We start from the raw sequence: 139,327 nt of genomic DNA on the forward strand, positions 1-139,327 counted from the left end.
AACCAATTTTATGATGCTTAAGATAATTATAAAAGTGATAATCTATGCTTTTTGCTCCCACTGCAATCTAAATGTGATAATCTATGCTCCTTACTCCTAATGAAACTAAATATAAAAATGTTATGGTATTTGCAAATTCAACCGCAAAAATCCAGTATTTTTCTCCTCAAATTCAACCCCAAAACTTATCGTTCTAACATTTCTAACCTACAACTGTAGTTCGAAGCACAATCCTATCTAAATACCATTCACCAAACTTACCCAACAACAATACAATTTCTCAAGTATTCAAATGCTAAAGAGTCATATGACACTAAGTTGCAAATGCAAGCGAAAGAGGAAACAGAAAGAGATGAGAAATTAAGCTTGAATAGGCTTATGGGACTAAAACAAATGCATGATAGCCATACAAGATGTTGGCAAACAACCAGTAAGGTACTTCTTAGTCTCCTCAATCAACAGGCTAATGAAAGCACATGAACACTGTTGAGTGAAATAGGAGAAATATAGAACAAAAGAAAGTACCTTTTATTCTTAAGTTATACATACATCACCAGTAATACAACTCCAATGCACTAAGATGGAACATTGCTCAGGCGCAGAAGTTTTCATTTATAACAAAGTAAGAATAATTGAATATCACGAAAACAAGAAGAATTGAATATCACAAAAAATTAGTTTTCGCTCATATAAAAATGCTAATAGCAATTTTGATCCAAGAACAGCTTAAAACTCACCTTAGTAGTCGTACGTAGATCTGATGAGCATTAGTTGTTGGCCTTTGTGGCGGCAACGATACGGTATCAAATAATGAGAGGTGATCTTTGTAATAAGATGTTTAATTTCTTTAAAATATGCTATGGGTGTTGCAGTAGAAGCAAATGGTGAAGAATAGAAAATGCAAATACAGCAAGAAGAATAGAGGGAAAGTGAAAACAAAAAGAAGAGGGAAAGTCAAATAACTATAACATCTGGCAAAATTCGTATTCAAATTTCAAGAAGAATTAGTTTCACATTATTTGCTGTCAAAAAGAGTTACTTATTTGAATTTGAAAAAAAATAGCTAAATATCTGTATTTTATTTTTGTTTATCTTTATAATTTAGATAAATATCTTCTCATTGACTAATTCGGATTTCTTGATAACTTATTAATCATTGATTTTAGGCCTCGTTTGGTTTAGATATATATTCCTTTGTGCACATCTCATCATATTATTCCCTTGTGCACATCTCACATTTTATGCTTGGGGTGATAAATATGAAAGAAAAAAAAAGTTGAATTGTAGGATTCAAATAGAACTGAAGTTTTTGTACCCCAGCTTGTTGAAAATGCGATCAATGTGTTAGTATGTATTTCAAGCGATTTAGTAGACTTGCATCACCGTAAGATGAACAATCGCCGAACGACTTACATCGGCAGGCGTGGTTGCCATTGCTATTGTATCAACCGGGAAAGAGAGTTGGGTAAGAGGTAGCGTGTTGTGTAAGAAACTTTGTGGTATTTGTGAGTTTGGCATTTGCATCGCCGGTTGATTCAGATCTAGAGTCAAAACGTTCACTTTGGGGTACCCATGTAAACTGTACATGGGAATAAACAATGAGTTACTCCATGTTGCTCGAGAATTCCCGACTTGGGTATTCGCCGGTGGAGTTAATCCAATCACTCTTGGCAACCCTGTGTCCACTACCTCATCTTAATGGTCACCCCAATTCCATCTGTTACAACCCTTATAACATCTCCTACAGTGGAAACCGACAGGTTCACGCCGTCAACCACTCGATCATCACCTTCCATACCCACAAGGGAAACCAGAAAACAGAACTCCACAAAATTTGAAAATAAGTTTCTCATAGACGACGCCAAGTGATAGATCATCAACGGGCGTCGAGCTCTGGGGTACTTGAACACCATGAAACAAAGGTTAGATGAACACCAATGGGGGTTCACCGGATGTCCGCTCCGATGGTCTAATCGTATTCAGTAGGGAAAGAAGAAGTGAGAATTGAGTGAAAAGGAATAAACACCTTAGGTTTGCACATAAGGTGGCTTTTATAGCATCACCCGCGCAAACCTTGTGTGATGTCCTTATTTCTTCTTCTTTTAGTCTCCACTCTTCATGTTGAGGTGGCCAGTTCTAATATGTCTAGAGCGGTCTGTTAGGTGCGCATTGCGATGGGGACATTCTTTTTGTGTTGTCAGGGAATCTCCTGTGGCCCCTAAAAATTTGTTAGGTTCACGTGATGTCCGGGCAATGCCTCTTCATCCCTCCATAAAGTCGGGCTAAATATCTTAGTTGGTCTGGTTCCCCTACTCGAGCTATTCTTTATATCTCGGTACTATAGTGTTTGTTTAAGACGACTTTCAACCATATCCGGGATAACACTGACCGGAATACCTGTTTTCCCTCTGATATCTAGGCCATAGGGCGCTCGTTCGCTTGACTTAGCGATAGTCTTTTCTAGTGAGGTTGCTTCACACATAAGAGACGTTATCACTACGTTACCATTCAATTTTTAAATTAACTGTAAACTATTTATTTTTATTATGGAGTTAAAAAATTAATTAAAATATACTTTATTAATCAATTTTTTATTTTTATAATTTAGGTATAGCTAGAAGTATAAATCATAAATACACAATTCTATTAATATAATTTTTATTAAGATATTTTTGTTAATCTTATCAAAATTTTAGATATTTTAATTTATTTTGTATTTTCTAACCGGATTTTAAAAAAATAAATTGTTTGAAAAAAAAGGAAAAAAATTCCGCCTTCGACGTTTCATAAAACGTCGTAGCATGTCATTCGAAGTACAGTCTTAAACCCTAATAATGGACAGGCACATTAAAATGGCCTCCGCTACCGTCTCTCCAAATCACTACTGCAAAGAGATTTATAATTCAACTTAAGCTCAGCAATATCCCTCTTTGCATTACATTCTTCGATTCAAAATCGGTAGTATTCTTTTTCTCACTGATTGAATCTGTTCAGTTATTTTATTGCGTAAATATAAGAATGGAAATGATGTAATTACAGTAAAAGGTTTGAGCAGGAAGATTAATGGCGGTTTAGCTATAGATGTAGCCGGAACTAAAAGGAGAGGGCCCCTTGTCTTTGTCTGAGTAATTGCAATTTGACTATCGCAACCTCTCCGATAACAAATTAAAAAGTTGTATTTTTTCTTTAGGGTTGAACTTAAAAGGCGTGGGCTTCATTCTATTATTGAATGTTATGTCTAGAATTCGCCCTATATTAAGTCATCGATTGCTTGCCGCCTTTTTTTCGTCCTGCCTTGATCAAAATCTTCATTGCTGATCCATTCTTATTTACATTTTAGTTACCTGTTAAATGTTTATTTTATATGTCATAAAATGTGAGTTAGTTATTTGCATTGTTTCTTTTATCTGTTTTTGACCTGTAAAATTCATGTATTGAGACTGTTTTTCGACTTTAAAGTGAGTTCAATAGGGTATAGTTTATATTTGAGTGATTGTCATATAACAATGGATAATGTGTAATCACTCTATTTCAGTGGCTAAAGTTGCTGAAATTATCACAGTTTTGTGACATTGATATCATAATGGGCCTAGAACCCTTTAGGGTTGCGAGCTAAGAGATTGGAACGGCTAATGGCTTATTGGACCCTTCTTTACTATTGATGTTATGCGATCTTCCATGGGTTTTGTTGTTGGACAGATATTAATTTTGGGATGCTGGTAGTATTTGATTCTTGAAAACTATGATGTGAAAACTAAGTAATTTAGTTGCTGAAATGATCACTAGTTTGTGATCTCGATATCACAATGGGTCTAGAACCCTTAAGGGATTCAAGGTAAGCAATTGGAATGGCTAATGGCTTATTTGCTTGTACATTCATTTTGTTTTCTTCCCGAGCACTAATAGGACTCTGTATTCAGAATTTGACTAAGCCAGATTGTCATAATTATCAAACGAGAAATGTGATAATAATTGATCTTTCATCTCCATTAGGAAATTTGATTGGCCGCTGTTTTACAGAGTGACTAGAGAATGAACATCATTGTTTTATAGAGTGACCAGAGAATGGACATCATTATTAATGTTTAGGTGTTGGTCCATTATGCTAAAGGTTTTCTGAGCTGCATTCCTTTTTGGTTTTTTCAGATATTGGTACGAAATGAACACTATTATTCTTGGAGTAATTCCTTTGTTTGTCTCTTCTCCTTTTTTGGTATATCTCATTATTTGTCAACTTCTACAGGGAATGTTCATTGCATTAAGTTGCTATTGGAGACATACACCAACTTTGTGAGTCTGATTATTGACGCTGATCGCTTGTACTCGTGAATACATTTTATCCTAGTGACCAACTTTCATTTCTTGCAGAATTATTTGCTTAGACGGAATTGGAAGAGACATTGTTGGGTTTCTTTTGACTATATGAAATTTAATAGTGCTTATGCAGGCTTGCAGTGATACTTGAAAAAGCTAATGGGCAAATATCGGTGTGGTTGTTCCCTATAACGATCATGTTTTACCAATCTAATTATTGTAGCATTCTAATTTCTGGTTGGTTTAACGTTTGGAACTCTTGGATGGGGCTTGCCATAATAGGTAAAGTGATTTGATTGGCTGTTTCCAAACTTTTGGTATTATTGGGGCCAATATATGGTGAGATTATTGGATAATCTGCACCTGGAATACACTGCTAGAGTGGCTTATAATATTTTTGAATAGATGGGTTGACATTTGCTTGAAAAGAACTCATACTTTAGTCTAAAAGTTGTGTCCTTTTTCCAACTTATTATGCACAATTGCTTAACTTAGTATACTGCCGCCCCACATCATAAGTTTGTATTGCATCCATATGATTCAGATGGTCTAGCAATTCATAGATTACTTTTTTTTTGAAAATAACAATTCATAGATTACTTCGTGGCCCATTTTTTGCCTTGCAATTATTCTAACCATAATCTATAGGATGTCTGCATAATTTTCTCCTTAACGCAGAAAAATCTCGCTTTTAGAGATGCGAGATTTTATCATGATCGTTTGTTGTCTATTGATAATAGCAGATCCGTATGCCTCATTCCATGGAGTTTTGATTTCGTTTGGTTCAATAAATATCGACGGAAACGATTATGATTTTCAACATTTATCTTTACTTAGAATTAATTACATGAAAATAATAGTGGAATTTTCCATAATTGGAAATCACCCATTTTCATTGTTCCCATGAAAGTCAACTTAATCTTTTTCTTCATTCCTACTTCCTACTCAACCATATTACATGTAAAATCAGTCATTTTTGTTGTGATTACTTCCTATTTTTATTTCGATTTTCATTTTTATTCCCGACATTGATCGACCCTTAATCTCAGGGGCATTGAAATGTATAAAGTTTTAAAAAGAGGTTAGTGGATTCTTATCTACTTATATTCATAGGTCTAGAAGTATTGTGATTGAGTTGAGAAAAGTTGGAGCTGCACAAGAGGACGTAACCGAAAGGCTCATTGTTTATAATATGAGGTCTAGTGATTCAAAAAATAGGCTGTCATGCAATGCAACTGTTAATAAGTTTCTCCACTTTGTAAATCTTTTACCTGCAAAAATTAATAATTGGCTGACCTATGTGCATGCGTCTGGTTCCAATTAATTTTTGAAGCACTTCTTGTTAGTACTAATATTATCTAATCAGAATTATAAACAATTTTTTGATCACAGACAGCAATTTTTACCATGCTCATACAATTTCTTTGGCTAATGAGCAAGGCTTGATTTATCATTGTTTTTAATAAAATTATATTGAAGATGTTAGCCCTGAAATAGTCTTTCATGTTTTAGTTTTTATTTTTCTGTTATTTCATTGTTTTAATTATATTAGAAATTAACTTTATTCGAGTCATCAAGTAAAATATTATGTATTTAAGATACTATCTTCTATAAGTGAGTGGCAAAAAAAAAACTAAAATATTATGCATCTGGTCTATTTATTATTAAAAAAACTAATTTGTGCTCTGTTTCTGTTTTTCCTTTATGAATATAAAAGGGGATAGATTGGATAAATTTCTGATTATGAAGTTTCCATGTCTATTAATCCTGGTACAAGAGCGCTTCATGAACAATATCACTAAATTAATTTTGATTTATCGACCAAATTAATTATCATACTTTTCAGCTAAGTATCAATACTTAATAGTCGATACTACTAAGTAAACCAGTATGCTTCTCATTCAATCCTCAAAATTATTGACAAAGTAATTGATGAAAGGGTTAACTTGATCCTCAAACTTGTGTCTTGGGGTGAAATAAAGTGTTTTAAACTTTTTTTAGTCGATTTGATCTCATTTATGTTCAGAGGTCAAATAAATTACTTTTAACTTTTAAGTCAATTAGATTTCAAAATTTATGTTTTGAGGTCAATAAATCACGCATTTAAGGTTTACAATCTAGGATTTCTTAATCTAAATTAAGAGACTTTGAGATCTAATTGACTAAAAAAGTTAATAGTGATTTTTTGACTTTGAGATAGAAGTTTTTGGATCGGATTGACTAAAAAAAATTAAAAGTGATTTATTTGATATAGAGATACAAGTTTGAAATCCGGGTTAAACCTTTGCTCAACTTTTTTAAGCATTAACATCTTTTTGGACATTTTTATGAGTTCTAAAATATGCATAATGTTTCCGTTAAAAAAAATATTCATAATGCATGTATCATGGTCAAATCGATCACCGGTTCCAATGACTGTTTCAACATTCTTTTGGTGGAATTTAGTTATAAAAGTAAGATTGCGACTGTTTTCCTTACTCCCCCTTTGTTGAAACATGTTTTATCATCTTACGATTATTTTGAAAATAACACTTAATATCTATGATGTGTTTGATTTAAATAAATTGCATAAAAATTTATACATTCATTTATAAATTAACAGTTGCATTTAATTTATTTTAAATTCATATAATAACTTTATTATTAAATTTTATAGAATCAATCATTGATTATATTTTATATATGATCATTGAAGAGTATGATTGAACTAAATACAAGATTACCGATATCTGGATTAAAATTTATTTTACACTTAACAAACTTAAATATTTCAAATTAGCTTTTCTAGTTCGATTGCATACTTGCATTTTTGTTTATTATGGAATTTCCATAAAATCAATAACGGATATTTTAACCTAGAGTTCCAGATAACCAAATTAGGATCCTCTTAAATTGATTATACCATTCAAAATAAAATGAATGGTACAAATTAAAAAAAAAAAAAATATCAAATTAATATTTTATAATGAATAGTGTACATTAGTTGAACATTACAGACCATGTTCATAATTTGATAGGATTCTGATTCTAAACTTTTTATTCATTTGTTTATTATAGGCATATTTTTCAATTTATGATATTGGACATATTTGAGAGGTTTTTTCCCTATTACAAAAAAGAAAAAGAAAAATATGTGAAATTTAATTTTGAAATACGTTTCTACCGCTAAACTATGGTTACAATAAAACTCAAACCGTCAATTTTTTCCTTCATTTTGAACTATTAAATACAAGGGAAGTTTAGGTATTTATTTCAAAAATAAAAATATTTGCACTTTATACCTCAATACAAAAAAGTTATAAAAAATACCTCATGTTTTTTTTAGATTTATGTTTTTACTTTGGGTATTAAAATATTTATAATTTTACTCCGTTATCATCTAGTTATCATAAGTATTTCTGTAATTTATTTTTTTCATTGGTTATCATACAATTATTATAACCTTATCATATTTCATTATCATCTAGTTATCATACTGCAGTGTTATGATAACAACATGATAATGTAGTGATACTGACATGATAATCAGACACTGTTCTATCATAACATAATCATAGATACTATCATAACATCATCATATAGGTACCATAAATATTATCATCTTGGTATCATATGATAATGTTATGATAATATTATGATAACGATATGATAATCAAACGTTATTTTCTCCACAAAATCATTTTTTTCTTGCAGTATTTATGATAATAACATGATAATATAGTGATACTCATATGATAATCAGACGCTGTCTTTTTAAAAAAATCATTTTTTCTGCAGTATTAGGATAATGTTATGATAATGCAGTGATACTCATATGATAATCAGATGCTGTTTTTAGTGCAGAAAATCGTTTTTTGTGCAGAGAATAGTTTTTTTCAACATAAAATCGTTTTTCATACAGATTTTTAGATTTAAAATTGAAATAATCAAACAATAATTTTTTTAGATATGAAAGTTAACATAAATCGTATTAATCACCACAAATTAAAAAAACTAAAATCAAATATGAAAAGAACGACGGAGCGACGGTTGAATGATGGCGGAGCGACGACAGACCGATGAAGGAACGACGAAAAAGAAGAGAAGAAATAAAGAAGAAAAAAAAAGAAGAAGAAAAATGGCGAAAAAGCCAACAGATAAGAAGAGATAGGAGAGAGAAAAAAGAAAAAAAACTGTTGTCATTAATTGTCACTTGAGAGTAAAAAAACTATGAGTAGAGTAAAATAATAATAAAAATTAGGTATAATTATAATATAAACATGTGTTAGAGTAAAAAAAATAAAAACAATATAGGGTAATATATTTTCTTTATTTTTTTCTTGTTGAGATAGGAAATCAAATTGTTTTTATGTCACGACCCAAAATTATTGAGCCGCAACCGGCGCTAGGGAACGGGAGTGGTAGCTCCGGAACCCGTAGCAAGCCTAAAATCACAGTTTATTTTTCGCAAATATAATATAAACAAATAACAACAAACAACGGAAGCAATTATACATATACATAACATATACCCAAATATATACACTAACTGTTTCAAAACCTCGCGGGCTCTAGTTACCGTACCCTGTACGAACTGGCCTCGCGGTACTATATACATCAGTTAGTGTTTCAAACATCTCATCGGCACCTGGGGCCGTGGATCATATACTAAACACGTAGCCTATCAAAATGCATATAAAACAATAACAGCAGTTAATATATACAATCAAAATGAACTGCTGTCTAGGCTACAATACTATCGACAAAGGACCACTACTGCAGCACTCATAGAAGTCAGAAACTAACATATACAGCTGACTTCTGGACTTCAAAATTGGCCTCTAGCTAAGTCCATAAGCTAAGCACCTGAAAGACATCAAAGGTGAGGGGTCAGTATTTGGGAAAATACTGAGTGAGTTCACAGTTTACTAACGGTATTATTTTAAAAACATAGCATCACATTTCAAATCAATATCAATATAAAAATACATATGAACAAGTACTCGATCCTTTCGAAACTAAAATCCTGAAACATAACGTAACTCACTATTATTCAAATCATACTGATTCCAATAGTCTGGCCCGGGAGCGTTCACGTTCAACCACGTCAGTCAGAACATATCTCTTAATCCCAAAGTGGCACTAGATACGGGGCTCAGGTTACTCTAACCGAGTTCACTCTCGTGGGGCTCAGGTTATTTTAACCGAGTTCACTCTCGTATCAAATTCATATTTTAACTTTCATAATCATATCATCCATGCATATCAGATCGTACCTCATAGTCAGACACGCTAGACTGACACATTACTGGTGATCACACAGCCTATTGACACCCAATAGGTAGCTAGTTTCGTTGGATCGTATACTAGGTTCTCGTACATAAGAATTAATAAAGCATATAACATTTCAATCAATTATATATAATGCGATGCGTGTAAACAGTATATATATCTATACAAAATAACTTTATATGTATAATACACGAAAGTAAAGTGCAACTCACTGTGACCGCAATCCAAGAAATGATATGATCGATCTGATGGTATGCCCTCGCTAGTCCGCTTCTACTGACTCCACTATTCACTGACACGTCTGATAAATATAGATCAAATACACGTTTAATACATAAACGTGAACCTTAAAAACCTAAAACCCTAGGTTATAGATTTAAGTTATCCCCCTTTCGTTTCGTATTCGTTTCTCTTGATTTTGATAACTTCTTAATCGGATTCTTACTTAATCGATGTACTTATCTTGACTATTTATTATGTTAATGTTCATTTATATAATGTTTTATATCTATTTCAAAACATTTCACACTCAAATCAAGCTATCGGAGGTCCTTATTCACTCCCGGAAGTCCCACGGAGATCCGGGTCGAGTTAGGGCACGTCGTGTCACCTTGGCACGTCGTGCCCTTCAATTTTTGTGAAGGGCACGTCGTGCCCTTCATGGTGCACGTCGTGCACCCCCTTGGTGCACGTCGTGCACCCTTGTGGTGCACGTCGTGCGCCTGCACGACGTGCTGAAGTGCAGCACGTCGTGCACCGACGTGTGCAGCGTCTTTTCCGGCGCCTCTGAGCCATTTCCGGGGCTCCAAAACTCCCAAAACTCATACCACTTCATACCCAATTCATTTAAACACTTATCTTATCATTTTACAACTCAAAAACGTCAAAAACAACTCGATTCCTAACCGTACGATTCGAACGAAACTTCCTATACGAAACAGCCCCTATTCTTCGAGTTTAACACCAAATTTCGAGATATTTACCTTAATTTGAAGCTTAGGATTGATAGAGCTTTCAATTCCGAAGAGTTTGCCGCGAAAATCGCTCGAAACGGACGCCGAACGGCGAAACGACGAAGAAGCGAAGTTATCGACCGGAATGAAACGTTAGCTTCTGGATCCTTCTCTGATTCATCTTCTGATTCTAACATATTCATATGTCCTTAATTATATATCACTTGGCTAAAATACCTCTTTGATCCTTGTTCTCTTTAATTAACACAATTCATCCTTTAAACTTTTCTTTTGTACGATTTAGTCCATAGCCAAATCAATTAATACTTTAATCATAACTTATACGTATTATTTATATCCGATAAACAATACGAATCCCAATATTAATATTTTCCCGTCAAAACTTATAAATTTCCATTTTCGACATAAAGTGGCTAAATTACCACTTTGGTCCCTGCACTTTATTTTGGGCTTTTCTTGACATTTTTCCTTTTAATTCCAATTCTAACTTTAGAATTGAAATATAACCTTGATTTCCGCATAACTAATTTTCCAAAACCGATCTACTTGAAACTTATTTACTTTATCTTTTCAGAAATTCTTCTAATATTGCCACTCTGGCGAATCAAAATTGGACACGTGGTCCAATTAGCTAATTAATTATTTTGGGGTATTACATTCTTCCCCCCTTATAAAAATTCGTCCTCGAATTTTCATAGAACTTATTGGGATCTTAAAATCGTCCTTATACTTTCCTTGACGTCCATTACTACGTGTCAGACGTAGTTTCTTCTTTTACTTTAAATCTTAGCTCTCACTTATAGTTATGACTTCGTACTTATTGTTAATCGATTATCTATCTTGTTCATAGTAGCTTCTTGATGTTGCATAGTTGAGAATCTTCTCATTGCTACTTTCGTTTCATTTGTTGTCTTCCCGGAAATAGAATAACCTTGGACGTATCCTTGATGTCGTAGTCCTTGCGTCATTGCTTTCTGATTGTTATTAATCATTGTCTAAGATTTTCTCGTTCCATTATTTCATTCCCAGTAGCCATAGGGTTGCTACTTGTCTTCTTTATACATGAATAGTCACGACGTGTTGACTCCATCTTTAATAACGTACTTACTTTATTCATACTCCTATGAGTATTTTCCTTTCGTAATCACAATCTACGACTTTTAATCTTTACTACATCTAACGATATCATCCTTCTTTCTTACTGATTATCGTCGTTTCTTACTTCTTTCTACCGTTATCTGACTTCTCACTCCTGATTAACTAATCTCTTTCAACTTGTACTCTGTCTAGCACAGTTATTATCTCTTAACATAGCTAAACTTGATACATCCTTCACTATCTTCCATTTCTTATTCTTTCGCTTCTTTAAGCTATCATAAACTTCATGTCGTTCTATTGGTCGTGATCCTTTGTTCTTTATCATTATCTTAGACACGTAATTCACGTTACTTCTGATCGTATGGCTTGTACAGTCTCCCTTGTTCACTAATATTACTCATATTCTTATCCCTTTCACTTTCACCTAATTGTTTCTTTGGAGTTTACCTTAAATCTCTTATTGACTTTTCATTCAATGATGTTCTTCCTTTACGTCACAGTTCCTTATTCAAGATGACCTCATAAGAATCTTACATGCTTCTTTAGCATTTAACTATTTCGAGAACTTTTCTCATTAATCAGCTTTCGCTTAACTTCTTTCTTATCTTTAACCTTTAACTAACTTCATCTTTAACTTTCATCCTCAACGGATTCATTAGATCCTTAATAACTTATTTATTTCTTAATCGTCATTCTTTCTTATTGTATAATCAGCTTTCTTTCTATTTTACACTTCTGCTTCTTACTGTCAATTTTTATTTTCACTTTTTACAATACAATCTTGATACTGATTGTAATCGTTCCTTAACTTATTCTTATTCTATCTCTCGTCTTCTTTTGAAGGGTTTTCTGATTGTTCTTAACATTTATATTGTACTTACTTTGTAATTCCCAAAGTCAGGGAACAATTTCAATTCACTGTCGTCCTATACGCTTTATGCTTCCTTAGCACTTATATCTTGATTCTAATTGTCTTTAAATAACTTGATCTCTTTGTACCAGTATCGACTCTTGTCTTGTCTTTTACTTGTTATATTTGTTACGTCTTTCCTTCGTTTATAGCAGTTCTATTGCTGCTGCTCTATTCTGACAATCCTTATGACGTATTTCTAGAACTTTCACTTCTCTAATCATCTTACTAAATTTTGAGGGTATTTGAATTTTACCCTTACACTTTTCTTCATATCATCCACCATTCTTACATTTACTGATACGTATGTCTATACGTGTACCTTTCTCCTTTCTGTTAACGCAACTTATAATTCTTAGTGCTGATATTAGTAACTTTACTTAATATCAGTCATATAGCATCATTATCTCTTTTAATCTATTCAACTTCGAACCTTCACATCTTACTGGATTATCTTCTTCATCCTTGCGTACTTGTACGTTTCTTTCGCCTAACACAACTCTCTGTCATTTCATCATTCGTTTTATTATAAGGATAAATATCGTATCCTTAAGTATTGCCAGTGCATTGCAGCCTATCTGCATATGCTCTCCGGCGATAAGTCCTTATTCACATTCTTCTTTAGCTCCACTAGCTTCGTTGCAATAAATATTAACATGGCTTTATTCTGTTATTGAAGTTTCTTTTACAATTTTTATTCTTATTTAATAAGAATTTTTTATTCTTCGTCGCAGGGCTTTATATCTGAGTTTACTTACTGAATAAAACGACTTTAAAACTTCTTTTGGCTGCGCAGCTCTTTCTAAACCACTTTTCATAAATCATTTAAAATCGTTAGTACAATTGTTGCTCAGAGTGATGACATCTCTCATCACCAAGGAGTTGCTCAAAATCGCAGTTTCTTTTTCCATCACAAAGATATGATGCATGATCTAAAATTTTGAAAATCATTCTTCTATGCATTTCTATCGTGATTATGCAATGTTATATGCGATATCTGAGCACAACTGTACTTTGAAAATCATAAAAACTTTCAAAATTTTCATAAAATCGTAAGTCTTACTCTAGATGATACGCTCTGCGACTATTAACGGCTTTCTTTATACTTATTGGGTATATTTCAAATTTTTTTTTTATTGCTGTCATTTACAGACTGTTCTTCTGTTACATTCCTTCTCTCTCCATATCCCTGATAACTCAATTAAGTTCAAAATTTTCTATTACTGTAATCACCACATCCACTTCTGCAACACTCTAAACTACGTCATATACAGACGCAGATACCTATATTTCACATCGACTTCCTGTAAGTAATCCATCTCTTTCTTCAATTCAAAAACGTAATATAGGAATTACGTTTGCGATAATTATATGATGTGATGTTTATCATATTATTGTTTCTGTAAGTTATATTTATATATATTTTCTTTCATTAGGCACGTATTTAATAACAGCGCTTCCTATAGGTTCTCACTTTCTGAGGTATTATCCTAAAGGCAAAACCTATTACTGATATTCTACTATGCAATGCAGCAATTATATAAACACAATAATGCAAACACATAAACACAATTACTTAAAGCACGTAAATCACTAATACCTGGAGGTGCCTGATGCGGAACGTTAGGTTCCCTAATAACTATGCCAGTGTGTCGGCCCCTAACTGTTCTACCTGAGTTTCGTCCACCTCTTTGCACAAAATAAGGGTTGGTTGTAGTTCTGGAGGACGTACTGACGTAATCTGGGTGGTACTCACGTCTAAAGTAATAAGGTCGTATCGGATCACCCGACCATTCATGCTCTGTTTCAATCCTACGGGCCATTGTAATAAGCGTGCTGAAATGTTCGTCCACATGCTCATACAGCTCATCAAACTGAGGTCCTAAACCCCTGACATATCTACGATTAATGGTCCTATTGTCTTCGTTCAGATTAGGGACTCCCTCTGCCATCCGCAGAAAATCAGTAGAGTACGCCCCTACAGTCAACATCCCTCTAGAAAAAGATCGCATCTGCCTTCTAACTTGATTTAAAGCTATTTGCGCCTGACCGTTAGCTATGTCCGCATCTTCCCTCAAATTGCGGTATCTCCGCACACTTGACCAAAAATAGTCACCTCTGTATTCCTCGACATCTAATTCATCTAACTCTTCTTCTTCTTCAAACTCTTCTTCCTGAGGATTTTCCTCTTCTGCTTCTTCTTCTAATTCTTCTTCTGGATCCTCCTCAGGATCCTCCTCAGGGTCTTCCTCAGGATCTTCTTCAAGATCCTCTTCCGGATCTTCCTCCGGTTCCTCTTCCTCTTCATCGCTGTATTCAATCTCCGGCGAATGTTCTCTAACTCTGTTTCTGGAAGAACTACCTATCTCCGACACAGACATAAAACCATTTTGATATATTTCTGGTGATGTTCCATTATCTGCGTGGAATCCATTCTGATGGACCCCAGATGGTTCGCCTACTTCATTATGAAACCCGTTTTGAAATATAGGAGGCGCTTCCTCCCGTTCTTCCTCAGCATGCGACTGAGCTCCGTTTTGCCCAGACATGCTGAAAAGAAACAATTTCAAACATAAGCGACCATCTGAGTTCCTTTCCACACGCAATTCCAGTATCAACTTATACAATACTGTAAATATTTTAGCATTTAATCCAACTGCATGTGATTCGCAAGCAAATAATCACTTAAAAATCTCAGCGCGAGTAGCAAATACTTAACCCTCTCAATCGTTCATAATTTGCAACCACATAACCACTTTCTATTTCCTAGTATAAGCAATAAATACTTAGTTGTGTTCGTCATCCGTATAAATAGATACTATTCACTTACTAACTTAATAGTCCTGGTTCGCGCGTGTAATGCCACGTACTACTAATGCACACATAATACAATTACAGACAACCAAGGTCTGACTCTTGCTGCAGTAGTTCCTAGGTATACTTACTGACAAATACTCCCAGTCAAATAAGCAATCATACAATTCTAGCAGTGGTAACTGGACCAAACTGCTCCCAAACAAGCATTGAAACAACCTTGCAGTGGTAACTGGACCAAACTGCTCTGATACCAACATTGTCACGACCCAAAATTATTGAGCCGCAACCGGCGCTAGGGAACGGGAGTGGTAGCTCCGGAACCCGTAGCAAGCCTAAAATCACAGTTTATTTTTCGCAAATATAATATAAACAAATAACAACAAACAACGGAAGCAATTATACATATACATAACATATACCCAAATATATACACTAACTGTTTCAAAACCTCGCGGGCTCTAGTTACCGTACCCTGTACGAACTGGCCTCGCGGTACTATATACATCAGTTAGTGTTTCAAACATCTCATCGGCACCTGGGGCCGTGGATCATATACTAAACACGTAGCCTATCAAAATGCATATAAAACAATAACAGCAGTTAATATATACAATCAAAATGAACTGCTGTCTAGGCTACAATACTATCGACAAAGGACCACTACTGCAGCACTCATAGAAGTCAGAAACTAACATATACAGCTGACTTCTGGACTTCAAAATTGGCCTCTAGCTAAGTCCATAAGCTAAGCACCTGAAAGACATCAAAGGTGAGGGGTCAGTATTTGGGAAAATACTGAGTGAGTTCACAGTTTACTAACGGTATTATTTTAAAAACATAGCATCACATTTCAAATCAATATCAATATAAAAATACATATGAACAAGTACTCGATCCTTTCGAAACTAAAATCCTGAAACATAACGTAACTCACTATTATTCAAATCATACTGATTCCAATAGTCTGGCCCGGGAGCGTTCACGTTCAACCACGTCAGTCAGAACATATCTCTTAATCCCAAAGTGGCACTAGATACGGGGCTCAGGTTACTCTAACCGAGTTCACTCTCGTGGGGCTCAGGTTATTTTAACCGAGTTCACTCTCGTATCAAATTCATATTTTAACTTTCATAATCATATCATCCATGCATATCAGATCGTACCTCATAGTCAGACACGCTAGACTGACACATTACTGGTGATCACACAGCCTATTGACACCCAATAGGTAGCTAGTTTCGTTGGATCGTATACTAGGTTCTCGTACATAAGAATTAATAAAGCATATAACATTTCAATCAATTATATATAATGCGATGCGTGTAAACAGTATATATATCTATACAAAATAACTTTATATGTATAATACACGAAAGTAAAGTGCAACTCACTGTGACCGCAATCCAAGAAATGATATGATCGATCTGATGGTATGCCCTCGCTAGTCCGCTTCTACTGACTCCACTATTCACTGACACGTCTGATAAATATAGATCAAATACACGTTTAATACATAAACGTGAACCTTAAAAACCTAAAACCCTAGGTTATAGATTTAAGTTATCCCCCTTTCGTTTCGTATTCGTTTCTCTTGATTTTGATAACTTCTTAATCGGATTCTTACTTAATCGATGTACTTATCTTGACTATTTATTATGTTAATGTTCATTTATATAATGTTTTATATCTATTTCAAAACATTTCACACTCAAATCAAGCTATCGGAGGTCCTTATTCACTCCCGGAAGTCCCACGGAGATCCGGGTCGAGTTAGGGCACGTCGTGTCACCTTGGCACGTCGTGCCCTTCAATTTTTGTGAAGGGCACGTCGTGCCCTTCATGGTGCACGTCGTGCACCCCCTTGGTGCACGTCGTGCACCCTTGTGGTGCACGTCGTGCGCCTGCACGACGTGCTGAAGTGCAGCACGTCGTGCACCGACGTGTGCAGCGTCTTTTCCGGCGCCTCTGAGCCATTTCCGGGGCTCCAAAACTCCCAAAACTCATACCACTTCATACCCAATTCATTTAAACACTTATCTTATCATTTTACAACTCAAAAACGTCAAAAACAACTCGATTCCTAACCGTACGATTCGAACGAAACTTCCTATACGAAACAGCCCCTATTCTTCGAGTTTAACACCAAATTTCGAGATATTTACCTTAATTTGAAGCTTAGGATTTATAGAGCTTTCAATTCCGAAGAGTTTGCCGCGAAAATCGCTCGAAACGGACGCCGAACGGCGAAACGGCGAAGAAGCGAAGTTATCGACCGGAATGAAACGTTAGCTTCTGGATCCTTCTCTGATTCATCTTCTGATTCTAACATATTCATATGTCCTTAATTATATATCACTTGGCTAAAATACCTCTTTGATCCTTGTTCTCTTTAATTAACACAATTCATCCTTTAAACTTTTCTTTTGTACGATTTAGTCCATAGCCAAATCAATTAATACTTTAATCATAACTTATACGTATTATTTATATCCGATAAACAATACGAATCCCAATATTAATATTTTCCCGTCAAAACTTATAAATTTCCATTTTCGACATAAAGTGGCTAAATTACCACTTTGGTCCCTGCACTTTATTTTGGGCTTTTCTTGACATTTTTCCTTTTAATTCCAATTCTAACTTTAGAATTGAAATATAACCTTGATTTCCGCATAACTAATTTTCCAAAACCGATCTACTTGAAACTTATTTACTTTATCTTTTCAGAAATTCTTCTAATATTGCCACTCTGGCGAATCAAAATTGGACACGTGGTCCAATTAGCTAATTAATTATTTTGGGGTATTACATTTTAAAAATGGAGTATTTATCCTAATTTTTTATAAATACAAACACAAGCTCACAGATAAAAAAGAAACTCCTCTCTCTCACTTTTCCCCTTTTAAAAAACCCTAGCTGCTTATAGTTTATTTTTTCTTTCTTCTCCGGTTGCCGTCAATGGTTTAATTTTACTGTTGGTGGTAGCAACCTCCTCTTCTATTTTGTTAATTTCATAAAATTTAATAAATAGCCAATTTTTTTTAATTTTTATTCTATGCGGGTCAATATTTATCGTCGAAAATCGAGCCAAAGATAGACTGAAGACTTTTCAAAATGAATATGAAATCGTTTATGTGCTATATTAGTTTTTCATTGTTATTTCCTATTGTTTTTTGTTCTTTCTATGTGAAAGGTTTGTTGTCCTTTCGATGTCAAAAATTTGTTGTCCTTTTTTTTAATAAAAGGTTTGTTGTCCCTTTTTTTTTAAAGGGTTGGTCGGGTGGGGGTGATCGGTGGTTATGGCTATATTTTCTGATAACGAATATCAGTTAGCGGATGTTGAAAAATTTGGTCGAAAAATACATTTAATTGACGAAGCAATTAGTAATTTAATTTTTGTTTTCGTAAGTAGATTTGCGAATCAGATAAAGCGTGTTAGCGTATTCGTCTATTTCATATCAGGTCATCGGGTTTAATTTTTGAATTTTTTCAATTTTTTTACAAATGTAATTGTTTTGGATTCGGATTCAGATTCTATTAAATTAAATTTGAGGTATTATAAAAAAGATACAAACACAAAATGAATATTTATATGTTTTTATCATGCAACAGAACTAACAATAATTTGTTCAAGATGTGAACAAGGTAACTAGGTAACTATTCCAAACTGGTTAATTAGCATGTAGTCTGCTATTGTCTAATTTAAATTTATAAGTTGGCTAGATTCAGTTTAGGCAATAAGCACATTTGTGTACAAAAATTTCCTTTTTAAACAACTTAAATTCCATGTCATGCCTTTTTTCCTTATTGGAAAATAATTATTCAATGCTAGGTAGATATCATTATTTCAACTAATCTATACTATATATAAAAATAGGGATGGGAGACAAGCAAATTTACAGAATAACCCTTTTTAATTTATATTAAATAACGGTTTTATAGTCATTAACAAATTAGTTAATTAATTAATTACTAAAAATTATTATAATTTGAGTTTTAGTTAAAATAAAATTGTATCATAACAGAAGAATACTAATTGAGTATAGAAAAAATAGCTAATCTTTTCCAAATTAGTAGGAATATCAATCTTTTGATTTGACTACACTAACAACGCAATTAATATTGTCCAAATCTTTATTAGTTATGTGTAAAATACTAAAACTACAAAAAATAATTAATTTTTTTAATTTTATTTTAAAATAATAATACATAAATTGACAAGTCACGTTACGAGCCACGTGCATAGCACGCAAAGCGAGACTAGTCTTTAAAAATTGCAATTACAATGTCGTGTTATATACACGAGCTAACTGGAAGAACTGTATAATACAAACAAATAATGAAATAATTCAATTAATAAAATTTAACACGAATATTTTTTGAAGGTTTAATGCAAGATTTTTAATCCTAATTAATTATAGGCCTAACACCTAAAACCCCTCGATTTCTTAGCCCCTTTTCAATTCTACCTTAATGTTGCAAATTGGTCAATTTATCCTATTTCACATTTTCTCGTTTTAATTGTACCTTAATTTTTAATTTTTTCACAATTTTTTTTATTTAAATGATAAATTCATTTAATTAACTAAATTTAAAGATAAAATTAAATTTATTTTCATTCAAAAAAGTACAAATAAGTCTTTTATTTTTAAAAACTAACTAAAAACCATAATCAAATTAAAACTAATTTAAAATTTTAATTAATTTAATTAAATTTAAATAAATTTTCAACATATACAATTAATATATGCTGGACAAGGAGAACGTTTTTTAAAATTTTCAAAATAAAAAAACGTCAATTTAATATTTTAGGATACAATTGAAATATAAAAATGCAAAATATGATAAAATTGACCAGTTTTCAACGTCAGGGTATGATTGAAAAGATGATAAAAGGTTGGGAGATTTTGAGGCATTAGGCCTTAATTATAAGATGTTCTATTAACAAAAATAAATAAACGTAAGATGTGCCATGTTTAAGCCTGTGCATCGGTCGGTTCGGTGGACCGAACCGAAAATACCAAAATCGAAAAAAGGCCAAAATTCAAAACCGAATCGGTACCGAAATAAGCCAAAAACTGAAATTGAATCGAACCGAAAATTTTGGTCTGGTTCGGTTAAAAACTGATTTTTATTTTTTTTCCAGTTTTTTAGTATAAAAAATTAAAAAAGTATTGAATAATAATATTTTTACATATATAATAAATATATTAATTTATATATTACATATAATGAAAGAATAAACACTAAAAAAGTATAAATAAACATATAAATTTTAATTTTTTTCAAAATAATAATAATAATAATTTGTTATTCGGTTTTTTGATCGGTTCGGTTTACAATAACCTAAAACCAAATTAAAAACCGAATATCAAACTTTTAAGTTGACAAAAACCAAATTAAACCGTTTTAACTAAAAAAATCGAACTAATATTAAAATTTTGATTCAGTTTTTTGATTCAATTCGGTTTTTGAACACCCCTAGCCATGTTGGTGCTAATGAGCAGTGATACCGTCACGATTGCAATATAAGATTCTAATATTAGAAAAATTCTATCACAGTATGTATCATATGTAGAGAGACAATTTTAAAAAGGATTAAAATGCTTCCATGAGATTTAGAGTGAAATATTACTTTTTCTATGAGTTTTAAAAACAACTATTTTTCCTTTCAGTTTTATGTTTCAGCTAACTAAAACTCCCTTATAGAGGAGAATTTTAATTGAAGAAAACACAAATGTGAGGAGGAAAATAATAGTATTTTAAAATTCATGAGAGAAGTATTTCCGATCAAATTTATATAGGAGTAATAGTAATTTTGCCTTTTAAAAACTGCAAGACAAATCGCAATATACATCATTTTATTAATATTAACTAGGCTTAATTACTTAAAAACCACACACCTTTTTGTATTTATATTCTGACCTAGAAAAAAAATTCATTTGCACTCTATTTTGAATTTTTATATCTCACCTCTACCCTCGAGGTATTAAATTGACCTATTTTTATTTGAAAAAAAATTTAAAATAATTCTTCATTTTTAGCTTATATTCTAATTAGACATTAATATTATATGTAATACAAAAAACCTTTTTTCTCACAAAATTTAACAAATAACAATAATTTTTCTATTTAATTTATATCAATTATCAATAAATTTTTAAATTTTTAAAACCATAAAATAAAACACCCTTTAAACAAAAAAAAATGTAATTAGATTTTTTCTTTTAAAAGAAAATTCTGACCCATCGCCGGAGGAACACATTGTTTCTCCTTCAAAAGAAGGAGGAACATCTTTTCCTCCTTTTGAAAGAGGAACTAACATTCTTCCTTAAAAAACAGGTCGTTCCTCCTTCACTTGAAGGAGGAAGAGTGTTGAACAAATTTTCCTCCTTCCACGACGGCATATTTGAAGTCGGGCGGCGGGTTCGAAGAAATCGTGTGACGGGATCAACATAACATTTTTTTAAATTGAAAAATAAATTAATTTTTAGGACGTATTTAAACATTTTTAAAGATAAAGGTTTAATTTGTATTTTTTTTAAAAAACTATAAAATAATTTTTATATTTAGTTATTTTCAATAAATTATCTTTTTTTATAAATTTGGGGTAGAGGTGAAACATGAAAATCCAAATTAGAGTATAATTGGATTTTTTTTTAAATTAGAATGTAAATGAAAAAAAATTATAACTGGTTTTTAAATAATCAAGCTATTAGCTATGAAAATTTTAAAAGTTAGGGGCTGGCAGAGCCCTCCTATGCTCCTAGTGCTAACAAGGTTGCTCATGAGTCACGACTTAGCAAAACCATCTTAGTATATCGACGATGATTAATCGTTTTGATGAAAGTCACCAACTCTCTTTTTTTTTATAACGGATTTTACATCAGAAATTTATTTATTTTTCCGCGCTTATTTAGAAGCTATATGTCTAAAATTGTTAAAATTATTTTTAGATATTATACTTGAATCTTAAATTAAGTTAAATAAAACATCATTATTCTACATATTAACATTTTTGCTGAAGAACTAATCGACTTTTATAATACCAGATAATTCATTTTTTAAAGCTAGTAATCTTAAATTAAAACTATGATTTGCTCCACTAAATAAAAGAGGTTGACTATCTTCAACAAAAAGTGAACATATAATAATTAAGCACACCTCACTATTCTACATGCTCTATGCAAAAATATTTAAAAAGAAAACACACGTAATTTAAAAATATTGTTTTATTTATGAAACAATATTATATTCATATTTTGAGAAAAGTAAAACAATAAAAAAATGATTACCAGAAAGTGCCATATATTAAATCTGACTGTTAAATCTCCGCCCTTCCTTCCTTATCGTACCCACATCTCCCTTATATCTACTGCTCTTCTCTCTGTGTCTATCACCATTTCTATCCACTGAACTCAATACACAAACCTTCATTCTCTAATGCTTCTTCATTAAATTTAACTTGCTTCACCTTAATTCTGCTTTAAATTTCTTAAATATATGTGTAATTTCGCATATATAATAGCTAATTAGCTGGTTGGTTGCATTAAAATACTTTTTTTGTTCCCTCTCTCTATCTTATCCAGTCTTTAAAAGTTCAAGAAACCAGAAATTTTGTTATTTGGTAATTATTTCTGCAACTATTGAACTATACTATTACTATACGAGTCGAAGTTGCTATGTTGTTTAAAAATGGAAGATGAACTTAATTTAATTTTGAATTCCAGATTGGGTTTGGTTTTAAGTTTGAGCTGTGGTTAATTAATTTTTGCTTTTGAAGTCTCAAATGTAATCCTGTGGTGGAGATATATTATAATAATCTTATCTTCTTCATAAAATTAGGTGCATACCCTTTCGCTAATTTTATCAAGAAATGGCACCGAGGAACAGTCGCAGCAAGGCAAAAGGAGACAAGAAGAAGAAAGACGAGAAGGGTACCTATCAGTATTTCATTCTAAATTTTGTATTCCGTATCGAAAACATGTCGGAAATTCGGCGTTCGGAGTTCGGACACAGAATTTTATTTTTAACATATGAAACTTTAAAATACCAACGTTTCGCCGTGTTTATATTCAAGTGTCTTGTTTCTTCGTGTCCGTGCTGCGTACCTAGTAATAAGAAGAGCCTAATATTTTTGAATTTTTTGGTTCTGCAGTTCTTCCAGTTGTTACTGATATCACAGTTAACCTCCCGGACGAGACACACATTGTTTTGAAGGTGATTTTCATGCTTTTCTTCATTGTCAAATTATTTTTCTGGCTTATAGCAATTCATTTCTCTTGTGTGGTTCTTTATAATTTCAACCGTTAATTTGTGAAAAACAAAAATCAAACGGTAAGTAAGAAAATATGCTATTTGGCTAACACAAGTTGCGTAACTTGACTTCTAATTTGTAACCAAGACTATTACGCTTTCAGTAAATTGACAACCCACAAACTCATGGACCATTCAAATTATTGTCTGTTTATTTTTTTTCTTTTCTCTATATATTACTGAATATAATCTAATTTAATGACTTGAGTAATATTTTTCAGGGGATATCGACAGACCGGATTATAGACGTTCGCCGGCTTTTAGCGGTGAACACAGAGACTTGCTACATAACAAATTTTTCACTGTCCCATGAGGTGAGGAAAAAAAAAGATAGCTCACTCAGATTTCAATTTTTTGCTATCAAGTTGTGATTGCGTTTCTTACATAGCAGCCTTACATCAGGGAATAAGGATATAAACATCCATGTCGTTTTGTATAAGCCAGGCCAAAATTGGACCTCGTTTCTAAATAGTGTCATCTCAAGCCTACAGAAAAAATCTCACTCATTATCTTGGCACAGGGTGCAATTATTCAAATTTTGGTCAAATACCATGCTTCCAAGTTTCATATTCTATATTTCACTGTAGTAAAAAAAATTGCAAAAATTAAATTGTTAACTATTAATGAATTGACAAAAAAAAACTATTAATGAATTGGTAAAATAAATTAATAATCTATCTTTTAAATTAAAAACAATAATGATTTATGAAGTACTTTTATCAGTCTTAAAAATAAAAGGGCCGGACAAGCAGTACTGTACTACTATAAAGTTGGGCTTTTTGTTTTCTTATGCTCTTATAGGTAAGGGGCCCAGGTTTAAAGGACACAGTTGACATTTCAGCTCTCAAGCCTTGTGTACTCACCTTGATAGGAGGTAAAACGACGCCGCTTCATTGAACTTTTTAACTTATGCAAAACGGCGCGCTTCATAGAGAACAAAATAAACGGCTGTTTCCGTTAAAATAGACGCCGTTATTAATTATTTACTTTTTCTTTCCCTCCTTTTGATAACTGTACTCTGTTCGTTCTCTGCGATCAGAGGACTACAATGAAGAGCTCGCAGTGGCGCACGTTAGACGGTTGCTGGACACGGTGGCCTGCACAACGTGGTTTGGTCCATCGGCGACGGCGCATGATAAGTCCAAGTCTGATTCCGGAAAAAATGCGCAGGATAATAAGACGGCGAAGAAAGCCACCGTCAAATCTCAGTCCGCTACGGCCGCCGCCGCTAATCAATCGTCAATGTCGAAAGACATACTGGTGGATGTAGAAGGAGAGATGAGTCACTCGTGCCCTAAGCTCGGAAGCTTCTACGAGTTTTTCTCACTCTCTCACTTAACTTCTCCTCTTCAATGTACTCTCTCTCGCTCTCAATGGTTTTTTTTATTGAATAGCATAATTTCCGTTTCTAATCTATGAATGTGCGTAATTTTATTGCAGTTATAAGAAAGGCAACGAAGCGGCAGATTGAGGAGATTTCAGAGGACGATCATCTTTTCTCTCTCGATGTAATTTTTTTATTAAAATTAAATTTATATCTGTCATCTTCTCATTAATGTGATTATTTTTTTACTACTGAATTTGAATAGTTTTTTAATGTTGGATAATATCAGGTGAAGCTGTGCAATGGAAAATTGGTTTATGTTGAAGCTTGCAGGAAGGGATTCTACAATGTCGGAAAGCAAAGGATTCTTTGTCATGATCTTGTTGACTTGCTTCGTCAGCTTAGTAGAGCCTTTGATAATGTTAGTTAAATAGTTACTTTTGCTAATTTCTTATTGATTAATTTTTTGTTCAAAATATCTATATGTGATTTCACAATCTAGCCTTTAGAAATAGCATTTAGAAATAGCATTTAGTTACTCAGGAGCATGATAATATGTAGTACCTTCGACTGAACCGTTCATGATTTGCTCGGCGTTTAATACTTTTATCTCAAATTTCACCGTTCATGATTTGCTCGACGATTAATATTTTTTTATCTCAAATTTCAGGCTTATGATGATCTCATGAAAGCCTTCTCGGAACGTAACAAGGTATGCGCTTGTCTTGAGTAGTGTGATTTTGGAAAGAAAATGGATTAAGTTGCTCAAAACTGCAGTTTAGTGACTTCCTTGTAGCATGCATTGAATATTTCCCCTTTTTTTTCAGTTTGGGAATCTTCCATATGGGTTTAGGGCCAATACATGGCTTATACCTCCTTTTGCAGCTCAGTCACCTTCAGCTTTCCCTTCTCTTCCTGTTGAGGATGAAACATGGGGTGGAAATGGAGGCGGTCTTGGACGAGATGGGAAAAGTGATTTGATACCTTGGGCTAGTGAATTTTCATTGATTGCAACTATGCCCTGCAACACAGCAGAGGAGAGGCAGGTTCGAGACAGGAAAGCTTTTCTCCTTCACAGCTTATTTGTCGATGTTGCTATTTTTAGAGCCATCAAGGCCGTGCAACAAGTGAGGGTGAATCCAGATTTATTGTCTTTGGGGGAGGGTTGTGAAATTATTTACACAGAGAAAGTTGGGGACTTGAACATCACTGTCATGAAAGATGCTTCCAATGCAAGCTTTAAGGCAGACACTAAAATTGATGGAATTCAAGCAACTGGAGTAGATAAAAGAAAATTAGTAGAGCGGAACCTTCTAAAAGGAGTTACTGCTGATGAAAATACTGCTGCACATGTAAGTTCGTTAAAGTATCATTGACCAATGATGTGCTTGCCTGCATTAATCTATTTTGCATTATTTGTTAAATTGTGAAGAATGTTTCACATACTGAGTGCAGGACATTGCAACGCTTGGTATCGTTAACGTAAGATACTGCGGCTACATTGCTGTTGTGAAAGTTGAAGGGAGAGAGGAAAAGATTATCAGTCATCAATCTCAAAATATTGAACTTGAACAACCTGAAGGCGGTGCCAATGCCCTTAATATTAACAGGTTATCATTCTTGCCATTGGTCAACCAAGGATCAAGAATTTGCAAATATTTCCTGAAACAGTTTGTAATTTCACATGGGATTTATACTTCAGTTTAGAATGTTCTTAAGAACTGCATTAGATGATTACAATTGCTGTGAGTTTACCTAGGTTGCCTGCACTCCTATGGATTTATGATCATGAATGGCTTGATTTGTAGCGGTTTGCATCAGATAAAATCCAAATTCTTGGAAATTGAAGTCAATTAAAGTTGATAGATGTAATAAAGACTCTTAGCTTGTCATACATGAAACTACTAATGCGCTGTATTTGAGAATTGACACTGAAGATTGGGTGGATGAATTGATACTGCGAGCTTATGGCATGTTATTGTTCATCTTTAACTGGCTATTTGTTTTTCATGATTTCTTCAATGCTGTTTTTGTTGTGGTAATTTGGATGTTTTGACTTTGCCTTCCTTGCAGTTTGAGACTACTTCTTCATAGAGCAATACCTTCAGACTGCAGTAAATCAGCAGTCCACTTGCAAGCTTTGGAGAATGATGAGTTAAGTACTTCCCAAGCTTTTGTAGAGAGAATCTTGGAAGAAAGTCTCTTAAAGCTTGAGCAAGAGGAATTGGAGCAGGAACATTTTGTCCGATGGGAACTCGGAGCCTGCTGGATTCAACATTTGCAAGATCAGAAAAATACTGAAAAAGATAAGAAACCATCAACCGACAAGAACAAGAAAGCTTCCACTGAGAAAGAAATGAAGGTTGAGGGACTTGGAACACCTCTTAGGTCCCTTAAGAATAACAAGAAAAAAGTAGATGAAACAAAGTTAAATCTACAGTCAGAACACTCGAGATCTGCTAACAATGGTATAGTTGGTGAGGATGAAGATGCTAAATCAGCTTCTGTGGAATCTCAGCTTGAAACAATTGTCAAAGAAAATGAGCTTACACTTCAGAGTTTGTTATCTGATGCAGCCTTTACTCGACTAAGAGAATCAGATACTGGACTTCATTGCAAGGTTGCTTGTTTGATATTTTTGGAATTACCTTTATTTGTATATATTGTGGGGTGACTAACCTACTGTCTGGTCAACAGTCTTTGCAAGAGCTTCTGGATATGTCTCAGAAATATTATTTGGAAGTTGCTCTTCCAAAACTGGTAAGTTAATTTTGTTTGGCTATTTTTAACAAATCTTGTGTGAATTTGTAGATATAGTATTAAGTATTAACATTGAAATACAGGTAGCAGATTTTGGCTCTTTGGAACTCTCACCAGTGGATGGCCGGACTTTAACTGATTTTATGCATACTAGAGGTCTTCGGATGCGTTCATTGGGACATGTTGTAAGTTTCGATCCTCATTTACGCAGGCTTTTAATTTTAGACTATCTCTTCTCATTTATATTTGTACTTGGCCTGTAGGAAGTTCGAGATTCTTTTTAATTTTGTTTGCGCAACTTGTCAATTTCTGCCAACTAAGCCAAGATCATATCCATCCTAATGTTTAATTCAAAATGTATCTATGCTTTGCTCTCTAACCTGCTTTTTTTCGTACACTTATAAAACAACATGCATAAGAAGATAGCTATTTATAATCTAATTGCTTTACACATCTTACTCTGTTGAAATAACTTTATGTTGTCCTCAAGTTTTTCCAAAGGCATTCATGTGTTACTTCTTCTAAGGTATGGTTTGATTTCAAGAGGTGATATAGCTTTTATATTTTTATCAAATCATCTTTTCACTACTTTTATTATCAATTCGAGATGATAGTAGTGAATAGTGAGGCTTGTGTTCCATTCCATTGAGGCTTATGTTTCATCCGCGTCATCTCGCATTCACAGTATAGGCTAATGAATTAGGTTTAAAATTTGTAAACATAGATTGATGAAGTTATTCATTTATTGGAATTTCCACAGTGAATGATCCTTGCTATTTGATTCATACAGGTAAAGCTTTCTGAAAAGCTGTCACATGTACAGTCACTCTGCATTCATGAAATGATTGTTCGAGCTTTTAAGCATATTCTCCAGGCTGTAATTGCAGCTGCTGTGAGCCATGAGAAAATGGCTGTCTCAATAGCTGCTGCATTGAATTTGATGCTTGGGGTTCCTGAAAGAGGCGATTCTGATAAGTCCTACAATGTCCATTCTCTTGTTTGGAAATGGCTTGAGATGTTTCTGAAGAAGCGATATGCATGGGATCTTAGCATAACAAACTCCAAAGGTGTCAGGAAATTTGCTATCCTGCGTGGATTATGCCACAAGGTATATTTTCTAAATGAATTTCCAAGTTCTGGAACTTGCCTTCATGTGATGTAGGATTTAGGATTTCAAAATTGTGACCCTTGTTTGCTCTCCCATGTGTTATCATTGCATTGTGTTATCATTGAATTGTGTTATTATTGCAATGTATTATTGGAGACACCATAGGAATTCTTATGCAAGAATCTGGAGGATTTTTTGAGTCATAACAAATAATTGCCTGAGTGGAATGACTTGACAAAATGTAAAGGGTGGCTGGATGCTGGTACCTAAATTCAACCTTGAGATCTTTAGTATGAATTAATTATTATAATTTCACTGTTCAAAGTTATGGTCCTCAATATTGTTCGTCTTTTTTGTAAGTTTCATATTTATCAAGTTTAGTACAATTACAAGCCTGCCAAATTTTGGCTTTGTATTGCTGGTGTATCCTCAGATGATGTGGTCTCTGTTTCTCTTTTAGTGAAGTTACTCTCATTTAAATGCAGTAACTTCCTTTGGACAGATTGCAGAAGTGATGTATCTATAGATTATTGTACGCTCCTTTTGGAGCTGAAACTTTGACCTTGAACAGAATGGGAAGGGAAAAAAAATTTAAATTACTGGACCTCAATTAATATTATACTGTAGCTTATCCAGGGAAACTCAATCGAAACATTAAAAACTAATATATACTCTGTCTTTGGTGCATCCCCTATATTATTTTAGGTGGGTATTGAATTAGTTCCAAGAGATTTTGATATGGATTCTCCACATCCATTCCGAAAATCAGATGTTGTCAGCCTAATTCCAGTGCACAAGGTAATGACTAATTTACATGTTTTCTCGATCTTACTGGAAATATTCAAGCTCTCCATATTTAATAAAGAGCTGCTTTTCTAATTTTTTTTCCAGCAAGCAGCATGCTCATCTGCAGATGGAAGGCAACTTCTGGAATCATCAAAAACGGCCTTGGACAAGGGAAAGCTGGAAGATGCTGTTACCTATGGAACAAAGGTATGTTGCAGCGGAATTCATGCCCTACAAATTATTGTTTTCAGGCAAATCGTATGTGATTAGTCCTGGTTTAGACTTCCCTCATCAGTCCCTTAATTTTCGTCGTTGGCATGAGGTCTCTCCTATTGCTTTTGCTTGCCTCTCAATTGGTTCCATAGTATATTAACTGAAGTTCTATGGCGCTTTCAGGCTCTTGCAAAGCTGGTGGCAGTCTGTGGTCCCTACCATCGAATGACTGCAGGAGCTTATAGCCTTCTTGCGGTGGTCTTGTATCATACGGGAGACTTCAATCAGGTATCATTGTCCATTTGCTTTAATGCTGCTTCAGATTTTCAGCCTCAACTATCAGATTATTGTCACCTTGCTACTCCCTCCGCCCCGTTTAAGAAGAAATGACATTTACACATAGATTAAGAAACCATTAAATACTATAGTTTTTTCTTACTTTACCCCTATTAATGTTTGTCTTATTATTTGTGTAGAGTAATAATGATTAATTATAGAAAGAGAAAAGGGGTAAAAGAGGAGAATTCATATAAACTGGCACGGAAAACATGATATGACCTTCTTATATGGGACATATAAAAATAGGATATGTCCCTTCTTAAACGGGACGGAGGGAGTATATTATATTTGTTTTATTAGCAGAATGAGTAGCATGTTGCACTTTCACAGCTCAAAAATTCCATTGTTTCTTGGCAGTGATTTTGCTTTGATGTTATGTCAACTTTGCAGGCCACTATATATCAGCAAAAAGCTTTGGATATCAATGAGAGGGAACTAGGACTTGATCATCCTGATACAATGAAAAGTTATGGGGATCTTGCTGTGTTTTATTACAGACTTCAACATACAGAATTAGCTCTCAAGTATGCTTTATTCTCATTACCTAAATGAAATGTTGGGTCATGAAAATGAATAATTTTGCTTTGCATCTGTATTCGTTGAATGTTTTTCTGACTAGATGTCAATTAATTTTTGAATGGTCTACCTGATGCCACTGCATGTTCTTTTTCCTGTTGACCATGCTTTGTTCACTGTAATGTCGAGAACATGTATGGATAACAGTGATTTCATTCTCCTAATGTTGTATATTATTGCAGTTTTACTACTCTTGCTATCAATCGGATTATATTAGTAATGCATATTTCATTGTAAAACTTAAAGCTCTTTCCATGTTTAGGGGGTTATATTCTTTTTGTAATTTGGGCTGTAATTTCAGTTGCAACTTGCATTGCATGTACATGCCCTGTTTGTTAAGGAAGATTTTGGTACCCATGTTTCTGCTTTCCCTTTCATCTGGTCTATAAGTTCAACATTGTTTTTTCTAGGTATGTAAAGCGTGCTTTATATCTTCTACATCTAACATGCGGTCCATCACACCCAAACACTGCTGCAACCTACATCAATGTGGCTATGATGGAGGAAGGCCTGGGAAATGTGCATGTTGCCCTCAGATATCTTCATAAAGCTCTGAAGTGCAACCAGAGGTTGCTCGGTCCAGATCATATTCAGGTTTGGTTTTTTGTTGGCTGAGATTTATCGATCTTATATTTTTTACTATAAATTCGTTTTTTCTTCGCTTCAAAATTAAATTAGGGATTCCTACTGTCAAGTGCAATGGGGCTTTTATTCTTTGTATGACCGATTTATGAAATTATAGATGGCAATAAATAGCACCTCAGATGCTAATCTTTTTACGAATTTATAACACTGAACTTTTATCTTTATTTTTGTATGCTATTCAATGGGCTAATTTCTCTAGCTCTAGAAAATTGTGCAGCTTCACTTTTTACCGAATATTCATTTACTTTGCTTACAGACAGCGGCAAGCTATCACGCTATAGCAATTGCACTCTCACTGATGGAAGCATATCCATTGAGTGTTCAGCACGAACAGACAACCTTGCAAATTCTCCGAGCAAAGCTGGGTCCAGATGATTTGCGTACTCAGGTATCCTACCATCTGAATCATAAGTAGATCTACTTTCCTTTTTCTTGCTTTAGAATTCTTCTTTCTCCTGGCTACTCCATATTATAAGCACTTATCAGTTGATACAGCTATATGGCTGCATGGACCTAACAATTTGGAGCATCTGGAAAACTAATTTATTATCCAAATGAACCTATGACCTGTATTCTCGATTGTGAATCAAAACTCAGACATGAATAAAATTCCAATGAAATTATGACCTGCTTTAGAATTCTTCTTTCTCTTAGCTACTCCATATTGTAAGCACTTATCAGTTAATACCACTCTATGGCTATATGGACCTAACAATTTGGATCATCTGGAAAATTTATTCATGATCATTTTGAACCTATGACCTGTCTTCTTGATTGTGAATCAAAGCTTAGACATGAATAAATTTCTATTCTTCGGTGGAGATTTAGTTGTAAACATAAATTTACTCTCATTAAATAAGTAAATTCAAGTCAATAAGTTCAGAATTTTCTCCTGATACATGTGTGTATATGTGATGTGGGTACTCAATATCTTCTAAAAACATTGCAGGATGCTGCAGCCTGGCTTGAGTACTTTGAATCCAAGGCCTTTGAGCAGCAAGAGGCTGCACGAAATGGTACTAAGAAGCCTGATGCGTCAATAGCTAGCAAAGGCCATCTTAGGTGAGTTAGCTTAAGAAACATACCTGGTCTTATATACCTTTACATGATCATTATGGACCCTTACGTTTTCATTTCTCAGGAGCGTCTATAAGCAGTTATGCTCTCTAACTTTAGCTTCCTGTAGAGATTTTTATCCTGCATCTTCTTACTGAGACCGATACGTTTTTTTTTCCAATAATTTTTGCTTTCCTACATGTTGCAGTGTTTCAGATTTACTTGACTATATTAATCCAAGCCGTGACACCAAAGGGAGAGATTTTATATCTGTAAAGAGGAAAAGCTATATTGCAAAGGTAAGTGGATTGCTCTTGTTTATTTTTGCAAATTTTAACCAATGTAATGAAAATGGACCTGGCGGTAAAATTTGTTGTAGCCTTTTCATACAGTAGCCTTTTCATGCTTTATAGAAACTATGTTGTGCGGCTATGCAAATTAATACCGTGTGTTTCTAAAGAAGTTTCAAGATAAAGCCAAAATTGTTGTGTATAACAAGTGTTGAACCAATATAAATATGCTTTCTCCAATGATAAAGACGGTTGAACCATCAGTCCTCAGGATGCCATTGCTCTAGATTTTCATGATTGTGGAATCGCCATCTTCTCTATCTGTTGGCTTGTTAAAAATTTCCTTTTATAATTTGTCAAACAATTTCCTTTTCAGATTAAGGAGACAGTAGACCCAAATGAGAAGTTACCGAGTTCCGATGAGTCTCCAAAGGAGACGCCCCAGGAGGCTTCAGATAAAGAGACACAAATGCCTATTGTTAGCCAGGAGACCAGCTCTGCCAAAGTTCATCTCCTGCAGCCCATCATGGAAGAGATTGAAGATAAGAAATCTGACACTGCGAAGGAAGTATTACTGGATATACATGCTGAAGGAGAAGATGGATGGCAATCAGTTCAGAGGCCTAGATCAGCTGGATCATATAGGCGAAGAGTGAAGCAGCGGCGAGGAATCATTGGCAAGGTTTATCAGAAAAAGATTGTGGATAATAACATGGATTATCCTCCTGTCAAGAATAATCACCAGAACAATAAGTATTACCTTGTAAAGAAACGACCATTATCTCATGGAACTTATGCAGATCATAGTGCCACAAACCCTTCCCATACCAAATTTGGACGGAGAATTGTGAAAGCTGTAACATACAGGGTTAAGTCTACTACGACAGCTGACAGAAGTGCTAGTCCGGAAGCTAACAGAACTGCTATAACAGAAAATACAAGAAATGGAAGTGAAATTATTCCTTCAGCCTTGGAATCTGGTCCAATTTTGGTTTCTGCTGATGCTGTTCAAGTGAAGAACTCAGTAGTTAGTCTTGGAAAGTCTCCTTCATACAAGGAAGTAGCATTGGCACCACCAGGTACTATGGCTAAGTTTCAAGTCTGGTCTCCACAAAATGATAGTCCAAATAACCAGGAAATCAGTGTTGGAGAATGTAAAAAAGCGACAGAAAAAGCAACTGAAAATGCCGATCTACCCGTAACAGATTTGGATGATGCTCATGGAGCAAAGGATAATAATTCTGATATCGATCCCAATGATCACTTGAAAAATGTGACTGAGGTTGTTGACAGAAAAGAAATTTGCCACTCCACAGATGCAAATGAAGAAAATGTTCTGATGGTGTCTCAGACTCAGAGCACTATGGATTCTGAATCTGGTGCAGCCAAAGTTCATGAAATTATTCAGAATAACATATTAACTGACAGTGTATCAAATTCAATTGATTCTCCGACAAGTGAACCCCTATACGAGAGAGATTCACCTAGGGAGTTTGAAGCCCAATGTAATTCTAGCTCTACCTTGCCTATAGTGGAGGATATCAAGGACAGGGCAATGCTGGAAAATTCAGGTGAGACCCGTGGACTCCAAAATAAGAAGTTGTCTGCTTCTGCAGCTCCGTTTAATCCATCACCAGCTATTCCTCGTGCTGTGCCAGTTCCCTTGAATATTCCTCTATCTTCTGGTCCTGGTTCTGTTCCAGCTGTTGCACCATGGCCTGTAAACATGACTCTGCACCGAGGGCCTGCTGCTATCTTGCATGCAGTTAGTCCAATGCCCTCCCCTCACCATCTCTACCCATCACCTCCTGCAACCCCAAACATGATGCAGCAGTTGCCCTTTGTTTATCCTCCTTACAGTCAAGGCCAAGCGGTGCCAACCAGTACATATCCTGTAACCAGCAGCAGTTTTCATCCTGCTCATTTCTCTTGGCAGTGCAATGTGAGCCATAATGTTTCAGAGTTTATTCCTAGCACAATGTGGCCTGGCTGCCATGCAATGGAGTTCTCTGTCCCTCCTCCTGTTGCTGAGCCAATTTCTGATCCTCTGTTAGAGCCTAAAATGCAATTTGAAAATTCTGGAAGCACAAGCCCACCTCCAATTCTTCCAGTAGAGATTGACAATGTTGGTGAGGCTAAGACAGAGCTGAACCTTCTAGCACCAGAGGGAATGGATACTGCAAATGAAGTAGCTGGAGTTGGGTCAGAAAACGTAGGGGAAGATGTTCATTCAGTTCTAGGCGATGTTGCAGTTTCTGGCATTGAAAACAAAAGCTTTATAGAAAATACGAGCAACACTGATGAAAGGAAGATTGAGGGGGAAAAAACATTTAGCATTTTGATAAGGGGAAGGAGAAACAGAAAGCAGACTCTGAGAATGCCAATAAGTTTGCTTAATCGGCCATATGGCTCACAATCTTTTAAGGGGATATATAACAGAGTAGTAAGAGGTAGCGAGTCCCCAAAATCTACCTGCTTTCCATCAAGTGGGGACTGTACTGCTGGTGCCGTCTAATCTTTGGCCAGAAATTCGGGAGAAGTAGAAAATCTGAAGGTTTGTTTCATTTGATTACCAGGGAGATACAAGTTCTGGAACATTTTCATTCAAAGTCAAACAACCTTCTGGAAGAGGGCAGGTTAGATTCATCAATTGACTGGTGTTTTTTTCCCCAAAGCTTTCCTTCTATTGCATGCAGGACACATTTTTTCCGAAATTTTTCTTATTAATGCGATTGAAATGGTCAGTAAATAGATATTGCTTGATATTGTTATAGGCTTCAAGAGTCAGTTCAACTTGTCAAGCTGATATTGTTTTAGACTTCATCAATAATCAGCTGTTCAAACTTGTTAACCACAGCTCGAGGACACAACTAGCTGTAACTTTTTCTTAGGTGGTATTTGGTTTACCTATTAGCTGTTGCTGTTAGAGTTGTTGGTAAAATCCATCACCTCACAATCTTTTCATTTTCAATTTTTTCACTTCAACTGTTTAAATAGCTCCTTAACCAAAGCAACAGCAACAGTAACAGCTAAACCAAACACTCAATATTTTAGGTAGAATATAGATCTAAATGCTGTTAGACTTGATTTTTATGATGTGTACTAATATTGTGAAATCTTTTGCAGTGCTTCTTGATCTATATTGTGTCCTGTCCATGCAATGGAGACTGGAGATGGAGGAATGTCTACTTCGTGAAAGGTATAGCTGCTACATTTGGAACATATGTTTCTCTTCTTTTTGGTAGACATTAGCTTTAGTAGAATGGGAAGGCACTGTAGCAAGGGCCCTAGGTTTCGAGTTCAGGTCATAGCATCCTTTACCCAAGATAGACATTAATTCTGTAAGACTACAATTTGCCTTTAAAACATGCCCGTGATTGAAATTGATAACTGCAGTTTTCTATCTATGAGCCGTATTGTGATTTTTAATCATGAATTTTCTATTCTGGTTATATTATCGATAATTGTATGTCTGATCATTGTTTTGTTTGATGTGCAGGTCTATACAATTGGTTGTTCATCTTCGTACCTTTCCATATTTTTGCCGAGGTGACAATTTTGTCTGACAGTTGTAAAATTCCTAATAATTGATAGAAACTTGAAGTACTTGGTAGGATTAGCTTAAGATAGTTCATTTTACATTTTTGGATGACATTGAGTTTAATTTGATTGAGTTGTACATAACTAGAATCGTTCCATTCCAATGGACACTGGCACTTTGTGCTCGTAGTCATTAGAAGTATTTTGATTGCTGGTTGTTTTTTGGGATAGTACTGACATATCCAAAACATTCTGGTAGAAATAAAAAAGAAATTTCTCCACTGTTTCTTTTGCACAATATACAGTCGGTATACAAAATTGAACCAGAATGTAGTTTGGTGTTTCTTTTATGATTTCCCTAGAGCTGAAATCTTTCTAACTATTTCTCTAATCACCATGTTTCATAAAAAGTAGTTTTCAGAGTCCCGTATGAGCTGAGTTCATAGACTGCAGCAACGTTCTTACGGAATTGGAATTGAATTCATTTGGAATGAAGAAAATGGAGTGGTTTCTGATTTTCTCACCCGAGACAAAATTTCTAATATGATAACCATCAGGATTACAGTACTGATTAAAAACCCATAGCATATCTTCCATGCAATAGCTCCCCCTCCTGCTTGGATTCCTAATAGCACATTTAAAGCTCCAAAGAATAGGGCAATTCTTCCAAACCAACTGTGGTACCAGTTCCAGTATTTCCGGATTTTCGCATCCCTCTTTGGTCGTAGAAAGAATGCCAATATCTGAAACCAAACTCAGAAAGTTAATAAAAACTGCACATGTCAGGATAGGAATTGGAGCGAGGCTGAGGAACTTACCTGAAGAACGCTAAGAGTTAAAACAAGAATCCCAATGGATCTATGTGCTGGTAAATCAGCATTGATTTTAGAATAGAGCTGTTGCCCGAGAACTACAGTAGCTAGGGCAAAGAGAAATCCTACAAACTGGAAACCGGCATGTAGATAATACCAAAGTGGATCTTTATGCCTTAAATATCTTGCAATAATTGCTCCAACAGGAAGAAGCAGAGTCCAAGCAAAGATTCCCAATATCCCATGATTCTTCATCATCACCCCTGGATTTATATGCTGAGAAGCAGAACCTGTGTAACAGTAACAAATAATAACTTAATAACTCGATATGACTACAGGTAACTCGACAGGGAAAACCTGAACAAACCTGCATGGAAATCGAAAAGAATGGTGGTCTTGTCATCGTGAATGGAGAGGCGATGATTTCTAGGATATTCGGTTCCGAAAGCCAACAGAATCGGCTGACGAGTAAGCGGTTTTTCAAATCTAGCTTGAAATGCCAAGTAAATCATGGGTCCATGAAGAACAACAGCAGGTGGAACTTTCGTCAGGTCTATTTCACCTGCATCAGCTATGACTTGTGATGATCTAGGACCTTGCAAATAGTACTGTTTGATCTGCGCATGACCTTGCTTTGTAAACCATCCTACCATGGCACTCGAACCTGTCATCATCCCATTTCTTGAAAATCCCATTCCTACCCATCCACTAGTGTATTCAGCTGATACTATAAACGTCACCAAATTCCCCTCTCTCTTGTGATACTGAAAAAAATTATAGACTTTTATAAAATGAAAAAAGTAGCAGGGATCTTGAACAGAAAAAAATATAAAATAGATTTTTAAAGATTACCCTGAGAAGGAAATTATTCCAAATAGGCGAACAGGCCATGTTTGATATGTTGTTGTAAGGTGGAGGAAGAAAAGTACTCATATCTGTATTGCAAAGCTCCGATCTATCAACTGCCGCGTTCTGACTACTCTGCTGTTCTTCTACATTTGCTACTGCATCATCATTATGCTGATATGTATGCAAAGCTGCTACGTAAATCTTGTTTGGTATCAAGAAATGAGACAAGAAACATAACGAAACAAGCAGTGTTGAAGTATCCATTAGAGCTTGAAATGTTGAATTATGCAGCAGAGAGTAAAGAATCAAGAAATGGGAAGAAGTGAGTGATGAAGAAAAGATAATGTGGGAATGAGGTGGTTGAGAACTGTTAGTTGCTTGCTTGCATCTGAAGGATGAGTGATGGCGGGTAATGATCATTCTCTCATGTTATTGCAAACTCACCACCCAACACCAACATTTGTTTCTTGCTTTCTTTTTTCGCCTGATCATCTAAAAATATACCACATTCGACTTTTTCAATTATATCTCGAACTTCTAAAATCATCGATTTTGTCCTAATTTTCAATTTTTTGTTTCAATTATACCCATTTGTTCTAATTGGAATGAAAAAAAAAAGTTCAATTATGCATTCCTTGCTTAGCACTTAATCTAAATTTCGATTCAATTCAATCTTGAAAAATGAAAAAAATGAACATATTTAGAATATTAGACAAATATGAAGCGTATATTTAAATTTTTTTCCTTTCAAACATGAAAAAATGGATACAATTGAAACTGAAAATTAGGTTTTGGGATAAAAGTGACATTTCGAAAGTTTGGAATAAAATCGAAAAAAATTGAAAATATGGAGTATTTTCAGACGATTATGCCTTTTTTTCTCCCAAAATATTCCCCCGTGCCACTAATGCAAAGGTAAATTATATAGTTATTAGTTTAAAATTTGTCGAGCTAGTATTTTATTACCGGGCATGAGCGTTTTTTTTCTTCGGAATTGGCAGTATTTTTTAGAATAAGTTTTCCCTCAAAAAAGAAAATATCTCTATTTATCAATTAAATTCAAATATTTTTTGTGTTTTATTAATTACAAAATTTTAAAAGTTAATTTTAATTGTTTCAATTTCAGTAGGATATGTGACTGACTTTCTTAAATGGAGGGACATGTAACTTGTAAGTGCAAGTTGAAGCTGGTCATTAGGCTAAATAGAAATGCTATGTAAATCATATACTCTTAACAAATAAATGAAACTAATAGCAGTTGTGTATTTTGATAAATATAAATATAACTTTAAGAAAATATGTTGTTAATCTTAAAATTAGTAAAGAGAAATGATGTATTGGTATTATCATAATCTGGCAAATGACACTGAACTATATCTTTAGTGGAATTGGATTTAATTACTTTACTATCTATGTTAATTTTGAATCTTGGAAAATTTTACACAGTTACAATTAGTTGGCTGTCTTACTAATCAAGTTTTCATGAAAATGTGGCCCATGCAAATGATAAATCTTGGATTTGAGATAGACTTGTTTTGCATTGTAAGCTAACAAAAAAGAAGAAGGTTATCTTTCATAAATCAACTGAAAAAGAGAAAAATAACAACCAATTAATAATTGAGATATTTATAATCAACTATGACAAATGACATCATTTTTATTGGGCTTTTGTCTTCTAAATTTTCTTAATTGTAATTTGATAATCAATATTGAGTGGTCTAATTTTTTACAAGTGTGTATAATATTGTAAAACACTCAAGGCATCATTTGAACCCTTTTAGCAAAACTCTGATTTCCAAATTTAAGAGAAGCGGAAGGTTTTTCGCCGAAAAAACTTTCATTGTTCGCGAGAGCGACTTTCTTGATCAAAACCCTAAAGGCTGAAAAAAGTCCGCTTGTGCGAACCTAAAGGTCCCAAGCGCGAACCTTATGATTGTTAAAAATCATAACATGCATATTTGAATGCCCCAATGAAGCCCTGACACGTCTCAACTAGCCGCTCGAAAAATCTGTCTCTATAATTTATTTTTGGCTTAATCACCAAAAAAACCCTCACCTTTTAGATCCTTTTCAGTTGCACTCTGACGTTCCAATTTTGTCAGTTGCACCCTAATTCGCACCTTTGGGTTTCATTTCCACCCTCAAAATCAAATTGGACTTTTTTCACTCAGGAAAAATTAATAAAAATCCTTATAAAGTACTCGTTTGAACTCTTTTCCACATAAAAAGTTAACAATGGATGACTTATTTTAACTTTTTTTAAATGAAAAAGAGATCAATTTAGTACTTGAGGGTGGAATTGAAAACCAAAGGTGCGAATTAGGGTGCAACTGACAAAATTGCAACGTCAGGGTGCATTTGAAAAGAGGCTAAAAAGTGGGGTTTTTTTTGGTGATTAAGCCTTTATTTTTTAGTCAAAGTGCAAATGAGAAAGTTATTTTATATTGAGTGTAAATATATATTCATTTGAAATGTTTTTTAAAAAAACAATTTATCTTAGAGCATCTCCACTCCATGTTTTATATTTTATGCTATTTTTAGCACAAAAAGTAGCACAATTTTAAATATAGCATAAATTATTAAATTTTGCTCCATTGCAAAATGCTAAATAAAATGCTAAATCTATATTTTTTTATAGTTAATTTTATTTTAAATTCAATAATCATAAATGTTCAACCAAAAATTCAAATATATGATCCCTAAAACCTACATAGATGATTAACTCTTCATTAATCAATAAAAACGAATTGTGCTTTTTTTTGTAAATCTTGAATAATCAATTTGGCCAAAATTTAGCCAAAAAAGAGCAATCACGGTGAATTTTTTTTTTTTTTATCAATAATAAGCAATTTATTTCACAAATTCTTAACAGTGGAGCTGAATTATGATGCTTCAAAAGAAAAAATAGAGCGAGAGGTAAAAAAAGAACGTACATCACGAAACTTGTAAAAGAATAATGGAGAAAAAATAGAAAAAGTAATTTTTCTAAACTTTAGAAAAATACACAAGTAAATAAATTCCACATGTGATTATAATTGTTAATGGCAAATCTATAAATAATATGGATATATATTAGATTTTAGCATATGCTAAACTTCCTAACAAATTTGGCACAAGTTTTAGCATATGCTAAATTTAGCACATGAAATAGCACAGCAATGGAGATGTGTTTTCTATTTTAAATGCTAAATTATAGCATTGTGAGGTTGTTTAGCACATGAGTGGAGATGCTCTTACACATTCAAATTTTTCTTTCATAAAATAAAGGGTTAATTACATATAAAATCACCACCTTTACACGAATTTTCAAAAATAACACGACCTTTAAAACGTGTCAATTCAGGGCATCACCTTTCATTTCTTTTCAAAAACAACATGGGCACGTTTTTAGATAAAATTTTGGTGACTTGGACACCCGATGGGAGTGCCACGTATCATGCCACGTCAGCAAAAATGCCACAAAAAATGTGTCCATGTTATTTTTGAAAAGAAATGAAAGGCGGTGCCCTAAATTGCCACGTTTTAAAGGTCGTGTTATTTTTGCAATTTTGTGTAAAAGTGGTGATTTTATATGTAATTAACCCTAAAATAAATCATATAACACACTATTTGAGTATTTGTTGTTTGTGGTTTTGTAGTAAATTTATAAATTCCATTGTAGTTAGGATTTATTTTGTAAACTCCATTGTAATAAATTGATATTAAGTTAGAAAATACTAAGTTCGAAGTGTGCTCGTAAAAACAGCAAGTCGGAGTTATCTTGTAAAACTCCTTGTAACTCTTTGAGTAAGTGCATTCAAAAATTTTAATTTTTTAATTGAATAGTAGACTGAACCACTCTAAATTTTTGTGTTTCTAAATCCTCTATTTCGCAATCTAAACAATTTTATCACTCAAAACCTATTCATCTCCTCTAAGGTTGCTATTGAGATTTTAATTAATATCAGAATTCAGAGCTTAATGTTCTTTTTTTTTTGCTTACTTGTAAGAGTTATTCGATAAAAAATGTCAACCAAAAATTTATTCTTTACTCCTAAACCTTTTTCTTGACAGGATCGATTACACTATTTGAAAATATTGTTTTGAGAAACTATCTCAACATTTCATGGGTAAATATTTAGAGCATTTTTTTTCTTTTTTTTCTCAAAGAGAGCATTTTTTTTCAAGGGTTGGAAAATCCGGTCAAATGCTTGACAAACTTGAAGTTCCATTGATAAGACATGAATGGTCAAACATAGGTAAGAAAATGTGTTAAATCAGAAAGCTATCACCACTATTCTCTTTTCAATCTCAAGAGAAAAAATGAGTAGAGTTCAACATTGTACATATGCCAAATAAATGTGAAAAACTTCGAAAAACTATTATGAAAAAATTACTCAAATAAAAAAAAAATTAAATGTTTCTCCAAAAGTATGAACTATTTCAATGAAAATATCATGGGAATGTATTTATAATAACAACTCGGCTCCTTAGTGTTATTGAAAATCATTAAAAACTTAGAAAGTTTTTCAACTTTACGGATATCAACAGTAAAATTCTAAGATCACTTCATCTTCAACAATAGAAAGTTAAGGTGATCGAAATTGAAAAAGCTAACGCCTTCTCTACCCTAAAAACTATGAGATGATTGACAAACTATTCATCCATGAGATGAGCTATATCAAAATCAATCAAAATGAGAAGTCAAGTGGGCATGACATTTTTTTAAAGCCTCTAAAATGTACCCTATTTGGCGTATATAACATCGCACCATATTAAACTCAAACGAGTTGTGGATATATTCTAACAAGGCTTAACCTATTGTAAGGTTCATGTACTTTTCATTTTTTTTCTTTGTTTTGTTCTTAGGCGTTTTTCAGCAACCTTGGAATATGTTTTGCCTTCTAACAAACATCAAATCGATAATGAACCATGACAAGATTTAAAATTATATATTTGATAAACAATTATGAGTAGATAAATTCTATTTGTCTTTATTTTTTTCATCCACTTTTATCTAATTTTTTTTTAATAGTATGTAGTATGATAATTGATATTATTTATAATATTAAAATTTAAAATAATGTCTAATATAATATTTTTATATTTAAATTAAATAAATATTTTTTCATTAATTAAAATTTCTACCGACGAATTATAGCTCAAATGGCTTAAACGCTGGGCAACATTATGTCAAAAACGTGGATTCTATTCTGTTCATTTCTGAAAGCAAGGTTGGCCAGAAATTAATAATTTATATAGAATAATATTTTCAGCAACCTTGGTTGTAGGAACTCCTGCTTTTAATAGTATTTAATTAAATAAATCAAATAACGAAGAAAGACCAAATCTTTGAAGAAAATTTTACAAAAATTTAAACCTTTAAAAATTATCCGTATCGTCCTGAGTAGGTTTTCGTTTCAAAAATGTTCAATCCTTAAAATACATACGCCTTTTTTTATGTGACGCCTACGTGACGTTGACGTAGCGTGTCACACATATGCCATCATGAAAAATATTAGGTTAAAAGTGTAAATAAATTTTTAGATTTGTTTTAAATTATTTACACCCTCAAATTTTAAATCATTTCAAATTTATTTTTAAATTTAATTAAAAAACTCAATCAAACCTAAATAAAATTATTAAAATATAATTTATTTTATTAAAAAATTAAAGCCGTCAATTTTTTTATCGTAGTCCTCCGACTCCACCGCTGTCATCGTTTTTCAACACCCACCCCGTCGTCATTGCCAAATTTTATTTCCTGGCCTCTATTCCTCCCATTCCCATGGAATAACAGCTAGAACTAGTCAGCATAGAACTACTACATTAGAATTGTAATAGGAGTTCTTACTATCAAAGTTGTATAGATATATATGGGAAAGTCTTATCTAGACCCGGTTCATGAAAAATTTATGGACCCATCCAATAAGGTGTTAGAGAAATGAAAATAAAGAGAGAATAATGAAAAGAAAGAGAAAGTTGTGTTAGATTTTCTAACACCTCATTGGGTAGGTGCATGAAAAATTCATGAACCAGGTCTAGGTAAGAATTTCCCGATATATATATATATATATATATCCTCTTCAACTTTGGAGCCGCCATTTTCATCTTCTTCATGGAAGGTAATTTTTGGTCTTCTTAGGAAAAAATCACCTCCCTATCCATATAAATTCAAATTTTTCAAATTCTTTTTTAGCTTTTGGGCTAATATAAAAAAATTACGAATTTTACACGTTTTCTCGTTTTAATCACGCAGTTTAAATTTTCTCATTTTCATGCACGAACTACCATTTTTTCTCAAATTCATGCACGGTGTTGATGTGGCATTCATTCATTGGTGTAAAATAACCTCCACCTCAGCGAATTACACTAATGGAGTCGTGACACCTCAGCACTGTACATGAATTTGAGAAAAGTGGTAGTTCGTGCATGAAAATAAGAAAATTTAAACTGCATGATTAAAATGAGAAAACGTGTAAAATTTGTGAATTTTTATGACATTAACTATTAGCTTTTACATAGTTAATTTAAGTTTTTTTGTCTAATTTTGTTTTTTCTCTTGACCTTTTGGTCTTATTCTAAAATTTAATTCTAATTTTGTGTCTAAATTGGATTAGATCTAATCTAATCTAATTTTAAATATATATTTCTTCACCTTCTGAAATTGAGATGCGAATTTTGCGGTTCTAGAGGGACGAATCTCCACAACCAAGGTGTCGTAGAGATCTTGTATGGACAGTTCAAATTGTCTATTGTAAAATTGCAATGTTTATTTCTTGATTAATCTTCATCTCTGATTTTTATTATTGTATTTTCTCCCTTTAGGAGTTTTGTACAATAATGGTTTGTGTTTACCCCCTCATGAACTGATGTTTCTGTAGTTTTTGGATGAAAATCCTTTTTTTCTCTTAATGATATTATCATTCTGATCTAAAGAAAAATTACTATATTCAATATTTAAAACATTCAACTCTTAATTTTTAATTTTATCAAAGCCGCATAAATCATAAAAAAAGTATCACATTATTCACAGTGTTTGATTTACAAGTAGGTAAAGCAACTCAAAATCAAGCCCAAACAGAAGAAACAAAATACAATATACTACAAATGCATGTCTTCCGTCCAAAGTAACAACTAGTCTCATCAATTCATTCTCATTGTATTGACCCGTACAAACAACAGCACTTGACATACTATATGCAGAGAGAGTTAGCTGTTCATCCCCTTTCACTCTTTACATCAAGAATTCTTGCTTGTATCAGCTGCAAATCAATGCACCAATATTCTTGGATTCGGATCAGAATCTCCTCGGAAACTATCCGATCGACATGGAAAATTGAGGTGTAACATAAAACTTTCTATTTAGGCACTCTGTAGATATGTTCCTCACCACTCACTTCATCAACTTTGACAATCCAATTACTCTTCTTACCACTCTCCTTCTTCATCATGCCACCGCCGAACGCTAGAAAATCGTATCCTACGCCGCAGTCTCTCATCTGAGCGATAGGATTAATCGATTTTCCGATCATAGTAACCTCCATTCCTTTTCCTATCGGACGCTTAGTAGACCTTACGACAACTTCATCTTTATCTTTCATAATTCCTCTGCTTATTACTTGGCCTCCCAATCCTTTCTTACTCCCCACTAAATTGTTCGCAACCACCACCGATTTTGTCGGATTCACATCAATCAACTTGAGTAACCTCGTATACTCGTCGTTCTTGCAATCTACGAGAGAGAAATCTACGTTTTCGTAATCAGGCAAAAGCTGAGATGGATCGCCCGTTCTGAATTCTACCAAGTCTTTAAGGCCCGAATCCTTGATTACTTTTTTTGATTCCGCGAGAACTGGCTCGGGAAGAATGCATACAAGGCGCCCTCCTGTATGTCTCGCCGCGGTTGCTAAGGCCACGGTTGAGGGTGACACTCCATATGTGACTTCCACTATGAGTTTAGCTTTCATTCCTGCTGCTAATGCTGATATGAACTCGTTACTTCCGGGCTCTCGGGTCATCCACGACTCGCATCTCCTCTTGTGATCACCACACTACATAAACAATAACTAATTATATTTTCATTTTATTACGAAAACAGAGTTAAATTCTTATGAATTCCTTTGCCATTAATTCTTTAGATGATGCTTAAAACTTAATCTTTACTCTAAATACATATTGATATACATTCATATGGAAAATAAGGAAAAATTAAATTGTTCAATTAAAGAGTTCAAGATTCAATTATTCCTCTCCATTGTCATAAAAAGACATGAAATATATATTGTTCTATATTAACGTGACACATCCATTCCGTTGCATTATAGTATAATTTTTCGAAAAGTAAAATTTATATAGAACTCTTTATATGAAAAATACATTAATTATACATCAGGAGATAAGATTGTTAGAGCTAGATTTATTAGCATTTTGGATTAATAAAGATAAATCAGATGTATATTATACAAATATTTTAAATTTCTAAAATGTATTTGAAAGTATGCTGATCATTTGGTTCTAATTCCATCATTGATTGATGATTAATAATTGCACAATCATCATTTTATAACAAAATTAAATGCAAAAAGAGGACTAAAACAATTAATTAAGAAAATATAATTACCAGTTTGAGGGTATCAAGATAGGCTTTTGTGGCAGAAGCTGCAGACCAATCCATTCTCCTTCTCATGTAAATGCAAAAGTATCCACAAATTATCAAATTTAAGAATAAAATTGACAAGAAGAGCCACTGAAGTAATATTATACAGTAGTTTTGTAATCAAAAATTAAAAAGAAAAATAATTTTTAAATTTTGATTACTGGATTCTTTGAAGTGAAGGGTTAAATATAGAGAAAAAAAAAAGAATGGAGTTGACCGAGTCCTCTCTTAGATACTGCATGCCACGGCTCTTAAAACTCCGTGGCCTATCTTTTAGCATTCTTACAAAACTAGTTCCCTCATTTTCCTTTTCTTTACTAAATATTGACATAACTAGTTGGCAACCGTGTTCATCATTTTTTACTTTTTTTTATTACCATCATTTTTTACTTTTCATTTTTCTCTTATTTAGCAAAAAATAAATATTGGAACTTTTTATATAAAAAGTGAATTTTTGTTGAATATTAATTACTAATTTTAACATGTTTTCTCTTATTTCATATTTTACTAACATTTGATTGGTAGGTCTATAAATTTTGTGTGGATTGATAATAATCTCCTACTAAACTAAAATGTTTAAAGCTTTCCTCCTCAGAGTAGAGATTGATGCTTAATCTTATCCCTATAATTAATCGTATCCCTAGAATTACGGTTGAGCGAAAAATTAAAATAAATCATTAATCTAAATCATATTAAATAAAATTTATTTTAATTTTATTAAAAAGATTTTTTTTAAACTATATAGTTTTGATTTAACCGAATAGACCGAAAAACTGAACGTCAAAATAATGTCATCTTTATTAACATATTCGTAAATATATATAATTTAATTATTGATGGATTCGGATATGCGGTAAGATATTTCTTCTAGATTTGTTTGAGGTTAGTGGCCGTGACAAATCACCTGTATGAGATAAACAAGGAAAACGATAAAGGAGTGAGTCTTGGGCTTTGGACTCCAAATTCACTCTGATGCTTACATTAGTATAATATTCGTTGAGGGTAATAAATATGCATAAAAAATAAAGAAATGGGGTTGTTATTCTTATATAGGCTTTTCCGCGTGGTCTTCGTCTTTTGAGAGATGTGGGACAAATGAGTTTTATAGTGCTCCCTTCTACTACCAGTGCGTCACTATGTGGGCCTTGTACGTGCGTTCCATCTTCTGGACCGAAGGTGATGATATTTTCGGTGCTCGACTCTCCTCTTGCTCTTTCAGCTATCTGTATGATTTCCGTCTTGGATATCTTTCTAGTGGTTCTCAAGTCCTTCCTCATATGATTACATTGATAATTCATGTTACTTTTTTTCTTCCTCTTTCATCGCTTCCTTGTCCATCCTCTTTCTGGTGTTCCTTCTCTTCTTTTCGATGTGCAAACTTCCTTAAAGACCCTAATTCGATCAATTTTTCTATCTCGTTTCTATGGTCGTAGAATTCCTCCGTGGCATATCCGCAGTCTTCATGAAACTTATAGTACTTGCTCTCGTCTCGTGTTCTGGTTCTATGCATCATTCTTCTTGGCCACGTCATCGGGGTCCAGTTCTCTTTGACCTACATTAGCACGTTGGCCTTGGCGGTGTTTAGTGGGCTGAACACCTCATTTCAATTGTTGTATCTCCCGCTTCTATAATTATTGTTGGTGTATCTGCTATTGTTGCACCAATGATTGGAGTCTTCATAGGGGGAGTACCGGTTAATGCTTCGGTAACTGCTGGAGTAATCTCTTCGTGAGTGGGATGTTTGCCTATGTGCGAATCCTCCTTTCTCTTTTTTTTGGCACAAACTGATTTTTTTGCCTCCTTCCATCATCCATATTTATACACTTTTGTGCTACTGTCATGGCCTCCTGATAAGTTTTTGGCTTCTTTGAACTTAACTTGTCTCCTAGTACGCCCATCCGGGTGCCCTTCTTTTGCACTTGTACCACCGTGTTGTTGTTCAAGTCTTCGATGAGTGTCTCTTGGTCGTCCTGACTAAGCGGCTTTTTTCTTTGGTTGTAGGATTTAGTGGATTTTTCTTGGTTTTCGTTATCTTGGGATACAATCATTAATTTTTTTATCGAAATCAGTGTTCCCACAGACGGCGCCAAATGATGGATCGATAGATGCAGTGAGGTATGATTCTACAAGATCTGTTTGAGGTTAGTGGCAGTGTTGGATCTCTTATGTGAGACAAACAAGGAAAACGACAAAGGGGTGAACTTTGGGCCGCTAATTCACTCTGATGCTTAAGTTAGTATAGTGTTTGTTGAGTGTAATAAATATGCATAAAAAATAAAAAAATAGGGCTGCTATCTTTTTGTAGGCTTTTCTGCATGGTCTTCTTTTGAGCGATGTGTGACAAATGAGTTTTATATTGTTCCATCAATTATATATGTGTATATGTAAATAGTACACACGCGCACACACACACGTGTGTGTGTGTATATATATATATATCATAATTTACAGTTTGACACCTTCTAATTGAAAATCCTACTTAATGTTTCTTTAATTTCAATTCCGTTAAAATTAGAGGTTTTTGTTAATTCTATTAGGTACTTGATGGAATCGGGCTTTAAGACGGGTTAACTTGCGAAAGAGAGACTAAAATGTTGACTGAATGGTGGTTGTTTGATGAGCACTCTCATGCTTAAGGAAATATTTGACAATAATTTATGTTCGTAACAAATTAAAATAACTCCAAAATCCTAATTACTGCATATTAATTACACTTTCATAAAACTGTTCAAAAATTATTTATTTAACATTTAAATAATAACAGTTTCACTAATTTTGTTCAAAATATATTAAACACAGTTTTTACTAATCCTGTTCAAAACAGATTATACACAGTTATACTAATGTTGTTCAAAACAAATTAAACACAGTTTTACTAATCATGATCAAAACAGATTGAATAAAATTTTACTAATCCGGTTCAAAACAGATTAAACACATTTTTACTAATTTTGCTCAAAAAAAATTTAACAAAAAGAAACTATTTTTCCTTCCTTATTAATTCATATTAAAATTAATACTACTAATCTTTTTAATCAAATTAATAATATAATATAAATTCAAAACTATATGTACCGAGTTTTCAATCAAATTAAATAATAATTATATTAATTTATATATAATATTTTCATACAAATTAATCATATTTATCATATAAACGATTTAGGTATAAAAATTGAATAAAATTCCTTCCAAAAAAGGCTTAAAAAATATTTATTTTTCCAAACAGAATATACAGTAAGTATATATATATATATATATATACATACATAGAATCACATTAATCAAATTAGTGACTCTGATATCAGTGTTGGGTTTTTTAGGTTCATAACGCAGCAAAATTTTAATTTTTTTAAAAAATATCAAAAATTCAAAAATAAGATTCATGTCATTCAAGAAGACATATATAGTTATATAGATAAAAATTATCGATGTTAAATTCAAACAACAATGTAAAAAAAAAGAGGTGGTTTACTTTGAAGATATCTTAATTCAGAGTGGTTATTAAACTAATGCTGACGATTTGATGTAAAATGCATATTTTGCACTAATAAATACATAGTATTATTACGGGCAGTCTTATTTGTGAAAAGGGGTTAAAATGATCCAACTTTTACAAACGCTTGATGTTTTTGTCTAAAATCACCGAGGTATACACAGTTGATCTTTTCAGAAAAATTAAGGGACTGAATTGATCCCTTATTCATTATATTTTTAAATATATATCTTACTAATAATAACAATAACATCTTAACAGCACAATGGGGGTGTAGCTCATATGGTAGAGCGCTCGCTTCGCATGCGAGAGGCACAGGGTTCGATTCCCCGCACCTCCACACCTGTTTCCTTTTTTTCATTTTTTTCACCTGCTATGTGATTTGCAGTAAACAATTTGGCCCTTGAATTCCATTTATGTCCCTCGAACTTTCCCCTTGTTTCCAGGTCATGCCCCTGCCAGCAACAAAATTGATGGGTTTACTTTTTTGTCCTGCCTACTTTTTTTAATGGGTTATTTCTTCCTTTTAATTATTTTGCAAGTGGTTGTATTGTATTTTCTAGGGGTGAGAAAAAAAACGGCCGGCCGAATTAATCAACCAATCAATGAATTTTGATCGCTTTGATTTGGTTAAAATGGTTAATTCAGTCAGTAGTTTCAATATAAAAAAAATCCAGTTTTTTCGGTTATCGGTTCGATTTTAATTTTAAATTATCTAAATTAATTGAACCGATCAAATTAACAAAATTTTTTGAATTTTTTATTATCTTCTCATAATTTTTTGGTTTTAACCGAACCAACCTATTCGGTTTAATTTTAATTTTTTTTATATTATTCGATCGATTCGGTTTTTGGTTAAAATTTCTTATTCACTCGGTCCAATTTTAATTATTCAATCAAACGAATAATTTGGTTAAGAGATAGTAGGTCTGGTTTCGACCGAACCAACCAAATGCTCACACCCTAATATTTTCTGCACTTTGGGAACGTCAAGTAGCCGGGTTAATGACCATTGTATGTCTCATTTGCTAATTATTTCTCAAATTACCACCAAAATTTCAATTTTTCCCACTTAATACCTTACAGACCGCGAAACTGTTCCGCGGTTTGTGTAAACCGCGGAACTGTTCCGCGGTCTGTCCTACGTGGCTCCTCGCTGGCCAGTTAGAGAGGAGCCACATAGGAAAAGTAAACCGCGTAACAGTTACGCGGTTTGCTTTTCCAACGTGGCAAACCGCGTAACAGTTACGCGGTTTGCTTTTCTCCCAGTCATTTAAAAAAAATTAAATAAATAAAATATTTATTTAAAAATGAAAAAATCTTTGATTAAAAAAGTTTTACGTTTTAATTGTTGAATTTTTTAAATTTAAAACGTTTGAATTAGTTAATTTTTTTAACATTCTACAAAAATAAATTTATAAAATACTACAAAATAATTATATTAACAAATATTCAAATATAATTTATACTTCATAACAATAACATATTTAATAAACTAAAAATTACAAATAAAATAAAATGACGTGTCACAAGGAATAAATTTAAAATGACGTGTCACTGGGAATAAAAATTAAAATGACGTGTCACATGGAATAAATTTAAATAATACTGCCTAGTCAAAGAGAGGGAATAAATTCCCTCTGTAAACCGCGGAACAGTTCCGCGGTTTACGCCGACGTGGCTCCACCTGCGTCCAGATGGAGCCACGTCTGCAGACCGCGGAACACTTCCGCGGTTTGCAGTAGACCGCGGAAGTGTTCCGCGGTCTAGAAGTGACAAACTTAGAAAAAAATTTAATTGGGGACTAATTTAAGAAATTTTATTAATTTTATAAATAAACATGTCATTAACCCCAAGTAGCCTTATTCGAGGGTCGCTGCCAAGTAATTCCATCGACTGTGGTGCTTTAACTAATTTGCTGTGTTTAGTTTTTATATTCATGTTATCTTAAATCACCAATACATCCTAAAAAGAATCACTAATTACATACTAATATGCAACTAATAAGATATATCATTTAATTATTTTGTTCAAATTATTATTGGTTGTTTCTTTTTCCTGGAAAACATAAATTCCGAAGCCAAGCGAGGATTTCATACCAGTAAAGAAATAGAACAGAGCTCATTAAATTAGCAAAAATGAGAAAGATCAAAAAGCCGTGAAAAAGAAAAATCTTTAAGCTCATTGAATCAGCAAAAAATGGAAAATACCAGAAAGACGTGAAAAAGAAAAATCTAAAAGCTATTGTTAGTAGTGACTAGTGAGGATGATGAATTAAAGAAGACTTATCCCCTTAAAATCCCCCCACCTTTTACCCCCAATTCGTTTGCACCCTCACGTTGTAAAACCACCAAATATACCCAAATTACGACCTTTCACTTTCAAGTGTACCCTCAAGCATTAAATTGACCTCTTTTTACTTGAAAAATGTTCAAATTAATACTTTAAATTTTAGCATATATTTTAAAATAGGACTTAATATTTTATTTAAAACAAAAATAAACCTATTTTTTCAAGTCAAAAGAGATCAATTTAATGCTTGAGGGTGCAATTGAAAGTGAAAGGTCGTAATTTGGGTATATTTGGTGGTTTTGCAACGTGAGGGTACAAACGAATTGGGGGTAAAAGGTGAGGGGTTTTTAAGCGGATAAGCCATTAAAGAATGTTCTACTTAGCCCATGCAACTGCATCTATCTCTGCCTGGGCACTTCTGTACAACTCCAGTCTCTTTCCGATCGAAATACGTCGCTGCATCACTGCCGGATCCTCGTCCAACAAACCAGACAACTGTTTTGTCTGAAACATTCAAAATGTTAGAAATATTTAGTTATTTGATACCATCAATCAACATTTTCTTTATCATATTGACAAAAAGAAAACAAAGACTAGAAGGAATGCTCACCTCCTTCTTACCCAACTCTGCGAAAAAATAGTCAAGTAAACTGCGTTTGGCTTCGCGCACTTGACAATAGACAACAGATTTGGGAATAGAGTTCCTTAAACTCCCACAAACCATATTCACATAGGACAACACATTGCTTCCTGCAGTTTGTTGAGAGGATTATCAAATCAAATTCACAACCATAATATATTGCAAATGCAAATAGTTACTTACCAATTCGCCTAAGATATGAATCGTTATATCTGTCGAAGATTGAGTGCGTTGGATTTCCTCCCTTCTCGATATCTTGAGGAAGCTTCCGGAAAAATTCAACAGTCAAGTAACAGCATTCCATATCAACTAGCTGTAAACTTGCTTTCCTGCTTTCATCCCTCATTCTCTCCAACGATTCTATAGCAGCATTGTTGATTTCCACTCTCAAACTTGGGTATTGCTTTAGTTCCTATATCCATAGCATACAGAAATCAACTTTATCCTACAGAAAATTAACGTTGAGAAAATTTGCACTGTTCTCGGTACAAATCCAATGGCTCCAATGAATACAGAATAAAAGAATATAGAAGGTTCTTACCATGGTCTCGTTGATAGACTTCTGAACCAGCTCCTTGAGTAAAGCATGGACCTGAAATCATGATAAAAGGAAGAGATCAAGCAACATAGAAACTAGGCTGAAATATCCATAGTAGCATAAAAGAACAACTGCGTCATTGAGGACCAAAGCAATGCATGCTGAGCACAAACTGGATTCCCGTAATCCTCATTGATGAGTATGAACAGCTAGTAAACGTTTTTCATCTGTTTATTCATTTTGCAGTGATACCGAGGCGACAAGAAAAGAAACTGGTTGAACTTGGTAAAAGATGTGAAAAGATCAACAAGAAAGAAGAATTGAAGAGGAGAGGAGTCTACATGATCAATAAAAACGAAACACCGAAGCAGGAAACTACCAAACAATATTTTGTAAAAATAAAGAGTTATGGAGTTTCAGAAGCTTTTCCGGATATGGAAACAGAAGACCAAAACATAAGATTGGAAAAGGTTCGTGCAATACAGAGTGGTATTTACAAACGTTTGCATGAACACATACAGGTTTCATACTGTTCAAACATAAAAAGATCTACTATACACATCAACAACCATACAGATTCCTCTAAAGGTAAGACGTCATCAGTAATAGGATTTTCTGACAGAAATGAACATAAATGCTTACCGCATCTACAGCTGCCTCAGCAGGACCTCTGATAGTCACCAGGGTAGATTCAATAAGACGGCGATAACCTTGTTCAGGAGCTATTAGATGTGGCTGATACCCATCAGCTTCAGTTATCAACTTACGGACATTGTCCATGGCAAGCTGTTTATCAAACTGCAGCCTCTTCAAAGCAGCAGGTAACTGATTATCGAATACAAGGTAGATCTTATCACCACCAGGACGTCTGCAGACAATCAATACTAAAGATCAATTTGCAAACCAACCAGAAATGATTTACATTAAAATACAGAAAGAAAAAAATCAGCCCGCGGTATAAAGTACATACATTCCATCAAGATGTTCTTTAAATATTTGATCAAAAGAACGGCAGATTTCCATTATCATGTATAACTTCCCCTGCATAAAAAACAAAAGATATACATATTACCAATGTTCATTGCAGCAACAATCAAAGCATCCTACAGGTTTTAAAAGAAGTATCTAGCTGTATGGAAAGACCAACCAACTTCCATAAGATTGTGAATGAAGTGATCGAACCAGAAAGCTAGCGAAGAAATCAAAACAATGATGAACTAGTGCTCACCCCAGCATCAGTGGCAACAGTCTTCCCTAGACGGCTCAATTCCCCTTCTAATTCAGCAATAGTTTTGTTAATAAGCGACTGAAGGCCAGGAATTCGAGACTTGATGACTTGTTCCAAGTGCTGAAAATTTAACCATGTTAGTGCCATGCATGATATTAACTCCAGGCTCCAGCTAACAGTAATAGCTATACATTAGAATAGTGTACAAACTTGTAACTAAACACTATTTCTCAGTTAGAGCCTATGAATCTGTATATGCCATAGACAGAAGTTCTGAAGAAAATAAAGAGCAAGTAGGAGTATTGCTGAAATGGGAACTAGCAGCACTGACTTCCCTGCATACCTTAGAAAGCATCTTTCCTAAATGCTCAGAGCCCATCCTCTGAGCAAGATGTCGGTACTCGTTACTATTTTGAAAATATTCTCGTTCTCTACGTCGAGCAGCAATCATGTCCACACTTTTATTGATGTCAGCTTGAGAGCGATTGACGACACCAATCCAAGGAAACTGTAGTTTATATGATTTTCCTTCCAACATCTGTGACAATCAAATAGTCGGTGCATTGCATTGAACAAAAACAGTTCCATGTCAGTGATGAACAAAACAAAGAATTAAAGGACTTATGATCAAAAAAGTTAAATTATTGACCTAAGTGCATTAAAAATAGAGATGCTACATGCTAAACAAACATCATCCATGCTAGCAGTACGTGAAAATAACCGCTATCAACTTAAGTTTCAAGACCTGCAATAAACTACTTCGACACGTTTTAAGAAAATGAAGGCTACTTTAATAAGTTTCTTTCTGAACTGTTCTGATCCATCTTTTTGAGAATTAGTGGATATGTGCTTGAGAAGATGGCTGAGGCAAAAAGATAAGCCATAAAACAATGGTAGCGGGATCAAGAATACAACTAGGGAAAAAATCTAAAATGTAATTGATAAAATTCATTCAAATGACTACTTACATCAACTGCATCAGTACCCTTGTCCATAAGATCAATCTTTGTCAGAACTCCAAATGTCCTCTCCCCTAAAATTAAATAATAAAGAAAATAGAGTATGAATTAAAAAGGATATAATAATACCCCGGTAATCATTCTATTGTATAACAGATACAATTGATAGAAATTAACGTTTGCTTCTAAAACAATGAGGATGTGAATGAATAATCGTCACAAGTCATCTGACCATTGGAATTTGGAAGTCAAAACTCATTTATTCCCTCATATCTCATGTTTGCATTACTTTTTTGTTGTCGTGTTTAATTTGAAAGAAAATATCACAGCATATGTTAAATGGCTGGTGAGTCAATATGTCAGATGTAAGTTAAAGAACTGTCTACAAAATATTAATCTGAAATTCTACCTTTGGGGTCAACTTCCCGAGATATCTTAATGGCATCTGATGTGGCAAGATCTTGATTCGCAGGAGAAATAGCCAGAATTATACAGTTGGGCTGCAACATACACAAAAATCAGAAAATGGTACAACAAAACGACTTATTTTGCATGTGGTAGATTCTGCAAGCTAGAACTGGGGTTCCCTTAAAAAGATTTTAAGTTAACCACTATTCCCATAAAGTTCTTGTACAAAGGACATGGTCAAAAGACTTGGGGATTCTAATCACTTAACCACCAAGATAGTTAACAATTTTCAGAAATAAGATGCGTGAAAGAGTTTCAGAACTAGCATCATTCTTCACCTTCTCAATAAATGACCGAACCATGTTCTCAATGTCCATCACGATACTTTCATGTTGACCCTCTGCGATACACAGTGGACAAGTTCTCAGTTGTAATAAATGATAACACAGGAAGAATATACAAACATAAACAGACACAAGTTTACGGACAAGTGACTCACCAACAGCTACTTTAGTAAGACCAGGGAGATCGATCAATGTCAAATTAACAACTGTGAAAATCAAAAAATTATGAAATATGTCAGATAACTCAAGAAGAAGAAGACAATTACTATCAGATAACAATCCCAAGCATTTGAAAGCTCAAAGGCAAATCGATTTGAAAACACAAATTTTTATCTTAAAAGCAACAAACAGACCATATAACAGATTAAAAAACAAGGCAAATGAGGATAAGTAGATAACTCAGCATGCTTGCATTCTTGACTCATCAAATCAAAGCATTGAGGTCGTATAAAAAGAACAAGAAGAAGAGTACTCGAGGCATTACTTTCTCTATGAAACGATCAAAATAGATTGACATAGAAGCCTACAACACATCAACTATAAAACAGTAAGAAGACAGTAATTAGCATCACTATCTCACCATTGGGGGAATATATGCTAAGATGTATCGGAACGGTAGAAATTTGTTTGCTGCGGCCAGTCTCTCGATCAGTCTCATCAGAGATCTCCTTCCTCACAGCAGCTAGAAATTACAATATAACACTAAAATCAACACAAAAGATAATACCAAAACTTACAAATACTCCACCAAACACATTTGCTATCAAATAACTAAAAAAAGGAAGCATACCAAAATCAGAGAACTTCTTTCGTGGGAGGTGCATAAACTCGGCATATTCTCTTCCTTCATCGAGCCTGTGAAGCTGGAGGACAAGAGGACGCCGCGTAACAATCCCTGCACATTTAATTGCATTACTTCAAGGGGATTATGAAGCAGATGCACAAACATTTTGCAGGATCTAAAATCATAATTTACCAGCTCCACGAGGTAAGAAATCCTTTCCAACAATGCTTTCCAGAACTGAAGACTTCCCTGAACTCTAAATTACCATAAAATCCATTGATAAATAAATAAGTAGATCTAGCTAAACAAACAAGAAAATCACTAAGAAATAACACAATTCATATCAATGTTTTAAAAAACAAAATTCAATTAAAGAATAAAACAAGATAGTCAACCAGCATTACACAAGAAATCACCAATTTAATAAAGATGAACAAATCGGAGGATAAAAGATTACCTGGCCGCCGACGACGGCAATGGCGGGTAAAGAGTCCCAAAGTGTAGGCAACGCGCTTTCGTCGCCGTGATCGCCGAGAGCCGTGCACGCTCTCTGTAACTTGTTCACTAACGATATCAAATTTTCCATTCTGTTAATTCAGTGGATTGATCGGAGTCGGCGTTAGATCGATTTGGCGGGAATTTGTGAGTTATGTGAATAGAAAATGATATATTAACGGAGATGAAATCAAGAAAATGAACACTATTTTTATAATCAAAATTAGTTCTAAATCATTTTTTAATTATTATAGATGCAGAAATGAAAATAATACAATGAAGTGTTTGAATTCAAGAAAAGGAAGAAGAAAACAGGGAAGCGAATGAACCGGGAAATTTGAAGGGAGGTCGGTAGAGTGAGACCGTGGAAATTTTCTAACGTTTTTTTGTTTGTTTCTATTCATTTTACTATTTTGCCCTTACTTTAAATTTTTAAATAAAAAGGCTTTGCATGGGACTGAGCCTGAAGTAAAAGCCCTTTTTGTGCTGATAATTCCAACAAAAAAAGTTCACGGATTTATCAAAAAAAAAAAAAAAAAATTTACACATTTTACCTCAACCGAAAAAGTTACAAAAAATATCTCACATTTATTCTAGATTTATGTCTTTATATTCGGTATAAAAATAATTATAATTTTACTTCGTTATCATATAGGTATCAGTGACATTATCATCTCGGTATCATAATTTTTTTATAAAAATTATTATTCGTACTTTATTGTACTATTATCATAACCTATTTCTATAAAAAATTATCATGACATTATCATAATATATTTTATTATAACAGTATCATAACATTATCATGATGTACTTTATCGTAACTATATCACAATCTTATCATAATATTATTATAATCTTATCATATAATTATCATAAACCTTATCATAATATTATCATAATGTTATCTGTCTATCAAAAATGTACCATATTATTATCATAAATGTATCATACTATTATCATAAGTTTATCATACTATTATTATAATTTTATCATACTATTATCATAACTGTATAATATTATTATACTGATATGATAATTTTATGACATCGATAACGTTAATGATGCTGATATGATAATCAAGCTTTTTTTTACAGAAAATTGTTTTTTCTCTGCCACTTATGATACTGGGATGATAATTAGGCGCGATTTTCTGTATAAAATCGTTTTGTTATCATAAAATTGTTTTTTATGTAAATTTTTAGATCTGACACTGAAAAAAATTCAAGAGCAATTTTTTTAGATCCGAGAATTTAAATAAATCGTAATAATCACCACGAACTGAAAAAAATCGCTAAAATTAAATATGAAAGAATGGCGGATCGACGGCAGATCAACGGCGGAACGATGGCAAAATGATGGAGGAACGACAAAAAAACGACGGCGAAGCGAAAAAAGAGAGAAGAAATGGAGAAGAAATGAAAAAATGAAGAACAAGAAAAAAAATGGAGAAGAAAGAGAGAAAAGAAAAAATAAAAGAAAGAGAAAAAAACACAAGTGCTAGAGTAAAAAAAATACTTAGAATAAAAAATAAATATTATTTAATAAAAACAGACTTTAGAGTAAAAAAAAATGCTAAAAGAAAGATATTTTTTATATTTTTTTCTTATTGAAATAAAAATTACAATTATTTTAAAAAATAAAGTATTTTTCTTAATATTCTCTTTCAATAAACTAAAAGTCTTTAACAATAATAATTCGTAGAAAAGCATGCTTGCAGTAACTGCAGTTGGTTCGACATTTCCATTCTAATTTTTTTCCCTTTTTAAGCAATTGATATGCATAACTACAGTATTTCATTATAAAGAATGCTCACAGAAGCAGTTAACTTGGACCAAAATCGTGTAATTACTCTAATCCGGCTACGACAGAGCCTTAATGTCAATAGCAGGCTCCTAATCACACTAGTGTAACTTCCACGGGCAACGCAACCAATGAGACACTGTAAACACAATGTCTGCACGCGTTCTATGTTTTAATGGGCGTATGCAACCAACAACAAACAAAGAAAAACATGTAGAGTTCAAAAATAACAATATCATAAACGCCAATAAATATCCAAAACTTCAGGAAAATCGAAAAAAATAACTCGTCAAACTGAGGGCATGAAGCAAATTAAAAAGCAAGTACAGTGCAGCTCATATGGCATTTCTATCCAAAAGAAAAGAACCAAATTAGTTAAGTTAGTAATTGCAAGCTTTTTTGTTTGAAATGTTGCTACATAGTCAGAAGTCATACTGTTTTAAGGGACAAGTTGAGAGTTATCATACAATGGTTTTAGAGGCCATTTAGCAATGACAAAATTACAATCTGCAACAGCCGTTGATCAATCGCCTCCCACTTGCCTCTTCCATGAGTCTTCAACTATCAGTTCATCTACTCCCCAGTCTTCATAACTGGTCCGTTACAAGATACAATGAAGATGACACCAAAAGAAAACCAATTAATGGCGGATCATAAGCAAACCATTGCACACAGTCTGCAATAACTCACAATCAATCTGAAAAATGTTAATTATTTTAAACTAAAAACCTTACCTTCCATCAGGAAGGTAACGACGGATAGTAAAAGGTATTTTTCGCTCTCGAAGCTCCTTCATAGCAATCTAGAGAGATGAAGAAATAAGACATAAAAGGCATCAAACAATAAGTTAGTTCAAAAAGGGAAGAACTACAATGCAATATTCTACTCCATTAAAAAAAGTGCCAACATCAAAAAAGTTACAAAAATGAATTACAAGAATACTCCATTAGTACTAGAAACAGCTGTAACAAGTAGGTATATACAAATATACAACCGGCGTCAATTAAAACTGACACGAGCAACACAACTTTTCAGTGATTATATTATACAAAAAGCAAATAGTTGTATGTGGTGAGCTAATAGATTGCTATGCTCTTAATCCTATCCTGCTGCATCTATACATGATGTACATTACATGTTATTCCAGAGAAGATAAATGATCCATAAAATTAAACTCCCGATTCCTTCTACGTACATCAGAAGGAAAAGTCCAAGTTAATAGGGACCTAGTCGGAGGCAATTCTTCTCAAGGTGAGCGTTTGCAACAATAGACATTCCTCTCTTAGGCTTTTATGTTTCTATTTTAGTGCATAGAGATTAACATGTCATATACAAGTAAAGCCTACTTTCTCTAAAAGTTAATAGGGACATAATCAAAGACAATTCTTTTCATAGTGGTAGTTTGCAACAATAGATATTCCTCTTGTAGGCTTTTCTATTACTATTTAATTGCTATTAGCATGTCATATACAAGTAAAACCTACTTTCTCTATATGAACACTCTAACACCGCTGGATGAACTACGATAGCAGAACAAGTTACAGCCAACTACGTAATCATATTATGCAATGTAGGACAGAAATATGAGATGTAACTTAAATGCTTCCTTGAAGGTTACATGAAATACGTAAAGCAACAGTTGGCTTTCTTAAAAACCTTATAGAGTATAAGCAAAGCACATTCGTAATCCAAACAAGCAACCGTCTGTTTATCGCAAAAAAAAAAGGATTGCAGGTTTCTCACGAAGTAAAAGATCCTTACCTCAAGTGGATCTGTTTCACCCTCCAACTCCACCATTACAGGAGCATTCATGCTGCAATAGCAAAAGAGGATCAATACAACTAGATGAGCATAATTTTACATTTAAACTAACTTTTATAATGAAACACGAAAGAAGAATAGGAAAACCTGATCTGGAGAGCACGGGTTCCCAAAATTCTAGCTCGCTCATACTTGGTCATAAATTTGGATGTCTTACGAGGCCGTTCAACTGGTTCCTCAGCTTCCTTATCATCAGTTTCAATAGGTTCCCCATTAATGTCTTCATTATTATTGTTCTCAATATCCTCCTCCGCCCCTTCCTTCCACAGGACATGTTCTTTTAGAAACTGTATAACAGATAATTCAACACAAGTAATCAAAATACAAAGTTAAATCAACCCTTACTTCAATTTCAGGCTCTGCTGGCTCATCCTCATACCTGCATTAGATAACAACAATTTAGGTTTAAGATGGTCACTTTGATTCATCTTTTACAAAATAAACATCACTCTACAGATGCAAAACAATAAAAAGAAGATACATAAAGTAACCTTAGAATTTCGCTAAGCTTGAAGAGCATGATTAAGGTTTTTGTAGGGTTTAACATTTAAAATAGAATTGAGAAAATAATTAGGAAAGAAAAAGAGAGTTAAAGGAAGCAAACCCCATATCCATATCGTTGTAATCGTCGTCGGCCATGGTCAAAGGGATAGATTATGTACAGAGACAACAAATTAAAAATTAAAATTATAAAACTCAGAGGAATTGACAACTAGCTTGTGACTTGGAGAAGAACAGCGCTGCTGATTCAGAACGAACGGAGGCGAGGAAGAGACGTGACGCTGCTATCAGAGAGAAGAAGAACTGCAGCGCTGCAGAAGGAAAGGGAGAGGTGCGTGACCGCTGCTGGTTTGGAAAAGAACGACGGCTGCTGTTGATGAACGGCAGCTACGGTAAAGCAAATTGAGGGTAAAGAAAAATGAAAGATAAAAACAAGAGTTTAGTTATTGAGTTTTTATTTTTCACCTTTACTCCAAATAGTTGACAATTTAATTAGTTTAAGGTCTAATTTATAATATTTTTTATATTTATATCCTGATTTAAAAAAAAAAAAATTGTATCCTATTTTGATTTTGGGAAGATTAGGATAATACTCTATTTTTTAAAATAATTGATTTCTTACCTCAATAAAAAAAAAATAAAGAAAATACCTCATCATTTTAATGCTTTTATTTTTTTTACTCTAAATCATGTTTATATTATAATTATACCTCATTTTCTTTAATTTTTTACTCTTAGCATATAATAGCTGTCATTTTTATACGATTCTCTTTTTTATTTCTCTCTCCTCTCTCCTCTCTCTTCTTCTTCTTCTTCTATATTTCTTTTTTTCTTCGTCAATGTTTTTCTTCTTCTTTATTTCTTCTCTTCTCCATTTTCTTTCTTTCTTCTTCGTTCTTTCATCGCTCCGCCGCCGGTTCTCCATCGCTCCACCATCACTGCATTATTCTTTCATATTTTATTTTAGCAAACTTTTCTTTAATTCATGTGATTATTGCGATTTTTATAACATTCAGATCTAAATAAATTACTCTTGATTTTTTTTCAAGTTTAGATATAAAAATCTGCATGAAAAACGATGTTATGATGAAAAAAAAACGACTTTCTACACAAAAAACAATTTTCTGCAAAAAAAACAGCATCTGATTATAATATGATTATCATAACACTGCAGAAAAAATGATTTTTTATAAAAAAAAAAAACAGTCTCTGATTATCATATGAGTATCACTGTATTATCATGTTGTTATCATATGAGTATCACTGATTTTCATGTTGTTATCACTGTATTATCATCTCGTTATCATAATATAATCATATGATACCGAGATGATAATGTATTATTGTACCTAAATGATAATGTTATGATAACGACATAATAATAGAATTATGATAACAATATGATAATATGATACCTATATGAAAAGAATTACATAAAAATTATAATAACGAGATGATAATGTGAAGAAAATAGTATGATAATGAAGTATAATAAGGTCATATTATCATACTATTATCTTCACTTTATCACCTTATTATCATAAATTTTTTGTAATTGTTTTTCATACATGTATCATATTATCATACTATTATCTTTACATTATCATCTCGTTATCATTAATTCTTTTGTAATTACTTTTTTCATACATGTATCATATTATCATACTATTATCTTTACATTATCATCTTATTATCATAATTTTTCTGTAATCTTTTTACATATAGGTATCATATTATCATACTATTATCATAATTTTATTATTTTATTATCATCTGGTTATCATACTGGTGTCATAAATCTTTTGTAATTTTATTTTCACGTACGTTATCATCCAGTTATCATAACCTTATCATAATTCATTATCATCTAATTATCATACTCTAGTGTTATGATAACGACATGATAATCAGACACTATTCTATCATACATTATATAGATATTATCATATATGTACCATAAATATTATCATCTCGTTATCATATGATAAAACATTATCATATGACACTATTTCTGTAATTTTTTTCCATGTAAGGATCATATCATCATACTGTTATAAACTTATCATTATATTATCATAAAAACATTATCATACTATTATCATTATCGTACATTTGGATTATCATAACCTTATCATAATCATATAATGTTATGATAACGATATGTTAATACAGTGTTAATCATATGATAATCAGACACTGTTTTTTTAGTAAAAAATCAATTTTCTCAGCAGTGTTATGATACTTACATGATAATACAGTGATGATACTTATATGATAATCAGAAGCTGTTTTTTTTGCAAAAAATCATTTTTTGTGCAGAAAAACGTTTTTAATACAGATTTTTAGATTTAGAATTGGAAAAATTCAAAAGTAATTTATTTAGATCTGAAAGTTGAAAGAAATCGTATTAATCACCACGAGTTGAGGAAAATTGCTAAAATCAAATATGAAAAACGGCGGAGCGACGGCGGGATGATGGCGGAACGACAACGGAGCGATGAATTAACGATGAAGAAGAAGAGAATAAAAATGAACAAGAAATAAAGAAAAAAAAGAAGAAGAAGAAAATGAAGAAAAAGAATGGCGGAAAAAAGAACAGAGAAGAAGAAGAAAGCCATGGAGAAGAAAGAGAAAAAGAGAGAGAAAAATAGGAAAAAAGTGGCAGTTGTCACTTATGAATCACCAATAATATAGTTAGAGTAAAATAATAATAAAGAGTAGGTATAATTATAATATAAATAGGTGTTAGAGTAAAAAAATAAATATATTAAAATAGTGAGGTATTTTCTCTATCTTTTATTTGTTGAGGTAGGAAATCATATTATTTTCAAAAAGAGAGTATTTTTTCTAATATCTCTTTGATTTTTTATGTTTCACCTCTACTCCCACCAAGGATACAATTGATAATTTAAAAATAAATACATTAATAATAACTAAATAGAAAAGTTATACTATATTTTTTCTTATTTGAAAACAAAAAATCTTTCAACTTTAAAAATGTTCAAATAAATTCTACTTAATTAATTTTACAAATTTTATTAAAAAATTAAATTATTTAAAAAATATTTCCGACATACCACCGTACTTCTCCTATTACAACCTTGTCACTGAATTTAAAAACATAATTGTTTTTTTGTTTTTTTCGATTTTTGTGCTACTCTTTTTTCCATAAAAGGAGGAGCACGAACTGCTCCTTCCATGGAAGAAAGGAGCAAGTCGTGCTCCTTTTTTCCATGAAAGGAGCACCAAGGAAGGAGCAGATCTGACGAGTGCTCCTTCCTTCCATAAAGAAAAAGCAACTGCTAGCAGCAGCTCGTTCTCTTTTTTCGTGAAAAAAATCGGAAAAAGAATTAAAAAAGTTAATACTATATTTTATTTTATGTAAATTTTATTTATTTTACAATTTTTTATTAAATTTTTTTTATTGATAATTAATATAAATTAAATAAATATTATTAGTTGATTTTTTTAAGAAAGAAAGTGTTTTGTGCAATTAATAATATTGATATCTCGGGGGATTATTTAAAACATTAGGCCATTATCTAATTTAAAATAAAATTACTTCGAATTCTAGAAAGCACCAATTATTTAGCTTACAACATCCACATTAGCCTCTCGTTTCCCTTTGCGTTCGATCCTTCTCTCACTGGTCTTGCAATGCAATGCAGACTAATTTCAAGCTTATACAACAACCATTACTATTACTAGTCTCTTCTTAATAATCCGATCATGGACTGTTTAACCTTTAAACCCACTTTTAACTTCTTCTTCTCTAATCCCACCACTAATAATTACACTAAATCTCTCTACCCTCTCAATAAACACTTAAAATTCTTTAAAAAAACTGTCACTTATTTATTTTCATATTGTGGAGTGGCACCAGGCAGACAGAGTTCTGCAGCAGTTCGGACTGCAACAGGGTATTCCAGACGCCCCACTTCAGGACCACTCACTACACTCCCTTATCCTGAAGAGCAGCTCATCTTGGATCCAGACACACTCTCACTACATTCGTGTGTGGGACGACCGACTCCGGTTTGTAATTTCAGGACAGCCCCTCCAGGACCCACCTCATTATCATTCCGAGTATATGGATTGGTTTCGGTATGTCACGCGTCGCTGGATCACACGACAGGGCGCTGAGCTCGGAGCACAGGTATTTTTTTAAATTATATGTTTTTCAATTAATTAATCAATAAATTGTGGGTTAATTTTCTACTTTTTTTAACGTATTATATCTTTATGTGCAGGCCGATTTTGTGGAGCATGTACGTAGGGATGCTCCTGTTGACACTGAGCTTCGGCGGTTCGTAGCCAGCACACAGAGAGGCACTAGAGAGGACCGCCGTGATGTTACATCGCCCCCTATCGAGCCTTTTATACCGCCGCATCGACTACCAGTCATACCTGACGCGCCGATAGATCCGACTACACTGCGACATCGACGGCGAGAGCGGCGTCACCCCCCTGCACCACCTCAGCGTCCTACCGATCCTATGCCTCCCCCATTGGTTTTTCATCCTTTCAGAGGGTATTACTATAACGCGGGGTCCAGCTCTGCACCGCCACCCTTTTCATCGGGTCCTCCTTCTTCTTCTGGCCAGTTTTACGAGGATTCGGCACATCACTATTTTCAGGGGTCGTGTTCATATCCAGTGCCACCAGGACCTTCTTCGTCTTTTGTTCCACCGCCGCCTGCTTATGTACCACCTACGGTGCCTCCTTTTCAGGTGCAGTGGGATCAACCTACACAGGGTACACAGGACTTTCCAGCTTCACAGGGACTTCCACAGACACCTGGGACTACAGACTTTCTGTCATATGGTAGCAGTTGGTTAGGTCTAGACAGCATGGAGGTGATGATGTGCCGCCAACAAGGAGAATTTGTTACCCCGCCACCAGCTACGACGAGTACGGCCATTCCCCAGGACCAGCAGGGTGACGACGGAGCCGACGACGAGGAGGGCGATGCAGGAGAGGGAGATGGTGATGGTCGCCCAGGTCGACGTTACCTCACCATCAGTACAGGCCGTCGGGCGAACCGTAACAGAAACAACTTGCGCTCGAACCTCCCGGTCACTAGCAGATATGACGATAGGACTCCTAGGTGATTTCTTTTTTGTACTTTGTACATTATTATCTGATGTAGTAATCTTTTTTAATTTGTAATTTTTAGTTTATTAAATATGTTATTGTTATGAAGTATAAATTATATTTAAATATTTATTAATATAATTATTTTGTAGTATTTTATAAATTTATTTTTGTAGAATGTTATAAAAATTAACTAATTCAAACGTTTTAAATTTAAAAAATTCAACAATTAAAACGTAATTTTTTTTAATAATTTTTTTTTCATTTTTAAATAAATATTTTATTTATTTAATTTTTTTTTAAATAATTACATTAAAATGATTGGGAGAATTTTTCTCCCAATCAGTGCAGTCAGTGAATTAAATTCCCTGACTGCACAAAGTAAACCGCGTAACAGTTACGCGGTTTGCCACGTTGGAAAAGCAAACCGCGTAACTGTTACGCGGTTTACTTTTCCTATGTGGCTCCTCCAGCGAGGAGCCACGTAGGACAGACCGCGGAACTGTTCCGCGGTTTACACAAACCGCGGAACAGTTCCGCGGTCTGGAAGGTATAAAATGGAAATTATGAATTTTTGGGTGATAATTTCGGAAATAATTAACAAAAATCAAATTTAATGGTCATTAACCCTTACTTTTCACCTCTACTATAAATAAAGATATACTCCATCTTAATTAGTTTAAAGCTTAATTATTTAAAAATACTCCATCTTATAATATTTTTGAATTTATACTCCGACTTAAAAAAATTCAATTATTCCTATTTTAATTTTTTTATATTTTACTTCCACCTCCATCAAGGATACAATTGATGATTTAAATAATTTAAAGATAAAAATATTAATAATAATTAAATAAAAGAGTTACTCCCTCCGGTTCATAATATTTGTCGCATTTGGTTTTGGCACAAAAACTAAGAAAACAAGTAATATGTCTTAATTTGTAAATAATTTTACTAAGTTAACCCTACATTGAAACTTGTTTGCATTTATAACTACCATTTTAATTTGTTTATTGTATTATTTCAATAAATTAATGAGGGGCAAATATGAGAAAATAACAACTAATGCTCTCTTGATATTATAACATGACAAATATTATGGACCAAAACAATTTCTCAAATGCGATAAATATTATGAATCGGAGGGAGTATATTATATTTTTTCATGAAAGGAGCATCAAGGAGCAGCTCGTACTCCTTCTTCGTGAAAAAGATTAGAAACAAAATTTAAAAATTTAATATATTTTATTTTATGTAAATTTTATTCATTCTAGGATTTTTGATTAAAAAAAATTATTGATAATTAATATAAATTAAATAAGTATTATTAGTTAAATATTTAAGAAAGAAAGTGTTTTGTTCAATTAATTATATTAACGTTTCGGGATTTTTTGAAGACATTAGGCCATTATATAATTTAAAATAAAATTATTTCAAATTCTAGAAAGCACCAATCATTTAGCTTACAACATCCCCATTAGCCTCTCGTTTCCCTTTGCGTTCGATTCTTCTCTCACTCGTCTTGTAATGCAATGCAGACTAATCTCAAGCTTATACAACAACCATTACTAGTCTCTTCATAATAATCCGATCATGGACTGTTTAACCTTTAAACCCACTTTTAACTTCTTCTTCTCTAATCCCACCACTAATAATTACACTAAATCTCTCTACCCTCTCAATAAACACTTAAAATTCTTTAAGTCAACTAAGTTTAAAAAAACTGTCACTCCAGTTTGTTTCTCCTTTACACCAACTCCTCCTTCAAATCCTCAAAACCCAACATCAAAAAACAATAATTTATTGCAGAAACTCAAGATTGCAGCTTTTTCACAAACCAAGAAATGGGTCACTTGGTTACAATCATACACTGAAGAATCTGAGAAAGCAATGAGTGATTACAGTGATAATAATTACTTGCAAAACGGAGGGTTTGGAGTGGCGTTATTGAGCATTACTTCAAATGCTAAAGTCAAAATTAGTCCATTTGTGGCAACTTTAGCGGCCAACCCAACTTTTATTTCGGGGTTGATTGCTTGGGTTTGTGCTCAATCTATAAAAGTTGTTTTGAATTTCTTTGTTGAAAAGAAATGGGATTTCAGAATATTGTGTGCTTCTGGTGGGATGCCGTCTTCGCATTCTGCTCTGTGTACTGCTTTGACAACGGCGGTAGCGTTGTGTCATGGGGTTGCTGATTCTTTGTTTCCGGTTTGTTTGGGGTTTAGCCTTATTGTTATGTATGATGCTATTGGTGTTCGGCGTCACGCTGGGATGCAAGCTGAGGTAATTACTGAATCTTTTAGTTATTGTTTTCCTGGAAAAATTATGTTTTTTTTATTGTTCTTGTCCTTTACTTGTTTGATAAATTGCAGTCTTGTTTTCTTGTGAGAATATGTTTTGGTATCAAATTTGATGCCATTTGGGAGACAAATTGAGTTAGAATAAGCCAGGTGGAAAATGGAGTTATTAAATACACTGGCTTTAACCTTATCGGTTGTTTCCTTTAACCATTAAACAGATACTCTTGATAAGCATTTGTGTGCCAAGCCTGAGTTTTGGTATTTGAGCATCTTTCTACAAAATATTTGTCTTAGATCTGCTATGAGATATGGTTTGATATTTAATGCTTGAATTCAACATCTGCTGTTAGTAGAAGGTGAAGCAGAATATTAGAGAGGTTTATGAATTTCTCTCTGCTGTAAAATATGATATGGTGTGGACTGAAGAAGTCTTGTAATGTTGATAAGTCACTGAATCTATGGCCAACTAGGTAGGACAGACACTTCATTCAATCAACATTTTCTGTTTTGGAAACGTGTCAGACACTTGGCGTTTCGGACACAAAACTTCATTTTTGACATAGGAAACCTTAAAATAATACCGTTTTTCCATGAAGTGTCCCGTTTCTCTGTGTCCGTGCTGCCTAGATGACCAAATTAAGTTAGTTGGTGACATGGTTTAGTTATTCATTATAACATGGTTATTGTGTTTAAATTTTAGAATACTGAAGTTTGATTCTTAGTAATTCTGCCATTTTTGGTCCTGATATGGTGTTGGTTGGATCACTTGATTTGTTGGAATGTTTGGTTTTATTCTTACTAGTCTACGATGCCATTTCTGGGCCCAGGCATAGTTAGTAGCCACATGACATGAGATCTATATCGCACGGAAACTTGTCGAGTCTTACGTTTCTGCGTTTTCTTTCGGTTTCTGGAAACACTTCGGGAACACCAAAATTTTATATTTTTAACATATTCATTTCACGGTTTTTCGTTTCAAATTCTTAAAGAAAAAAATGGCATTTCACCGTTCTCCATTTCTATGCAACATAGTAGAAGATGAACTGGTTTAGGTTATATGATTGAGACTTAGGTTGTCATGATCAAGGTTAGGCAACTGTGACAAAATTGGTAGGCGTACTGCATCTCAATCGTGAACTGTAAATCTTCGATCAAATTTAGTGGGACCTAATCCAGCAAACCTGTATTCATTGGTCGAATGTTTAAATTTGGGACGAGCAGTGCACCTTTGAACTCATGACTCAAGCTTTTATAAGCTGTGATAGGGCTTAGTTTTGCATCTATGCTTTAGAAACCACCTTTTGGGTGAATTATCAAAAAGATAACATTTTAATTTTTTCTTAAGTTTACTAAAATTGGTTAGTTTCTTTTTCCTGCCTGAAGAGTTGCTTGCCAACATTATATATGCAGTCATTAAGTGATGGGAACTAACCTGCAGTTTTGCTTTGCTACCTGACCATAGGTTCTTAATATGATCGTTGAGGATCTGTTTCAAGGCCATCCTATCAGCCAAAGGAAGCTCAAGGAACTTCTTGGTCATACTCCATCGCAGGTTCTGGCTGGAGCTTTGCTTGGCATTTTGGTAGCTTGCTATTGCTGTCAGGTTGCTTAGTTGCAACCTCAATACTTTTTTGTAGCAGTTCTAGTTTAGATTTGCGAAAATAACGCTACGTATTTTTTTAATTGCCATGGGGCACTGTGTAGTCTTATTATGTATTTTAGTGTTACTGCAGTAACTGAACATCATCATATTGAGAAATAGAAATGAAGTTTCGTTTTTTGCCGACATTTCATTTTTCATTGGATTTGCAAATTGTTCGAACTAAAATACATGAATTTTTCAAACCAAGTACAGGAGTGTATACTAAAATAAGTAATACTTCATTAAGTATAATAACTAAGAATAAATATTTTTTATTCTTTAAATTATAATTTTTCTTTTAGATAATAAAATTTAAATAAAATTTTTGATTTACTTTATTTTTATTAAAACAACGGATTAAAATGTTAAAATATTTTTCTTTTAATCAATTTAACACTTTATTGTAAATTAAGGGAGCTAATGTAACTTTTTTCTGACACTAGGATTACTCGTTGTAAAGTAGAGGCAGAGCTATCATATCCTTAGGAAACAGCCACGTGCCAGACCTAGGCAGCAGAGAGACTTGCAGGAAATTATTATTTTTAGTTAATTTAATACATTCATTTGGATTAACTTTGATTGAACCCTTTTTTTTTCTTTGGGTTAATTACATATAAAATCACCAACTTTACACGAAATTGCAAAAATAACACGACTTTTAAAACGTGGCAATTCGGGGTACCATCTTTCATTTTTTTTCAAAAATAACACGGACACATTTTTAGTGGCATTTTTGCTGACGTGGCGTGACACGTGGCACTCTCAACGGGTGTCCAAGTCAGCAAAATTTTATCAAAAAATGTGCCCATGTTGTTTTTGAAAAGAAATGAAAGGTGATGCCCTGAATTGACACGTTTTAAAGGTCGTGTTATTTTTGAAAATTCGTGTAAAGGTGGTGATTTTATATGTAATTAACCCTTTTTCTTTTAAAAATTTAAATTTGCTTTTGACAATAAACAAATCAAATTGAATTTGATGAATTGGCGCGTGTACAGGCTCTGTGAAGCAGAGTCATCGACGCCCATAAATATAGCAGAAAAGAATTAAAATAATTATTAGCAGAAGTAGCTGACAAAGATTTGCATAGCTACAATTGCCTTGATCTTTCATCCTAATTTAGTTATTTTGTATTAACTCTGAAATTAATATCAATGGGTTGCATCCCTTCAACAGAAGCTGAACCTGATTTGGAAAATTTCAGAGGTCTAGCTGCTCAAACAGTTTGTAAGTTAACTAATTATGCACATCATTTTATAATTCATAACACTTTTTAACCAAAATTATTTCTTTTTGGCAGTTTCTATCAATGAAGTAGAGGCCTTGTATGATCTGTACACCAAAATGAGTAATTCCATAGTTAAAGATGGGTTTATAAACAAGGTGAATTTTTTCTTCTTCTTTACTTGACCTAATTACAGTTCCCCTTGCACAATTTTTCTTTATTTGTTTGATTGTATGCTTATGTTTTTATGATCTAAATAGGAAGAATTCCAGTTTGCTCTTTTCAGAAACAACAAGAAGACAAACCTTTTTGCAGACAGAGTAAGATATGCCACCAATGTTTTTTTTTTTTTGTTGATTCTAGTTTTTTACTTGCATTTATGTCCCAATATTTTATGGGTTTGTTTGAGCTTATAATACATGTATGCATATAACGGGGGTCTCGATGTTTTTGTACACGGTTTGAGTTTCTATTTCTGATCAAATGACAATTTAAATGAGTTTTATGTTCAGTAGTATAGCATAATTTAGTTCATTTCACCACTCAAATATGTAAGATTAACGCCTTCAAATTTGTTCTTCTTTCTTTCAGATATTTGATCTTTTTGATATCAACCATAATGGACGGATTGACTTTGGAGAATTTGTCCACTCGTTGAGTGTCTTTCACCCCAAAACTCCTGAAGCAGTCAAAATGAAATGTGAGAAAGTTTTCTTTTGGTTTTTCTTTCATTAGTTTTGCCTAAATGTTTAGTCTTTTCCTTCCTTATGTTTAAGTGATAAAGTAAGAAGAATTATGTGACAGATGCATTCAAGCTCTATGATCTTAGGCATACCGGTTACATTGAGCGAGAAGAGGTAAGGGCAATCCTATTCTTTTGTCTTTGTTTTCCTGCAGTCTTACATTGCTATTGCTGTTTGATATTCCTGCAGATCCAAGTAATTGTAATTTTTTCAACATTTTATGCTGGATTTTTTACTTTCTTTTCACTTTACAATATGTTTCCCCGGTTTGAAAACTCTATTAGATGCTAAACAATAAGAAGATAGTGCTGGAAGTAGATTTCATGGCATAAATGATGCATAGAAAAGCTGTACAACGAAAATCTTTCTGATATTGCAATTGCTTTTTTTTTTTTCACCTAAAGACTCTAAAATAAGATTCAAAAAATGAATAGTTCTGGATGATGAAAATTGTGCAAAATAGCTGAATACTGAGCAATTAAATGTGTCAAAGAACCCTATCAAACCATAAACTTCCGCTTTAGACAAGTTTAAAACTTTGGTACCTTCAACTCTTGACATTTTTTATAAACAACTCTTGACATGACATTCATGGAATTAAACATTTCACAACTAAATGTTAAAATTCCTGAACTTAATGCTGGTGCTGGCTGCACCAATTTGGATACAGAAAAGTTCATCAGATATCTTTTCTTTCTTCTCAAGTCTAAACATAGAAAACTCATTATTCTACAGCGTTGTCCCTTATTTTTTCACACCTTGCAATCGGGTAGCCTCCCCTGCTATCTTATTATCCCTTACCCTTGCTCCTTCCAGCCAAGCACTTAATAATATGTTCCCCTGATGAATTTTAGTAGTCAGATGGTGAAGCAGTTGTAAGAAAAGAAAATTAGACTACTCATGAAATAATATTGATATCCTTTGATGTTTATTTGCAGTTGAAGGAGATGGTACTTGCACTTCTCAATGAATCTGATCTCGTTTTATCTGATGATGTCATTGAATCAATAGTGGACAGGGTATGAAATGTTTGTCTCATGGAGCATATCCTTTCTATAATCTGATTCTAATTTTTAATTTTCTTATGGGGTAACTATGCAGACATTCACGGAGGCAGATAGAAACGGAGATGGTAGGATTGATCAAGAAGAGTGGGAAGAATATGTGGCAAGGAATCCATCACTCCTAAAGAACATGACGCTTCCTTATTTAATGTAAATTCTTTACTCTGGAAGTATTGTTAGATGCTCGATGTATTTCCAAAATCTCATACTTTTTTTATTTTTCTTGGCCATTTTTTCGTTTGCTTCTTGTTCATTCTCTGTTTTCTTTATCCTGGTTGAAACCACCTGCTTGCTAACTATTTCCAGTGCACCAGTTATATGTTTTCCTGTCTGTCTGAAAATTAGACTGCCGCCATTTTTAACCATGCTTTTCCAATTAGAAGTATTGTTGATCCTAAGGTGGCCCTTTTTTTATTTGTGTTATAAATTTTTCTGAATTTTTGATTTCAATCTAAATCAATTGTGTTGAATGTCAAACTAATTTTTGAACATCTCTTCTATTACATTCATCTGCATCAAAATCTTTTTATATACCTTACGGAAACATGTCTTATTCTCTGCTCTACTTTGCCATTTCAGGGACATAACACTAGCATTCCCCAGCTTCATCCTGAATTCTGAAAACTGAAGCTATAGAATCACAGTTTGTGGATGAGTTTTCCTATCTGGCTGTTCGCTTCAGTATCAGGTCTGTTTGTTTTTATCTCCATGGTGGGCAGCATGCCAAATATATAAAACACTGAACGTGAGCAAAGGGCATGCACGACGATGCCATTTCACAGACAACCCGAAGAAGATAGAATGCATGTACCAGCGAGTCAAAATGTGATAAATCTTTTGAAGCAGGGAATATGCTGTGGAATATGCAAATAGTAGTAAAGTTCTGTTCACCTAATTCTTTTTCTCAATTTGCGCTCAAACCCAACAAATGAATTTGGCAATGTTCTGTATCTATGTATTTTCAAGCAATAGAAGTCAAGAATTAACAAAAAAGAAAAAGATGTTTCTGATTGCTAGTTCTAAGCAACTTCTTGTATGCAAATAAAATGAACACTCTTGAAATTGTTAAAACGGTCTTAGTTTGTATGTCGTTTGTCAACTGGTTGTTTGTTATTTTAAAGCATAGGGACTTTTCCCAATTCTAATTCTGAAAAATTAAGCACAATAATAATTAAAAAGAAAAGACAAATGAAAAATTAAAATTTTATTTTCTCAAGAGAAATTTATTTAAATTTGATCTTATTACTTAGCTTCTCTAAAGTACCTTAGTTAGCTAATTGTTTTATTTTTGAGAGAAATTTATTTTAGTTTTATCTTGTCACTTAGCTTCTCTCAAGTATCTTTGTTAGCTATTTTTTATTTTATTTTTGAGAAAGAGTTTTGCTAATTGTTAAGAAAAATATTTTGCGTACATGGTGGAATTCTTTTTATCTAGACTTAGATCTATAGTAGACCAATTCTTTCCCATATTAACTCTACAAGATGGTATATTTTTAGTTTTACGAGAAAAGCGGTTTAAATAAGAAATTTACGTTACTAAATTTGATGATAGGGTGGGCATTGTTGGAAGTTCTGGAACGTTCTAGTTTAACAGGTAGAAATATGAGGCAAGAGATATATTATAGAATTAGAAGGGAAGTTTTGTGGTAATTGGCATAATCACGTCAAATGCTTACATTATTACCTGTTTAAGACAAAGGGTTGTCCATTTGCTTTGCCAAAAAGGACGCAATGCTACCTCTGCCAGTTTTGAAATTGCCCATAGTTCTCTTACTATCCAAACGAACAAATATATATCCGGCTTATTTAGCATTTAAACGAAGAAACACGAGCTCGGCTCATTTAACATTTAAACGAACATATAGAAACTAAACAAGAGCTGCATATGAACAAGTTTAAAAACATTAACATCTCATCTAGAATTCAAACAAACACAAATTAAACATAAACATTTAAATACTCGAACCAGCATTTTCATTTTATAAAATCTTAATCAAACATGCACAATTTTATTAATTTTATATAAAAAGGCTCAAATTTAATTATTTATCACATTTGTTGCTTTCCTTGTATGTATCATTTTTTTTTTTTGATAATTGGGGGGAGAGCGCTTGTGGGAGGAATTGAACCCACGACTTAGCAGTTTGCTGCCTAGCGCTTATATCATTTGAGCTACAGCTCATTGGTTTGTATGTATCATTTGTTTACAATACTATTAGAAATTAAAAGTCTAAACAACTTTAAAAGGGTAAAAGAAAAGTGACGGATATAGAAATGGAGCTGTTAGTCAGCTACAACTTAATCAGTGTTAATCTGTACAATTTACAGAAAATAAAACTGACTGGATTACGGTAATTATCTTGTTACCTATTTTATCTATATTTCCTTCTAACTTTTTCTTACCACCCAAGATAACTATTTACTATTTTATTTACAGCAGTAACATAAATCTGATACAAAAGGAAAAAGCTTGGAACCTACTCCAACTATTAAATAAATTAAACGTTACTGTACTAATTTGACCATAAATTTAAAAATAAAATACTTTAGACGCGCTATCTAATAGGCTCCACGCGTCATCGTTTTCTTTTCCGCCAATCGTCAACAGTCTTCTTCGTCACCCCAAAATTAAAAAACAAATTAAATCTTCGACTAATTCATAGCCATTGACGATTCAGTAATGGAGCTTTAATGTAGCACTAAGCTTAATTCTCAAACTTTTCAATCTCAATTTAATCTCTCTTTGCTCTTCCCCTTCGCTCTTGGTAAGATTCATTTCTTTTTAGGTTTAATTTTCTCTTTAACCTAACCCTAGTAAATAATTTGTTATCGGATTTCAATTCTTAGGGTTTTTGATTTTCTTGCTGTTGTATCTTGATATGATGATGGCTGAGAATAAAGAAACCATGTCAAATTTCTTGTAACAGTTTGTATTTTTAACTCCCTTGAAATCCAATTTGTTCTTGTATACTTCATAGTATCTTTAATCTTTTAAATAAATAAAAAATAAAGAAAAAACAAGAAAAGATGTCGTCCGGTGTTGCTCTCTGTCCGATCCAAAACGGTGTCGTTTTACCTCTCGATTTCTTCAATGCGCCTTCATCGGATGAGCAGATTTTGATATATCTCTCTGTCGGTGGGGGCGGGGGCGGGTCGGTGATGCCTATGCGTGTTCTAGAGTCGGATTCTATAGAATCTGTGAAGCTTAGGATTCAGTCTTATAAAGGGTTTGTTGTCAAGAATCAGAAATTGGTCTGTGGTGGTAGGGAGTTATCGCGGAGTGACTCGCTCATTAAGGATTATGGTGTGACCGACGGAAATGTTTTACATTTGGTTCTTAGACTGTCTGATCTTCAGGCTATAAAGGTTAAGACTGTGAGTGGTAAAGAATATACGTTTTGTGTTGAGCGTGGGAGAGATGTTGGATATGTTAAACAGCAGGTTGCTAAGAGGGAAAAAGTGTTCTCTGAGGATATTGATGAGCAAGAGATTGTTTGTGATGGCGAGAAGCTTGATGATGAGAAACTTATTGTCGATATTTGTAAATATAACAATGATGCTGTTATTCATTTCTTGGCGAGGAAATCTGTCAAGTTCAGGACGAGGCCTGTAAATAAGAGCTATGAATTGTCCCTTGTTGCACCGTCAGTGAATGATGAAGAGAATGGTAGAAGAGAGTTTGATGTTATTAATGAAGAGATTGAAAGAAAACAACTAGATGTTATTGGTGAAGGAAATGATGGGATAACGTATGGTGTTGATGAACATTTGTTATTCAGAAAGCCTCTTGACAGAGATTTTCTATTGGAGCCGATTATTATCAATCCTAAAATTGAATTGCACTCTGTGGTTATAGACATGATAAATGCTACTTATGATGGATTGGAGTGCAGGAATAGCCCCATAAGATCTATGGAGGGCACAGGGGGGGCTTATTTCATGCAGGATTATTCTGGTCAGAAGTTTGTTTCTGTTTTCAAGCCAACTGACGAGGAGCCTATGGCTGTGAATAACCCTCGAGGGCTACCATTGTCCACTGATGGTGAAGGACTCAAGAAGGGTACAAGAGTTGGAGAAGGAGCTTTCAGGGAAGTTGCAGCTTACATTTTGGATCATCCAGAGAGTGGAAGGCGGTCATTATTTGGAGATGAGGAGGGCTTCGCTGGAGTTCCACCTACGGTTCTGGTCAAGTGCTTTCATAAAGGGTTTAACTATGCAGAGGATGACCCGTACAAGGTTGGGTCCTTGCAAATGTTTATGGAAAACAGCGGAGGTTGTGAAGATATGGGTCCTGGGTCTTTCCCAGTGAAGGAAGTTCACAAAATTGCCGTGTTAGATATAAGATTGGCGAATGCAGATAGGCATGCTGGGAATATTTTGCTGAGTGAAGATTCAGAAAATGGCCAAACTGTGTTGATTCCCATTGATCATGGATACTGCCTGCCTGAAAGTGTAAGCATTGCTTACTTCACATGCCTTTACTTTTTCGGCAACTCCATGTGCATCAGTTTTCTTTGTTGTTCTTTCTGTTTTGCTTTTTCCATTATACTTCCGTATTCTTCTAGGTTGTTTTTCCTTTCGATCATAAACTCGTATCATGTTAATTGTGAGAGTTCGAATCCGGACCATCCATTGCCAATCTTATTGATAATATGTTTGGACATAAAAAGAATGATGGATTTGTTTGCTTGTAGTTTGAGGATTGCACATTTGATTGGCTCTATTGGCCTCAATCGCGCCAACCATTCGACTCCAGCACAATTGACTATATAAAATATTTGGATGCTGAGGAGGATCTTGCTCTTTTGAAGTTTTATGGATGGGACATGCCACTTGAATGTGCTCGTACGCTTCGCATTTCCACCATGCTTTTGAAGAAGGGGGCGGAGAGGGGGCTTACTCCCTTTGCTATTGGAAGCATAATGTGCAGAGAGACATTGAAGAATCCATCTGTTATTGAGAATATTGTCCAAGAAGCTGAGGATTCTTCACTTCCTGGCACGAGTGAAGATGCATTCCTTGAAACCGTATCACACATCATGGATCGTTGCCTTGATGACCCTACGTATGCCGCATCTCTATCTCGATGACATTGCTGGATCTTCTACATTCTATTTTGTGGATAACATCTGAGCTCCTAATTTGTCCATGACCCTCGACATATGCACGTATGGTAGAGATCCTTTAGCTTCAGTATACTATATGTGAAGGTGAAAATGGGTTCATCTCTTGTTTTCTTGTTCATTTCTCATAGGTCTTTTATTTGCCAACTGATAGAAGAAGAAAAATTCTTGATTAAATTGAAGTGAAGAACCTGATTCCTTTATCATGAATATCAGACAATTGGACATAATTGTATTGTATTTCTTTTGTACATTTGCTCTGTAGCATTTATATGATATCTGTTCAGTAATAGGAGAAAATAGAACTCCTTGATTTTGATGATTACATATCATTAAATAATATAACTTGAGCAATTTTAGATGTTGATCCATTTCTGCATCTCTTCATCCTTGTCATAACACAATTTTCCAGTTGAATGTGGTGATGGAAATTGGTGGTGGAACTGGAAGTTAATCAGCTCCCAAACGTTATCTTCCGTTATTTCTAGGCTTCTTCAGCGCCCGCTTGGTCTTTTTCTTCCTGAAGATTGGAACATTAAGGAAATTTCAGGATAGTTGCATATTGTTCAATCATTGAAATCAGTAAATTACAGTGTCTGTTCTAATCAACCAACAAACCACAGCCTCCCCTTTTTTAGTGCCTCTGGTTACCAGCAAATTTGACCCAAAATCAAAATTAAAATACCTCTTAGCACTAGCAGGTTGGCCCTTAAAACCGAAAACACCTTTTGTCAGTGCGCTTATATCAATAGAACGCTCCCGCATGAGCCCATCATGGTACATTTTGCTCCCAATCTCTGTGATTTGTTCCTCTACCTCTTCCAGAGAGTCTATATTCAGTTGGAGCTCCTTTTTCCTTATAACAGTTACCCCAAACCCGCTTGCTTTGGCATCCCGAAAGGCATCCTATTAACATACAAAAACAGCTATAAAAGAGCAAAATTTTGCCAGCTCAAAGGCATCATGAAAATTTTTAACGGGATTACTTCAACCAACAGAACAAATTTGGTACAAGATTGCATAGTGTTAATGGAGAGTGAGGAAGATAAATAAAAGCAAATAGCAACAGCTTGGATCTAGTTTGGTTAAACTATTTACTGATACAGCAAAAAAAATGTTTCTGATGGTTCATCTTTGAATGATGAGAATCTTCCAAGAACTTGGTTATCTACTGGAAAACTGATAATCAGAAAGGTATAGTAAATCTACCTTTGGAGGCCTCGGAACAACAAATGCATGGCCATTTGCAAGCATATCCATGTGAGCTTGAACAATGTAACAGAAGTTTTTGCAGTCACCAGCATCCTCGAAAGCAATTACATGACGTGGTTTTGGTTCCAGTTCAAGATCAGCAGCCATCTCCAATGAATAAAATCCTATTTGATCCTCCCCATTTTGAGTTGCATACAACTCAATACACTGCAAAAAGCAACACAATTAGCTCAATTATCACGCACATCCGAGTGCATTATCATTATCTCTGATAGACCAAGAGGCAATAGCCAAAACAGTTGAATACCATTGATGTCCCCAAAAGAACAAGTAGAAAAGAAAACATAGAATGAGAACTATAGTGTAAGACTGTAAGTAACAATATTTTATCTCTAGCTTTCTCCCACACAAAAAAGGATTGGAAGCCTATGTTAAGCATAGCTACCGATTGATGCACTTTTACGTACCAGTATATGTGGAAGATCTAACCACCATAAGTAGTCTTCTTCCTTATGGTCAGCATACTCACGGTACTTGCTCACAACAGCTTGTGGTCCAAACAATTCCATTTCCCTTTTAAGTTTGTCCATTTTCTTCTCCATAAATTTCTTATTTCTCTCGGGCAATTTATTCATTAGATCAGCAGCCTCCTGTATTTCAGCTTCAGTGATCCATCTATCCAAATCCTTCCCCATATCCTTCATGATGGATTTTGCTTCTGGGTCTGACTCTGCATTATAAGATTCCAAAAATCCACGAGACCATTTCTTTGTGTGTTGCCAAAACTCCTTACCTGATTTTTTTCCAGCTCTAACAGAGCCATCACTACCTTCAATAATCGTCTTGGAACCTTTAGCATCCTTATTACGTGTATTTCTCCCTGCAACATTGTCTGACAACGAATTGACAGAATTCTCATTGACCAGGGATTCTGTTGATTTTTGGATCAAGTTATTGTCTGCATTCCCATTAATATCTGTTTGTTGTTTTTGCGAGTTGGTCAGGAACTCAGGATTCTTTTCTAATGGAGGCCTTTTCCAGCGTGGTTTAAATTTTTCTGGCTCATCATACAAGCTGATTCCATCTAAAGAATGAGAAACATTCGCATCAATTTGATTGATAATGAAAAATTAAAATGATTTTACTAATAATAATTTACTAATTTTATTGGTATTTTGTGATGAAAACTTCTATCCATTTGGAACTAGTATAACTAACAATTGATATAATAAAACAAGAGTGAAGGGCATGGATTCAGTAGCATAGTCGTGCAGCTATATGATTAGAATAAAACAACATGAAAGTAATAATTATATGGCAATCAATTACCTGCACCATAGTCAAGATTTTCAATATTTGAATGGAGGTACTCATGCACTCGAAGCAACTTTTCATTCTCTTTCTCCACTTTCTCCTCAAGTCCTTTGAAGAATTTCAGTTTATCTTCAGCATTTATGAGATAAAATGGATCCTTTCCTGACAACTCATTGTCTCGGACTTGAAAAACTATTTCCCTGAGATCGTCATCTTTCATCCAATCATATTCACTATCATCATTGATGTACTCAAGATTCGTTATATCAGTTCCTGTATGCTGATCTGCTCTGTCTCTAGCGAGCTTGTAATTATCCCTAATCCCCTCACCCATCTTCTTAATTATGGGTTCAACTTCGTGAAAGTTTTTTTCTATCCAGTTTTCTGTCTTGACAGACTGTTTGCGCTCTGTACTGCGATTGCTATCGCCATTAAAAAGTCTCTCTGAATTTCCAAGATTCTTCAACTTAGATTTTTCGTCAGAGTTACTGGCAATATTTTTATTGGTTAAAACAGTTTTCTTCACCTCTCCAGGAATATCTGCGCCAGGTAAAGGATCGGACGTTCTGTGCAAAGCAATAGGTTCAAATGCTTTTCTATCTGTACTTTTACTTTGGTTTGTTTCACCACCAGATGCTTTATCACTATGCACACTTGAACTGATGGTACTTTCTTTATCAGTATCAATTTGAGGCTCTCGAGAAGTTTCGTTGCCTTTCTTTGAAAGGTAATCCCTTGCTTCTTTAATTGACAGTATTATCCTTGGTTTCATTGTAGTAGAACTGCCATTAGGCATGTGTAATTCACGAGTATCAGACGAAAACTGAATTTCACCATCTGCCATAGTTTGCACGTCTTTTGAAACTTCTAAACTTGAACTTTTAGACTGCACCGCTTCATCCTTTTCAGAAGATACACTATGAAGACATTCAATATCAGCATCTTCTGGTCTATCAATTAACAGCTCTATTTGAGTATCATTATCATTTCTTTGACTTGATTCTCCATTTGCAATGTCACTTTCACCCTCACCCGAATGCACTTCAATCATGTCTGTCTGACTCGATGATTCCACAGCCACCGTCTGTTTCTGTTCTTTATCATTATTAGCCATTGCCTGTTCTCGTAACTCAATTTCCCGAGCTTCCCTTGCCATTGCTCTAATTTCCTGAACTCTTTCATCCAATCCCATACCTCTGATAGTTTGGGAACTAGAAGAACCCACCGACATTAATTTATCCTTTCCAGCCTGTGATTCTAATATATTTTTCATCAGCTCCTGCTTGTCCAGTTTTGGTATTTCAGTTGGCTTCCACCGCAATTCCAAAGGCTCTTGAACAACTTCCACTTCACCTTGCTTCAACTTATCTTTCTCTTTTCTAGACTTTATCTTTCTCATCATCATTTCCTTCTCTAATTCCGTCAACTTGTCCTCCCTATTTTTAAAAGAATACAGCTTCTTCAGCGCCCAGATCGCAACAGAACCAAAAAATACAATCTTTCCAAATCCTGAAACTACATGGATAACTTCAGGCCTAAGAACAGCATTCTGAATTGTTTGTACAAAACCAAAATCCTTGTCGGAAACAACAAACTTTGCAACTGAGCTATTCCTCGGAATAACGTTTCCTCCTCTCTCCATCTCTCTAGCCAAACCCTTAGCATACAAAATTTTCGAATTCACTCCATTCACACTCCTAGATTCTTGACTTCTATTCAAAATTTCATTCTCGTCGACTACGACCCGCTTCACATTCCCTTCTACATCATGCACAACAGTGAAAATATGAGCAGAACCAATACCCCAGTATGCAACATCTTTATTATACTGATCAACCCAATTCTCTAGCTTACTTGACATCACTGACTTATCAAGTAAATTAGATTTTTCTTTGCTAGAATCACTCTCTTCTACACAATCATTATCTAAATTCTCTTGAGCTATAACAATATTATCAGCATAAAGATTCAAGCTTTGAGAATCAGAGCTTGGAATTAAAGAAATGGGAAGCTTTTGAGTCACCTGGTGATCATCAGTGAGCTTTTTCCTGAGGGAATTTCTGCGATTAGTTGGTCCTCCAAAGTGAGCTGAAACCTGCAGATTTCTGGTGGCAGAGAAGGAGAAATTGGATGGTTTTTTGTGAAATTTGGTAAGGTTTCTGCTTTTTCGAGTAGTAATGGAGAATTTGTGAGTGGGGAATGAGTAGCGTGGGATATAAAGAGATTTCTTGGAAAATGGAGGATTTAGAAGCTCCATTTGGAAGAAGAAGAAAGAAAAAGATTAGACTTTTATCAACATTTTCGAAGGCATTTGGGTTTTCTGTAGTTAGTTAAAACTTAAAACCCTTCCGGAATAAAGGGTTTTGCTGAGGGAAGATAAAACAAGTTTGCCACCAAATAGTTAAACAAAAGTTGGAATTTATTGAACTCTTAAATTTATGGCAAACTGAAATTATCTACCCATAATTTTAGTGTTTTATTAAGGCTTAATTACTTAAAAACCACCCATCTTGAACTTTTTTTTCGTTATACCCTAATTTAGAAAAAAATTCATTTATACCCTGGCGTATGTGTTTATGTTTCACCTCTACTTCGAAGCACTAAATTAACCTCTTTTCATTTAAAAAAAGTTTAAAATAGTCCTTCATTTAGAGAAAAATTCATTTACAATTAATCCCGCGATACTACGTCCCTTCGAAGTTTGATACATTTGACGAGACTGGTGGTCTCGGAGTTGTAATCTTCCTATTAATGATTGTGACAGCTTTTATAGGATACGTACTACCTTGGGGTCAGATGAGCTTTTGGGGAGCTACAGTAATTACAAGCTTAGCTAGCGCCATACCTGTAGCTAATTAGTTTAGGTTAAAAATAAAGAACTATTTTAAACTTTTTTTTTAATGAAAAGAGGTTAATTTAGTGTCTCGGGGTAGAGGTGAAACATAAATACATACGTCAGGGTATTAAATGATTTTTTTCTTAGGTCAGGGTATAAACGAAAAAAAAGTTCAAGGTGAGTGTTTTTTAAGTAATTAAGTCTTTTGTTAAATATACCAATCTTATATTTTAGCAGTTTTGATCTATTATCTTTTCATTCTTTGCCAAATTTACTCATAAATGTGGCATAATGTTGGTCGCAAAGTTTATCCTATGTGGCATGTAAGCTCCAAAGAAAACGTGGATATATCTAACAAAGATTTAAAAAATGATGGATCAAACTAGTAAGATTTAAAGATTGTGGTATATTTAACAAAAACGTTAAAATAGCAGGTGGATAAGTTTATTTTGCCACATTTTAAGTTATAATGTGTGATCAGATATTTTGTCACAAATTCAGGGTCTGTCTAGGGACGAGCCAAATAATATCCATAAGTAATTAAATTTTAAAGGGTTGAATTGTGAAAAAATATTAACTTGAAGGGGATTTTTGTAATTGAAATGTACATTTTTCAAATGACAAAATGCAGATATTAATCCATATTTGGTGCTTGATCAATGCAAGCTGTCTAATGTGTATTGCGAAGTTCATGCCTTCAACTATGTCTATGACTGCCATCTCCGTTTTGCTACTATGTAAGAATCATGCCTAAACCAATAATTCGGATCTTAAAGGAGATTGATCTGAATCATCCAGCCAGGACGGGATCGCTTCAGGTTCACATCCACGATGAGTTTGATTCTGTCATGACGAGTTTGTATTCTCAGTTCCCATGTGAATTCGATAAATAAACATAATAAGGTTCAAGAGATGTGAAAACAAAAATTGATCTGGTTTTCAGAGCAGTAACTTCAATAAGTAAACGAATTACAGATGAAGCACACAAGAATGAATGGCGCAGCTTTTAAAATGGTGAATTCACAACACAGTTGCAGAAGTAACTTCTTTGAGTAGTTTATTGACAATTTATAAAGCATAAGCCTTCAAAATGCATACATACGGATGCTCAAATACTAATATTACAAAAGACGCAAGAATCTAACTGCAGAGATTGGGTATGCAAGCCCCGCCTTCTTGATTTTGCTGTTCTTTCCATATTCGTCCTGTAACTCGAAGCTTTAGCTCTTTCCTATCACCTCCGGAGAAGAAAAGGGCCATGTTCCTCTGTATAATGAGGCCATCATGGCTATCCCTAACCTTCCTGTGGCTATCTCTAACACTTCGTGGGGTCCCTTCCCAAATGAGTTTTCGGCCATATCCCCCAACCTCCAGGCTGTAACTGTAGTTACGGGCTTCCGTCTCGTCCCCCATGAAACGAAGAAATGCCATATAAACAGGTGCCATTCCTAGTTGGAATGCTTCGAAATGCAGACAGAAGTACTGGCCGAAACAGTGGAACACCTACACAGCATGACCCATTCATTCACATTCAAACCAGCAAAGAAGTTCATGACAACCAAAAAGAAAACTATAACACATTATGCATTTTGATGAACTGTAGAAGTATTAACCTTCGGCGCCACACTCATTAAATAATATGCTCCCCTTTGTTTATTTTTCCATAAATTTTCTACCTAGCAAGGCATTCAGAACATCTTACACCATTGAGCCCCAAGGCGTAAGGCACGTGCGCACGTGCAGTCTCCCTATTATTTTGCATTTATATATATGCAATTTTTCTCCTAATGGCACAAAAAGATGCCCAATCATGTTACATAACTTCTATTTTACAAAACCTAGCCAGCAAGGTTGTAGCCTTGTAATAATTATTTATTAGTAATTGATTATTTCCTTCTGAAATGAAAGTAGGACATGAGGATTTATCTTTCTTACAGCTAATTATATAAGAGAAAACAAACACTTACAGTTAACATCCATGTTGCGTTTTCTACTTCACGTGGATTAGACTTTACATAACGATGGTTGAATGTGCATCCAGAATGCATATCTACTTTGTGGTCGTCTCTCAGATGAGCAACAAGGAAAGGAATGTCCCCAACAACAACACACTCAGATCCAGCATACGGACAGGTATATGGCCTGAAGTTACATAGGGCCTCGTGTTTAAGTTTACTGTAGTAAGGAAAGATCTCTGGGCATCCAAGTGATGTGTACTTGCACGGCAGTTCAAGTGATTCAGCCACTTTTTCCAATGCTAGACATCTAATATCACCAAGCTCTTGCCTACAAGTGGGACAACGGTTATGGACCCTTGTCTTACATGTTGAACAGAGTGTATGTCCATTATGGCACTGCATAAAGAAACAATTTGCTATTGGTATCAGTTCAAATCTTTTAGCTAATTGAACAAATTTTAACAGCTAGGCGAAAGAGTGAAAACAACGAGTGAAGAACAGCAAAAGCAGTTATTCCCACTCTACAAAGCCTGGAAGCAAACAGCACTCAGATGAGATAACAAAGAAAACCCTGCTGTTTTAAGAGAGAGTTGAAAGTGTAGAAGGTATCATCTATCTCATCCAAAACCCACAAAGGCCACCAAATTCGGACATTAAGTCCATACCCATTTAGTTTGTCATATTTTGATTCTTAAAGCAGAAAGTCCTACAATACTTTTACCAAATCCTAACGTTCAACTAAAACCCAGTATGATCTCACTCGTATATAGTCATGAGCGGGTCCATGAATTGATGAGATGAAACCATCATACCTAGTGTCTTAGGATTTAGAAAGGGAAAGCTCGGTCTCAACTCAAGAAATCAACATAAGCAACATGTCATATTCTCGTTGCACAGAACAAAATTCATGCCCTTAAAGACCCTCTAATTCAAATCTCATGACTCTTTTACTTGTAAGAAGTAATAAGGACTAACTAGGAGGACAAAAGCAACAAGTCACAACCAACTTTCCAAGTTTTGGATGTTTGTTTGGAGAGAAAACTAAAAGAAAATGTGTTTAAGTAAAATCCAAATTGGGAATGCTCTCTGAGAGCCTGTTCATGCCAATTCTTATATAGCTTCTAGAAGAGCTTGTACTGATTTTCATTGTTGTAAAAGACAGCTCCATCTAGATAAGGATATCATTAAATTGGTAACAATCCTCAATGACTGACAATGTGTAGCAGTGAACCGCCAAAATTGATCACACTTGCACAGAAAAAAACCCAATACAATCAACACAGAAGCATCAAAACCATCACAATTTTACAGTTCAAAGATCTTTCTTTAGGTAATAAGCACACACTCCTCCGAGTCCAAGTCTAGGATCACTATCAAACGCCGGAATGTGGACCGCCCGCAAGCCCACATACCTGGCAAGTCCAGGCTATAACGGCCAGCAGCCCAGTCTCAACCACTCCATTCATTGGAAAGGTCGTAGCCATGTTTGAACACGTGACCGTAGCACCCAGATGGCTGAGCCTCCACTACACCAAACCCGTGCGGGCTTCAAAGATCTTTTAACACACAAATGCACTTCCAAATCACCATAAATTCAATCAATTAACCAATTGAGAACAATCTCCCCTAAAATAACCCAACACATAACCCAACTTGCTTCAATTTCACATAACAACCCATAAAAACCAAAGAACCAAACTGGATCAAGATAACAAAATTAAACAACCCACAAACCAAAAAAGCAATAAAAAGAACAAACCTGATGAATTGGAGGGTACATAGAATTGGTACAAACAGGGCATTCAAGGAGCTCATGAACACTGATAGACTGAATTGCCGGGGACAAACTGTTACCATTGGCGCTATTACTATTAATTTGCGCCTTCGGAACTGAAGGGTATTGATGGATATGGTGACGGATCTCATCCTCATCTATCAAATCTGACGACGCTACACTTTCAGGGCTATCTATCTCCATTCATAAAAAAAAAATTAAAATTCCAATCTTTATTTTTTTCCCGAAACCGAGGCGTTTAATAATTAATACCCAGATGGGTATTCAAGATTTCAACCAAGAGGGTATTGTTCTTTCATGGGGATTGATTAATTTTTTTCTTTTTGATGTGTAATTCGGATAAAAAGATAGAAAAATTGGAGATCAGAGAGGGGTATGATTGAATGAATGTGTAAGTGGGGGGTTTAATTTGGTAATTTAGAAAGAAAAAGGAGGTGACAGATGAGAAAAATGATGGTGGACATTAAGAGAGTCAGCTGATGAACATCATCATCATCATCAAAAAGGGTTTCAGTAGAGAGGGCAAATTTTAAAGAAACCTAAATTATTTTGATTTTTTAGATAGATATTAGGTGGAATTATTAAAAAGTAGCTTGTCGAGGAATTGTAAATTAATTAAATAATGGGAATTTAGTGTATTATTATTTTATTTTATTTTTAATTTTTATGCCGGTGATTTGTTTTTCTTTTGGGAAATAAACTAAGCTCTTGATTGTAATTATTATTACATATTGTTTTCATTAATTATCATACGACAAACTTTCATTTCAAGTTTTCATCACATCATATCAAAAAAGTTTAGATTAATGTTGCAAATATCTCTAATTTAGTGGTTTAAAATCCATGTTAGTAGTAAATAGCTGACTGTTGTATATTATTTCTTTAGTTCAATTTTAATTAAATTTAATGTTTAATATATATAATAATTTATATTAATAAATAAATTATTAATTTTTTTAATTGATAATAGGGGAGGGAGAGCGCTTGCAGGAAAAATTGAACCCACGACCTTACAGTTTGTTGTGCAGCGCTTACAACATTTGAGCTACAACTCATTGGTTAAAATATTTTTTAATAAGAGAAATAATTTGAAATTTTAAAAATTAATTTATATTTACATTTACTTTAAAAAATTAATTAACTCAAAGAATTAATTAAATTATAGTCACTATAAATTTTTTATTTTATATAATCCACAAATATTTTTTCATTTACAAATAGTTTAAATGAGTTTATTAGAAAACTGATATATCTATTTCAATTTAAAATGGCATGATATATTAACATATGCTCATTATACTAATATTTTACCAAATACTTACATCAGTTGCTGGGAGTCAAAACTTTTTATATTTGACCTAAATATAATTTAATCAAACACTCACTTATTCTAAAAAAATAAAATTATTAAATTTTGAATTCAAACTAGTATCTATTTGGTAGCATCTAATTAGACAAATAAACAATATGAAAAATCCAATGATATCGACACTCCAACTTGCAAACTGCTCCAAAACTGTTCCACATGCATCTTAAATCCTTGACATATAGACTCAAACTACAGAAATCAATCACTTATAAACAAGTTACCATAATGTTCAATATCAACAGTTTGATTATTGTTGAAATTCTTATAATCTCTTGTTTGAATCCGAGTCAGCGGCATATCGTTAAGAGCAAGCACTAAGCACACTTGAAGGGTAAAGGCCACATATAGCCGGAGGCGTTGAGCGCAAGAAAAGCGCATGCTCGAATGAATATATACATATATATTGTCGATATGATAAAAACAGAGCAAGAGTGCAACCGTCGGTAGTTGTTGAATGCAAAATATGATATTTATAAGATTTTTATTTCAACAACATTGTTTTGTTTATATTTTATTTTTCTAAACGCTCAAAGCTAAATAGTATAACAAATACATAAAAACAGAGTTCTTTCAACTCAAGTTGCAGCGTTTATGGCATGAAAATAATGCTCTTCACAATTCAGTTGACGCCTGAGGCATCCAAAAAAATATAATCGCTTGAGGTGTTTATAAGGTGCACCACCTTTGTCTGGCGCCTTTTTATCAATTAGGCGCGCTTTTAACAACCATTACGAACAGCAGGTTCAAGTTCGTTGAACCACTAGTTCCAAAAGCAAATCAGAATTTCAAGGTCTACACTGTAACCCCATCTTTAACTTGCAACTTAAGGTGTCGGCTTACCGTTAGCATTAGTTCTTTGGTATTTGTAATTTCATGATCATTGCATATCCAACTAAGCAGCATTATTATCTTTTAACGGTGCCAATATGATTACATATAAATAGCATCTGTGCTCGTGCAATTTTCTGATTTTATAGTTGGAAAGAGATTTTTTTAGATGATAATGGCATTAAAACATAGCTTGCCTTTTACGTTACTTCAAGATGAAAGCTTTATTATTAGAATAAAACGATTCTAATGTCATTTTTCCTGCTTTCTTGTCTTGCCTTAAACAAGTAACCTTACCTAACCCAATAACCACTTAAGCCATAAGTAACTAATCAAAAACTGATTGCAAATTATTTCGTTTTTGTCTCAGAAAAATGAGTTTATACAATTTCCAGCAGAAAAACAGCCTCAAACCGGAGACTCGCTGTTTATGTCAATGAATACATTATGTTACAAAATTGTTTCGGCCAACTATTTAGTATTTACAACCTATCTAACATGGAAACGGAAATGACTAAATGAGAAACGACAAAATGATGTTTTCTTTACAAGATTAGACTGTAAATATAAAATTTAGAAATTTCAAAAGCGTTTTCAGAAAGAAAAACATACACTGAAACGTAGGACTCCAGCAGATTCCCGTCCATCATAGTTTACAACTATCTTCTGGATACATGATGTCATCATTGAAATCAAGATGCAGTGATTTGTTTCCCATCAAATTGAAACTGATCTTTTAATTGATAGCATTTCGAATTCTGCTGATTTTGGGTCCCTGTTAAAACTCTGGGAGCTGCAAATAGAGAGACAGCCTACCACTGATTTGGGAATGCTTCTCTGTAAGTTGAATCTTCACCGAGGGTAAGCTGCCTTACTGTTGAATCTCTAGCTCGGGTGTTCAACAGTCGCTGAGCTAATCGATCTTTCGTGGTTTCTTTCTTACGCAGCATTGCTGTAAGGCTATCCTTTTTGTTTCTTGCGGATGACCTCCCACCAGTGGCTGCATACAGATCCTCTCCAACAAATGCAGAATTCGAAGTTGAAGCCAACGCAGCATCCCTAAGAACTGCATCATTATGTTCCCGAACCTTTGCAAGCTTTGCACGCTTCTGCAACTGCTTATCCATCTTTCTTTTCTTAGCTTCCTCGGTATCTCTATCCCGGACATTCTTCACAGCTTGTTCTGCTAATTGCTCCACTAGATTAGAATCAACAGTTGTATGATCTGTGGATATGCTCTGCTTGACCGGATTTCCTTCATCATCTCTAGGTATGATGGCTCCATGAAAAGGGCAAACTCTGAAATCTCTTCTCTGACAAAGTCCACCTTTACGCAATGGAGCACGGCATGGTTGTATTTCTACTTTCTCTTCTTGGTAAACAGTAGCCCGGATATTTAGGTCTGCAATTTTATCTGCTGGGATAACTGCATCATGGTCTACCCTACCCCAGTGACTTTCAAGCTCCAAACCTCTTTGATTGGCCAGAACATCCCTATTTGAACCCCAGTCATCGAGGAAAGAGCCCCAGTTTATAACTGGAGCTTCAGCTAAGAGCTCGTTTCGAAGTGAGCTAGAATTCGTAGTGTCACGTTCGTGACCTTGGGACCTATTAGATTTTGCTTCCTTTTTACTACTTGCAGGATCTTTAGTTTTTACCTCCCCAGAAGTTGAAGCAATGGAAAGATTCGCAGCTAAGAGACTGGATGTATTCTCAATTTCAGCTGATTCAATCTTACCATCCTCCCAAAAATCTTCTTCCTTTTCTTTTTCATGCTTTGTAGTGTCTGGAAGAACACAACCTAGTTCAACACATTTCTTCTTCACAGATTGGAGACGTTTTTGGATATCAATGAACTCCTTCAGATAGGAATTTCTAGTTCTGTTATCTGCCACTTCAACCCGTATAAGAACAGATATCCACTCTTGGACTGTAACCAGATGCTTTGTTACTAGAAGCTTGAACATCTCTCTCAATGCATCAAACACGACTTCATTCTCACTGTTCTCGTGAATCTTTTCTCCTTCTCTTAATGAATCAAGACGGATCTGCCTTAATTCTGAAGGACGGTACTCTTCAAAATCCTCATCATCTAAAGGTCCAACTGCCATAGTTTCCTTTTCAGACCGAACAATTTCTAAGCATTCTCCTATCTCGTCCACTGTTGATTGTATCTCGTTCTTTATTGAAGATAAATTTTCCTTTAGCATTTCAAACTTATTCTGCAGAATCTCTTTTGACCTCAATTCTCTTTCCCTTCTTTCCTGCTGAAGTCGTGCTGCATTTGCCTGGATATTAGGAAATTGGAACCGGAGAGTGTTCTTAAGGTAATCAAAACCCAGTCTAATCTGCCTATAATGAATCCCAAAAGAGGCATTCCACTTCTCCAAGAATTCAATCGCCTTTGAACGGAGGACAGATGCAACAGCCGGAGGAGCAGGAAGTGGCAAATTCCTTCTGAATCCAACACTTAACGTCAACAGGTGATCCAAATTCTCAACAATAAGGGTCCTAAAAAGCTTTGATCGCATGAATAGCTGATCAATTATGAGAAGTGAGAGATACCTGACCTGCCAACACAATCATTAACCAAATACTTAGGGTATGCTTCATAAACAAAAGCAGTTATCTTACTGTTTTAAAAATCTCATTCTAAAAGTCAAAGACCTTTTATCGAATAACTCTTGCAAAATCGCGCCATTTATAGAACATCTTCGCTTCGTTGATCATGCCATTTTAAATTGAAATAATTGAATTCTAGTAAATCAAAACAGAATTGAATTGAATTCTTGCTTCTGGCTAAACTTTCTAAACAAGTCAACGCATTCTAGACAAAACACCATTCAATCATGCTCAATGAATCATTAACTTTTGCAAAAAATAAACTGAAAAGATAACCAACCAATCAAATTGACTGCAATTATACAAAAACAGAAGAGTAAAACCATAAAGACCAATTCAATCTCCATTCTATTACATTACAGGTAATATAAAAATGAAAGATAATTAACTAAGCCAAATTAAATAAGATGATCATGATTATGATAAGATGAAGAGGACCTGAGAGTGGTCTCGTTTCATGAGTTCCATTAGGGTTTGGGCGGCTAGTCGGAGCTCCGAATCAGAACATCGGACGACGGTTTTAATGGCTTTGAGGAGGCGGGGTTCTACCTCAGGCGAAGTCGAATTGATGGCCTTCTCGATCAAAATTCTCACTTTGCCTCTATCCTCTTCCATTCTGATTCAAAGAGATTGAATCAAACAACAATTGGGATTTTAATTATTAAAATGAATATATATAAATATATAGTGCAATATAAACAGTTAATTTAAAAATCATATATTTTAAATTACATATTGGTCAACATTTTTATTTATTAATTTTATATGAATTTCTTTTAAATTAAATAAAAATAATTATTTTAATATTATAAATTAATGGGTTATTGTTACTATAAATTAATGGGTTATTGTTACTATAAATTCCATCTTAAATGTGTCACCTCGTGTCCTAACTTTTTAAACTTTTCATTCAATAATTCGGTTTGTATTTTAAGCGTTATTTTCCGTAAAAATAATGTTGTTTTTGGCTATATGAATTAATTCGGTTTGTTTTTTAGATTCTATTTAAATTGAAATAACACGAAAGATAGAATATAGTGATAATAATCCTAGAATTAATTTATATTTAAAGAAATTAATCTTTTAATTAATTTATAAATATTATTTTATTGCTGATAAATCATTGAAGCGCTAAGAGGTATCCAAGACACCGAGCCACCTGAGAACACAAGAATAGGGGAGGTTAGATGGGACTCCAGAAGGGGTCTCGAACTGTTCGTTCTTGATGAATCACTAAACTGAATCCGAGCTGTAACGACCTGCACACCACAAGCAGACGGAGGTCAGAAAGAACTCCGGTGGGGGTCACCGGACGTTCACTCCGACGCTCAAGTAAGATTTGAGGCAAAGGAAGAAGAAGAAGAGAAAAGAGAGTGCTTAGAGTAGAGAAAAAGAAATTACCTAGGGTTTGTCCTTAAACCCTCTATTTATAGTTAGGGTTTAAGGACAAACTTGCCTTGCTGGCAGGCTGTGAGCCCAGTGGTCCCAGAAATCAGTTATGCTGACGTGGTAGAATATCCCTGCGGGAGGCACGGGTTGTTAGGTGTGTCAGAGGAAACATTCCTCACGTACCTGTCAGAAGATCTTCTGTGGTCCCAAGATCTGGTACACGAGTGAGCGCTCATGGGCAGGACCTCGGAGCCCGGATAACTTGGGAGTCAAGTTATCATGGTTCCTGTATCTGAGAGCAGCTCAGAGCTCGGACCAGATGGTCCAGTTTTTCGGGCTCAGGAGCTCGGAGCTCGGCTTAGGTCTGAGTTGAACATACTTCAGAGCTCGGGTAGGATTCTTGGTCCGACCTTATCAGGCATGATTGTCTCGGATGATGTTTGAATTCCCATCGATCCGGTGACCCCCCAAGTCATGCGTTCTATGGTTTCAAGAAGGTCGGACATTGTTACCAGGTCGGTGAAATGCTTGACTTAGCGATGTTCGTTCCTGGCGAGGTTGCTTCGCCCCTGCTAGATGTGCTACGTTATCAGTTCTAAAACTAAAGTCAGTATGTGGGGAAAAAAAAGAGAAGATAAAAAAGTTGATAATGAAAAAAAGTATCTAAGAGTTTTCACTTGAAATGGTTTATACAGACCTACATGTGGAACTGTTTAGAATTCCTTTCTTGGTCGTGGTGCCACGCTGATAATGTGGTAGTATTGAAATATTTAACCATTAACGCCTAAAATTTTCATGGTTGCTTTCTATCTATATATGAAAAAAAAAAATCATAACTGGAAACCATTAAAAGCCTAATTTAGGTATGAAGCCATAACATGAGCTACCTTATCTTATTTAAGGAGCTCGTAGCTTTGAGAAGCAATTAAATGTCTACTTCAAGTCTTCAACAACTTGACTTTCTACACCTTTAGTTCGCAAAAATATGACTTTTATAGCTCCGTAATTGCTATATGTGACTTATCTGTAGTTTTGGCGTTGTAATTAGCGATGACTATATTTATTCATGGGCCTGGGTGCCCGGTCCGCCCATCCAGGCTCATCCCCCCCAGTTAGGACCGGGTTTTAATACTAATTTTTTGATTAAAGCCCGGCCGAAGCTCGAGTCTGAATTCAAAAAAAAACTGTTATTTTATGGATGGCTTCAGGTTTTTATTTTTATATAATTTCTCATATAAGCCTAAAGAAAATTCGGCTGTAACCTGTAAGAGTTGGGTAGAAAAAATAAAGCCTGAATCGGGCCCAGTCTGAGCTTGGACTTACATAAAAAATAAAAAAGTTTGATAGATCCGGCGCGAAACCTGGATCATGAACCGGTCTGGCAGTAACTTAGAAATTACATTGAAGGTCATATGCTGTTAAGAATGAATTTTTTCAGTTGTTTAAAGATTACAAAAATATATATCGAACTAAAAGTGGCAATAAAAGTGAAGGCCGCTAATCCAGTCGTGATTCGGGGATGAAGGAAGAGATAGTTCATGCTAAAGTGGTTCATGTATTGAAGGCTAAATATGAAAAATAAAATAGAAATACAAAATAAAGATGGTGTAAATAATAAAAAAATATAACTAAAAATTTACTTAAGCGGTGACTTAAATGAAGAATCGACAGATTTTAACATACTAAAAAAATGGAAATTCAATTATGAAAAATTACTTAAGCGACGACTCAATTGAAGAATCGACAGATTTTAACATATTAAAAAGATGGTAATTCAAATCCGAGAGATTATCAATCCTTGCTAGAATGACAAGAGATATGTCGGTTGTTTCTGTAATGGTAGCTTCTGAGTCATCTTTTAATACTAGTGGCAGAATAGTATATGTATCTAGGAGTTTTTTGACTCTTAAAATTACCGAAACATTAATATGTACATAAGATTGGTTTCAGATATCACGTCGATCAATATGTATTGAAAAATCACTAGAAGAACTGGAATATTTTGGAGAAGGTAAATGCTAAAAAAAGCTTTAATCTCATTTTATTTGCTTTTCATTTTAAATTTTATCTTTTTAACGCAATTAAGTTATATTTCATAACGTCCAAATATTGATATAGCTCCAATTTGATACTAATTAATTTCAACTTAAGATATAAATTTGTGATTTATTTTTATTAATTTGCTTCTTTTGCTCTTTTTACTATTGTTGAACTTTTGAACTATTTTTTCCGTTTATAAGTTGTTTCCACTTGTGAATTATGTTGTTGTAATCCATTTATGTTTTAAATTATTCTATTGATTTTTATTTTTTTGTAATACCCCAAAATATTTTAAGATAATTACGTCGTGCCACGTGTCGTGATTTCCGATAAATTAAATTAAGGAGAATTTAACTTAATTATATCAAAAATTCAAGAATTAAATTTAATGAGTCAATTAGCGGGATTAAAGGAATTAATTTTGAAAATTTGGATGTGGATACATTTTGGGGCTAAATTGTAAATTTTGAAAAGTTTAGGGGCTAAAGTGCAAATTAGCCAATTAAGCCCGAAAATAGAAATTGGAGGATTTTCGATGAAAATCTATATTTTAAGTTAGTATTATTTATTCGGAGATAAATAATACGTATTTGAATTAATAGAAAGATTAATTGAATAAGTTTTGGATTAAATTGAAACTTTTGAAAAGTTTCAAGGACCAAGGCGTACTTTAGCCAGGATATATATATGAATCCTTAAGGCTGAAGGATTCAGAACCTTCATCTGATTCATTTTCTTTCGTTCATCAAATTCGTTCGGTTCGTCGCGCGGTTTCCGTTTCTCGTCCGTTTCCGACGTTCTATAACTCCAAACGATCGTATTTCGACGGGTAATCACGGTAAGCTTGACGTTTTACTGTTTCGTTGATTATATTTTAAGTTATATCGATTCAAAGTTTAGGCCACGAGGCGATTTTATCGTTTTATCGAGTATAGGATTGATATATAGCGTTTTGAGCTTAGAATATGCGTTTTGGTTGAGTTTGGAGCGTTTTTACGTATTTAGCAGGTCGGAAACCCCGGAAATCGATTCCGGGGGATCGTGCACGACAGTACACGATCGTGTACTTGTGGTACACGAACGTGTACCATCAATGGTACACGAACGTGTACCAACATGTGGTACACGACCGTGTACCAAGGTACACGAACGTGTACCATCAAGGTACACGAACGTGTACCTCCCTGCACGATCGTGCACCACCCCGAATCTTCGTACCTCGATTGAATTAATGGAATTTACGTATTGAATCGGAAATCGAATAGTAGTTAACCTAATGTGGTTATAAGAAGATTGAATTGGAAGTAATTTAAGATCCGTAAACGAGTTGATATCGTTTAATGGGATATGCGTGAGAAGCACGACGATTAATGAAAGTAAAATGTGTCGAATCTTGAGTCTAGAGTCAATCTTAGAATAGGATTCTGATGTGAGTCAAATGTTTTAAAATTGTTTTAGATCCGGCGAGGCAAGAAGCAGCTGGACCAGTAGTTCGGGAAGCTTGACGTTCTAAAGCCCCGACGTATTTTTGGATAAGCGTTTTCTGTGAGTTTATATGATTTGCTTTTAAAGTATTTATTTAAGTAATTATTTTATATTGCTTATTAATTGAATCGCATGTTTTATATGTGAAACTTTTATACGAATTGCATATACTTGATTTGAAACCAGTATTGATCCGATGGAACGTGCTACCTATTGGGCGACAATAGGACTGTGTGATCACCAGTTTTTGATATAACTCAGCTGGGAGCTGATGATGAATATGAAATTTACGATTGGGTTATGATTTCGATACGAGAGTGAACTCGGTTACGGTGTAGCCTGGAAGTCCCCGTATCTAGTGGCTGGGCCACCAGCGAGTTGGACTCGCAATTGATATTTATGATTGGGTTGATCGATTGATTATTAGTATGTTTGAGGATTAAGGTTTCAATCGGATCCTGTACTTGGCTGCATATGATTGATTACGATTTTATGTTTTATTTGAATACTTATTAGTAAATGTATGAACTCACTCAGTATATCCCAATATACTGACCCCTCACAGATTTCCTTTCAGGATAAAGACGCTTTGAAGCAACGGACTTCTATCCTACTCCCAGAAATCTGTATTTTTGAGTATGTAAAGAAACATTACTTTACTCTTAGAGCTGCAGTAGATAAGTATTTTGTCAGTTAGCTTGTGTATAAAGTTTTCTGTAAATATTACTTTAACGTTTTAAAGTTTTAAACGTTTTACGCTTGCTGCGTTATTTATTTTGTGACTGCCAGAGGATATGTGTGCCTGGCATGTGTGCTTCTGCATGACACGTGTTTATTTGTGTCATGCATGACGTTTATGTTTCGCGAAAAATTATTTTTTACGTTTTTAGGCTTGCTACGGGTTTCGGAGCAACCACTCCCATTCCCTAGCGCCGGTCTCGGCCCTGAGATTGGGTCGTGAAAATGTTGGTATCAGAGCATGGTCCAGTTACCATTGCCTATGTCAGAAGAGTGATTTATTTTCCTAGGACTCTACTGCAGCACATAGGATTCGAGTCTTGTCTTTGTTAAGTATTCGTTTGATTTTCAAACTTTCAGCTTTCCCTCTAGGATGTGAGTCTGTCTTACGTATTTGTTCGCATGTGATGAGATGCGCGTTTATTACGATGTGCGTTTGCGATAATATGCGATTATGTGGCTAAGTAACGCTGTTTGTCTTGGTCAGGATGTCTGACCAACGACAAGAAGTAGAGCGAGCTGCCGCTGCAACACGAAATGTTATAGAAGGGGCGCATGACGTCCATCCAGAAGCTCAAGATGAGTCTTCTGTTCAGGGAGGAGGTGGTGGCCAAGAGGCCCAGGCGCAGGCACCTGGAGTGCAAGCGCAAGCCCAGCAACCTAATGTTGTGGGTTTTGATCTGAATCAGTTCCTTACGGGAATTGCGGCTATGCAAGCTAATCAGGCAGAGGTGCAGAATATGCATCGTGAACAACTTCAACAGCAACAGCTACGCAATGTTGCTTTCACTGATCGAGATATCGTTTTGGCTTATATGCGCCTCAAGCCAACTAAGTTTGACAGTACAGGCGATGCTCTCGATTTCCTCGAAGAAGTAGAACGTAATGCTCGACGCCTGCAAGCTAATGAGAGACAGACCATCATTATGGTGGAAATGTCATTGAAAGGACCTGCGAAAGATTGGTTTCAGTAGCATATTCAGCCAACCATGGATACTATGACCTGGGCTGAATTTGCAAACCACTTTAGGGAATACTTTTTACCATATGCGGTGATGGAGAGTTATCGTAGTCAGTGGTTGACCCTGAGTAGAGGCAATCGGTCTGTGCAAGAGTATGTAATGGAGTTTACCAGGGTAAGTAGGTTTGCACCAGACCTGACTACAGACCCAGTTAGAGTGAATTCGAGGTTTGTAGAGGGTCTAGGAGCGGAATTTGTGAGTCTGACGTCTGATATAGGAAGAACCCTAGTGCAACTGATTGATAGTGCTAGGCAAATGGAAGTTTCTCTTATCCGTTTTGGAAGAATTCCTGACCCTTCCAATGTTGCACCTGTGAGAGATAATACGTTTCGCAGCGTACAGAGCGCACCTACCCGATCATATGCTGGGAGTTATTCTCGACCTCCATCACGTCAACAGAGAAATAAGAGTGCTCGGTATGGAACTAGAGTCAGTACTTCAGGCACCGGATTTAGTGCCAGATCGATGAGTGACATGGGAGGCGGAGTTCCTTTATGTCTGAACTGTAATAGGAGGCACTACGGCGCGTGTTACACTGCTAATGGAGCATGTTTTAATTGTGGTCAACGGGGCCATTTCGCTAGAGACTGTCCGAGGCAGATGCCCCAAGGCTCAATGACTACCGTAGTACAGCCTTCTTATCAGCAGCAGAGAACTGTGCAGCAGATAGCGTCAGGACATGATCAGACAGGAAGTACCTTTACTGGCCAGAGAGGCCGTGGCTATGGAAATCGTGGAGGAAGAAATGGCGGAGGACGCGGTACTGGCCAGACTTCGCAGGCTGGCGGAAGTCAGGCTAGGGTCTTTGCACTGAATCCTCAGGAGGCTCAGGCTTCCAATGCGGTGGTGCAAGGTACCTTTTCTATCGCTTCTCAAGACGCATTAATTTTATTTGATCCGGGCGCTACGCATTCGTTTGTTTCGCCTAGTTTTGCTAGTAAGTTAGAAGTGCAACCAGCGTATCTTAGGAATCTCTTATCCGTAGCTACTCCCGTTGGAGAAAGTGTGGAAGTTAGTATCGTTTACCCGTCTTGTCCTGTGAAAGTTCAAGGACGAGATTTGTTAGTTGACTTGATTTTACTTGAGGTTTTAGCTTTTGACGTCATACTAGGAATGGATTGGCTAGCTCAGCACTACGCTAATGTGGATTGCCGGAAGAAGACGGTGACGTTTAACACGCCTGGAATTGAAGCGGTTTCAATTCAGGGTGATAAGATGGAATCTTCTACGAGTATCATTTTAGCTATTAAAGCTTGTAGTATGTTGAAGAAGGGATGTCAAGGATTCTTAGCAGTAGTACGAGACGTGGAGAAGAAAAGTGTAAATTTAAGTGACGTGCCAGTTGTGTCGGAATATCCAGACGTTTTTCCAGAGGAATTACCTGGATTACCCCCAGATCGCGAGATTGAATTTTGTATCGAATTGGCTCCTGGTACGAAGCCGATATCGATACCTCCTTATCGAATGGCGCCAGCAGAGCTCAAAGAACTTAAGGATCAGTTAGAAGAATTGTTTGATCGTGGTTTTATCAGGCCGAGTGTATCCCCGTGAGGTGCACCAGTGCTGTTCGTGAAAAAGAAGGATGGATCGCTTCGACTATGTATCGATTATCGACAGCTGAATAAGGTGACGATTAAGAATAAGTATCCGCTACCTAGAATTGACGATTTGTTCGACCAGTTACAAGGAGCAAAGTTTTTCTCCAAGATTGACCTGAGATCAGGCTATCATCAGCTAAAGATTCGCGATGATGATGTTCAGAAGACTGCTTTTCGAACTCGATACAGTCATTATGAATTTCTCGTTATGTCGTTTGGATTAACGAACGCCCCAGCAGCCTTCATGGACTTGATGAATAGAATATTCAAACCATACTTGGATCAGTTCGTAATCGTGTTTATCGACGATATTTTGATCTATTCACGTTCAGAAGAAGAGCACGCTCAACATCTGCGGATAGTACTACAGACGCTAAGAGAGCATCAGCTTTACGCCAAATTCTCTAAATGTGAATTTTGGCTAACGGAAGTGGCTTTCTTAGGTCACGTGGTTTCACAAAGTGGCATTAAGGTTGACCCAAAGAAGATCGAAGTTGTGATAAAATGGAAGCGACCTAAATCAGTTACGGAAATTAGAAGTTTCCTTGGTTTAGCGGGGTATTATAGACGATTCGTACAAGACTTTTCAAAGATCGCTGTACCTTTGACGAAGTTAACTCAAAAGAACGTGAAATTCAACTGGACAGACCAGTGTGAACTCAGTTTTTTGAAACTGAAAGAGTGTCTGACGACGGCACCAGTCTTAGCGTTACCAAAAGGAACGGAAGGATTCACAGTTTACTGTGACGCGTCAAGAGTTGGACTAGGATGTGTCCTTATGCAACACGGTCGAGTGATTGCATACGCTTCGCGACAGCTCAAGAAGCACGAAACGAACTACCCGACGCATGATCTAGAATTAGCGGCGGTGATTTTCGCGCTAAAGATCTGGAGACATTATTTGTACGGCGCTACATGTGAGATCTTTACAGATCATAAAAGCTTGAAGTACATTTTTGACCAACGAGAGTTAAATCTCAGACAGCGGAGATGGATGGAGCTACTAAAAGATTACGACTGCACGATACAATACCATCCAGGCAAGGCCAACGTAGTGGCAGATGCCTTAAGCAGGAAGTCGGCAGGAAGTCTTGCGCACGTTACAACAACATGGCGGAGACCGTTAATCAACGAGATTCATACGATGTTTAGCCAAGGGGTTGAGTTCGAGATTTCATCTCTCGGAAACCTAATGGCTCAGCTAACAATACGATCAACGTTGATAGATCAGATCAAAGAACTGCAAGCGGATGACCCTCAATTGAAGCATCTAATTGAGGAAGTTCAAAGAAAAGAGTCAAGATTTCAGTATCGTCAACGGAATCTTGAAGTATGGTAATCGAATGTGCGTTCCAGATGTGGAAGACTTGAGACAGAAGATCATGGAAGAGACACATGGAACGATCTATAGCGTTCATCCTGGTTCCACGAAAATGTACCACGACATCAAATCAACGTATTGGTGGAGCGGAATGAAGAAAGATATCGCAGAGTTTGTGGCTAAATGCCCGACTTGTCAGCAAGTCAAATTGGAACATCAGCGACCTTACGGATTTCTTCAGCCGTTACCCATCCCGGAGTGGAAGTGGGAGAAGATCACGATGGATTTCGTAATCGGATTACCCAAGACGCAAAAAGGGTTTGACTCTATTTGGGTAATCGTGGATCGTTTGACGAAATCAGCACACTTCATACATATCAAGACGACGTATTCTGCAGCAAAGTTGGCAGAGATCTACATCGATAAGATCGTGAGCCTACACGGAGTTCCCGTGTCAATCGTTTCAGATAGAGGTTCCGTATTTACCTCTCATTTCTGGAAAAGCTTACAAGATGCGTTAGGAACGCGATTAAATTTCAGCACTGCGTTTCACCCTCAGACGGATGGACAGTCTGAGCGAACGATTCAAACGTTAGTAGATATGCTTCGACTTTGCGTATTAGACTTCGGAGGTAGTTGGGATATGTACCTACCTCTAGTCGAGTTTGCCTACAACAACAGCTATCATTCAAGCATCGAGATGGCTCCTTACGAAGCATTATACGGTCGCAAGTGTCGATCCCCTATCTGTTGGGATGAAGTCGGTGAACGAAAGCTCACTGGAGCAGAGATCGTCCAGATTACGTCAGAAAAAGTACCGTTGATAAAGCAACGTTTGAATACTGCTTCCAGTCGACAGAAGAGTTACGCGGACCCCAAGAGGAAGGATATCGAATTTCAGCTCGGAGACTACGTGTTTCTCAAAGTATCACCGATGAAGGGAGTAATTCGTTTCGGAAAGAAGGGTAAATTGGCTCCGAGATATGTCGGACCATATCAGATCGTGGAGCGTAGAGGCTCAGTTGCCTATAAGCTAGACTTGCCACAGGAGATGTCGCAAGTTCATCCGGTCTTCCATATTTCCATGCTTTAGAAGTATGTACCAGACCCTTCTCGAATAATTCAACCACAAGTGGTGGACGTGAGCGAGGAACTAACTTACGAAGAACGGCCAGTGCAGATTGTCGATACGCAGATACGGCAATTGCGAACGAAAAGAATTCCAATGGTGAAAGTTCTTTGGAGAAGTCAATCTGTAGAAGAGTGCACGTGGGAGACAGAAGAGGATATGAGGCAGAAATATCCATATCTGTTTACTCAAGGTACGTAGCTAATTTTAAATTCGAGGACGAATTTATTTTAAGGGGGGTGAATGTAATACCCCAAAATATTTTAAGATAATTACGTCGTGCCACGTGTCGTGATTTTCGATAAATTAAATTAAGGAGAATTTAACTTAATTATATCAGAAATTCAAGAATAAAATTTAATGAGTCAATTAGCGGGATTAAAGGAATTAATTTTGAAAATTTGGATGTGGATACATTTTGGGGCTAAATTGTAAATTTTGAAAAGTTTAGGGGCTAAAGTGCAAATTAGCCAATTAAGCCCGAAAATAGAAATTGGAGGATTTTCGATGAAAATCTATATTTTAAGTTAGTATTATTTATTCGGAGATAAATAATACGTATTTGAATTAATAGAAAGATTAATTGAATAAGTTTTGGATTAAATTGAAGCTTTTGAAAAGTTTCAAGGACCAAGGCGTACTTTAGCCAGGATATATATATATATGAATCCTTAAGGATGAAGGATTCAGAACCTTCATCTGATTCATTTTCTTTCGTTCGTCAAATTCGTTCGGTTAGTCGCGCGGTTTCCGTTTCTCGACCGTTTCCGACGTTCTATAACTCCAAACGATCGTATTTCGACGGGTAATCACGGTAAGCTTGACGATTTACTGTTTCGTTGATTATATTTTAAGTTATATCGATTCAAAGTTTTAGGCCACGAAACGATTTTATCGTTTTATCGAGTATAGGATTGATATATAGCGTTTTGAGCTTAGAATATGCGTTTTGGTTGAGTTTGGAGCATTTTTACGTATTTAGCAGGTCGGAAACCCCGGAAATCGATTCCGGGGGATCGTGCACGACAGTACACGATCGTGTACTTGTGGTACACGAACGTGTACCATCAATGGTACACGAACGTGTACCATCAAGGTACACGAACGTGTACCATCAAGGTACACGAACGTGTACCTCCCTGCACGATCGTGCACCACCCCGAATCTTCGTACCTCGATTGAATTAATGGAATTTACGTATTGAATCGGAAATCGAATAGTAGTTAACCTAATGTGGTTATAAGAAGATTGAATTGGAAGTAATTTAAGATCCGTAAACGAGTTGATATCGTTTAATGGGATATGCGTGAGAAGCACGACGATTAATGAAAGTAAAATGTGTCGAATCTTGAGTCTAGAGTCAATCTTAGAATAGGTTTCTGATGTGAGTCAAATGTTTTAAAATTGTTTTAGATCCGGCGAGGCAAGAAGCAGCTGGACCAGTAGTTCGGGAAGCTTGACGTTCTAAAGCCCCGACGTATTTTTGGATAAGCGTTTTCTGTGAGTTTATATGATTTGCTTTTAAAGTATTTATTTAAGCAATTATTTTATATTGCTTATTAATTGAATCGCATGTTTTATATGTGAAACTTTTATACGAATTGCATATACTTGATTTGAAACCAGTATTGATCCGATGGAACGTGCTACCTATTGGGCGACAATAGGACTGTGTGATCACCAGTTTTTGATATAACTCAGCTGGGAGCTGATGATGAATATGAAATTTACGATTGGGTTATGATTTCGATACGAGAGTGAACTCAGCTACGGTGTAGCCTGGAAGTCCCCGTATCTAGTGGCTGGGCCACCAGCGAGTTGGACTCGCAATTGATATTTATGATTGGGTTGATCGATTGATTATTAGTATGTTTGAGGATTAAGGTTTCAATCGGATCCTGTACTTGGCTGCATATGATTGATTACGATTTTATGTTTTATTTGAATACTTATTAGTAAATGTATGAACTCACTCAGTATATCCCAATATACTGACCCCTCACAGATTTCCTTTCAGGATAAAGACGCTTTGAAGCAACAGACTTCTATCCTACTCCCAGAAGTCTGTATTTTTGAGTATATAAAGAAACATTACTTTACTCTTAGAGCTGCAGTAGATAAGTATTTTGTCAGTCAGCTTGTGTATAAAGTTTTCTGTAAATATTACTTTAACGTTTTAAAGTTTTAAACGTTTTACGCTTGCTGCGTTATTTATTTTGTGACTGCCAGAGGATATGTGTGCCTGGCATGTGTGCTTCTGCATGACACGTGTTTATTTGTGTCATGCATGACGTTTATGTTTCGCGAAAAATTATTTTTTACGTTTTTAGGCTTGCTACGGGTTTCGGAGCAACCACTCCCATTCCCTAGCGCCGGTCTCGGCCCTGAGATTGGGTCGTGACATTTTTACTCTATTATTGTTACTACTATTTGTATTTACTTCTGCTTGCTGCATTCTACTGGTGTCTCAGCTGACCTACCGGTGCGGCTGCTTGCTGAACCCTTTTTTAAGTGATAGTTTGTTGTTGATGTTGCTTCATAGATTCTAGAGTAATTGTTAAAACTTTGGCTTTTAACTTATTTTGAAATTATGGTGTTTAAAGTTTGTATTTATAATGTTATTTGTGTTGTGTTTGGTCGGATTTTGTTATTGTGAAATGTTTGAATTTGTAGTAAATTTTCTATTTTAATATATTGTGTTAATTTTGTGATTTGTAAAATGCTTGAAATGATTGGCAATTTTATGCTGTACACGTAACACGTACAAAAATATTATGATTTAAATTGATTTTTTTATAGACTTATAAGTCTATATAAATTTAGTATTCGATCGAACTGAATTAAAATATTTTGGCGGGACAAATTCAATTTCAGTACAATTTCGATCAATTCAATACGATTGACCATCGCACAATCTTACAAAATAGATGACTATTCTATATTTATAGTGCAATTTTTTAGGGATAACAACGACACATATTACATGTAAGTATGATTGTGAACCCTTTGTTGCCAAAATCTCTATATGAACCTATTAGGAAATTTAAAATCTACCCTGTGAACATATTCTTGAAATTGAGATTAGCCAAAAGTTAGATGGAACATAGGAGAAATTCTTAGATAGACTCAGTCCACCACGTCATCCTCAGACTAAACCTATTAAATAATGATACGTCATTAAAATGATGGCAATCTTATAATATTACTATTCAAAAGTGTAAATAAGTAATAAACGAATTTACAAGATTGCCATCATTTTAATAACGTGTCATTATATGATAAGTTTAGTTCACGGATGACGTGATAGACTGAGTCTACCTAAAAATCTCTCTGGAACATAGATGCCTTACTAACTTTTATTTTTCTTCTCAAACTTTACTAATTTAACTAAGATTAATGGCTCCGAATTAATTAAGCTTTACTAATTTTTCCGCATTGTTTGACTGTCACTTGCATGTGGTCATATGGGCACACAACCAGATTATGTGATGATGGTTCAATTACATTTGGCACAGATGCCAACCCAAAATTAAAACCTACTCTTAATCAACGTATGTATGACCATACCAAATGAGAAAAAATACATACTTTAGTGCGGATCGACACTGTGGTACCAGTCGGTGACTATATCCAAATCCACCGAAAGAATTAATGTAAACCCAATTGCATCACTAAAGATGATAGATAGTGGTGAGGACCCACCCCACATGGCCACATCACTAAAGTTAAAAGCTTTTGTTAATGCTGTTCCATGTGCATATCCGTAATTCACCGGACTGTACGGTAATGTAAGCTTAGCCATTCCAACACATATTTTTCTTGTACCAATAAATAATTCAATGGCAATTAGTTTTAAAATGAAACTAAAATTTGCACTTATAATGGGATATTTTACCCTTCTTTTTTAGTTAACAAATTGGATAAGTTAATTAATACAACAAGTAAACAAACAACTACTGAGACTTGATAATCCTAGCAAAAATTAAAGAAAAAAGAAGTTCTCTTACCACCACAACGGGTGATGATTACGCGCATCCCCGCGGTGCGAATCCGACCCGTGAACCCGCTAAATCATAAACGACCCTAAATCCTTGTTGTTGGATATTTCCTATGATTGACAGCCCGCTCATCGTACCCGCAAAAGCAAAGCAGAAGCTCCCGTTACTATCCACAGGAATCAGGTAATTCGACGCCGGCAAAGACACGTCTGCACCGCGATAGTGCAAAACCACCGTCGGAACTTTCACCTCCGTTTTTCCAGACAGATCAAAACACGTGTCGAACAGTGAAAACTCCGGTGCCTTCTTCAAAGTCGAAGCTCCGGATCGGAACGCATCCCTTAAAGCAATATACGCGGGTCGGGTCAAACGGGTAACGGATGTACCGGAATCAATTATAACACCGCCATTGCCGGTATTGTCAAGTTTAAACAAAGAAGCGGTAATACCAGGGACACGTGTCCCACCCACACTAATCCCAAGGAGATCGACGTAGTAAAAAGTATCCAGCTTAGGGTTAGACACCAACGGAGTGAACAGAGCGGATCGGGAAACCGCCGAGTCCCCGAAAACCATAGAAGACGGTTTGGAAGAAGCAGACCGGTCTACTAAACAGTAAGAAAATTTCCGGTTGAACCGGCGACCGGTTTGTGAAGGAAACGATAACCTCCCACGTCCAAGTCCTAACAAACCAGCAGCGCCGACGAACAGCCCTTCATTGTCGTGGCCACATCCTAGCGCGACGCGTGCAACTCTAGTACGACGAAACGTCAGCGTTTCGCTGGAGAAGTCGCCAAAAGTAAAAGAACCGTCGCCGTAAGAAACTTGATACATACACGTCTGTTTCTGAGTGTTACAACCCGGAGAATCAAGGCGGTGACACAACGGTGACCCACAGGGAATCCCAGCAAAAGATCTAGATTTCCTCGGGTCGAAAACCGGGTCGGACTGAGAGTAACATTTCTTACACGGAGCACACTGGATCCAAACGATGTCGCTTCCAGTGTCGAGCACCATGTATACATATCTGGCAGGCGTACCAACGCCTATGCGCGTGAAGTACTCGCCGCTGCCTTGAGCCAGACCGGAGATAACTGAGCTACTAAATCCAGTTCCGACGGGTCCACCGGCTGCTGCAGATTGAGCGAGAGATGATATAGCATTGACACGTGTAGCGTCCCGTTCAAGCCTGGTGGCGAAGAGGGAGTCGGGAGTGGAGTTGGAGGACAATGCGTCTATGTGGTGCAACTGAACGGAGAAAGTGGCGGAGTCGGGAGTTTCTGACTCGGAAGCGGCTAGGGTTTCCGAGTCGGGTTCGTCGGTCCATTGTAGAGTGGGGTGGCCGGGGAGTGAGTTGACGACGAGAGTTTGGTAATCGAGTGAAGCTGCGATGGTGAAGAGAGAGAGGGAAATGGCGAAGGTAAAGAAAAATAAAATAGTTCTTCTTCTTGAGTTTCCCTCCATTGAAAATAAGTAAGAAAAGATGGAGAAAATGTTGCAGTGGTGAGAGAGTATAAATAATTGAAAGGTTGAGTGGGAAATGGGAAATAGCGGTGAACTTATCAGTTTTGATGTCGGGGAAATAGCATTTTCAACTCTCTTTTACTTCTTTCAGTTACAGCTGTAATTTCTTAAGAGGACGATGGTAAAAAAGATCAGAAAAAATTACATCTTCACTCCCCAGTTTTATAACAAAAGGCTAACTTAATTCAATAATTATACTAACGTTGCGGTCTATACTTTTAGGCTAATGGACTGAAAAAACCCCGACTTTTATTTTAATTTTCAATTTCATTCCGACGTAACAATTTTTTCAACGGAGGAGCTGCAGGAGGAGGATCCTCCGGAAAATAAAAAAAATAAAAAAATAAATTTATTTTTATTTTTCAGATTTAGAATTTAGGATTTATTTGAATTTTATTTAAGTTTAAGGGGTTAGATGGGTAAAATTGAAAAAATTGCTACGTCAGGGTGGAATCGAAAACTAAAACAAAGGTCAGAGTTTTTTTAGTCTATTAGCCATATTTTTAATATAACTAGTGTCGCTTTACATGTTTCACACGTGGCTCGTAGTGTGACTTATCAATTTATCAAATAAAATTTGAAAAAATAGGTCATTTAAAATAGTTTATTTTTAAATACTTTAGATGACGGTTTTAATTGTTTAAAAAAAATTAATTGGTACTCAAATATTATAATTATAGAAAATTTTAATAAAAAAAAATAAAAATTAAAATAGTAGTTCATTGAAATAATTTACTTATTTAGAATTCTATACGATTGTAAAATAATTAAAATAGTAATCATTAAATAGTTAAAATAGTATATTTCAATTAGTACTCTAAACAATTATTTTAACATAGTAGTTTATTGACCTAATTACTCAAAAACTCCTCACCTTTAAACTTTTTTTTAATTCCACCCCGACGTTGAAAATTTGTCAGTTTTACCCACTTTTGAATTTTCCGTTTTCAATTGTACTCCAATATTTTTATTTTTGTTAATTTTTTTACTTAAATGATGAAATCATTCAATTAATTAAGTCTAAACATGAAATTAAATTCTTTTTTATTCAAAAAAGTACAAATAAGTCCTTTATTTTTAAAAACTAACAAAAACCCATAATCAAATTAACACTAATTTAAATTCTTAATTAATCTAACTAAATTTAAATAAATTTTAAAAATATACAATTAATATATGTGAGACATGTAAAATGTTTTAAACAAATTTTCAAACGCAAAAGACGTTAATTTAATTTTTCAGGGTACAATTGAAACACAAAAATGCAGAATAGGGTAAAATTGACAAATTTTCAACGTCAGGGTATGATTGAAAAGGGGCTAAAAGGTCGGGGGTTTTTAAGACATTGGGCCTAGTTTATTTTAGTTAGTACTCTATACTATTTTAGCATAGTAGTTTATTTTAATTAGTATTCTAATTTTAATGATTATTTTAATAGTTTTAATTAATAATTAAATTTTATAAGTGAAAAGAACAATAATATAAAAGTGCATGTCCACCCATATAATATAGATATATATTAAAAGTATCAAACTTATCTTTAAAATTTTGTAATCTAAAGAAATATAGCTAAACAAAATAATAAATAACAAATTGATGAAACACTAAATTCCACGCTGATAAGAAGTAGAGAAATTGCAGAAAATACTTCGTTTTTCAAAATATTTGCAAAAATACTCCGTTTTTTGAAAAATTATTTGTCTATCTTTTTTTTTTCAAAAATTTATTTTTTTACTCCGTTTTTTTTTACTCTGAAAAAATTTATAAAAATACTTCGTTTTTTTTAAACTGTATTATAAACAGTTTCAAAGATGTCAATTTTTTTTAAAAATACTCTGTTATAAACCATTTGAAACTCTATTAGAAACTGTATTTGAAACCGTTTGAAACTCTATTTTATGAAACCGTTATAAACCGTTTGAAACTCTATTAGAAACTGTATTTGAAACCATTTGAAATTAGAAACTGTATTTGAAACGTTTTTATAAAACAATTTCAAATTGTGTTTTTTGAAACTGTATTTGAAACCGTTTGAAACTCTATTTTTATGAAACCGTTATAAACCGTTTGAACTCTATTAGAAACTGTATTTGAAACCGTTTAAAACTGCAGAGTAAAAAAAAATTGCGGAGTAAAAAAATAAATATTTATTTTTTTTAGGTACGCTTATAAACTTTCAGTTTTTGAGATAAATTTACAAATATTTTAGTTTTTTAGGTATTCTCCTAAACGTCCCGAAGAAGTAAAGGTCACCCAAAAAGCCTATAAAATATAACGTCTCATTATTTTAGCATATACTTTCACCAGATCATATATCTTATATCTAAACCCCAGTACCTTAAGCATCAGAGTGGACCGGGGCTAAAAGCCTAAGGCTCATTCATATTGCTATTTTTATCGTCGTTTAGTATAGAAATTCAGGATAATCACCAGTAGACGTATCGCACATCATCTCCGAATCCATCACAAATTATTTATTTTTAATAATTAAACTTAATAAACTAAAATAAGTTATAAATTATTTAGAATATTAGATTATTAAATTTGTTTCTTATCTATTGTTCTATATTTTAGACTATTGTCATTCTTATATATTTTAATTTATAATGTACTATAAAATAACTACTTTTATGACAAGATAGTTAATAAACATAATGAAAAATATTAATTTATGACAATATTATTAAATTTTAGTTACTATTAATATACTAAAACAATAAAACTATACAAATATTTTAAGGACATTTGACATGCAATACTAAACATTCGGCACAAATTATTAATATTCAAAGTTAAAAAATATAAGAGCTATATGGTCCATTTTTTTTAGAGAATTAAATATTGAAACAAAGTAAAATAAAAAGACACAATTATAAACCATATTACTATATTTTATCTCATTTTTAATTAAAAAATTATAATAAATCATTTATTTAATTTTGTCATCAAAATGAGAATATGACATTGTCAAGCTAAATTGCTCTTAATATGTTAAGGTCATAAAGATAATGACGAAAATGCCAAATATATTTATGTATTTGGTTGGGTGAAAGTTAAGGTGGTGGAAGGCGGATGGTGTATTAAATTAGAGTAAATAAATCAGCAGATATCACTTGGGAACAGGGAAGCTCAAAACAAATGTTGTAGGAAGGAAATATTCGGTATTATGCTTTGTTTGCTTGAATTAACTATATATAAAATTATAATTTATCAAAACTTTAAAAGGTCTTAATTTTATTTATACTATTTTAAAAAATTAGAATTATATCATCAATTTAAAATTTGTCAATTCGTATCTGAGACGACTAAAAGATAATGTGATATGGCAAATCAAATGCGACAAATAAATGATCGGTTGTTATGTTCATTATTCAATTCAAAACTTAAATTTAGGATAACACGTCTTTATAAAAAAATACAAAAAAATAATTATGCTCCAAAATATTGTTGCAAATCATGATCAATTACTGGTGGCATTTAAATTTTCGCACCATATCGTTCTCTGATCGTCGCATCAGCTATAAAACGCCAAATTTTCAAATAATGATATATATGAAACAAAATTGAAGATATCATATAATTTTTAAAGATCGTGATCTAATAATAAATTAGTGTGAAAATGATAATTTTGTATATATATTTTCAATCCTTGTTTAGTTGGTCTTAAATTGCCTGTCTGTGTTTAATAGGAGAATAAAGCTGGATGCAGAGACATTGTAATCATAGTGATCTTTATTTTAAGTGTAATTTACACAAAAGATTATCAATAACTTGATTTTACCCTTAAATAATTACAATGCACATGATTGCAAGAAAATATCGGTAGAAGAAGTAAAATACAACCGAAGATATTTTAATTTGGTACTATAATTTATCTCTTATATAATGATTAGATATTCACATGATCATACTTTGAGCAGAGGGATCCACAGATTAATGCAAGTCAATTACTTATACAGCAAAAAGGCAAATAATAGAATTGTAAAGTTTGGGACTATACTAATATTAATATTTCCTTAGATCTCATTTGTACATCTGCATCTATCAATTTCATATATTTGATCTAGTGGTCCAAGTCTCAACCATCTGGACGCCAAAGGTCGTGGGTTCGAACTCTGACTACGCCTTTTCTTAATATGGAATGGTTGAGGTTGGATTGCATGCCATTATTGGTATGTGGGCTTGCGGGCGGTACACATTCCGGAGTTTGATAATAATATTTTTTTGACTTTGGATGGCAAATAATTCAAAATGGTCTTATTTTCATGGCTTAATTTTATTTAATAGCACAACCTTTCGCGTATTTTTCAATTTAAGCCCAACCTTTAAAAGTTGTCAAGCGCTGGCCCAACCTTTCCATTCTTTTTATTTTTTAGCACAGCTCGTATTTCCGGTGATTGAAATCCTACGCGGCACGCCGGGTGTCCAACTCATTTGCCAGCGTGTCTTACCCAAACGACGCCGTTTCTTTGAAGAACCATTTTTTACCCAAAACGCAGTCGTTTTGGTCAGAACGGTCGCGTTTCTCATTAATTTTGAAACGCTGCGTTTTGTTTCCCCTTCTTAAAATACCCAAAATCTGAAAACCCCAAATTAAAACCTAATTAAAATTTCTTCGATTTCAAAATCTAATTTCCCAACTTCTTTATCCCTCCTGATACAGGTCGATCTTTAAAGGGTCGCCCGTACTGTTTTTCCTGCACAAGTAACAAATATAAGCTCAAAGGACCTCAGGCTTGCTCAGCCTGAAAGCCACTCCGATGCTTAAGTCAGAGAGGGTTTTTTGGTAGGTAAATGAATGTAAGAGTATTTAAGTCTGATTTTGCTTACCCTTCTCAGCATTCGGTGGCTTCCTTTTATAATGAGTTTAAGGCGGTGGTTATCTGGTAAATCGTGGGTTTGCCCCACGATTATTGATAATGGTGAAGGCACGTTCCCGATTATCCCGGGTAGTGGGTGTCAGGGAACAGAGTGGATGAGGTCGCCTAGATGGCAGACCTGGATGAGTCCGCCCGAGACAGACATGGGCGATGGGAGATTTGGAGACCCGTTGGGCGAGCATAGCATTCGTTAGGCGATGCTTGGAGTTCGAATATTATTAGGTCGGTATCAGATGTCCCCCCCTTATAATCTTGCTAAGTCAAAGACTTGAAGCGCCAATTTTCAAAATTCGAATTTCCGAAATTTTCGAAACAATTTGAATTTCAAACGTTTCCTTCAACGGTTACGAATCTGAAGCGTTTTTTGACTATAAAAGAACGCGACTTTTGGTTTTCCATTGATTATTTCGAGGAGTTTCCTGCTGTCAGGCATTCGAGTGTATAAAAGAGGTACATATTCTTTAATTAAAAGTTTTTTACTCTTAATTTTTCTCTCTGATTCTCTGTTAATTTTTCTCTCTGATTCTGTATTTCTGTTGACGTATTTCTCCAGCCAGGTTTTCTTCGAGTTACATAGCACCAGACTTTCTCTTTTAATCAGTAAGTGGCTTAGCTATTTTTGTTTGTCTTCTTGTTTCCTTCTTCCTGTTTGCCTTCAGATAGTATATTTTTAGGATGTCTACATTAAGGATTTCAGTGTCTTCCCCTTCTTCTTCCTCTTCTTCTGAGAGTTCTGCCAGTGACCCTACTTACCCTGCTCCTCTTGCCACCCTCGTTGAGTTGTCATCTGACGAGGAAGGGTTGTCTCAGAAGGTGATCCCTGATAGTGAGGAGGGTGTTGATGACAGAGGGCCAGAGGGCGAGGCTCCCCTTGAGGACGTTGGTGGAGATGAGGGCGGAGATGGTGAACTGGGTGATGACGAAGGAGACGAGGAGGATTTTGTTTTTAAAAGACGTAAAGTCTCCTCTGGGACATCTTCTAGTAATAAAAAACCCTTGTCTGAGTGGACCATCGATCTGGGTCAAGAGGCCCTTGTATGGATTAGGGCGAGGTACGAAATTCCTCCCTTCATTGGCCTTCGGATTCCATCTGAGGGTTCGGCTGTTAGCCAGGTCTTGAAGGATGATGAACAGTTGCTCTTTGTTGAAGATTTGGAGGCGGGTTTAAGGCTACCACTCGATCTCTTCACCCAAGAAGTGTTCGATAATTTTAAGATCCCCCTAGGTCAACTCCATCCTAACGCCCACCGTCACTTGACAGGAGTTTTTATTCGTGGACTCCAACTGAAGAGACAGGTGGGCTACGAGATTGTTAGGGCGATCTATTCTTTGGGGAGGAAGAAAAGCGATGAGTTCTTCTACTTGCAACCCGGAAGATCTCCCTTCACTGGCCTTCCCAATTCTTTGAAGCGGTGGAAGGGTTCCTTTGTCATCGCCAAGAAGGAAGGGGGTTGGGGTTCCATTCCGAATGTTTTTGTGGAAGGGCCCCTAAAGCTGGAAAAGGCGAACCTGAGCGAGGTTGATAAAGAGACGTTGCGTCTGCTTCGAGGTGGCGCTAAGGTGCACGTAGTGAATCTGATAGATTCCTACTTTGGCTGGGATCAAAGTGTTGCCTCCAAAAGAAATAAGAGAGTGCAGGGTGGAAAAAGGGGGAAGAGGAAGAAGAGTGAGGATAGGAGGGAGACATCGCCTGATAATGGAGACGAGTTCCCTGACATGGGCGAACCACTTCTTTCTTCCCCTCTTAATATTTCTTCTATGCCTCTTAGTCCTTCTGGTACCTTGTTTGTACCATGAAGCTTTTATTTCCTTTAATTTTTGTGAAGCGTTTTCTGAATCTTGTTTAATTTCATTTTTCAGTGCCGAACTTCAAGGAGCTTCAGCAGAAGGTCATGGAGGACAGGAAAGCTCGCCGGGAGGCTCGAGAGAGGGAGGCCCTTCCCCAAGCTATTCCCAAGCCGACTTCTGAGGCTAAGAAGGCGCCTGCCAAGAAAGGAGGCGATGTTCCTTCTACGACTGGAAGCAAACCCCCTTCTTCTCAGAAGGGTGATGAATCTGCCCCTACTCCTAGGGTGGTGCTGCCAGGCTTCCAGATAAAGGAACCTGTCACCAGCCCTCCTCCTCCTGCTGTTCCCTCTTACACCGGTAAGGGGAAGGATAAGATGGAGGTTCCTGCGAAGGAGAAGCATGCCAGATCCCTTCCTTCTGCTCCCCAAACTGCCCCGGCTGCTTCGACCGGCAGCAAAAGGCGAGCTCCTTCTTCAGGGGGCGAAGATACTGAGGGGGAGGGACCCTCTATGAAAAGGCCTAAGAGGGATGTGATGGTGACTCAGGTCGACCTGCTCCTTCAAAAGTATGGGGCCGATGCTACTGTGCGTTGTCCTGCCGTTGCCCATGACATCTTCCGGGGTTCCTGCTGCCCTTCGGACGTTGACTATTATTTGAAGAGGCCGGACAACGTACTGATGGACGATTGTTTTTCCAACTTGGCAAAGGTGATTATTTTCTAACTTTATCATTTTGCCTTTTTCTTCCTGTTATGGTTATTTTCTAACTCAGTTTTATTTTATGTTTAGGTTGCCTATGCCATCCGTCAATACCGCTCCAACCGTCTTAACGACGATGAGATGCAGGTGAAGTTAAAGACGGAGTACAAGCTGCTGAAGGGAAAGTATGACTCCCTTCGCAGCGAACATGGCGGGTGCACTCAGAAGCTGGACTCTCTTCGTGCTGATGTGGATAGATTATCCAGAGAGAGGGAGAGTGCTGTGAAGCAGCAGCGTGTGCTGTCTGAGGAGGTCGCCCGCCTTAAGAAGGAAAATAAAAATCTGGCGGCAGAGGTGGTGTTGAAAAGTACTGATTATGACGATCTCAAGAAGGAGTTCGACACCACCGTCACGGCCCTTAACGATAAAGTCTCAGTTGCTGAGAAGAGGCTTTATTTGAAGCGGGGCAGGCTGATTCGTGAGAAGGAGAGGCGTCGCCGTAACACCGCCCAGCTAGCCAATGATCTGACTGACTTCACTGAAGCCATCGTGGGTACCTACTTGGAGCGTCATCCAGATGGGGACGTTGAATTCTTATATGGCTTTCCCGAGGGGGTGAACAGTGAGAGTGAGCCAGATTCTCCCCAAGACTTGTTTGTCTCCATCAAGTCTGAAAATGGTGGAGGTGCTGCTGAGGTTGCCGAACAGTCTGCCCAAGGGGTCCAGGAACCTGCCAAGGCTGGCGAGAAGCCTCTTGTTCCCGGTTTGGGAGGTAGTCCTGAGGAGAAGGACTTCGGCTTGCTTATATCTTCGGAGCGGCCTTTTGCTGCTCTGGACTTATTGGATCGGCCTTCTGATCTGGAGTCTATCCTTCCAGGGTCCGATCCTCTTAGTCTTGCCGATGTCCCTTCTCCCACCCGTTCTGGCAACATTCATGTCGATGCTTCTTCTTCAGCCAGGCGGGATTCGCAGGAGGGGCTATCTGTCCCAAATATTTTGGAGGGGAACAAAGAGGCTGCCCCGGAGAAGGTTGAGCCAGAGATCATCAAGCTTTAGATTCCTCTTTTTAGTTTTTGTATAGGAAGAATTTTCCTTTCTTTTTTTTTTGTTATGTACTTTGTACATTTGTATCTTTTCTTTTGTTAGGAATTTTACTTTCCTTTGTAATTTTTGTGGGGCATTTGCCCTCTTTTTAATATATATCTTTTTTGCCTTCTTTATTTTTGAGACAGTTGGTTTTTATGTTCTCTTTATTTTAGGCGATATATATATTTTGACTGTGTATTTTCCTTTTTTGGGAATGAACTCGTCAGTTCTCCTCTTTGGAAATATTTTAAGTAATCAGTAACTATGGTAAAGAGACGATGTCTGTGGAAATTCCTTGTCCGAGCAAGGGTAAATTAAAATACTTGCATAAATTCAAATACAATAATGTGATGAAATATCACTTGTAGAAATTGAAACACAATGCTGTGATTAAACATCACTTGGAGGAATTGAAATACAATATTGAAACTAAACACCGCTTGACTAATTATGCTACTTCTTAAGGAATAACTAATCATGTCTGATGGCGACCCATTGTGACTAAATTTTTCTCAAGTTGTTGGCGTTCCATGTCCTTGGTATGATTCTTCCCATGGAGTTGGTGAGTTTAAATGTTCCTTCTTTAATGACCTCGCTGATGGTGTAAGGTCCTTCCCAGTTTGGCTGCAGTTTTCCACTTCCTGCTTCTCCTTTTTTGACTTCGGTTTTTCGCATGACTAGGTCGCCTAGTTTGAATTTTCTTTTCTTTACATGGCTGTTGAAATGTTTGGCCATCTTTTGTCTGTAGGCTTCCATCCTGATGTCTGATCTGTTGATTTTTTCAACCAGGAGATCCAGATTGTTCCTGAGCTCTTCTTCGTTTTCTTCTAGGTTTAGCTGGTTGTCTTCTGTCCTTGGCGTGGGTGCGCCGATCTCTACAGGAATTACAGCCTCCGTTCCATAGGCTAGGGCGAATGGAGTTTCGCCCGTTGATTCTCTAGGGGTGGTACGGTAGTTCCATAGGACGCTGTAGAGTTCTTCTACCCATCTTCCTTTGCACTCGTCTAGTCTTCTTTTTAGTCCGGCCAGTAGGATTCTGTTGGCCACTTCGGTTTGCCCATTCGATTGTGGATGGTAAACCGAAGTGAACCTTAGGTCGATCTGATACTCGGCACAAAACTTTCTAAACTTTGCTGAGTCGAACTGCTTTCCGTTGTCTATGATCAGCACCTTCGGTATTCCAAACCTGCACAAGATAGATCTAAAGAAAAAGTTAGTTATGCGTTGTTGGGTGATTTTTGCCAGTGGTTCTGCCTCTATCCACTTGGTGAAGTGGTCGATTGCCACTACCAGGAACTTCCGTTGTCCTGTGGCCAAAGGGAGAGGTCCCAGGATGTCCATACCCCACTGGGCGAACGGCCATGCACTGCCGATGGGTTTCATTTCTGAAGCTTGCTTTCTTGGTACCAAGGCATGTTGCTGGCAAGGCCAGCATCCCCTTACTAGGGTTGTAGCTTGTTCTTTCATCGTGGGCCAATAATAGCCTTGTAGCAGTGCTTTCCTGACCAGTGTTGATGCTCCGTCATGTGCTCCGCAGGTCCCCTCATGTAATTCTTTCATGATGTACTCTCCTTCTTCTTTGTTCACACATCTTAGCCAGGGATGGGTGAATGACCGTTTGTACAGCTGGCCGTTGTATATTCCGAACTTTGATGAGAGTATCACTATCCTTTTGGCTTCCTTCTTATCCTCGGGGAGTATTCCATTAGCCAAGTATGCTGTGAGGGGGGACATCCAGGTTTGTTCCCCTTCTACCATCAGTACTTCGCCTTCCTCAATTTCTTCTTGAAAGCTAGGCTGTCGTTTGATTTCATGAGGAATGTTTCTCATTGAGTCGTAATTCTTTGTTGCTGCCCACTTTGCCAATTCGTCTGATCTTCCATTCATTGCTCTGGGTATTTGCTGTAGCGACCAGGATCGCCCATTATCGGCAAAGAAGGTTTTGGCCTGCTTGGCGTACTTCTTCAATGTAGCTTCTTTTACTTCGAAGTTCCCCGAGACTTGGTTCACAACCAGTTGTGAATCACTGTAGATCTGGACTTCGGAGATGTTGAGCTCTTCGCATAATTGCAACCCTGTTATCAGTGCCTCATATTCCGCAACATTGTTGGAAGCTGGAAATTCGAGTCTTGCTGAGTATTCCATTTGGATTCTTCCTGGTCCTTTGAGCACGACTCCGATGCCTGCTCCTTCTCCGCAAACTGCTCCATCGACGTGCATCTCCCAGGGAGTCGTTTTGTCCTCCATGGGTTCTTTGAATGTTAATTCAGCGAAGAAGTCGGCTAGTGCTTGAGCTTTCAGTGCTTTCCGAGCTTCATAGATAACGCCCAGACTTCCTATTTTGACGGCCCATTCTGCTATGCGTCCACTTGTCTCTGCCTTCTGGAGGATTTTTCGTAATGGTTGGTCGGTCCGTATAATGACTTGGTGCCCTTCGAAGTAATGTCGGAGCTTGATGGTGGCGGTGTATACGTACAGCGCCAGCTTCTCCAACTTCGGGTATCTCAGCTCCGCATCTCTGAGTACTTTGCTAATGTAGTAGATCGGGTATTGTTCGCCTCCTTTTTCCGACACCAATACTCCTGCTATTGTTTCGTCAGAGCAAGAGATGTATAAATATAACACGTCGCCCGGATCCGGTCTCGCCAACAGTGGGGGCGAGGATAGGAAGCTTTTCAATTCTTCAAACGCCTGCTGGCATTCTGCGGTCCATGTGAAGTTCTTGATCTGTTTCAGGGTTTTGAAGAAAGGCAGGCATCGTTTTGCCGAGCAGGACATGAACCGACCTAGAGCCGTGATCCGGCCGTTGAGCTTCTGGACTTCATGTATGCTCCGTGGCGGTGTCATTTTTAAGACCGCTTCGATTTTATCTGGGTTAGCCTCGATACCCCTCTGAGAGACCATGTACCCCAAGAACTTGCCTGCCGGTACTCCGAATACGCACTTTTCCGGATTGAGTTTTAGCTGGTATCTCTTTAGCGTCTCCAGGACTATCTTCACATCTGTTGGGTGGTCTTCAGCTCGGATGCTCTTGATAATCATGTCATCCACATAAACTTCCATGTGTTTTCCTATCTGATCTCTGAATATTGAGTTCACCAGCCGCTGATATGTGGCTCCTGCGTTCTTCAGACCGAAGGGCATCATCTTGTAACAAAATAATCCCTGGTCCGTTATGAAGGCCGTCTTCTCCTGATCTTCAGGTGCCATGGGTATCTGGTGATATCCCGCCTTGGCATCTAGGAATGTATAGAGGGCGTGACCTGCTGTGGAGTCTACTAACTGATCAATGTGTGGAAGTGGGAAACTATCTTTGGGACATGCTTTATTCAGATCTGTGAAGTCCACGCACATTCGGTAAGTGCCATTGGACTTTTTTACCATCACCACATTTGCTACCCACTTGGGGTAGTAGGCGTCTCTGATCACGTTTGCTGCTTTTAACCGGGCGACCTCTTCTGCGATGGCGAGTTGTTTTTCGGGCGAGTGCCTTCTCTTCTTTTGTATCACTGCCTTCGCGTCGGTCGCTATGTTTAACCGATGACATATGACGTCCGGGTCTACTCCGATCAATTCGTCTGTTGTCCAGGCAAAGGAGTCTCCAAGCGATCTGAGGTTTTTGGTCAGAGATCGTTTGATTTCTTCTTCTAGCTCATCTCCCACTTCTATCTCCTTTCCTGGGGATAGTTCGATTTTCTCAGTTCGCCCATAATGCTCCGCCCTTTCCTTCTTCTCTGGAGGTTCCATTGTTAGTACTGGCAAGGTTATATGTACTTTCCTGAGAGCTGTAAAGTATGCTTCTCTGGCTGACTTTTGGCATCCTCTGACTTCGGCATCGCCTTCTCTGGTTGGGATTTTCATCAGTAGGTACCTCATGCAAATGGATGCGCATGTATCGTGCAAGAGTGGCCTTCCGAGAATTGCGTTGTATGCGAAATCCATATTGACTACCATGAATTCTGCTCGGATCTCTTTGTAGATCTCTCCATCCCCCAGTTGGATGTTTATCTCCAGTGATCCTTCCACCTGTACAGATTTGCCTCCTAGTCCTACTAGTGGAGTAGAGACATGTGTCAAATTTTCTTTCTTGAGTCCAATTCTGCCGAACACCTCCATCGTGATCATGTTTACCGAACTTCCCGTGTCTACGAGCATCCGAGATACCTCGTAATTGTTGAGTCGCCCCTTGACAACTAGGGCGTCCTCATGGGGGACTGATAAGCCATGACTATCGACCTCCGAAAAAGATACGCTTCTGAATTTCTTAGCATTCGGTGCACCTGGGCTAACCGAGTAGACTGTTCTTGCAGCTTTCTTCCTTGTAGTATTGCTGTCTCCTCCGGTCGATCCGCCCATTATTATGTTAACCACGCCTGCTGGCTCTGGTCTGGGTCTTCTGGCGGTTTCTTCTTTCCGCTCTTTCTTTCTTTCTGATTCCGTCTCTCTGGCTTCGGTGTCCCTTTTTACGAACTGGGAAAGGGATCCCCTTTCTATCAGCTTCTCTATCTCCTCCTTCAGGTGCCAGCATTCATCTGTGGTGTGGCCGTTGTCTCTGTGAAATTCACAGTATTTGCTATTGTCTCTTTTGCTGGCTGATGCAGCGTTCATCTTCCTTGGCCATCTGACCTTCTCTCGGCTGTCTTTTACCCAAAATAGTACGTTGGTTCTGGTTGTGTTCAGGGGCGTATATCGCCTATCTTCGTCTTTTTTCCTTTTATTTCTGAAAGGGTCGTTGCCTTTTTCTCCGAACCTCTTTCCTATGGGCGATCTGTCCCCATTTCTTCTTTCTGCAAATGTTCGTTCTTCTACCCGTCCGAGGCGATTCTCTATCTCTCTCTGGCCATCATCCACTCTGATCTGTGTATGTGCGATGGTCATCAGTGTGGTAAATGATTTTGGTGATTTAGCCAACAATTCCTTTCGTAGGTCGGAGTTGGTAGTTCCATTGAGTAATGCTGTGTAGGCGATCTCCTGGCTCAGGTCTTCTATCTGCATCGCCTCCTTATTGAATCTTTCTACATACTTCCTGAGTGTCTCTCCTTCCCATTGCATGATGGCCAGCAGATCTGTGGATAGCTTCTTTTGAGGGATGCATGCTACGAATCTAGCCTGGAAAAGTCCTGAGAATTGTTTGAACGTCAGCACTGATCCTGGCTTTAAACTCTGGTACCATTCTTGCGCCAGACCTTTTAAGGTAGTAGGAAAAAGTTTGCATAGTACGTGATCCAAGTTTGTCTGAACATTGATCACCGCTTGGAATTTGTGAATATGGCTCTTGGGACAGCCTGTTCCATCGTATGACTCCAAATTTGGGGGGTATCTGAACTTTGTAGGGAACTCGTGAGAGATGATGAAATCTGCGAGTGGTGAGTCACTTCGAAGAGAGATGTCCACGTCTTCACATCTTATTCCAAGCCTGCTCATGACTTGGCGGACTTTTTCCTCCAGATGCTCTTCTCCGCCTTTGAGGGTGTGCTGTTCATCCATCCAACGTTCTTCGTCTGGAATTACGATGGGGGCATTTTGTTTCCTTGCGGAATTTCCAGGGGCATCTTCCTCTCGCATCGGTTCTTTTCCCTTGTCCATGGTTGACGTTGACTTCTGTACTGGTGATTTCGCTGATCCCTGCTCTGGCGATTTTAACGAGATACTCTGTTTGATGTCTTTGAGTAGACTGGTGATTTCTAGGAAAGCCTTGAACATTGCTTGGTTGTTGATTGGCTCTTCATCAGGTGCTATGGCTATCGGAGGTATCGTCTGTCTTATCGCCAGGGGGTCGCTGGTTTCTCCTTCTTCGCTGGTTGGGGGAAACAGATTTAGGGCCGGTGGTTCTGTTTCCCTGTCTTCTCGGTTGGTAGCTTGTAGAGTATTATCTCGTGGGGGATCCATTCTTGAAAAAACAAATTCTGAAAAGTATCTAAAAGGAACGACGAAACTAATAAGTTCCACCCTCACCGCACCAAATGATACAGGTCGATCTTTAAAGGGTCGCCCGTACTGTTTTTCCTGCACAAGTAACAAATATAAGCTCAAAGGACCTCAGGCTTGCTCAGCCTGAAAGCCACTCCGATGCTTAAGTCAGAGAGGGTTTTTTGGTCGGTAAATGAATGTAAGAGTATTTAAGTCTGATTTTGCTTACCCTTCTCAGCATTCGGTGGCTTCCTTTTATAATGAGTTTAAGGCGGTGGTTATCTGGTAAATCGTGGGTTTGCCCCACGATTATTGATAATGGTGAAGGCACGTTCCCGATTATCCCGGGTAGTGGGTGTCAGGGAACAGAGTGGATGAGGTCGCCTAGATGGCAGACCTGGATGAGTCCGCCCGAGACAGACATGGGCGATGGGAGATTTGGAGATCCGTTGGGCGAGCATAGCATTCGTTAGGCGATGCTTGGAGTTCGAATATTATTAGGTCGGTATCACCTCCCATTTCATCTTCTGCCATTGCCTTACTTTATAAACCCTAAATTTTGAAAAACCCTTAATTAACACCGGAAACCCTATGACTAAGAAGAAGAAGGGGAAGGAGAAGTGTGTCGTTGTTCAGAAATGGCATAAAACTTCATCGTTAACTGAGGTGCGTTATTTTTTCTTTTCCATTTCGCGATTTACTTTGCTTTTTTTTTTGCGTTGTCAGTAGTAAATACTTCTTGAGTGTGGAATTGAGTGTTTTTCTTATTGCATTTTGCCGTTTGTTTTTGTTACAGCAAAAAATTTATGACACTGGGTTTGATATTTGTTATAATTATGGTGGGAAGTTTTATACATTTGGTGGTGAGATGATTTATATGGGTGGGAAAGTAATAGAAGATTTGGGCTACTGTCCAGATAGAATACAATTTTCATGTATATGCTTATTTGCAAAGAGTTTAGGGTATAAAAATTGTAAACTCAGTTATAGAGTCCCTGGAATGTCGTTGAAGGATGGGTTAAGACTCTTAGATTGTGATCAATCTGTTTTGGATATGGTTAAGTATGTATTGGATGGAACTTCTCAAATTGATGTCTATGTTGAAGGAGAAAAGGTGTCTACTCCTGAAATTCCAAGTGTAAGTAGTATTGGGGATGCTTCCACTTCTAGTATGCAGTTTAATGATAATGTGGTTGATCCAATTCCTTCAGTAGTTGAGGCAGCTTCCTTATATAACCTAGAGAAAGGTATTGGCCCTGTTATGATGTCAGAAAATGTAGGAGAAAATGAAGGACAGTCTTCTGTAGTTGAGGCAGTAAGAACTGGTAACATAGATGATGAAGTTTTGGCTGGTTTAGAAGAGGGTTTGGGTGGTTTAGAAGAAGGTTTAGGTGGTTTAGAAGAAGTTGTTGGTGGTTTGGAAGATATTGCAGGTGGTTTAGAAGAGTCACAATCAGAGGAAGATGCAGACTATTATCCTATGGAAGGGTCTGATACAGATGATGGATTAGAAGATGATGAGATGTCAGATGACGAAGAGTATGTAATGTCTAGGAAGTTACTCCACCAGTATAAAAGGCCTGTTGCATCCACTGATATGGGTGAATGGTCTGGTATGAATGAGACAAGACAGAGACATCCTAAAGTGAAGATACCATCTGAACATGCAGATCAGGAATGTGGTCTTTCTTCTGATTATGAAGACAGCAATTGTGATGTTAACTCTCTGTGCACATCTGAGGAAGAGGAGATGGATGAGGTAGAAAAAATGGAAAGGGGTAGGAGGGTTATGTATAACCCAGATTGTGATCATAAGACATTGGAGTTTGTAGTTGGAATGAGATTTGAGGACACACAACAATTAAAGGAAGCTGTTCAGAAGTGGGGAATTTGCACTGGGCGTAATGTGAGAATAGTTAGGAGAAATTACAACAAGTTTGAGGCTGTTTGCCATAATGGTTGTAGGTGGAGATTGTATGCTAGCTTGGTAACAAGGGAAAACACTTTCGCAATAAGGAGGTTGCAGCCGAAGCACACTTGCAGTAGAGTTACAAGGAATAGAGCAGCTACATCTGCATGGATTGCCAAAGAGTTCATTTCAAAATTTAGGAGAAATCCTACCTGGGATGTGAAGGAATTAGCAGGAGACCTGATGGAGAGGTATGCTGTTGAGGCTGGAAAATCTAAGTGTTATAGGACTAGGACAATGGCAGCAACTATGCTAAGGGGGTCAGTTATTGATCATTATGCCATGTTAAGGCCGTATAAGGCTGAGCTAATGAGGGTAGATAGTTCAGGGAGGTTTGATTTCCTTGTCAACGAAGTTGATGGTACATTTGAGGGTTTTTTTGTTGGATTTAGTGCTTTGAGGGAAGGGTTTAAGAAAGGATGCAGACCAATGCTAGGTTTTGATGGATGTTTCTTGAAAACAGAATTGGGTGGGGCTCTATTATCTGCAGTTGCAAAGGACGGGAATGACCAAATGTATCCAGTATTTTGGGCAGTGGTCCAAAGTGAGAATGAACACTTTTGGACTTGGTTTATGAACATTGTATTTGAGGAGCTAAATGTGGGGGATGGTCTAGGCTGGACTTTTATAAGTGACCAACAAAAGGTACAGTTCACTTTTGTATTTTGTTTTTTACTTGATTGTACCTGCTTTGATTTATGTATGTACATGTCATTATTGTAATGAATTTTATTGTCATTTGTGTTATTTACAGGGTCTTTGCAATGCCATAGCCAGTTTGACACCCTTTGCCCAACACAGAAACTGTGCTAGACACGTTTACTGCAACTGGAAAAAGGAATTCAAGGGGCAAGCATTAAAGAAACTATTTTGGGCTGCTGCTAGACAAACCTATGAGGCTGGTTTAAAGTTAGCCCTAAAAGTGTTGATGGAGGGAAATGAGGCAGCCTTTTTGGATTTTAACGCGAGGGATCCCACCAAATTCTGTAAGGCTTTTGTTAATGAGCACTGTAAAAATGATATGATTGATAACAATATTTGTGAAACTTTTAATGGATATATTGTTAAAGCAAGGGCTAAGCATATTGTAGATATGCTAGAGGAAATTAGGGTGAATCTGATGGAGAGAATGCATACCAAACTGACAGCTATGTGTGGGGTTACTGATAAAATTTGTCGTAGGATTAGAAAGAAGCTTGAAGAGATTAAGTACTATAATAGGCTATGTTCTGTTAAGCCAGCAGTGGGTGACACCTTTCAAGTAAGCATAGGTGAGGATGGATTTGTGGTGGACCTGAAGAATGCAACATGCACTTGTAGGGGTTGGCAGATATCAGGAGTACCTTGCACACATGCATGTGCGGCTATACACTGGAAGAACGAAGACTGTGTAGACTTTGTGCACAATTGTTATAGTGTGGGACTGTACATTGAGACTTACCGGTATGCACTGCAACCACTAAATGGGAGAAGGATGTGGCCTGAAGCAACTGGTAATAACATTTTACCCCCTCCATTCAAGAAGATGCCCGGAAGGCCAAAGAAAAAAAGAAGAAGGGCACCTGAAGAGCTAGAACGAGACAGAATGACCAAGCATGGAATTCAAATGACATGCACGATATGCAATCAAGTTGGCCACAACAAACGAACGTGTCTTGCCAAATATAACACTGCAGCTACAAAGCTTCATAAGCCACCGGTGAGTACACTCAACTATGTTTTTTAGTTGCATGTTATGTTATATTGTAGTTTCTGATTCATTCTTATTTGTATTTGAATGATGATTTCTAATAGGCTAAAAGAGGCAGACCTCGAAAGAATCCAGAAACACAAACTGCTGTGGCTTCAAGTTCTTCTAATCCCAAAAGAGGCAGAAATGCAACTCAAGCTCCTGGTGGCAAACAAAAGAATACTGCCTCAACTACAGGTAATGCCAAAAGAGGCAGACCTAGAACTCGAAGTGCAACGACAACACCAGCTACTCCAAAGTTCACAAGCCCTCATGTAGTTATTGCCACAAGCACAGCTCCACCTGCAAACAGACCATATCAACAACCAAGAATGGTGAACACAGGTCCAACACATGGTGGGTTTACTAGACTATTTTCAGAACCTGGAGGGAACATCTACATGAGAGTATGTATTGTTTTTCAGTGATTTACTTGGTTAATTTATAAAGGTCATGTCATATGTAGATAACATTGTCATGTTATGTACAGCCACCCAATGGAGGCACTGGACGTGGTAGAGGATATGGAGGGGCTAGAGGATTTGGAGGAAGTATTGGAGTTCCAAGGAGCACTATGACTCAAGCTGGAAATAGTGGAAACGTATCTGGCTCGAACAATTGCATTAACAGTTCTCAAGCTAGTGTAACTAAACCTTAGAGGTTTTAGTTGTTTTGTGTCTAGTTGGCTGGAAATATATAGGTTTTTTGAAACTGCTAAGCAGGCTATTTGTAACTGCTATGACATTTTATTTGCAGTTTGCTAATTTTTTGCACATGCTATGTAAGCTTTTTGCACTTGTTGCCTCTTTTGGGTTAGGTTAGTTGCACCTGTTATGCAGGTTTGTTTAAAACTGATATGTAGTTTTTTTTGCTATGGCAGCATGTAACATTATACTGTGTTAAACAGTTTTTGCAAGAATAGCATGTAACCCATATTATACTGCTCCATAAACAAGATATTTTATCCATTCTATCATCAGTAAATGCACATAAAAGTCAGTTTATAGAAACAGCTACTTCTTCATTCATATTGGCACTTTGTTCTTACATAACATAGACTAACATAAACTGCATAACATAAACTACATACTGCATACTACATACTACCATAAACTAACATAAAATGGCATAAACAAACTGCCCAACCATGCACATTACTGACAAAGATTGATGGCCACTGCACAAACAATCACAATCAGTATAGACATGAACCAAATAATCATCACCAACACTTCATTTCTTTTCTGCAGAGTCTTCTTCTCAGTCAGTAGTTTAGACTTGATCCCTCCAAGCTTATTTGCTTGCTTTCCAACTCTAGAGTTCATCTCAGCCATTTCATGAACAGTTTGTTGCAACTCAAGGTTCTTACGATCAACATCTTCCACTCTTCGGTTCAGCACACCTATAAGGCCTCGACAAGCTGTCAACCTAAGTCCACTGCTATGCACTTCACATCTCAATTTGGCCTCTGTCTCTGTTTTTAACTTCAATGCCTCTTCTAGTTCATCCCTCTTTTCAAATATCTTGTTTATAACCTTTTTTTCACGACCAGTTACCTCTGGGTCGATCCATTCAAAGAATTTGCAGTCGTCATACTTCACACAACAAACAACAGACAGATACAAAGCAATTAGAACAGCTAACATCAATACCCTCGATTAACCCTAATTTCACAACCCTAGCCTAAATAAGAACAATGAAATCAGACTAACATCACAACCCTAAAGAAGAACAATGAAATCAGAGAACAATAACTCACCTCTCTAAGCTTGCACCGGTAAAATCTCCTTCCAGGGTTCCCTTTCGTGTATGCCGTATAGACGGAAGCAACTAGGTCATGGAGGCAACGCTTATGAGGAATGGAATTGAACTCCGAACTAGTAGCTTCAGAGTAAATCCCACTGCTTGCACTGCTTGCTAACTCATGGATCGTCATCAAACAATGTGAGGAAAAACTCGAACAAGATAAATTAGGGTTTTTAGTTGGAAGAATAAGGAAGTTAGAAGAAATTAGAGAAGATTTGGGAATTAGGTTTTCAGAACGAATAGGTTTTAATTTGGGGTTTTAAGATGTTGGGTATTTTAAGAAGGGGAAAAAACGGCAGCGTTTCAAAATTACCGAGAAACGCGACCGTTCTGACCAAAACGACTGCATTTTGGGTAAAAAATGGTTCTTCAAAGAAACGACGTCGTTTGGGTAATACACGCTGACAAATGAGTTGGACATCCGGCGTGCCGCGTAAGATTTCAATCACCGGAAATACGAGCTGTGCTAATAAATAAAAAGAATGGAAAGGTTGGGCCAGCGCTTGACAACTTTTAAAGGTTGGGCTTAAATTGAAAATTACGCGAAAGGTTGTGCTATTAAATAAAATTAAGCCTATTTTCATGGAGCATATCATTTGGTCATTGTCGTATAGTGTCCATTTTTTCTTTATTTATCACGTTATGATGTCTCATAAGGAAGCCATAATCTCTCAAAATCGCCAAGTGGTAGGAGGAAGCTTCATGTGTCAATTGTGTACAATTCTTTTAAACAGGAAATTATATTGTAATTGAAGTCATGAAATATCTGCATGTTCATGCACTTTAATTTGTCTTTTCAATTGAGTATAGATGTCATATCCCATGTTCTTATTGATCATAATAATACATACAAATATACAATACAATACAGGTCATAGAATACAGTAGAGATACACATGATTTTCATGCTCTCGCCGCTTTTTCCTCCATTATTATATTGTTTGAGATGAATTATATCTTTCTATAAAGATTTAAGGGTAATCCGGTGTCTGAACTTGTGATTCGGAGGTCAAATAGCTCATTTTCGTCTATTTTGATCAATTAAGAATTTTCTATTTTTAAATCAATTAAAAATAAAATGGTATAATATAAACAAATTTGGAGATCGGGATAATTCAATTTCATTCTTAATTGACCTAAAAATAAAGAGTATTGTTCTTATATACCAAATTGACTCTTTGTTTTTTTTGTCTGTGCAAATTTAGCAGATCAAATCCATTTTTCTTGATTTATCAAGTATAAAATGGTATTATATAAACGAATTCGGAGATTGAGATAGCTTAATTTTATTCTTAATTGACTTAGTTGATCTAAATATAGAAAATATTATTCTTAATTAACTATTTACCATAAATTTAAAGACGAGATTGACTCTGTTTTTTTTTATATAGATAAAAAGGACAAGACAATGTGAAAATTGCCAGAGTTCCTAAAATGAACATAAACATGGAGAAGCAGAGTGAAACAGTAGTACATAAAATATGAGATGTGGTTTGAAATGTTTTGTTGGTTGTGAACATGGTGCCCAAATTAGTCAAAAGAAAAGGGCCAACTCATAATGTAAAATATGCTATGTAACCTTAATTATACAATAAGGCAGCATAATGTGCAACTTTAATTATGTCATGTACTATGCAAATTTAATTAGTAGATTTCACTTAAAGAAGTTATTCTTTTTGACTGGTGACTGAGGCCAATTTGTAAGAGTTGGTTGCACATAAATGTGAAGTGGAAGAAAATAAATGAGATCTGTTAGTCATAACACCACACTATGACTGACTCTACCTGTGTGGTGGGAGAGGCGGTGATAATAATAGAAGAGTAATTAGTGAATAACAATTTCTCTGCCTACTTTCTAAAAGCAATAAAGATTGGTAAAATGCATGTTTGGGTTCCTATATTTTCACACTTTTTCAATTGGACCCTCCATTTTTATTTATCGAGATTGAATCCTATATTTTTAATATTGTAGACATTAGATTCCACACAGAAACAAAATGCGTGGAGTGGTGCGACTGTGAAAAGATTCTTATTTATTTTTTAGATTAATGTGTTTTTTGAGTTCGGTCTATTTTTGTTGAAAGTTACTCCCTCAATCAGTATTTTTCGGTCTGACTTGACACCGTTAACACTTTTTAGAGTGGAGGATCTAATGTCTATAAAATTAAAACTGTGCAAATTATAATAGAGGGACACAATTGAAAAAAGTTTGATAATACAGAGACCCAAATACGCACTTTGCCAATAAAGATTAGGAAATGATAGCCTGGAAAGAGCAACACAGTTTAAGCATGAGATACATTAAAGAGATACCAAATGATGCTTGCTAGCTTCTCTATCATGTGATTCAAGTTCAGGAATGAGTATATTTATCAATTCTAATGTCAATAAGCAATCGTTCCAAAAATAAGTTGAGAAATTAACTCAGTCGGCCAATTATAGCGTTGACTGTGCATGTGTTGTAAGGTATGAGAGGAGAGATACTTGTGAGACATGTGGCGTAATTAATATGAACAACCAATTATTAAATAGACTATTAACTGAAAATTTTCTTATTTACAACATAATGCTATTTAATGATTGGTTGTTCATATTAAGTACGCTACGTGTCACATAATTAATGGATGGTTTACAATCTTAAATGGCGAACTAGGTTCCCACGAGAATTTTTTGTTTGGGAGGGTCCTTGGTTTGATATTCTCGACCATTAATTTGATGGTTGTGGTGCCTTGGTACCAGCTATAAGGCTCCAATTTAGGACTGGCTAGATGTACCCTATACTAGTAATGGTTAAATAAGTTCAGAGATCATAAATTGTATTTACTGCTTAGAGTGGCCGATCTAAAGTCTGGTTGTACCTAAATTCCAATCTCAATTGAATTTAAAGGAACAAAATTCAATGCACCATTAACAAACTCTATCAAATAAGAGTATTTTTCACAAAGAAATAAAGGTGTACCTGTGGTTATTGGAACAACCCAGAAGACCAGAACGATGGGGCGGGACAATAGGAGGTTTTTTTGGCTAGGTGATTCAAAGAAGAAAGGAGAACAGTCATGCTAGACTTCCAAAGGAGAAAAACAAAAACTATTATGAACTGCATTTATAGAATAACAACGTAACAGTTAGTAGAATGTTACATTATGTTAAATATTAAATGAATCTTCTTAATAAATAATAGCTTGTCATGGTAGAAATGCCTCGATTTAGTGTACTGTCCTGCATCACATAATAACCTTAAAAAACATTATGGCTTGTTGGTGGCAGAGAATGTTATTGAACAACCTTAATCTGTGTTGATATAAATTGTGAGAAAAATGCTAACCTCCACCAGATTGTTATCTATGTAAACTTAAAACAGACTGTACTTGGCGATGATATGCAACATGTATAAGTAAGCTCATAACAATTATTGATGGAAAGGATTCATTGGAACATTAAATATCAACAAAAATAGAAAAATGGAGCATTTCAAAGAGTTCACGTGAATATGATCTACTTACTTGCAACTTGCAAGTGCAGCATTTGCATTATACTTTTCTCTCAATGACACCATTACGACCCCCTCGCACCGATAGATAAGATTTTTCAAAGAATCACCCAGTCATGCGTCGAAACCAGTCCCCGCTCTTCCCACCAGTCTTACAGTCGAGCCGTATGTCTGTTATCTGGATATCCTTAGAAGCAGCCTTGCACATATCATATACTGTTAGCCCGGCAGTGGAAACAGCCGTCAATGCTTCCATTTCAACGCCCGTTTTCCCCGTAGATGAAGCCTCCCCTTCAATTTCAACACTATAATTATCCGGATTCAGCTTTAAATCCACACGAACATGAGTCAAGATGATATTATGACAAAGTGGGATGAGGCTGCTGGTCTGCTTTCCTCCATTTATCCCAGCTATTTTGGCCACAGAAAGAACGTCTCCTTTCGCCATTTGATTAGCTAAAACCATATCAAACACCTTCTTACCCAACATAACCTTGCAACTAGCAATAGCAGTTCTCTTGGTATTATCTTTGGAAGACACATCCACCATTTGGGCTTCTCCTGAATTGCCAACATGTGTCAACCCGACTGCATTTTGATTTATCGTGTGGGATACAGACCGGGATTCTTGAGAATTAGCAGGTCGATGAGCATCGATAAGTGGTTGTTCTTGCATTAGATCATTACTGACCGAACCAGATAGACCACCAGTAGGAGGTTCTCCAAAGACAGATTCCATTTCCTAGAACAAGGTTTAATATTAAACTAAATCTGTGCCAACATACTGAAATGATTGGTATTTAAAGTTGAGATTATAAGGTTATCTTACTTGATTCATCTCATTGATAGTACTTGCAAGATCATGGGTGCTTCTAGCATAGATAACGCTTCTTGAGTAAGGTAATGCCACTGCAGCTCGCCTAAGAAACATGGTAACGATAATCCTATGTATGGCTGTCGAGGAAATGGATCATATAAATTTTGAAATGAGTGAGTAAATTAGAAATGCAGCTGAAGCATTGTGAAATGTTAAATAAAATGCAGGTAAGGCCTTAATAAAATGGAACAGAAGCAGGTGAAGGAGCAAGCATGTGAAGTCTTTCTTGTTTAGGCATTTTAACAAACATGTGGTGATCACTAACTGAACAACATAAACAACAATTTTCCCATAATTACCTTTAGAGGAAGAGATCGTACAACCAGTTTGCTGTTCTTACTGTATCTCTCTCTGCAATCTTGCTTTCAGATCCAGATATGTTTGTTAGTTTTGATTGCTGAATAATCCGAACAACAGTTCATCAAATTTTTGTAAGAAATTATTAATGTTCTACAGTGATTGATATTGCATAATTCATAAATTTCAGGAAAAAAAATATCTAATATACATTTGTTTACATTTAATATTTTCGCAATTTTTTATATTAGAATATTTATTTCCCCATTTATATTTTTTAAAACTTGTGTTTCTTAAAAAGAATATAATTTCTAATTTGTTAATGAAATAAATTAATTTTTAAATTTGTTATTTTTTTTGAGAAATTTAAATTTGTTATTTTGAAAATTAAAATTTGAATAGAGACGTATTAAAAGTAATAATTTATCACAACAAGTTTTAATGAAAACTATATGTAAACTATATATAAAAAAAATATGTAAACTATTTCATCATCAATCAATTTCATATCTTCGTCAACGTAAAATAAAATACCACTGTAGCCTGATAAATTTCTAGAATTGGTATCTCAATCGGCTTGTAATAATGATCAAATAAGTTTGAATTAGGATTCTCTCAAATTGATTGAACATGACCTATCATGTTTAATCAATCTATACCATTCATTATAAAATGGATGATGTAGATTGAAAAAATATAAAATATATTAGTTAATCTACACCATTCATTTTGTAATAAATGAAGTAGATTGATTGAACATGATAGGTCATGTTCAATCAACTTGAGAGGATTTTGATTCAATTAGTTTCTTTCCTTGAGCATGCAAGCAAGTAAGCATGATAATATTTGAAATTAAAATAAAAATCATCTACAAAAAGGAAAAAATAAAATAAGTAATTGTGTAAAAAAAAAGTATGAGATTGCTTATCTTGATGTTGATGCAATAAAAAAAACCCTCCAAATCAACCAACAAAGAAAAATCTGAACACAAAAGTACAAAAATTGAGTTTAATAGTCCATGTTCAAAATTCTGAAAGAGAGATTGGCTAATTTTTGAATTTTTCTTGAACTATATAGAAAAATGGTGATCCTGGAAGAACCTTCACGGAGTATGACCCTTAAAAAACATGCAGTCTCACAAAGCTGAAATGAGACATTTATGATTGGCTCAGTTCAATATTTATCAGTATCAGTTCTGACCATTACCTATGCAATTGATGGTTTTACCTGAGATTGACATTTATCGACCTTGTTGTGAGCTTCTTTGGTGACATCTGAATCGGTACGAGGCATGATGTTGAAAATTTAACAAAACACTAAATGAGTCGTTAACGTTTATCCCTATAAATAATTTGTCTTTTTATTTTATTTTTGATGTTACTGAATATCTTTATTTTTCTCATCATGATTTATCTTAGTTTTGTTTAATTAGTGAAATTTGTTGTTAATTAGTCCTCTTCATACCAAACTCATTCTGTTATAATTTTTTTGAAGATTACACACATTGATCACTTTTTTTGGCACAGCTTGTATAGATTTTAGGTTAATCATAATTATCTTTCTAATTGCAAATCATTTATTTGAATCAGAAAGAAATGAAAAGCAAATCATCATGAATTAGTGATACAAATGTGGGGCCAAACGTGGGCTAGCCCTAGCAAATAAGGGCTTGGCTTTAGGCATAGTCATGCCATAAACTTCAGTTGTCTCGATATCTTCATGTCTTAGCCCATTCGGTGGAGACCAATCAAACGCATGAAACAGCCGAGCCAAAGCCATGAGCACCAGCGTCACTCCAAGCGGCGCGCCAGGGCACTTCCTCTTCCCCGCACTGAAAGGCAATATTTTGAAGTCAGCTCCGTGGCTAATCTCCACTCGGCTTCCGTCTTCAAGCCAATGTCTTTCGGGCCGAAACTCCTCCACGTCGGACCATACTTTCGTGTTTCGGCCCAGCCCATGAGTGTTGATGAAGATTCGGGTTTTTGCTGGGATTTGATAGCCGTTGATTGTAGTGTTGTGTACAGATTCATGTGGGATTAGAAAGGGGCCAGCTGGGTGCATGCGGAAGGTTTCACGTACAACACACCGTAGGTAATTGAGGTGAGTTAAATCTGACTCGATCACCATTCTATTTGGACCCACTACTGAATCAAGCTCTTCTTGTATTTTTCGAAGGACACGTGGATGCTTGATCACCTCTGCCATTGCCCATTCGTTGGTCACAGCCGAAGTATCTGTTGCTGCAGCTATCATATCCTATATGTACATTAAATTAGTCACACTTCAAAACAATTTTGTCCAAGAATAAAAAAAGTGGGAGAAAATATATCAATTTTAAAATATGTTTAAAATTTTATATATATTAAATTTTTATTTGTAAAATATATATTTTCATACAAATAAAATAATATAACCCTTAATGAATAAATTATTTGAATCCAATTAATACGTAAGTTCATAATCAATAAGTGATCACAAACTTTTTTCAATGCATGAAGTTCAAATTGATTGATATAGTGCGTGTACTATGTCTATAAATTTTATAATCATAATTGAAACTAATAGTTTTAAGATTCCGCAATTATAATAAAAACATAAAAAAAATCCAACAAGAATATTAAATTTAGCTGGTATTTAACTATTTTTATTTAATATAGTCAAAACATATTTCTTATTAGAAAATACAAATCTAACTTTTATTATTTATAAAAACAACTTAAAAATGTTTTCTAAAAGTTCTCAAGAATTTTGAAAACAAAAATATTTTCAAAATGAAAAAACACATATTCCTTACTAGGAAATTCTTATTTAGATCCGGTCCATAAATTTTCTATGCACCTACCCAATGAGGTGTTAGAAAATCTAATACAATTTTTTCTTTCTTTTTTTATTTTTCTAACACCTCATTAGATAGATCTATGAATATTTTATAGACCGGATTCAGATAAAAATTTACGTGCATCATCGTCGGTTTACGTTAAAATGACTTTTTTAAAATATTGTTTTACGAAGATGAAACTGATCGGTGAATTGTAAAAGAAATTACCTGAATTAAAGCTTTAATCTCTACATCATGCATGTGCTCTTCCCCATCTAAACCAGGCAAAGACAACAAAACATCAACAAAATCCATCTCCCCATCTCCAACATCCTTAAATTTTCTTGCATTCTTATGCTCTTCAATAATTCTAGAGTGAAAATCATCCACTCTCTTCTCCACATCCCTCATTTTCTTCTCAATCCCAGAAGGATCAACCCACCTCCAAAATGGCAAATAATCCCCCAAATAAATCACACCCAATAGCCTAAACAATTCATGTGTCACATTCATGAACTCCATCGCCTCTTGCGGACCCGCTGATTTAGCTCCAAAAAATTGCTTACCAAGCAACATTCTAGTCACATTATTCATTGAAAATGAACCCAACACTTCTCTCAAATTCACTGCTTTTCCATTCTGGCCCTGGGCTTGGGCCAAGGCCCATACGTCTCTCACCAAATGTTGGGCTTCCTCGGCCCGGTGTTTCGCAAACGAGTCCAGTCTCTTTGTTGTTAATAGTTGTTCCATGCAGATTCTTCTCATTCTCTTCCAGTTTGGGCCTAATGGGGCCAACGCTACATCTCCGCAGCCGTAAGCGAGATACACCGCCGCGAGAGTGCGTGGCCGGGAGGCGAAGACCTCATCTTGGCGTTGGAGAATCTCGCGGATGATGTCGGGATCATTGGTGGTGATGGCGTCAACGCTGCCGAGGCGGAGGTAGACTAGCGGCCCATATTTGTCACAGAGAGAAGCGAAGTCTCTGTGAGGGAGGTGGCCCAGCTGGAGAAGATTGCCGACGATGGGCCATCGTGGTGGGCCTGGAGGCAGCATTCTGGACTTTTGTCTCGGCCACCGGAGAAGGTTGGCCATGAATGCAACAAAAAGGAGGACGTAAGAGAAGGTTAAGAAATCCATGAAGAAAATTAGAGAGGAATTAGCAAGTAATTAAGTTTCTTTATAGTAGAAAAATGGAGAACAAATAGTTAATTCACAATCTTTAAACCATGATTTTGAAATTAGCAGTAGAGATAATTTAGTTTCACCAGCCACATACCAGCATGTTATGCATGAATATGATTATTCCATGCTTTGTAAAAACTCGTTGTATATATATATTAAGTTGAATAGCTAAAACAAATTGGTTCTATGGTCTAGTGGTCAGGACATTGGACTCTGAATCCAGTAACCCGAGTTCAAGTCTCGGTAGAACCTTAATATTTTTGTTTTTTTTGTGATTTTTTGATCTTTTATACTTTTTGTAGTGTAGGCGGGATTCATACAATCCCTAATTTGATGAAAATTATAAACCCAGAGACAAACTCATAGCTCGGTCCGTGCCTCTCTTTTTGATAATGGAACCTGAAAATCAGCAGAAAATCGAGCAGACAGTGCTCGAAATACTAAAAGCAGCTGACATGGAAGAGATGACTGAGTTCAAACTCCGAGTCACTGTATCAGAGCGACTCGGCGTCGATCTCTCATCAGCCGAGTGCAGAAAATTTATTAGAGGTGTAGTTGAGTGCTTTTTAATCTCAACAATGGAACCACTAGCTACTGAAGCAGAACATGAAGAAATACCCAGCTCGAAGGAATTTGACAGTGAAGGAAATCTCGTAATTTGCAAGGTTCCAATCACTAGCTATTGCCCCTTCTTTTTTAGAGTTTTGTTATTTTATTTTTGTTTGTGGAAGCTAGCAACTTAATTTTGTGCACGGACACTTGGGTCAATCAACATGTTCCGTTTCGAAAACGTTTTGGACACTTTAACTTTTGGATACAAAACTCTCTTTTTTACATAGAAAACCTTAAAATAACACTGTTTTGCATAATCCAAGTGTCCCGTTTTCTCGTGTCCGTGTCCGTGCTACCTAGCTTTGTTCTAATAAGCACCCACTTGACTTGTCTTTGTATTTTTCTATTATTTTTATCTTGAATATTGATGGATTGTGTTGTTTGCCTAGCTATCAAATAAGAGGAACGTGGTGATTCAAGACTATAAGGGAAAATCTTATGTATCAATCAGGGAGTATTATTTTAAAAATGGAATGCAGCTTCCTTCAAACAAAGGTGATCGAATGTAACACCAGTTATCTTTTTCTCAATGTTTGTGCTCTTAGTATTCCGTCTTACAATGTTTGATGCTTGTTATATGCTTATTGGTATTGTCACAACTGCAATTTTCGGTATGTGGATAACAAAAAGCGCAGATCTTTCTTTGCAAGTGAAACATGATTATTTGCAGGATATTGTAATATTCTCGATTGATTAGTAGTCTTTGACTTTCCGGAAGTACTCTTCTGGGTCGAAATGTTTTGAGAGTAGTGATTATCCAAAACAGAAAAATTGAAGTCGATTGGTTGATGGGCTTCGTTATTCTTAATATTCTTACTTTTGGAGTTCTAATAAGTTGCAGTATCCTGAACACTTCTGTTGCTACTACCATGTT

General features: G+C 35.6%; 18 protein-coding genes, 1 long non-coding RNA gene and 2 other non-coding genes across 26 annotated transcripts in view; 9 read left to right on the top strand and 12 right to left on the bottom strand.

The window, feature by feature from the left end:
- Window positions 1-2,768: 2,768 nt before the first annotated feature.
- Window positions 2,769-5,621, top strand: LOC126685669 (uncharacterized). The gene is made up of 2 exons (XR_007643712.2): window positions 2,769-4,290; window positions 4,369-5,621. It is a non-coding gene; the product is annotated as an uncharacterized LOC126685669 (long non-coding RNA).
- A 17,131-nt stretch (window positions 5,622-22,752) lies between these two features.
- LOC126687276 (protein REDUCED CHLOROPLAST COVERAGE 1) lies at window positions 22,753-36,618 on the top strand. The gene is made up of 26 exons (XM_050381773.2): window positions 22,753-23,011; window positions 23,230-23,321; window positions 23,543-23,604; window positions 23,922-24,014; window positions 24,502-24,574; window positions 24,740-25,054; window positions 25,141-25,208; window positions 25,314-25,445; window positions 25,695-25,736; window positions 25,852-26,376; window positions 26,480-26,634; window positions 27,098-27,644; window positions 27,722-27,784; window positions 27,868-27,969; window positions 28,575-28,892; window positions 29,598-29,690; window positions 29,784-29,885; window positions 30,075-30,179; window positions 30,621-30,754; window positions 31,217-31,400; window positions 31,708-31,839; window positions 32,401-32,513; window positions 32,716-32,806; window positions 33,174-35,433; window positions 35,924-35,996; window positions 36,297-36,618. The coding sequence occupies exons 2-24, from the start codon at window positions 23,261-23,263 to the stop codon at window positions 35,310-35,312; spliced, it is 5,649 nt and encodes a 1,882-aa protein (XP_050237730.1). The 5' UTR covers window positions 22,753-23,011; window positions 23,230-23,260; the 3' UTR covers window positions 35,313-35,433; window positions 35,924-35,996; window positions 36,297-36,618.
- On the bottom strand, window positions 36,594-38,493 carry LOC126687277 (cytochrome b561 and DOMON domain-containing protein At3g61750). The gene is made up of 4 exons (XM_050381774.2): window positions 38,002-38,493; window positions 37,517-37,913; window positions 37,156-37,439; window positions 36,594-37,080 (listed from the first exon to the last, which is right to left on the bottom strand). Exons 1-4 carry the CDS (start codon window positions 38,416-38,418, stop codon window positions 36,799-36,801), a joined length of 1,380 nt encoding a protein of 459 aa, XP_050237731.1. The 5' UTR covers window positions 38,419-38,493; the 3' UTR covers window positions 36,594-36,798.
- Window positions 38,494-44,957: 6,464 nt separating this feature from the next.
- Window positions 44,958-46,879, bottom strand: LOC126688026 (uncharacterized). Its single transcript, XM_050382588.2, has 2 exons — window positions 46,601-46,879; window positions 44,958-46,031 (listed from the first exon to the last, which is right to left on the bottom strand). Exons 1-2 carry the CDS (start codon window positions 46,664-46,666, stop codon window positions 45,339-45,341), a joined length of 759 nt encoding a protein of 252 aa, XP_050238545.1. The 5' UTR covers window positions 46,667-46,879; the 3' UTR covers window positions 44,958-45,338.
- A 3,520-nt stretch (window positions 46,880-50,399) lies between these two features.
- Window positions 50,400-50,472, top strand: TRNAA-CGC (transfer RNA alanine (anticodon CGC)). Its single transcript has one exon. It is a non-coding gene; the product is annotated as a tRNA-Ala (tRNA).
- Window positions 50,473-52,598: 2,126 nt separating this feature from the next.
- On the bottom strand, window positions 52,599-58,046 carry LOC126654167 (phragmoplastin DRP1A). Its single transcript, XM_050348244.2, has 16 exons — window positions 57,783-58,046; window positions 57,518-57,581; window positions 57,332-57,436; window positions 57,122-57,223; window positions 56,697-56,747; window positions 56,536-56,597; window positions 56,199-56,289; window positions 55,799-55,863; window positions 55,174-55,368; window positions 54,831-54,950; window positions 54,573-54,643; window positions 54,245-54,470; window positions 53,606-53,656; window positions 53,248-53,476; window positions 53,035-53,174; window positions 52,599-52,928 (listed from the first exon to the last, which is right to left on the bottom strand). The coding sequence occupies exons 1-16, from the start codon at window positions 57,909-57,911 to the stop codon at window positions 52,800-52,802; spliced, it is 1,830 nt and encodes a 609-aa protein (XP_050204201.1). The 5' UTR covers window positions 57,912-58,046; the 3' UTR covers window positions 52,599-52,799.
- A 1,948-nt stretch (window positions 58,047-59,994) lies between these two features.
- Window positions 59,995-62,390, bottom strand: LOC126685771 (DNA-directed RNA polymerases II, IV and V subunit 6A). The gene is made up of 6 exons (XM_050379725.2): window positions 62,049-62,390; window positions 61,790-61,823; window positions 61,532-61,704; window positions 61,385-61,436; window positions 60,358-60,425; window positions 59,995-60,216 (listed from the first exon to the last, which is right to left on the bottom strand). The coding sequence occupies exons 1-6, from the start codon at window positions 62,081-62,083 to the stop codon at window positions 60,147-60,149; spliced, it is 432 nt and encodes a 143-aa protein (XP_050235682.1). The 5' UTR covers window positions 62,084-62,390; the 3' UTR covers window positions 59,995-60,146.
- Window positions 62,391-65,799: 3,409 nt separating this feature from the next.
- Window positions 65,800-67,527, top strand: LOC130015697 (pollen-specific leucine-rich repeat extensin-like protein 2). Its single transcript, XM_056106353.1, has 3 exons — window positions 65,800-66,101; window positions 66,196-67,052; window positions 67,386-67,527. The coding sequence occupies exons 1-3, from the start codon at window positions 66,036-66,038 to the stop codon at window positions 67,525-67,527; spliced, it is 1,065 nt and encodes a 354-aa protein (XP_055962328.1). The 5' UTR covers window positions 65,800-66,035.
- A 940-nt stretch (window positions 67,528-68,467) lies between these two features.
- On the top strand, window positions 68,468-72,187 carry LOC126653487 (uncharacterized). 2 transcript variants are annotated; one of them, XR_008790994.1, is made up of 4 exons: window positions 68,468-69,322; window positions 70,802-70,891; window positions 71,425-71,507; window positions 72,152-72,187. XR_008790994.1 is itself a non-coding variant. In XM_050347389.2 (2 exons), the coding sequence occupies exons 1-2, from the start codon at window positions 68,633-68,635 to the stop codon at window positions 70,949-70,951; spliced, it is 840 nt and encodes a 279-aa protein (XP_050203346.1). In that variant the 5' UTR covers window positions 68,468-68,632; the 3' UTR covers window positions 70,952-71,127. The 2 variants fall into 2 exon arrangements, 1 of the variants encoding a protein (XP_050203346.1); XM_050347389.2 differs by lacking the exons at window positions 71,425-71,507; window positions 72,152-72,187 and having other exon boundaries at window positions 70,802-71,127.
- LOC126653488 (calcineurin B-like protein 4) lies at window positions 71,906-75,130 on the top strand. Its single transcript, XM_050347392.2, has 8 exons — window positions 71,906-72,205; window positions 72,279-72,361; window positions 72,464-72,523; window positions 72,795-72,903; window positions 73,008-73,060; window positions 73,885-73,965; window positions 74,048-74,160; window positions 74,590-75,130. Exons 1-8 carry the CDS (start codon window positions 72,133-72,135, stop codon window positions 74,636-74,638), a joined length of 621 nt encoding a protein of 206 aa, XP_050203349.1. The 5' UTR covers window positions 71,906-72,132; the 3' UTR covers window positions 74,639-75,130.
- A 1,435-nt stretch (window positions 75,131-76,565) lies between these two features.
- LOC126654132 (phosphatidylinositol 4-kinase gamma 4-like) lies at window positions 76,566-79,504 on the top strand. The gene is made up of 2 exons (XM_050348198.2): window positions 76,566-78,462; window positions 78,705-79,504. The coding sequence occupies exons 1-2, from the start codon at window positions 77,038-77,040 to the stop codon at window positions 79,098-79,100; spliced, it is 1,821 nt and encodes a 606-aa protein (XP_050204155.1). The 5' UTR covers window positions 76,566-77,037; the 3' UTR covers window positions 79,101-79,504.
- Window positions 79,311-84,039, bottom strand: LOC126654131 (uncharacterized). 2 transcript variants are annotated; one of them, XM_050348197.2, is made up of 6 exons: window positions 83,683-83,760; window positions 81,675-83,420; window positions 80,813-81,429; window positions 80,343-80,552; window positions 79,819-80,039; window positions 79,311-79,653 (listed from the first exon to the last, which is right to left on the bottom strand). In XM_050348197.2, the coding sequence occupies exons 2-6, from the start codon at window positions 83,299-83,301 to the stop codon at window positions 79,602-79,604; spliced, it is 2,727 nt and encodes a 908-aa protein (XP_050204154.1). In that variant the 5' UTR covers window positions 83,302-83,420; window positions 83,683-83,760; the 3' UTR covers window positions 79,311-79,601. The 2 variants fall into 2 exon arrangements, with proteins under 2 accessions (XP_050204154.1, XP_050204153.1); XM_050348196.2 differs by having other exon boundaries at window positions 81,675-84,039.
- A 1,432-nt stretch (window positions 84,040-85,471) lies between these two features.
- LOC126687567 (E3 ubiquitin-protein ligase SINAT3) lies at window positions 85,472-88,813 on the bottom strand. The gene is made up of 3 exons (XM_050382126.2): window positions 88,213-88,813; window positions 86,463-86,849; window positions 85,472-85,998 (listed from the first exon to the last, which is right to left on the bottom strand). The coding sequence occupies exons 1-3, from the start codon at window positions 88,429-88,431 to the stop codon at window positions 85,636-85,638; spliced, it is 969 nt and encodes a 322-aa protein (XP_050238083.1). The 5' UTR covers window positions 88,432-88,813; the 3' UTR covers window positions 85,472-85,635.
- A 1,972-nt stretch (window positions 88,814-90,785) lies between these two features.
- Window positions 90,786-93,730, bottom strand: LOC126653570 (UV-stimulated scaffold protein A homolog). The gene is made up of 2 exons (XM_050347489.2): window positions 93,506-93,730; window positions 90,786-93,015 (listed from the first exon to the last, which is right to left on the bottom strand). Exons 1-2 carry the CDS (start codon window positions 93,680-93,682, stop codon window positions 91,258-91,260), a joined length of 1,935 nt encoding a protein of 644 aa, XP_050203446.1. The 5' UTR covers window positions 93,683-93,730; the 3' UTR covers window positions 90,786-91,257.
- Window positions 93,731-107,624: 13,894 nt separating this feature from the next.
- On the bottom strand, window positions 107,625-109,326 carry LOC126687209 (aspartyl protease family protein 2-like). The gene has a single exon (XM_050381657.2). The coding sequence runs from the start codon at window positions 109,249-109,251 to the stop codon at window positions 107,815-107,817; it is 1,437 nt and encodes a 478-aa protein (XP_050237614.1). The 5' UTR covers window positions 109,252-109,326; the 3' UTR covers window positions 107,625-107,814.
- An 8,938-nt stretch (window positions 109,327-118,264) lies between these two features.
- LOC126687799 (uncharacterized) lies at window positions 118,265-123,652 on the bottom strand. The gene is made up of 2 exons (XM_050382353.1): window positions 119,018-123,652; window positions 118,265-118,906 (listed from the first exon to the last, which is right to left on the bottom strand). Exons 1-2 carry the CDS (start codon window positions 123,650-123,652, stop codon window positions 118,265-118,267), a joined length of 5,277 nt encoding a protein of 1,758 aa, XP_050238310.1.
- Window positions 123,653-128,390: 4,738 nt separating this feature from the next.
- Window positions 128,391-129,482, bottom strand: LOC126653517 (uncharacterized). The gene is made up of 2 exons (XM_050347424.2): window positions 129,131-129,482; window positions 128,391-128,966 (listed from the first exon to the last, which is right to left on the bottom strand). Exons 1-2 carry the CDS (start codon window positions 129,305-129,307, stop codon window positions 128,526-128,528), a joined length of 618 nt encoding a protein of 205 aa, XP_050203381.1. The 5' UTR covers window positions 129,308-129,482; the 3' UTR covers window positions 128,391-128,525.
- A 2,346-nt stretch (window positions 129,483-131,828) lies between these two features.
- On the bottom strand, window positions 131,829-134,041 carry LOC126685829 (cyclic pyranopterin monophosphate synthase, mitochondrial). Of its 4 annotated transcripts, none has more exons than XR_008791058.1 (4): window positions 133,844-134,041; window positions 133,497-133,621; window positions 132,681-133,409; window positions 131,829-132,274 (listed from the first exon to the last, which is right to left on the bottom strand). XR_008791058.1 is itself a non-coding variant. In XM_050379795.2 (3 exons), the coding sequence occupies exons 2-3, from the start codon at window positions 133,596-133,598 to the stop codon at window positions 132,774-132,776; spliced, it is 738 nt and encodes a 245-aa protein (XP_050235752.1). In that variant the 5' UTR covers window positions 133,599-133,611; window positions 133,844-134,041; the 3' UTR covers window positions 132,569-132,773. The 4 variants fall into 4 exon arrangements, 2 of the variants coding, with proteins under 2 accessions (XP_050235752.1, XP_050235751.1); XR_008791059.1 differs by having other exon boundaries at window positions 131,830-132,201; XM_050379795.2 differs by lacking the exon at window positions 131,829-132,274 and having other exon boundaries at window positions 132,569-133,409; window positions 133,497-133,611.
- Window positions 134,042-135,394: 1,353 nt separating this feature from the next.
- LOC126686780 (cytochrome P450 703A2) lies at window positions 135,395-137,823 on the bottom strand. The gene is made up of 2 exons (XM_050381010.2): window positions 136,888-137,823; window positions 135,395-136,097 (listed from the first exon to the last, which is right to left on the bottom strand). The coding sequence occupies exons 1-2, from the start codon at window positions 137,794-137,796 to the stop codon at window positions 135,459-135,461; spliced, it is 1,548 nt and encodes a 515-aa protein (XP_050236967.1). The 5' UTR covers window positions 137,797-137,823; the 3' UTR covers window positions 135,395-135,458.
- A 198-nt stretch (window positions 137,824-138,021) lies between these two features.
- Window positions 138,022-138,093, top strand: TRNAQ-CUG (transfer RNA glutamine (anticodon CUG)). Its single transcript has one exon. It is a non-coding gene; the product is annotated as a tRNA-Gln (tRNA).
- Window positions 138,094-138,113: 20 nt separating this feature from the next.
- The window catches only part of LOC126686779 (uncharacterized), a 3,043-nt gene continuing 1,829 nt past the window's right edge, over window positions 138,114-139,327 (top strand). The window contains exons 1-2 of the mRNA XM_050381009.2: window positions 138,114-138,506; window positions 138,843-138,948. Of these exons, the coding sequence (XP_050236966.1) occupies window positions 138,234-138,506; window positions 138,843-138,948 (379 nt within the window). The 5' untranslated portion in view covers window positions 138,114-138,233. The remainder of the gene's footprint in view (window positions 138,507-138,842; window positions 138,949-139,327) is intronic.

Source organism: Mercurialis annua, linkage group LG6 (assembly GCF_937616625.2).
Source record: "Mercurialis annua linkage group LG6, ddMerAnnu1.2, whole genome shotgun sequence".
Lineage (NCBI taxonomy): Eukaryota > Viridiplantae > Streptophyta > Magnoliopsida > Malpighiales > Euphorbiaceae > Mercurialis > Mercurialis annua.

Excerpts from the sequence above, each read along its gene's own strand:
- LOC126687276 (XM_050381773.2), top strand. The coding sequence starts at position 23,261 with ATGGCACCGAGGAACAGTCGCAGCAAGGCAAAAGGAGACAAGAAGAAG. Across the intron at positions 27,645-27,721 it reads ATACTGGACTTCATTGCAAG|TCTTTGCAAGAGCTTCTGGA; the intron begins GTTGCTTGTTTG and ends TCTGGTCAACAG. Across the intron at positions 31,840-32,400 it reads CAGATGATTTGCGTACTCAG|GATGCTGCAGCCTGGCTTGA; the intron begins GTATCCTACCAT and ends AAAACATTGCAG.
- LOC126687277 (XM_050381774.2), bottom strand. The coding sequence starts at position 38,418 with ATGATCATTACCCGCCATCACTCATCCTTCAGATGCAAGCAAGCAACT. Across the intron at positions 37,914-38,001 it reads GGAATAATTTCCTTCTCAGG|TATCACAAGAGAGAGGGGAA; the intron begins GTAATCTTTAAA and ends AATTTTTTTCAG. Across the intron at positions 37,440-37,516 it reads TCTTTTCGATTTCCATGCAG|GTTCTGCTTCTCAGCATATA; the intron begins GTTTGTTCAGGT and ends ACTGTTACACAG.
- LOC126688026 (XM_050382588.2), bottom strand. The coding sequence starts at position 46,666 with ATGAGAAGGAGAATGGATTGGTCTGCAGCTTCTGCCACAAAAGCCTAT. Across the intron at positions 46,032-46,600 it reads ATCTTGATACCCTCAAACTG|TGTGGTGATCACAAGAGGAG; the intron begins GTAATTATATTT and ends TTGTTTATGTAG.
- LOC126654167 (XM_050348244.2), bottom strand. The coding sequence starts at position 57,911 with ATGGAAAATTTGATATCGTTAGTGAACAAGTTACAGAGAGCGTGCACG. Across the intron at positions 54,951-55,173 it reads TAGGAAAGATGCTTTCTAAG|CACTTGGAACAAGTCATCAA; the intron begins GTATGCAGGGAA and ends TTAAATTTTCAG. Across the intron at positions 53,657-54,244 it reads CTGAGGCAGCTGTAGATGCG|GTCCATGCTTTACTCAAGGA; the intron begins GTAAGCATTTAT and ends TCATGATTTCAG.
- LOC126685771 (XM_050379725.2), bottom strand. The coding sequence starts at position 62,083 with ATGGCCGACGACGATTACAACGATATGGATATGGG. Across the intron at positions 61,437-61,531 it reads ACCCGTGCTCTCCAGATCAG|CATGAATGCTCCTGTAATGG; the intron begins GTTTTCCTATTC and ends TTGCTATTGCAG. Across the intron at positions 60,426-61,384 it reads GTGAAACAGATCCACTTGAG|ATTGCTATGAAGGAGCTTCG; the intron begins GTAAGGATCTTT and ends TCATCTCTCTAG.
- LOC130015697 (XM_056106353.1), top strand. The coding sequence starts at position 66,036 with ATGGATTGGTTTCGGTATGTCACGCGTCGCTGGATCACACGACAGGGC. Across the intron at positions 66,102-66,195 it reads GCGCTGAGCTCGGAGCACAG|GCCGATTTTGTGGAGCATGT; the intron begins GTATTTTTTTAA and ends CTTTATGTGCAG. Across the intron at positions 67,053-67,385 it reads TATGACGATAGGACTCCTAG|TGCAGTCAGTGAATTAAATT; the intron begins GTGATTTCTTTT and ends TCTCCCAATCAG.
- LOC126653487 (XM_050347389.2), top strand. The coding sequence starts at position 68,633 with ATGGACTGTTTAACCTTTAAACCCACTTTTAACTTCTTCTTCTCTAAT. Across the intron at positions 69,323-70,801 it reads ACGCTGGGATGCAAGCTGAG|GTTCTTAATATGATCGTTGA; the intron begins GTAATTACTGAA and ends ACCTGACCATAG.
- LOC126653488 (XM_050347392.2), top strand. The coding sequence starts at position 72,133 with ATGGGTTGCATCCCTTCAACAGAAGCTGAACCTGATTTGGAAAATTTC. Across the intron at positions 73,061-73,884 it reads GTTACATTGAGCGAGAAGAG|TTGAAGGAGATGGTACTTGC; the intron begins GTAAGGGCAATC and ends GTTTATTTGCAG. Across the intron at positions 73,966-74,047 it reads TTGAATCAATAGTGGACAGG|ACATTCACGGAGGCAGATAG; the intron begins GTATGAAATGTT and ends GTAACTATGCAG.
- LOC126654132 (XM_050348198.2), top strand. The coding sequence starts at position 77,038 with ATGTCGTCCGGTGTTGCTCTCTGTCCGATCCAAAACGGTGTCGTTTTA. Across the intron at positions 78,463-78,704 it reads GATACTGCCTGCCTGAAAGT|TTTGAGGATTGCACATTTGA; the intron begins GTAAGCATTGCT and ends GTTTGCTTGTAG.
- LOC126654131 (XM_050348196.2), bottom strand. The coding sequence starts at position 83,916 with ATGGAGCTTCTAAATCCTCCATTTTCCAAGAAATCTCTTTATATCCCA. Across the intron at positions 81,430-81,674 it reads AAATCTTGACTATGGTGCAG|ATGGAATCAGCTTGTATGAT; the intron begins GTAATTGATTGC and ends CTCATTCTTTAG. Across the intron at positions 79,654-79,818 it reads CAACCTGCTAGTGCTAAGAG|GAAGAAAAAGACCAAGCGGG; the intron begins GTATTTTAATTT and ends TCCAATCTTCAG.
- LOC126687567 (XM_050382126.2), bottom strand. The coding sequence starts at position 88,431 with ATGGAGATAGATAGCCCTGAAAGTGTAGCGTCGTCAGATTTGATAGAT. Across the intron at positions 86,850-88,212 it reads TGTACCCTCCAATTCATCAG|TGCCATAATGGACATACACT; the intron begins GTTTGTTCTTTT and ends TTCTTTATGCAG. Across the intron at positions 85,999-86,462 it reads ACGCAACATGGATGTTAACT|GTGTTCCACTGTTTCGGCCA; the intron begins GTAAGTGTTTGT and ends CATGCTGTGTAG.
- LOC126653570 (XM_050347489.2), bottom strand. The coding sequence starts at position 93,682 with ATGGAAGAGGATAGAGGCAAAGTGAGAATTTTGATCGAGAAGGCCATC. Across the intron at positions 93,016-93,505 it reads TGAAACGAGACCACTCTCAG|GTCAGGTATCTCTCACTTCT; the intron begins GTCCTCTTCATC and ends TTGTGTTGGCAG.
- LOC126687209 (XM_050381657.2), bottom strand. The coding sequence starts at position 109,251 with ATGGAGGGAAACTCAAGAAGAAGAACTATTTTATTTTTCTTTACCTTC.
- LOC126687799 (XM_050382353.1), bottom strand. The coding sequence starts at position 123,652 with ATGGATCCCCCACGAGATAATACTCTACAAGCTACCAACCGAGAAGAC. Across the intron at positions 118,907-119,017 it reads ACTTCACCAAGTGGATAGAG|TTCGACTCAGCAAAGTTTAG; the intron begins GCAGAACCACTG and ends AACGGAAAGCAG.
- LOC126653517 (XM_050347424.2), bottom strand. The coding sequence starts at position 129,307 with ATGACGATCCATGAGTTAGCAAGCAGTGCAAGCAGTGGGATTTACTCT. Across the intron at positions 128,967-129,130 it reads ACCGGTGCAAGCTTAGAGAG|TATGACGACTGCAAATTCTT; the intron begins GTGAGTTATTGT and ends TGTTGTGTGAAG.
- LOC126685829 (XM_050379795.2), bottom strand. The coding sequence starts at position 133,598 with ATGTTTCTTAGGCGAGCTGCAGTGGCATTACCTTACTCAAGAAGCGTT. Across the intron at positions 133,410-133,496 it reads CTATCAATGAGATGAATCAA|GAAATGGAATCTGTCTTTGG; the intron begins GTAAGATAACCT and ends ACCTTGTTCTAG.
- LOC126686780 (XM_050381010.2), bottom strand. The coding sequence starts at position 137,796 with ATGGATTTCTTAACCTTCTCTTACGTCCTCCTTTTTGTTGCATTCATG. Across the intron at positions 136,098-136,887 it reads AGATTAAAGCTTTAATTCAG|GATATGATAGCTGCAGCAAC; the intron begins GTAATTTCTTTT and ends ATGTACATATAG.